General features: G+C 39.1%; 6 protein-coding genes, 1 long non-coding RNA gene and 1 pseudogene across 15 annotated transcripts in view; 4 read left to right on the top strand and 4 right to left on the bottom strand.

The window, feature by feature from the left end:
* Positions 1 to 1,270, top strand: part of LOC129776160 (prostaglandin E2 receptor EP4 subtype) — a 17,135-nt gene extending 15,865 nt beyond the window's left edge. Inside the window, exons 3-6 of one of the 2 annotated variants that reach the window (XM_055781627.1) lie at positions 1 to 21; positions 96 to 367; positions 649 to 812; positions 968 to 1,270. The exon at positions 1 to 21 is cut by the window's left edge and continues 163 nt beyond it. In XM_055781627.1, the coding sequence (XP_055637602.1) occupies positions 1 to 21; positions 96 to 367; positions 649 to 812; positions 968 to 1,046 (536 nt within the window). In that variant the 3' untranslated portion in view covers positions 1,047 to 1,270. The other variant, XM_055781626.1, reaches the window with a different exon arrangement.
* A 13,884-nt stretch (positions 1,271 to 15,154) lies between these two features.
* On the top strand, positions 15,155 to 17,340 carry LOC129776151 (uncharacterized). 4 transcript variants are annotated; one of them, XM_055781599.1, is made up of 3 exons: positions 15,155 to 15,318; positions 15,541 to 16,453; positions 16,512 to 17,340. In XM_055781599.1, the coding sequence occupies exons 1-3, from the start codon at positions 15,266 to 15,268 to the stop codon at positions 17,286 to 17,288; spliced, it is 1,743 nt and encodes a 580-aa protein (XP_055637574.1). In that variant the 5' UTR covers positions 15,155 to 15,265; the 3' UTR covers positions 17,289 to 17,340. The 4 variants fall into 4 exon arrangements, with proteins under 4 accessions (XP_055637574.1, XP_055637577.1, XP_055637575.1 ...); XM_055781602.1 differs by having other exon boundaries at positions 15,181 to 15,318; positions 15,446 to 16,453; XM_055781600.1 differs by having other exon boundaries at positions 15,190 to 15,318; positions 15,420 to 16,453.
* Positions 17,341 to 24,892: 7,552 nt separating this feature from the next.
* On the top strand, positions 24,893 to 25,941 carry LOC129776175 (uncharacterized). The gene is made up of 5 exons (XM_055781645.1): positions 24,893 to 25,007; positions 25,063 to 25,158; positions 25,217 to 25,381; positions 25,447 to 25,605; positions 25,662 to 25,941. Exons 2-5 carry the CDS (start codon positions 25,108 to 25,110, stop codon positions 25,821 to 25,823), a joined length of 537 nt encoding a protein of 178 aa, XP_055637620.1. The 5' UTR covers positions 24,893 to 25,007; positions 25,063 to 25,107; the 3' UTR covers positions 25,824 to 25,941.
* Positions 25,942 to 28,024: 2,083 nt separating this feature from the next.
* LOC129776176 (U7 snRNA-associated Sm-like protein LSm10) lies at positions 28,025 to 48,144 on the bottom strand. 2 transcript variants are annotated; one of them, XM_055781648.1, is made up of 3 exons: positions 47,884 to 48,142; positions 47,708 to 47,825; positions 28,025 to 28,229 (listed from the first exon to the last, which is right to left on the bottom strand). In XM_055781648.1, the coding sequence occupies exons 1-3, from the start codon at positions 48,024 to 48,026 to the stop codon at positions 28,089 to 28,091; spliced, it is 402 nt and encodes a 133-aa protein (XP_055637623.1). In that variant the 5' UTR covers positions 48,027 to 48,142; the 3' UTR covers positions 28,025 to 28,088. The 2 variants fall into 2 exon arrangements, with proteins under 2 accessions (XP_055637623.1, XP_055637624.1); XM_055781649.1 differs by lacking the exon at positions 28,025 to 28,229 and adding an exon at positions 40,156 to 40,293 and having other exon boundaries at positions 47,884 to 48,144.
* LOC129776153 (5'-nucleotidase domain-containing protein 1) lies at positions 29,985 to 40,189 on the bottom strand. Of its 3 annotated transcripts, XM_055781608.1 has the most exons (3): positions 39,877 to 40,011; positions 38,638 to 39,823; positions 29,985 to 30,969 (listed from the first exon to the last, which is right to left on the bottom strand). In XM_055781608.1, the coding sequence occupies exon 2, from the start codon at positions 39,677 to 39,679 to the stop codon at positions 38,651 to 38,653; it is 1,029 nt and encodes a 342-aa protein (XP_055637583.1). In that variant the 5' UTR covers positions 39,680 to 39,823; positions 39,877 to 40,011; the 3' UTR covers positions 29,985 to 30,969; positions 38,638 to 38,650. The 3 variants fall into 3 exon arrangements, 2 of the variants coding, with proteins under 2 accessions (XP_055637583.1, XP_055637582.1); XR_008743064.1 differs by having other exon boundaries at positions 38,593 to 40,189; XM_055781607.1 differs by having other exon boundaries at positions 38,638 to 40,189.
* A 6,737-nt stretch (positions 48,145 to 54,881) lies between the features above and the next one.
* LOC129776147 (proline dehydrogenase 1, mitochondrial) lies at positions 54,882 to 105,130 on the top strand. 2 transcript variants are annotated; one of them, XM_055781586.1, is made up of 11 exons: positions 54,882 to 55,972; positions 79,131 to 79,252; positions 81,014 to 81,100; positions 81,177 to 81,364; positions 96,685 to 96,749; positions 96,821 to 96,999; positions 97,065 to 97,239; positions 97,306 to 97,467; positions 97,539 to 97,730; positions 97,794 to 97,971; positions 103,356 to 105,130. In XM_055781586.1, exons 1-11 carry the CDS (start codon positions 55,553 to 55,555, stop codon positions 103,559 to 103,561), a joined length of 1,974 nt encoding a protein of 657 aa, XP_055637561.1. In that variant the 5' UTR covers positions 54,882 to 55,552; the 3' UTR covers positions 103,562 to 105,130. The 2 variants fall into 2 exon arrangements, with proteins under 2 accessions (XP_055637561.1, XP_055637560.1); XM_055781585.1 differs by lacking the exon at positions 79,131 to 79,252 and adding an exon at positions 78,857 to 78,978.
* On the bottom strand, positions 83,696 to 87,843 carry LOC129778716 (delta(3,5)-Delta(2,4)-dienoyl-CoA isomerase, mitochondrial-like; annotated as a pseudogene).
* LOC129776177 (uncharacterized) lies at positions 99,869 to 101,551 on the bottom strand. The gene is made up of 3 exons (XR_008743065.1): positions 101,212 to 101,551; positions 101,005 to 101,154; positions 99,869 to 100,937 (listed from the first exon to the last, which is right to left on the bottom strand). It is a non-coding gene; the product is annotated as an uncharacterized LOC129776177 (long non-coding RNA).
* Positions 105,131 to 117,365: the final 12,235 nt, after the last annotated feature.

The following is a 117,365-nucleotide window of genomic DNA, read 5'->3' as shown; positions in this document are numbered from 1 at the left end:
CGTATCTTTTTTTCAGCGTTGGTGAGTCATTTAGCTATCAGCTTCTCTGTTAAAATTTCAATTTCACTTCATCGGTTGATTGTTTTTCGTTCCAGGCATCATCCTATGCAGCGGTATCGTGATATGTAATTTGAGCGTGCGAAAAGTTTTGTATCGTTCCCATCACAAAATGCGTCGCCAGTTCAGTTCGATTCAACCAATTCCAATGCTGAACCGCTCCACCATGCGTAGTCCTCAAAAGTCTGCAAGTTTCCATGATTCGTCTATTTTTCGCATGATTGGGGAACCCACGACAGAGGAAATACGCTTTGCGAAGCTGATGACATTCCTAAGTATCAGCTTTTTGGCCTGCTGGCTTCCACAAATGGTGAGTTTGGAACCATGAATTATATTACTGAGAGTAAAGAAATGATTTCACCCCTATTTGTCGTCATTGGCAGTAATCCGATGAATTGAGACTAATCGGGGCACGCCTCCTTCTGAGCTGCCAGCCGACCAAATTGTGCAGTAATGTAGTGTTGAAATAATTCCCCTCATATTTTTGCCATTCTACATTCTAACGTTGATTTGATGATGGAACTTTAAAATCCCATCAGAAGTACACCATAAATTAATTACATGTTTTCGTCTTATTTCGTCCTCAACCAGGTCTCGATTCTCCTAGCCCAGCTGCTGAGACCAGAGATGAAGGCCCGGTTTAGCTGGTTCTTCCGCTTGTCAGATATTCTGATCCTGCTGCACTTCATGCTCGATCCGTACATCTATGTGCTACTGAGGCAGAGCGGTCGCAGCGATTTGCGAACCATGATCCGGTACGTTTTCAGTCGGAATCAATTGAACATCGTGGAAGCGGCCATCACTCCCATACAGAAAGGGACCAACTCGTCGCCATTGCCCTGAAAACACGATGACTAACCCCCCCAAAAAAACCATGCACGCTTGTTTTACCTCTGTCTCCTTATCCTAGGTTGGCGTGGCCAGCGCGTAAAGCCCCCGCGAAGGAGAAAGGACGGGACACAGTGACCACGACGGACACGAGTGATTGAGGGAGAAAGTTACGTTTCTCGAAATATCCCATCTATTTATATAGCGGAGTTAGGCGAAGACTTGACGCAGGGATGTTTTTTGATACTCTCTACACATATTTACCGTTTTATAGTCGATTTGAACAAAGTTCAAATCGTTTGCGTACAAAATTTTGTTTGAATGTGATCAAACGTTGTCGAACAACTATCATACAGTTACCAAATGAAGATGAATCTACAAATAATTTTAAGGTGAACCAATTGTCTTTTCAGCAGTAATGACATATAATTGCTGCATCGATGACGGCCCTGTGTGTAACAGTTATCAATACTAATAACGGAGAAATTGATTCAGCAGCTGTTACTTAATCAGTTTTCATTTCCTACTTGATTCTGATCTTACTCCTGATTGGCAGGATTGATCGGCCTAACACGTTCAATGTGGTTTTCGTGCCGTTTGCACACCCCGAAAAGCTCTTTCGGCCGAAAGCGTCACGCGATAACTCCGTTTAACATGAGCGATTATGTTTCGCGCCTGAACGAAACAATGAAGCTCAAATGACCAGACTTATAAATCGAGATAGTTATTATATCCTACACATGATACTTCATTTCTATCGAACTTATACATATCACTAGGAACACAAAAAATGAAGTGGTTCTAATATTATTTTAGTGAGCCATTTTATACTTACATTAACCTATTTAACACGTTGAGCCCCGATTTGTTCTTGCTACGTTTTTAATTCATCCCGCATTAAGAGCATTTGCACAATGTCATATAGGAGGTCGCAAAAGTCTAACTTACATCAATCTATGTCCGGTAAAAAAGGAAAGAAAGTTTTCCGAAAAATTACTATAACCGTTTGTAAGGTAAACCGTAAGTTTATTTTTTTTCAAACGCAGGCTTGTACCTGGGTGTGAGTCGAAGTTTCGTAAACAAGAGCGTTACGTCGGAGATGTATGTTTTGGAACGTTCATGCCTCTTTGCCAGCTGAACGAAGTGGTATGAAAATCATTTCATTCGGAGGAAAAAATGTCTGCGGGTTATATGTTTGTTACTTATTGATCCAAACACCTGTTTTAAAAAAGTGCTTCGAAAACAAAATATTGAGATCATGAAAATCTGTACATAAACAGGCGCCAGCTCGGAAATACACTCAGTTATGATTGTGTAGTGGTTGGAGCATGTTCTCGCTGCCAGTCAAAGCACGGTGCTCTCCCTGATTAATCCATTTCTATCTCGCTATCGGTCTGAACGGAGTCGATGTATGTAAGCCGAAGACCCTTGAAATCGTATGCATTTGCACACCGAAATATGTTTTCCTAACAGAGACATTTGTGTTAGTAACTACTAACGCGCACCGTTGCGCTATCGTCACCAACAATCCAAGCATGCGAGGAACTTCGATGTTTTTTTGTCTTTGTTATATATATTTTCAACCTTAGGCTGGTTCATCGATGTAATTGGCCTTTGTCAGGACTACCAAATACTTGTACTAAGCAATACTCAATTTTTTGAGCATCTATAATGTTCGTTGTCACCGTCATTAATTTCCTAGTCCTACGTGAACAATACGGTAGTGTCTTGGATACCACCCTTCTGGTTTTCATTGATTTTTGATATTTATTTTTTAATAATATTATCATTTTTTTGTGAATTTGTTCAGTAGTGAATAACTTTTGTTAAGTAAAGATGTAAACAAAACTCTGATCTGTTATATTTGAGCAATTCCAAATGAAATTGACAAATGACAAAGCCTGAGTATTTTTGATTCGAATGGAAGTTTGTATTCCGTTTGAGTTGGAGGAAATATAAGTTTTCCACAGCAATTTTTTGATTCAAGTTTAAATATTTTAATAGGGCGTATCGATTTTAGTAAGAATAATCTTTGATAATTTATATCTCAAAATTTATGAGTCGTACCGAAATAGTGTCTTAGAAAGAGTTATAAAGTATTGATGTTTAAACGTGAAAAAATATACACTGAGAAAAAAAATAGTACCCTTTCTCTTGTTGTAGACCGTTTCCGAAAAACGGTAAGAAATGTTCATCGGAAGAACGTTTCTTAACCGTGTTAGTGATTGAGAAACTTAAGTTACTGGAATGCAATCTTCTCAAATCCGCAAATTATAAAAAAAAATTTATCTCTATATAGAGATAAACGGCATGATCCGCAATTTTTTTCAGATGTATCTAAAACGGTATTGCATCCCATCAACTGAAGTTTCTCAATCACTGACACGGTTAAGAAACTTTTTCAGATGAACGTTTCTCACTGTTTTTCGGTAACGGTCTACAACACGAGAAAATTTTGTTGCAGTCCATTATGGTATACTGTTATTTAATCTAAAAGGAAGATTGTTCGACTGATAAACGATGTTTGAATCTGAGTAACGTTGAAATTTTATGAATTTTCGAAACTTAGTATTTTAGTATGTCAACAATCAATTTTAGTCACAAATTAAAAATCCGACTCTGTACCACTATAACACTATCATCGCCAATGTCGAATTACAGGTCAAAATCTCCTCCAATGTGGCACTGTGTTAAATTTTGGCTGAACTTTTTGAAAAAAAAATTATAGGAGGTTGTGTCCAAGATACGACCGCATTGTTGACGTAGAACTTCGCTGTTATTTTATAAAAGTCGCTTGTTTATACATTCTGATATTATTCTATAATGCTGTCAATGCATTGAAAATTTTCCTCGAATGCTATTTCGGTGGCCTTTTTCGCAATTGACATAGACTAGGCCACAGTCGATTAAATACATGTTGCACCAGCACCATTATTCCGCATCTCATAACTACATCAATATATCTTTGGCACTGCGAGGAAACAACAACAATGACAACACTTGCAAGTATCAAATATCATGCTACATGTTATTTAGTATTGCCTCAGTGGAATTGCACCTTTAGGCATCGTTCGTACAACGTAAACCAAGCGCCAAACAAGCGTTCGCCATAGCATGCACACATAGCCATACATTGGTGGCTTCAAACTACTAGGAATATAAACACTTCTCATCATTTTGCGCTATTCTCAAAAGAAACGCTTCTGTTTATATTACTGGCCTCGAAAAAGTTACTTTCTCATGCTCGAGATAAGCGCAGCTGTCACCCTTAGTGGAGGAAGTTTCGCTACTGGCAAGCGAAACCTAATCACATACAAAATTCCAGAACGACGGTGACTCTACAAGCGAAATAAACTCTTTTTGTTGATATCAACAACCTCGAAAACAGTAGCATTGCTTCATTATGATTAAGATTGCAACCGTAGTTGAAGGCAGTTTTGCGACTGGCACGCGAACCCAAATAACTTATAACATTCCAGTACGACATTTAAGATGCTTGGTATTCCCCAATGGATTTTTTGGCGCACAACCTTAATGTCCGCTTCGCCATAACGTCAGTTAATTGCATTCATGCAATGTCAAAGGCACCACCGAAGCCCTTATGATGACGAAAAACAAACAATGTTAACTGCTTGGAAAAAGACTGAATTATGCCACACAGCTTGTACTCTGCTGTAACATCCATCGATGCGAATTCGCTGAATTGTTCGTCAAGAGCGACCGCCTTCACCACCAGCGGAGGGAGCTTGAATTCAATTGCTGCCTGGGTAATAACATTTACATTTTCGACCGACGCGCCGAAGTCGCCTATTTCGCTGTCGTTCGATGCGGTGTCACTCGCGAAGGCTCGGTTCGAGCGCTTTTCACTGCACCAACATGGCGTGCATCATTGGATGACCCTTCGTTTTTAGCAGGGCTCGAGCCAGCCTGCCTCTCCTACTTGCTCATCACACAACACCCGAAGTGTCCAATTTATAACGCGGAAAGAAACGATACGAATAACGTGAAAAAAAACGAATTGGAAAAACCACACGACGATATCCGAGTTGAATTACCACTGGTGGGGTCCAATCTTGGATCGAAGCGCAGTGAAAGCAAAGTGAACTGGATTGCTCAACAGTCCGATGCCGAATGAAAGTTTGCCTTCTTCTTCTTTCTTTGTTTTTAAGAGGCTTTAAACTTTGCAGTTCATTCGCCTCTAAGGATTGCCTCAGCGAGATCCACTGTTTATACTCTAGGCAAATATTCCCCTTCATTCTACTTCTTTTCCTTTGTTCACGTAGACTTTGAATCCTACGATTTCCCCTTCGTTGCTCATCGATAAGTTGCTCGTTATTGACAGCTCTGTACGGGAAAGCACACAAATGGACAGAACAAATGTATGGTAAAATGGAAACGCTTAAAGTTTTCATGTACTTTAACCATTTACAAACCAGGAGATTATAATGTATAGCATATTAAACAAATCGTAGGGAATTTCCAATTCGTTTACTATATAAATCGCCTAAATCTGTTCGCGGCAAAAATAGTTATTAACGTTAACTTTATTTCATAAAAACGTGACCTGTTTTCTGATTTGGCACCCTTAATGAAAGACGTAGTTCTACGTCAAAAAAAACTCAAAAGATGTTCATTTGAAAAACGACATTTTAAATAAAATTTAAAAAAAAATGGCTTCGCATCACGCCGTACGGTGTTTACTATGTTCTCGGCCTAAGAGACATAGTGAACGCGATGCCACGCGATGTGCTCCCGTGACCGAGTGGTTAGCGTCATAACTAACATGCCGGGTGTTCGGGTTCGATTCCCGTTTTGGTCGGGGGAATTTTTCGTCAAATAAATTTCCTCCGACTTGCACTGTGATCACGCGTATTCTAGAGCTTGCCATTCAGAATGCATTCTAGGCGTGTTATTTGGCATAGAAATCTCAACTAAGTACTAATAAAAAATGACGCAAGTAATACTACGCTGAGACGGCGAAGTTCCTCTAGGAACGTTTGTGCCATTGAAGAAGAAGAAGATGCCATGAGAATGCAAGCGCGGGCGCATTTGCGGGAAAGCTCTTTTATTCACCAGTATGAAAATCAAATGCAAACCGCCCGGACCTGTCACGATTAACGCGATGAAATGCGGTTTTCAATTCAGCAAAACTGTTCGTGCAGTGTTTTGCCGCGTGTAACTACAAGTGGTGGTTGACAGGTGATTTTCATAAATATCTTTACAATCAAACTTATCGTAAGAAAATAAAAAAATTAATGACTGAAAATTGAGTTATTGAATTTTTATTTTCGTTTTATTCGATGAATCATAAAGGGTGTGTCACATCAAATTGCATCACGGAAAAAACGCTGTAGAAATTCGCCCAGTAGACCAATCCTTTTGAAAATTTTAGACAGTAAAATAAAAACTATTAAACAACTTTTGGCATTTTCTTTTTATTCATACTTCGAGCCCAAGCCCGTATGCTCGCACCTTCCTCTTTACTCCGTCCATAAGGTTCTGTACAACGTCAGGTTGTAGTTTTTTTTGAACAGAAATCCATTTTCTCTTGAAGTCCGCCTCCGATTTGACAACTTTTGGGTTCTTCCGGAGGGCCTGCTTCATAATCGCCCAATATTTCTCTATTGGGCGAAGCTCCGGCGCGTTGGGCGGGTTCATTTCCTTTGGCACGAAGGTGACCCCGTTGGCTTCGTACCACGCCAACACGTCCTTTGAATAGTGGCACGAAGCGAGATCCGGCCAGAAGATGGTCGGGCCCTCGTGCTGCTTAAATAGTGGTAGTAAGCGCTTCTGTAGGCACTCCTTAAGGTAAACCTGCCCGTTTACCGTGCCGGTCATCACGAAGGGGGCGCTCCGCTTTCCGCAAGAGCAGATCGCTTGCCACACCATGTACTTTTTGGCAAACTTGGATAGTTTCTGCTTGCGAATCTCCTCCGGAACGCTGAATTTGTCCTCTGCGGAGAAGAACAACAGGCCCGGCAGCTGACGAAAGTCCGTTTTGACGTAGGTTTCGTCGTCCATTACCAGGCAATGCGGCTTCGTCAGCATTTCGGTGCACAGCTTCCGGGCTCGCGTCTTCCCCACCATGTTTTGCCTTTCGTCGCGGTTAGGAGCCTTCTGAACCTTGTATGTACGCAGGCCCTCCCGCTGCTTGGTCCGCTGGACGAATGAACTTGACAAATTCAGCTTATTGGCGACATCCCGGACCGAACTTCTCGGATCACGTCTAAACTGCTTAACTACGCGCTTGTGATCTTTTTCACTGACGGAGCATCCATTTTTGCCGTTCTTCACCTTCCGGTCGATGGTTAGGTTCTCGAAGAATCGTTTTAGTACTCTGCTGACCGTGGATTGGACGATTCCCAGCATCTCACCGATGTCCCGATGTGACAACTCCGGATTCTCGGAATGAGTGCACAAGATTAATTCACGACGCTCTTTTTCGTTCGACGACATTTTTCCAAATTTATGAAAAATTTACAGTGAAGCATGGCCAACGTCATCTATACACTCTTATCTGAATATAAGCGAAAGCTGAAGATATAATTCCTAAAAATTAAATTTCTACAGCGTTATTTCCGTGATGCAATTTGATGTGACACACCCTTTATAACGTTTATTCTAATTTACATAATGCAGATTGTGAAAACCACTCTTGATCGCGGTCATGCGGATGGTTTGTCAAAAGAGATTCAATAATCACTACATAGATAGAGTATTGTTATCAAAGGCAAAAATAATCGAATTTGTTGAATTATATTTAGTTTCATATAGAAGCCAATTTTCGCGTAGCATTTCAACGAGCGGTCATTGACTCCGCTCAACTGCTTTGTCAGCTGAAACCTTTTTTTTTATATACTCCTATATTCAATAAAGAACCTCACTTAGTTTTGTGCTCGCAACGAACACAGTTGTGTTTCATTTTTACTCTATATAAATTCAAAAGGTTATGGGCCCAGATCACAGTAACAAAAGTTCGTTTTGGTCGCGTGGAACGTTGATTAAATTCGTACGGTACTAAACTCTCAGGAAGTTTTTTGTACGATTCGGTTATAACATTCCGGAACCTGGTAGTGTATACGGAGGTACGGTCGGTCGAGAGTTTTATAATTGAACTGAAAGACAGTATAGTTACACTAGGAAATGGAGAGTGATAAGGCGAGCATTGAAAAACTGGAAGGTGGCAGTAATTGGTTGACGTGGAAATTCCAGATTCGTCAAATACTCGAAACAACTGAATTGTTCGATATAGTTGACGGAACAACGACAAAACCAGTAGCAGGAGCCAACAACGCAGCTGCGATTTCGTTGTGGAATAAGACCGATGCCAAAGCAAGGCGAATCATATCAACGGCATGTATGAAGCAACCGCTTCTGCAAATTATGAATTGTGAAACAGCAGGTGAAATGTGGACAACGCTCAAAAGCACCTACGAGCAAGCCTCAAAGTCAAATGTGTTATTTTTACAACAAAAATATTACAGTTTCAAAATGGAGCCAGGAGATGATATCGCTATTTTTCTTTCGAAGTTGCTTGAAATTGTCCAACAATTAAGGGACCAAAAGGAAACCATATCAGATTCTATGGTCATGACAAAGATTTTAATGTCGTTGCCTGCTGAGTACAACCATTTCCATAGTGCATGAGAGTCCACTAATGACGAAAATCAAACAATGGCGAATTTACGTGCACGATTATTGGCAGAAGAACTTCGATTAAAACAACAGGCTCAAGTGGATGATGTAGAAGCGCTGATGGCAAAGCGGAATTTTTCGAAGAAATCTCAAAAATCGAAAAAGGGAAATTCATCTAGTGGTGTTAACAGAGGTAACAATTGGAAATGGCGATAAGATTGTGGCTCGAGGAAAAGGCAATATAAACATTCTTGTTTTTAATGGGAATGATTGGATTCCTAAACGCATGATGGATGTTCTATATGTACCGGAGATCCATGTGAATTTATTTTCGTCGGGAAAAGCCATGGATCGAGGCTATCAATTGAAGTCTGACAATAAGCGGTGCGAATTTCTGAAAGATGGAAATATCGTTGCAGTGGGAGCTCGTCGTGAAAAATTGTTTCAAATGTTATTCAAAATAAATGAAGCTTCGCAGATAAAGATTTCTGTGGCAAATGTGGCTACAAAGAAACTCTCAATTCGTTCTTGGCACGAGAGGCATGGACATCAGAACACCGTACACGTGCAGTTTTTACTGAACAAAAATATAAATTTCGTAGATGAGGATTTTGCGTGTGAAGCGTGCGTATATGGAAAACATCATAGAGGAAGTTTTAAAAGTCGTGAAGAGAAGACTAAAAAGTGTGGTGAAATAATCTTTGCGGATGTTTGCGGACCAATGCAAGAAGAGTCGATTGGCGGTTCGAGATACTTTTTGCTGTTGAAGGACGACTATTCACATTTCCGGTTTGTTTATTTTATGAAGCACAAATCGGAAGTTGCAAGCAATGTCAAAAGGTGCCTTAAGATTGTGCAAAAAAAGCATGGACACAATATTCGTTATTTCAGATCAGATAATGGTACTGAATTTCTGAACGCAGAATTGAAGGATTTCTTCGATGAGATGGCTATTCAACATCAACGAACTGTACCATATACACCAGAGCAAAATGGGTGCGCGGAAAGAGAGATGAGAACAATTGTCGAGTCAGCAAGAACAATGATTCACTCGAAACAAATGGACTATAAGTTTTGGGCAGAAGCAGTTAATTTGGCGGTTCATGTGCTCAATCGATCTGGAACAAGCACAGTTGATAACAAAGCACCATATGAGCTATGGTTTAACAAAAAGGTGAAAATAGATTATTTGCGGATTTTCGGGTCAGAGGTATTTATACATGTACCTAAGGAAAGGCGGCGAAAACTAGACCCAAAGGCAATAAAATGTATGTTCGTCGGTTATGATGACCATTCCAAGAGCTATCGGGTTTGGAATCCTGAGACGGGCAAAGCTCAAATCGCCTGTGATGTAATTTTTCTTTCGGAGGAATCATTTGTATCACTTGATATAGGAAATGATACAAAGAAAGCTGATGAGTTTGCGAATGATGAGGATGAACCGAGAGCGAAGGAAGAACAACGGCGAAGAGATTGTGGAGCTATTTGTGATCTTGACAACCGAAATGTAATCAACCAGCGTTTGCGGGATAGGAGCGCCATCGATCGTAGAACTGAAAGGCGATTGTCATGTTGTGCATCAGCAGATCATATTGCAATGTTAGCAATCATTGAGGAGCCGAAGAATTATGAACAAGCGATGAAATCAGATGCAATGGCAGCAAGCAATGGACGATGAATACAACTCACTCGTTGAAAATTGCACTTGGACTTTGGTCAACCCACCATATGATCAGAAGGTGATAGATAACCGTTGGGTATTCAAGGTGAAACAACATCCAGATGGAAGCATTGATCGCTATAAAGCGCAATTGGTATTACGAGGTTTCACACAAGAGTACGGAGTTGACTACCATGAAACATTCAGTCCAGTAGTCAAGTTTACCTCTATTAGAGTTATATTGGCAATAGCAGCATCCAAACAGATGACATTAAAACAATTCGATGTGAAGACAGCCTTTCTAAATGGCGATTTAGACGAAGAAGTCTTCATGAATCAGCCGATCGGATATGAAGATGGAACTGAACGTGTACGCAAATTATCTAAAAGCATATACGGTCTGAAGCAGGCATCACGTTGCTGGAATAAAAAATTCACATATTTTATAACGAAATTTAATTTCAAAGCAAGCAAATCAGATCCATGTGTTTTTGTGTCTAATGGTGAAAGTGGAATGCTGATATAAGCTATTTATGTAGATGATGGACTCATTGCGGCGGAAAAAGCGAATGTCATTTTACCAGTGATAGAGCATCTTCGAAAGGAGTTCGAAATCAAAGTTTTCGAGCTGAAATGTTTTTTGGGACTCGAAATTGAACAGCGTCGAGAAGGATCGATTCATGTGCATCAACAGAGGTATGCCGAAAGAATTCTCAATCGTTTCAATATGTCAGATTGCAACGCTGTGGCAACACCAACGGAAAGTGCGCAAAATTTGAGTGATTTTGAAACAGATTCAGAGATAAGGTTTCCGTATCGTGAGGCAGTTGGAAGTTTAATGTATCTGGCAGTGGCAACAAGACCAGATATATCTTTTGCTGTTGGAAATGCAAGTCGATATCTGGAGAAACCCGCTGCAGCTCATGTCAATGCGGTAAAACGTATTTTGAAGTATATTCGAGACACAATGAACATGGGAATTCATTTCGAGTCTAGAAACAATTTATTTTTCTGTGGATATAGCGATGCAGATTATGCCGGAGATATCGTTACTAGAAGATCTACATCTGGCTATGTATTTATGCTAAGAAATAGTATTATTAGTTGGGGCTCGGAGCGCCAAAGGTCTGTGGCGCTATCAACAACAGAATCCGAGTACATGGCAGCAGCACATGCCATAAAAGAGCTGATTTGGTTGAATAATTTGCTGAAAGAACTGTTGCAACAAAAATTTAATGCACCGATTTTCTACATGGATAATCAAAGCGCAATTCGACTAATCAAGAATCCAGAATTTCACAAAAGGACGAAACATATTGATGTTCGATACCATTTCATCAGAGAAAAGTTTCAAGGTGGAGTTTTCATTCTGGAATATATTCAGACGGATGACCAAATAGCGGACATTATGACAAAAGCTTTGTCAAAAACCAAGTTTCAACGTTTTCGTACACTCATGAGTATTTTGCAGAAATAGCTAGATGAATTTGATCAGATATTAATTAGAAACTAAAAGTGGGAGTGTTGAATTATATTTAGTTTCATATAGAAGCCAATTGTCGCGTAGCATTTCAACGAGCGGTCATTGACTCCGCTCAACTGCTTTGTCAGCTGAAACCTTTTTTTTGATATACTCCTATATTCAATAAAGAACCTCACTTAGTTTTGTGCTCGCAACGAACACAGTTGTGTTTCATTTTTGCTCTATATAAATTCAAAAGAATTAATGAAAATGATTATTTGATGTTTTTTCTTCCATTAAAACAACTATCGAATTACACAAATTACAACATTTATTTCAATTCTGGCTCAAGCAAAAAGGTAAATAAACAGACCCAGAGTCACGAAAACGTTTGCTCCTTTTATAGAAGGAACATTTGAGAGCATGGGATTAGTATTTTTTTCTCAATGCACTTGGAAATAAATTTCATTGATTCCGCATTTTCTTGGCCTAGATGTTTTGATATTTATTGCGATGAATGAAAAAATAATACGATATTACGCTAAGGGATTTGAAAATTAAAATTGCCGTTAATCGAGTAAATAGAAGAATTACATTCTGTGTCGGACAAAACATTATGACCACTGCTCAACGCACCCGATTCGACATGGATTCCACCAGCTTCTGGCACGTACTGACCGGGATGGAATACCAAAAAGATTGGATCCCATCCCACAGTTGCTGCTTATTCTTGGACTTCTGCATGTACACCGACTTTTTCACGATCTCCCATAGGTTCTCTATAGGGTTCAGATCCGGATCGTTATCCTGTACTGCCGCTGTCATTTAAGAAGCATCTCCCACTCGGCGTGCGGCAGCATAACATCCCTTAGGATTTGGGCGTAGAGGTACTGATCCATGATCTTGTCCACCCAGTACAGGGGGCCAACCCCGTACCAAGAGAAACACCCCCACATCATAATGTTCCCTCCTCCATCCTTAAATGTCTTCGTGGTATAGTGCGGCATATAAGCACAGCCTATTGGGCAATGGACCCAAGTTCTTCCGTTCGAGCCGATGAGGTTTACCTTCGTCTCATCCGACCACAGTATATTTCGCCACTGCTTTCCCTTCTCCGGACCAATCCAATCGAAATGGTCATTCGCGAACTTCAGCCGCGCCTTCGGATGCTTCGGTGTCAGCATCGGGACCTTCCGAGGGCTTTCACCGTTTTACCTGAAAGATTCGAGACGTATTTTTCGAAGCCTTGCAAGGATCTTTCTTGGAGGCTCGCCTCATGGCATAGTCATCCTTCGCGGTCGTTTTCTTTGGGCGTCCCGTCGTTTCGGAATTTTTTGTGATCATGGAGGGTATTAAACTCGGAGGTTTTAGATCGTCCCAAGTACTCGGCATTTTATGTTGGCTGCTACCTGCCTTTGGACATTTTGCGGATGATCATCCGCTGTGTTTCCGTGCAATTATGCGTGCGACCCTATTTCGTTGACTGCAACTAGAATTCGAGAATTAAAACCTTGCATACTTCTTGTTTACATGATATATAAATACCAGGATCCGAAATACACTGTAACGCAAGAGAAAAAGTAACAAAATGTCACTGAGAAAAATGATCATTTGCTATGCTTTTAACTTAGATGTTCGATTGAAGTTATTTGAGAAAAATATCGCATATTTACAATTTATTTAATGAATTAAATATCTCTTCTTCTTCTTAAATGGCACTAACGTTCCTAGAGGAACTTCGCCGTCTCATTGTAGTATTACTTGGGTCATTTTTATTTGTAATTAGTTGAGATTTCTATGCCGAATAACACGCCTTGAATGTATTCTGTAGTGGCAAGCTCTAGAATACGCGTGACCACAGTGCAAGCCAGGGGAAATTTCTTTGACGAAAAATTCTCCCGACCAGAACGGGAATCGAGGTGTGACGCCGGCCACGGGAACACTTTATTTTATTTATAAGTATTTTATTAAATATCTCACAACAATTCAATTATCTTTCAAATTGAAGACATGTTATAATGTCTGGATTCCTCGTGCTTGGTTTTTTAAATGTGGAATAGACTGGATCGTGATATTATTGAGACGTCAAAAAAACGCGCGATCTAAAGCGATCAGTATGTTATAGCAAGCGATAAGCTTTGCTTTCCTCCAATTCATCGCTTCGCATCGCATCGCGTTTACCATGTCCTCGGCCTAATTCCTATCTCAAATAAAAGGATTAATCTGGAGAATGGTCATTGTCTTTTTAATCGCAATAATCGCCCCTAATTATTCGATGTTTTTCAAATTTTGATTTTGCATTATTCGATACAAAGTTACTCAATTATGACGAATCTACGCAAAGCTGAAAAAATTTCAAGTACAACGATTATACCAAGCCATTCTTCATATATTATGAATGAAACAATGTAAAATGATGATTTAGAAAATCATCATTTGACATTCAGTCAGTTTAGAAAAAACATTTGAAACTGGGAAATTTGAAGAAAAATTCTGATTTTTCTAAAAAATTCGAATGAATTTCAACCAAAAATACAAAACATCATCATTTTACTCGCTGCGCCATCTGGACCCTGTTGAATAATCCACCTAATAATATTAGTTACAAATTACAAGTTCCAAGTCTAGAAGCTACAAGTTCTAATTTTTTGCGTTGCATAATAATCATACATCGGACTAAAAATATTAGTACTTTTTTATTAGTAACGCCTCATATGTCTGCCAAAGTCACAGTTTGTTTATGGATATTATTGATTTTTCCACTGTTACATCTAAGCTAATAATTTAATCTAACGTAGATTCTTCAATTAGCGAATCTACGCAAATCTGCATGATCTCATGCGACACCTATATTAGAGCTCAGAATTACAAGAGTGATTATGTTTGTATTTCTACGCGCCTAAAAGCGCGATTCGGTCGTGATTATTTCTATTAATTTCTATTTGAATTCATTTTAAAATTTTCATTTTTAAATTCATCTTTGAAATTTATTCGTTTGATCATGAATATAGATTATGAATACTAACTTCTGGCAATTTTTCAGAAGCTCGTACTGTGGATAATGGCGATATGCAATCGATGTCATACGAATGTGTTGATATAATTGATTATGCAGGGGATTCTGTTTGATGTGAAGGATCTGCGTTATTTGAAGCGCAATATATGACACCCATTGTTCTTCTAGTAAAAAATGTAAATTACAACACTTATACCAAGCCATTTTTAATATGTTATAAATGAAACAAAGTAAAATGATGATTTCCTAATTCAGCGTAGAAAAAGGATCTGGATTTGCGAAATTTGAAAAAAATTCAGATTTTTCAGAATTCAAACGAATTTCAAACCAAAATCATAATTTTACTCGCTGCGCCATCTGGTTGAAAATTTAACGTGGATTCGTCAATTATCAATTATTTGAATTTATCGAACGATTAACCGACATCTCTACCAAAGATTATTGTAAAGTGAAAAAGGACAGTAAGTGAAACACTGCGTAATTTGTTTACCAACAAAATGAAAATGACAAACAGTGAAACTTTTTGCATGTATGTTTTTTATTCAACTCGAGCTTAATCGTTTCATGTGAATCTCGTCTGTTTAATTTGTTGTTAAATGTTTCGGATATGTATGCCAATGGCTATAAATATTGGCTTGCATATAAAAAGGGAACCTCGGGGTGAGTTGTGGCTGTGGAATAATTAACTAGCTGATTATATCAGCATGTTTTAATTTGTTGATGGTGTTTCTTTGTGTTCTTCGTACTTTGAGGAATTCCAGGAAACCCACTTCTCTATTATTTTTAGCTGTAAATAACTGTTCAAAAATCGCAATGATTATAATATATACACATCGAAATCGCAGTACTAAATATCCCGAATGATGCTATATATAATCCTAGCTATTTCCGGTGCTCCCGTTATAAAAGTAACTGCCCGGGTCGCTGCATGGTCGACGAAGATGGAGTGATACGTCATACCACAGAGCACAATCATCCACCGGAAGCGGATAAAATTATAGTGGACCGCTTCCGGAAAGTACTCACCCAACGGGCCACAACAGAAAACACCGACCTGCATATGATATACCTCGAGGAGGCGACCAATCGTCATGCTGATGCGTCATTACTTTACACATTTTCCCAGGCTGAATCGTGCATGAGGAAGGCACGCCGGAAACAGCATCCACAGGAGCCGGCCACCATTCAGGAATTGAGAGATGTCTTGGAGAACTCTGAACTGTTCAAAATACACTGTGGAAACAATCGGGATGTATTCTACCAGAACACAATTTGTTCGGAGGAAGCGACTTGCATTATGCTGTGGCACAATCGCACATTGGAAACCTTGGGTAAAATAGACGAACTGTATGTTGATTGTAGCTTGGAACTAGCGGGCAGCAATACAACCTTAAAATATCACTTACTGGTGGGGTTGACCATCCACAAACAAAGATGCATTCCCGTGTTCTTCTCGATATTGTATTCAAAAACGTACGCTGCCTTCGTTGCCATTTTTTCATATACACGAGAGCAGCTAGGAGCGATCATAACTCCGACGATCATTTTGAGTGAACCAAATGAATGCATTCACAGAGCCCTCGAAATTATTATGCCAGAGACCACGATTAAGGTATATTGGCATCATTACACCGACGCTGTTTTGAAGCAAATGCGAGAGCTCGGTTTAAGTCGAGAGACTACTAGAGGGCATGCTTGCAGTGGTCTTAGAATGTTGCTAGTTTTGCCATTACTACCAGCAAATTATATAACGCCTGGATTGGATGCCCTGAAGAAGTGGATGAAGGAGAAGAATGTGAGTTTTTCTTGCATGATCATTGAATGCAGTTTGAAAAATAACTTTCCATTTTTAGATATATTCTCAAAGCTTTTGTCAACTCTGTGATTATGTGGAGCAATCGTGGCTAAGCGCTGTTGGTGCTAAAAAATTATCTATGTTCGGAAACCCACAAAGTGTTTCTAATCTAGCAAAACAATTTTTAAAAGATCTAACAAATCAGGATGGATTGCAAAACGGAACAATTTGGAAAGTGGTGGAAAGCCTAGCCCAAATTGCCACGAAGCAGTTTGTAAAACTGTTGCAGACGCAAAGACAATGCGTGGATAATTCGCCTGCCAAGCCATTGAAGAAAATGCACCTTGTCCAGGAGACAGTCATAAATAATGCAATACAACTGTGGATAAAAACCTCAGTACACCTCAGAAACCCGCTACAGTTTTTACAGCTATGCAGTCATTGCATCAATGACGCTATGATCATGGAATCACTACAGGTTCCAGCAAATTATGGAGCGACTGCTAAATCAAGAGTGCCTTCAAATGTTAGTTCGACAAAAATTGCAAGCGTGGACAATAACATATGCTCGTCTCCAATTACTACAAGTTCGTCGAAGAAACGTCAATTGGAAATATCAGCACCGATGAACGGTCCTCCTCCGTTAGCGTTTTTCCCTAAAATGGCATCCAAACCTATCGATACAAATCATGCTCGTGCACTAAGTTGCAGTCAACTGGAACCTCCTCCACTGGTGCCGATCTCTGCTCACTCACATTCACTTCTTCCAGTGAATGATGATGGCCAACAGGATCCATCAGACAACAGTCGCGCGCAAAACAAAGTGCTTTCGTGATATAATTCGTTTTCTGACGATAATGATGGAATGCTGTACAAATCTTGCGCGAATAAATTATTCCATTCGAATTTCTTATTTGTCACTGCACGATTACAAGGAATAATATCACAAGTAGCTAGTTTTTATTTGATCATGGAAGATTTTTTGAAAATTTCGATTTTTTCCGATAAGTTTTTTTTTGGTTTCCAAAAAAGTTCCAGCTAAAAACTTTTACTTTTACTGCCATCTGTGTGTCAGTTTTTCACTCAACAGAAGCAATCATATGCATTCCACGATACAGTGTCGACGTCTGGAGGCGAAATCTGTTTAGGCAGGTAAGTTATTCTCTACACCGAGAGAAAAAATAAGAAATAATTGACGAATTTCTACATTAGAGCTCAGAACCACAGAAGTGATGTTTGTTTGTTTCACGCACTTAAAAGCAAGATTCGGTCGTAATTGTTCAATTTAACTCTATTTAAATTTATTTCAACCATTATACATATTTTGTATATTTATGATGGTTTCAACACGCGATTCGACCAAAGTCATAGATAATCTTAAACTCATTCAAGCTAGATGTTTGCATACAAGTTTTAAATACTGTGGATAATTGATTATGTAGAGGCCGATACGAGAAGGATTTGCAGCGTCTTTGGCGAAACACATGTTAATCATCGTTTACCTAGTTGTAAAAAATTAAATTTACAACGCTTATACCAAGCCAAGATTTTCTAACCTTTTCAGTGTGGAAAGAAAACTTGAATCCAAATTTGGAGGAAAATTCGTATTTTTCCAACAAATTGAAACGAATTCCATACCGAAAAAACAAAACAGGTGACAATCGTCGATATGTCTTAAGGTGTCGACAGCGCCTAAAAACAAATGCAAAATCGAAGAGTAAAAATAAGCGTCTTTTTGGTTGTATAGAATCGATAGTAATGGTATTGTATGTATCAATAAGTTCAATTTATTTATTTATTGATACTCAAATCATTGTAGCGTAAGGAATTCTCCTTTTCATTTACTACATTTAGTTTTAATTCATTGAGCGGTTCAATCTACTTTTTCTTTTCTATAATTCTAAATTTAATCAATTACAATTAATTTTGTTGATACCTCCTGTTAAACCATTTAACCCATTCCCTATGTAATCCACTCACACTATTTATACTCCTTATTTCGTTAGGTAACATCCCAAATACCAATGCCCCTGACAAACAATGTATTTGCATAATGCGATGAATTATATCGTGGTATCACATACCGTTCTGAATCATATTTCGAACACTTTTCTCATATCTTGAAATGCTTAATTCGCTGATGATATAACTATAAAATTAATATCACAATTGGTTCTTTAGAGTAATCCCTTGGTTTCACTATTACTTCATATGAGAACTACATTTGAATTATAACATAAGCGGCAAAAATCTATCAACACTACTCACTATCGTTTGTGTTTGACGTTTGCTTAGCATGAGCACGTAGAATTTACCCGTTCATCAATATTTAAATTTCTCCCGTGTTTCATCAGTTCTCATCATCGTTAACAGTTTACTGTATTGCTTGGTAAGTGTTTCGCAGTTGACTATAAAATATTATCAAGTGTAATGTTATTTTCGTTCAAAAAATTACAAAATAAAGTGTCCGAAATTTGATTTAGTGTACGAAGTTTGATTTTTATTCGCTTCATTTGAGAAGCATTTTGTTCGATGATTTTTGTTTTCAATCAAATAGGCTTCAAAGCATATTGAACTAATTTATTAAAAATATCAACCAAATAATACCTGTGCATAATGTTTAGACCTGTTTTCTGCATCATATGCCTTAAGCATCCGAATTATGATTCAGAACGGTAGTTCCTACTACGATTACTACGATAGACAGTTAGTTTTTAAAATAAGTATGTAGAGGAACGAAAATGAATAATTTTGAACAAGGTTAGACAAGTTCGCAACTTTACAAATTTATGGAAGGGACAGCCGAGTAGAACATGATGCTTATGAGACACTCTAGAAAATCTTCAAAAATCTTTTCTTTGTCTTCAATTTTCACAGAGCAAGTGACGAATTGCAAATAGCTTGAATTTCTTGTGAAAGTGGTAGTGAATCTGTTACTCTTCGATCGGACGAATAAGCACTCCGGAAATATTTCCATTACATGAAATAAATTTATTTTCTCTAAAATACCGTTCCGAATCATATTTCGGACAACATCATATCTCGGACAATTTGTTTTAATATCTTGAAATGCTTAATGCACTAGTGATATAACTATAAAATTAATATCACAATTGCTTCTTTAGAGTAATCCCTTGGTTCCACTATCATTTCACATGAGAACAACATTTAAATTATAACATAATCGGCAGAAATCTTACAACACTATTCATTATCATCTGTGTTTGACGTTTCCTTAGCGTGAGCACGTAGAATTTACCCGTTCATAAATATTTAAATATCTCCCGTGTTTCATCAGTTCACATCATCGTTAACAGTTTACTGTGATTGCATGGTAAGTGTTTCACAGTTGACTATAGAATATAATCAAGTGTAATGTAATTTTCATCCAAAAAATTACAAAATAAAGTGTCCGAAATTTGATTTAGTGTCCGAAGATTGATTCTTATTCGCTTCATTTGAAAAGCATTTTATTCGATGATTTTTTATGTTTTTAATCAAACAGGTACCAAAGTAGAATGCTTAAAAGCATATTGAACTAATTTATTAAAAATACCAATCAAATAATACCTGTGCATAAAATTTAGATCTGTTTTCTGCATCATATGCTCTAAGCGAAATATGATTCAGAACAGTATATCTATTAAATGGATCATGTGTTTCATCTATCTTGCGCGAGTCATCATCACCGAACTACATATCCGAAGCAACAAAGCAACCAAAACAAACGAAAGTGTAAAACTTTACAGGATACAATAAACCGTTTCACTCAGCTTGTTGAACAAACTAAATCTCAATCAAATATCGGCAAATGTTGATGCTAACAGGCCAAGTAAAATCAAAGGTGGCATTCCGCATTTTGAAACGAGTGATTTTTGTTCGTTTCGACAACAAGAACAAATGTCTCGACAAGATATGGTTGATCGTCGTAAGGAAAATTGCTAGTGAAACGTTGATTATAATATTAAACTGTATTTCAAACAAAATTTCAATTGCATTTTCTTTGGTTCTGACGTCTATTTGTACCAGCATGTGAGAATAAATACAATACTTAAAATATGATGCACAATTTATCACTTGATATTTGAGCACACAGGAAACACAAAGAAATGCAACAACACTTCTAAAGTGGAACATTTGACGTTAACGGATCTCGCCCGAAATTTGCTGAATACCCCTGATGCGAAAAGGACTTCTCACAAATCATAGGACATTTTATAGAATGCACTTAATGAGCGAGGGACCCCAGTGCGGAAGTTCCGGAGTGAAAAAAATCTAGGACACGACCGCATATTTTCGACGTAGAGCTACGCAATTGTATTATGCAAACTACTCGTTTACCACTTCGAATATTATTTTAGAATGCAACGAAATTATGTTGAAAAAAGATTATGTTCTTCGTTACAAATAAATTTGATGAACGTCCTTTTAAGTTTGATATGATGCCTAGGACTATCAAAATATTTGAAAGGAAAAAATTATATTAGGCTGTCAAAAAAGTCCTGCGGTATTTTTTTTGAATTTTCATTTGTTCATAAAATTAGTTACAATCATCTGTTTTAAGTCAACTATGCGCCGTTTTGTTCGATGACTTGTTCCCAACGAGATGCCAACTTCATAATACCCCTGTTTATAGAAGCTCGTTTCCTTATTGGCAAAAAACTCGGATAGCCAATTTTCACAGGCCTCTTTTGTGGCTAACTTCTGACAACCTAGCTCGTTCACCATGGACAAAAACAGGTGGTAGTCACTTGGTGCAAGGTCCGGACTATACGGCGGATGCAAAAGAACCTCCCATCCGAGCTCCCGGAGCTTCTGGCGCGTCACCAAAGAAGTGTGTGGCCTGGCGTTGTCCTGATGGAAGACAATGCGGTCTCTGTTTATCAAAGATGGCCTCTTCTTCATGAGTGCTACCTTCAAGCGGCCCAGTTGTTGGCTTTACAGGTCCGAATTGAGCGTTTGGCTATAGGGAAGCAGCTCATAATAGATTATTCCTTGACAATCCCACCAAACACACAGCAGAACCTTCCTGGCCGTTAATGAGGGCTTAGCCACCGTCTGAGCCGCTTCAGCGGGCTTCGACCACGGCCGTTTGCCCTTCACGTTGTCGTAAGTGACCCACTTTTCATCGCCAGTCACAATCCGCTTCAGACACGGGTCGATTTTGTTGCGATTCAGCAGCGATTCACATGCGTCGATACGGTCAAAGATGTTTTTTCAACGTGTGTGGCACCCATACATCAAGCTTCTTTGTGAATCCAAGCTTCTTCAAATGGTTAATAACGGTTTGATGACTTATCCCCGGCTCTTGGCCGATGCTACGGCTGCTACTATGCCGGTCTTTCTCGGCTAATTCAGCGATTTTGTCGCAATTTTCGACGACAGGCCTTCCGGAGCGTGGCGCATCTTCGACGACCTCAACACCAGAACGAAAACGTTGAAACGAAATTATCGTTGTGCGGTGGAAATGGAAACGTATCGGGTCCATAAACTGCACAAATTTTATTGGCAGCTTGAGATGCATTTTTGCCTTTGTCATAGTAGTACTGTAAAATATGTCGGATTTTCTCTTTATTTTGCTCCATATTTGCGACACTATAACTCACGAACGACTTAACCAAACAAAACACTGTCAAGGACTATATTATAGCGCGCAAAAATACCTTTCCAACAAGCTATGACTATGACACCTCGCGGAAATACCGCAGGACTTTTTTGACAGCCTTATATATCACTGTATTTTACATTTCCCTCTGAAATTATTGCACATGTTTACGTAGTTCTCGAACCGCGAAAGTTCATTCACCTCTAGTATCTGAAATGACGATTTTCCCAGGCTTCTCAGTTTAAAAGTTCGTTTTAGTGAAACATATACCGGTCTGAACGAACTATCGTTCTTTTTTGCTAGGCAACAATTCATATGAACTGTGTACAGTGAATGATGAACTGATAATACAGTTCAGAACGAACTGAACGCTAACTGAACTGTGTATACAGTTCAGAACGAATTGCGAATGCAGTTCAGAACGAACTGTGTGTGTATAATGGCGTCGTGCACAAATTACGTAACGCTAAAAATTCGGATTTTGGACCCCCTCCCCATGGAACAACAAAACTAATCACCCCTATTCTGTAATTCGATCGATTCGAAATGTTTCGAACGACTTGATAAAAATCCATTCTGTATTCCGTTCGAGTTGTTTTTGCATTTCGTTCGATCTGTTTCTCTTCGAACATTAAATGGGCAAAACGTTCGAAATGAGGAATGCGAAATTATAACTCGAACGAAATAACGGCTTCGAACGAAATGGAAATTCGTCGGAATACAGAATAAGTCGATATTGTCGTTTTCATGAAAAACGCAAAATTTCAGTATACGATGGTTTTAAATTGGATTGTTTGATTATTTATCAATTTAAATTTTAATTCCATATTTTGGAGTTCAGTAAGTTAATATGCAAATCTACTTCACTTGGAAAACACAGTTGAAAGCGGAAAGATTTAAACAGACTTGTTAAACAGTAAAATTAAATAACGACTCAAACAAAATCAAAATTTCAAAATCAAACTTTGATTTTCTATTGTTGTTATTTCTAACAAAATTCGGACGAATAATTATCAAAATGGCATTATATGAATGAATAATCCTACATAACAACCCACACTTTTTATACTTGCTATGACATATCCCTCCACTGTAAGAAAGAGTGAGTGAGCTGCTCAAAAGGATTAGTTCACTTAAGTGAACGGTTGGTCACTGAACGGTTCATTAAAGTGGACCGTTTTGCCCACCTCTAGTTTCGACAAAGCGAATACCCCAGGCACATTGATTATGAACTCCGTGTTAGGGAAACACAGCTCGGTGGGAACAAAAATACCCCCGACTTTCATGTATATTTCCGAAGCGGATTTCTACAGGTACATCGATATTGAAGTCTGTGGAAACAGTAAATCGGGCCAATCAAAACTTGGCAGCTAGGGCGTTTAGATAACGCTTGACATTTTATAGTTATTAAATTGTTCATTTCATGAAAAATAACATTTTATTTATTGTGGTAGACGCGTAGAAATATTTCCTATCAATTGATGCAAACAACTTTCCGATCTGTTAACAAATGTTCGAGTTTTAAGCATTCGAAATACGGGTAGGGTTAGCACACAAACCGGCAGAACAAATGTATGGGAAGAAAGGAAATGTGTTTCTTTTCCGTAGGCCTTAGAATGGGTATATGAGTACCATCAATACACCGGGTATCTTGAATTTGTCGATGAAATGTTGCTTTGTTTCGTTAAACGATGTTGTATCAAATTCGATTCATTTTTTGCATAAGCTTTCTCTTCTTCTAATCTTCTTCCTCTTCTTTTTAATCACAATTCTAATAAAATATCAAATTTAATTTGTTTCTCGATCTTTTTAATGTTTGCAATAGCCGTGCACATTACCTTGTTTATGAACCCAAAAATTTGACATTTCTCTTCGAGACAAATTTTGCTCGAAATCTACGGAGTTATCGTACGAATAGTAGATTGAGCTTACAAACAGTATGAGTGATTTAAAGAGCTTAAACGAGCAGTATCCTTTGCATAAAACGAGATACTCGCTACAACATGATTCAGCTTGGTCGAAACCATTCCGAATGGGTTATTTGAACTGATTGAGAACTAAAGATGATTTAGGAATCAGAAACCTATTGTAATTCATGTGAAATTGACGTTAATTTTGTAAAGGAATGAGAGTTTTTCCATCTGGTTCTATAGTTATGAAACACTGGAATTTTAGTTTTTTTAATGTTTCGCGCCTGGAAATAAGGTTCAAATGGCCAGTCTTATTAATAAAGATAGTTATTATATCCTACACTAGATACTTTAATTCAACCGACTTCTTACATATCTCTAGAAACTCAGAAAAATTGAGTGTTTCTATAGTTATAAGACGTATTGTATATTATATTAGCTGAGCGGTATAGGGGTATTTCACGGTACTCCTCCTTTGGGTGATTTTCGTGGGTCAAAAAATCGAAACTTTGAGTGCTTCGAGGCATCCCTAAATCATGTCCGATTGAGCTGAAATTTTGCACAGGTCATTTTTTTGGGCCAATAAAAAATGTACATGGTTGGCTTTTGAAATTTGACATGGCCACTTTCGCGGCCACCCTAATGTCCGCATTCTCCCACCCCTCTACTCGTTTGTGCTATCTTCTCTTGCTATTTAAATCTTCCATTAGTTACTGAAAGTACTCGTCAAAAATACTATGAACTAACGAGTGCAAGTTTTGCATATCACGAGTGTGTCTTCTGAGTCGTTCTTTCATCGGCAGGTCTTTCCCAATTATCTGAATAAAAATTCGAAAAATGAACATTGTCTATATTTCGTTTTCAACCTGTGAATCGGAAATAGCCTAAAAACAATCTTTCCTGTTCGATAGGTTGTTTTGAAAAACTATGAAAAAATGCACTCCATATATATTCAATATTATGACTGAAGATTGTACCAAGATTACTTAGAACATAATATAACGAGACGAGTCAAAAGATAAGCGAACAACTAAATTGCGTGAGCAAATAGAGTGAAACATGCATGTCCACGTACCACTGTATAAATAATTTAGAAAACCAATTTCAGGTGGATAGTCGACATCGAAGACAAAACTACGATGGTTGCTTCCATAATTCTGCTCCTTTTAGGATTATGTTCATATTCAGATGTTTGTATTAAAACTATTTGATCATTACGTTCGTACAGCAAAGTATTCTCACTTTTAGGGACGCATGATGTTCGATTTTCAGGGGGAATATCTGGAATGCGGAAATGGATTACCCATGCTCGGTGGAGACATGTCTAAAATGTATGTTTTCACAGATGAGAACAATACTCTGCTGCTGGATGGAGTGTTTTTGTACACTAAAGATTATTATTCTCCTATAAAAGTGAGTTACAAAAACGTCGAACATCTTCAATAACCATCCTTCATTTTCTTTTTTCTCTAATGTAGTGGTCTGTTACATCTGAGCACCTCGAGCGAGGCAGCTGGAGACCGGGAATCATATCGAAGGTAGTGCCAGATATGTGTGCTGTTATTTTGAATCCCCTAGAGCCCTGGTACGTTGTGACTAGAACGATGCAACAAACCAAATGTCCATACCTGACGGGGGTAATTATAACTGATTATTTTCAGCAAGCCATTAGTTTCAATATTATTGGTTACAGCATGAAGAAAGCTTTCATATGTTGGAATTGGGAAATTTGGGCATAAACTTTCCACACGCGTTTGCGGGGGATTGGAGGTTTTACCTCAATGTAACGGTTACTAGAAATGGTCGAAAAGTAATGGAATGTTTGTTCGTCGAAGTTTCGGTCATCGAAGAATAATTCGAACACAAAATGACTCTTCAGATGCGCCGACAGGGTAATAAAGATATTATTCAAAATAAAATGTTTACAGTTTTCTGTTATTTGAGCACTGTTGCTTACAATTGTTTCGATGTATATTGAAAAAAAATTAGTATGAAAAAATATTTAACAACTCGAATAATATATATTGTATCTATATTTTATATTATATTATTTCGTATCAACGGTGAAACAATGTGAGTTTTCTCAACAGTTTTATTTTATTTCTTTCTTCAACCAATGTCATACGTCTTCGGCCTCATGGTTGTACAGACTGCTTAAAGGGACTTAATTCTACTCTTTGGTGGGAATATTCCAGGGCGTGGTCTACCTAGATCATACCTTACGAAACGTTCCTGAACATGTTCGATGCGCTGAATATGTGCCACGTGATATGGAACTCAGACTTGTACTGCATATTCCAAAACACTGCGGAAAAATGCCCAGTACAACGACTTCAGAGTGTAGATGTCATCAGAATGGGCTGTGTTGCGTCTCAGAAATACTACCATCATATTCGATCTCGAAATTGTTACCGAGACGTGCTCGTGGAAGCCTTGCAATTCTCAGCGTTTGCATGTTAATCGTTCAATATCAGCAGTATGCATCAGTCGAAAGTTACTACTCAAAATTTGTCAAAAGCTTTGGAGGAATCGACGTAAATAGCATCTACTTGTTGCTGCTTCTCGATTCCATATTCCATAAGATTCCTGTCTGTCGCGCGTTTTTAACGAAGTCTTGTTGAAACACCGAAACCACAGGCTTACAATCGGACACAGTGCAAGTAAACACTAGAACAGTTTTGCAAGGCAGTTTAAAATATATATCGAAGCAGCTAAAATTACATCCACATGCGGAATCATTCATGATTTTCGATTTTTGTTTCCCTTTTCCACTTTTGATCAGTATTCATTGCCATAGGGTGGCTTAAATATTATAGAATAACATGTAGAAGGTATTCTCATTAACAGAAATTTGAAATTCAAAATGTAACTATACAAATCAACCACCTGTCCATATTACCCCCACTGTCCGTATTACCTGCGGTTCCCCTACTGGCCTAATGGTTGAGGTGAATTGCTATCATACATGTTGTGGAAAAAATCGGCGAAGAAAGCGGCGAGTGGGAGGTACTGGATAGATAAATGAGTTTGTCCGGCATCCGTGTCAAGTTCTTCCGATTTCGTACGAAGCTCCAGAAAGATGACGGACTTTGCTTGAATAGGCTTTGAAGAGTATTTATGTACTTGCGGAAGCTATCAAGCTGCAAGTTTTTGTATTTTTCTTCAGCCTCATACAGTTGTCTTCTGAACATTGGGTTTTTATTGTGAAGAAATCACTTTCTCTATTTTCGTAGCGGATTGCGGAGATTTCGAAGCTGTGGAGTCTACCAGGGTTGATTGAAATTCCTATAACGTTTTGACTAACATTACATGTATGTATTTTTGATTTAAATAAACAAAAAAAATACATTTTGAATGATAAATACAAATATTTAACAATTTTGGAACCGATCCGATTGAATTTGTATGAATTTGTTTTATAATAATTGATTCTTTATACGGCTTTTCGCTTTGCGGTCAAGTTTCGTGGAACGTATCTAGGCCGTAAAGCGAGGTATGGGTGTACCTGAATTTCTTCGACGTTCGTGAATTCCAATAACGATTTTCTCCACCTTCCGTCTTTCACTTTTTTGTGCATTTGTTATGCTGGTCATGACCCTGCTGCTGGAATTGATATACATTCACCATAACGAAGACATTTGTTCCAATATGTGAGTAATGGAATCTCCTTCGTAACTTCAATAGAAACTACATTGGATTCTCGATTTTGTTCATTGAAACTTAAAGAAGATCCAATATTCGTAAACACAAAGACTATTGGCGTGACTTGACTTGACCTAGATACTAATTATGAAGGTCTGAGGAATTAGTTTGGGCTAATTATATTTTGAATATTTAGAATTAGGCTAATTTTATTTTGGATAACTGAAGTTAGGTTACAGCGCTGAGTGTTTGTTTTCAATTCCGACAAACCAGTTCAAAATTATGATTAAATAACATTTTGGCTAAAACAAGTCAAAAATATATTTATGTTTTCCTTTCAAAGCCGTTATGAACCTTAGGACCTCACCATACCATATATCATCGAAGAGATTGTGATATTAATTAAAACCATACCTTTTTCCATTGTATCCAATAGTGTATTTGCGACATTCGGAAGACTTTTATCAACATTCAGTTATCATATCAGTTCATTTTCGGCTAACGTTCGAAGCTGGTTCTCCCGCGCACGTTTCATTTTCAATGTTCGTTTAACAGGATCCCTTGGCCGACGCGTGGTCAACTTGGTGATGTGTTCTTCCAGGGCGGGTTTTATTTCAACCTAAAGGAATCGAATGGAATCAATTGTACGCATTAATTTACATGGAATGATTTCTGAAAGCATATACACTAACACTAACTGAAAATTCAAGTTTCTAACAAAAAGACTAGACTAAAATCACCTAGAAGCGCTTGTAATTTTTCTCATTTTTTTCATGTTTAAAATCGCTTCCGGCATTCGGAATGACAAATTCCGATTACGTTTGAAAAACCGCTCTGCTGATTCGTCCATGATATGTGGTTGCACTTGCAAACGTGGTTAGTGGGCATCTGTTAATAAGAGAAGGAGGAGATAATCTAATTGTTTTCAAAACAAAATGTTTGTCTTTTGTCGGTGGAGTGTCCGTCTTGCCCGACTAGATTAGTATTTTATTTTCGCCAATGAGAAAAGTTCACCGCTGATTCGATAAACTGGAAGAGAAGTGATGGTAAAACATTCACGTAACGGAAAATACCCCAAAGAATTACACCCAGGTTTTTTACGCGGATTTTCGAATTAACGCGTTTTTTTTACGCGGATTTTCCAATTAACGCGGTGTTTTTTACGCGGATTTTCCAATTAACGCGGTTTTTTTACGCGGATTTTCTAATTAACGCGGTTTTTTATTACGCAGATTTTCCAATTAATGCGGTTTTTTACGCGGTACCGTAAAAAAAGACCAGTGCAATATCACATCTCCCTCTCAGCTCACATTGTTCTCTCATGTTTCCTCAGAGTAAATTATGGTAATTAGTGCTTGTAACGGAGTTTAGCGCGTGGATTTTAGGTGTTGGGTAACGGGGAGCTCGCCGGGCGGTACAACGGGACGGGGTTTTTACGGGCAGCTATTCGTGAATGTCTTCCCTTGTCTACTTACCTCTGGAGTGGTACTGCACGTGCATCGGCAGAAGAGTGTACAAATTACTAGGGAATCTTCTAGCAATAGCAGATGACCTCATTCGTGAGGAAAACCGAACTATAGCTACCAGTAACCAACGAAATTGCAGGAAAAACTACGGGTTTTCGGAAGCGAGCAACACTCAACTTTTTACTTCCGTTCTATGTAAAGATAGTCCCATTTGATATCTATCATTAGGTGACAAGGTTTTTTTTACGCGGATTTTCCAATTAACGCGATTTTTTTTACGCGGATTTTCCAATTAACGCGGTTTTTTTACGCGTATTTTCCAATTAACGCGGTTTTTTTACGAGGTACGTATCCCCCACGTAAAAAACTGGTTGTACTCGATAACAATGAAGACCTTATTTTTTGCAGACGAATATTTAAATCGAGCTGCTTTTTGTAGATAACTTTTTTGTTTTTATTTACAATTTTAACAGCTGTGTGTACACAGTAAGTGTCAAAGGTATTGATACACTGTATTGCGAGTTTGTACATAATTGAAATTCCAAATAAAAATGTAATTAATCACAGGGGTGTCCGTCTTTCCCGATTTTCCTCTAATGGAAAAAAGCAACGTATGGTGCTCAAAAGCAAAATCAAAATATTTTTAAAGTTTTAATACTTTTGTATTTGGGCTACAGTTGATAGATTCAGATTCTGACTTAGGTTCAGATTCAGTCATTCCATATTTCAGCTATAAGATCCATTATCCGTATGATTATATGCACTTTCCGAACGGTGGTGGTCGATCAATGTAGAAGTTTTGTATTTGCTCCGCATTAGATGCATATTAGACGAGTGATAGATGATGAATTTAAACGATTTCCCCAAAAAAATTAAAAAAACATGGGCAGTAGTGAAAGACAGTTAGCTGATAAATTCCCGGCATTTATTGAACATTACAACGTTGAATATAAAACATTGGCTACCGTTGAGATTAATGAAACATCATTAAAAGATTGCGAGTGAATGCTTTTAAATTATTATTGCTACTATTTGTGACAATTATTTGCTTCTAGTTTCGATAGAAAATTCGTCAGCATCTACACAAAGATATATATTGTTCTGGTGAGCTTGTTTACATATTTACATAACATTTCTATATAGAAGCTTTTTGGAAGCCACCTTTTACGCTCTATGGTTCTCTATTAATATTTCTAGGAAATAAAGGAAACATGTAACAAATAACTGTTAATGTGAGAAATCAAACTATCTGACTTTCAATTCTTTACTTGAGTTATTGGATATCAATTTATTGTCGCAAGCATCTGACCAGAAGTGAAACGGAGGAATGCAACACATTTTTCGTTCTGTAACTTTCCATAGCCAAATGCGTCGTTTGAGTTATTAAATAAACTAAACAGATTATGAACAGTCGCTAGACAAAACAAGAGCACAGCAAACCAACCATGGAACAGTCGCAAAATTGTAATGCAATTTAATCTCAGCTCACCCACTGGCACTGAGTTTGCCCACTGTTCACTGTATGTTAACGCGGACCGCTTAAATTATTACTTTTATCGTTCAGGGGCGATGAATACTTCAATCGTGTTAAATCGTATTGTGGCACAGAGCAACAGATGCTCGTGTCTGTACGCGGGGGCTACTTTTGTCCCATTCAGTTCGCTAGCCACTGGAACCACGGTCTGTTAATAAACACGAGGCTTCCGCCGACTTCGAATTCATTCGTGTATATAGGTGCTCGCGCCAGTAATTCATTGACCAATGTACGGCATTTCTTCGGGATTAATGGGATGCAGCTTCACTGATGGTGGATGTTCTCTGTTGAAGGGTGCGAGTTGTCTGACATTTTTTAGTTTGGTTTGTGCATCATGTGATTAAGCGTCCCAACGTTTTCTTGAAATAACAAACAAGAAAAGCAACATCGTAAATAGAATGTCGATATGTGTTCCAAACACCCAGGCGTGCGATAGGTACCCGTCATTTGTGTACTGCAAAAAATGGCATTTTCTCTCAGAACACACACACTCAATGATGATCCAATGAGCAATATCACATCTTCACACATACGTAAAAATTGGAAAATCGTCTAGCCATGAAAATTGCATTATTAAATAGATAAAATGGAAATGTTTTGCTTTCATCACTGTTGGTCCTATAATTTTTACATCTAAGTCTCATTCTCACCTAAACCACAGACAATTGTTCACAAAATTTCGTAGTAATTTTTTGCGAATTCACGACTTATTGCTTATGGATGTGCTTCGAGAGCTCCGCGGTTACCATGTTTCCTCGGTAAAAATAGACAATGCCGTATTTTACACATGCTACTTGCTCGCAGTTCATCCACCGTTTCTGTTAAGTATTCTTGCGGAGAAAACATTGAATATGGGTGGTTCCTAGAACTTAATACCCAGTCATTTGTGGCAGTATTCTAGTCTAGAGCTTGAGCTTGAGCTTGAGCTTGGGTAGACTGTACAATTCGTAGTTGCTCTCCGTGATTGACCTGAACCAACCAAATTGCACAAAGAACACACAGAATGACGCTTGGGACTAGCAAATCATTCTCGTTATGCATTTTTCGGTGATTCGAGCTTTCAATGATCAATAACGACGCCGGCCACGTCCTTACAGTCACCAGGGGAAGGGTAGGAATGTTAGTATGATATTCGCCGCCCGAAGGCCAGAAGGGTCGCCTCTATAGCGTGGTTCCCTAGCGTTTATCATGGAAGGGATAGTTTGTTAGTGGGAAGAGGTAATAATCAGGATTCACTGTGGTAAGTGATGTGATTATGCTAACGCAAACTAGAGATCACTTGACGAAACGAAAACTTGAAAACCAAATGCATTTCGTAGCCGTGAAGATATTAAAGGGTGACCTGAAAAGGTCTCTGCAAAAGGATCATAACTCTGGTAAGTGAATTAATTTTGTAAGCGTGGACCCAATTACTCGTTGAAACGAAAACTCGAACATCAAATGCATTTCGTAGCAGCTGAACGGTAACCTGAAAAGTCTCCTCTGTTCAACGGAGCAAAAACTCGAAAATCAAATGCATTTGAAGATTGAATATATTGAAGGGTCACCTGATAAGGGCTTATCAGACTCGGATCGGACTTAATACTTGTTTGAGGCAGTATTCTAGTCTAGAAATTTGAAAAAAAAAATATTTTTTCCTTCATATTTCTGTAGTTTAGGCATTCAAGAATAAACCCTAAAAGGACTTATCGAAAATACCATTATTTACCGAGTTACAGTCATGTTAGTGATGCGGTATCTAACCTGGTACGGCCATAACAATGAACTTCAAACGCGTTCATCTCGAAACTAGTTTTTTTCTCAAACTGGCGTACACGATATCTCATGTTCTACTGAACCGATTCGTGTCGAATTTATACCAATACAATCAGTATGCATCTTTCTATCGCATGAACCTCTGAAAATAATATTTTCCAAATTTTACTATTTAAAAAAAATGGAGACACGTAATAAAAAACGTTAAAACCCGCATTTTGTTTTTCAAACGGCTGCCATTTTGTCAAAAAAAGATGTTTTTGACTTGTCCGAGGTTCATACGATAGCGGCATTTTTCCTGATTAAGAATCTGTTCGAATTTTTTTGTTTCAGATAACCAGAAGGACTGGAATCGTGTACGCCATGCCACAACATTTTTTTTAACCTCCTTACTTTATCAGCTTGTAACTATTCTAGTTATGAATATTTTTTCTTCATTCAATTTTTGTTTTTTTTATTGCTAAAAGATAGATGTACAAATGATGATATAATGGATTGTAAAAATACTCTTTGTTTTATTTTTACGGAGCCCGAAAAAACGTCCGAAATTCGTGTCTCTACACTAGAATACCCCCTTAACCCCATTTGGAAAAAACATCTTCTTCAGAGTGAAAAATATGTTTTATCGATACTGAAATCATTAAACTATTCATCTGAAAGATCGTGTGTACCAGTGATCAGATAATGTGAAAGTCATGACCAAAACAAAAGAGCAAGAGCTTACCACTCCATGAAAATTTTCGGGAAGGCCTATAGAATTACCATGGAACTCACCTACGCGATTGATCCACTCTGTAGATCATCCACTCGCGGATAATTGAGGTTCTACCGTACTTTCTAATGCAATATAAAATATCAAATTGTAATGTCCGTTAACAATTTGTCTATCTATTTTGGTTTTACCAAATGATTGGCACAAAACACGAAAGGAAGCCGTCCGATATAGCAACAAAAAAAACCTACAATTATGCGCATTTGTATCGCATCGATGACCAGTCCAATTCTGAATTACAATAACATAAACGATCGAAAGTGAAAGGATATCAAGAGTAAAAAAGTGCAAAACTATATGTCATTGAACTGACTGTCCATGCGTTACTGATTCAATTCCTGGTGGTGTTTTACTTTCATTTTCTTCAATTCAATAAACATCATTTTAAAAACTCCTTTTTTATCTAGCAGCTTATTACGAGAATAATTATTTTGCTGTGTCCAAGCTATTCTAAATCCGATTTAGCATCTCTTTTGATATCAATATCAATTACAGTAGAACCCCGATTATCCGCGGAATAGTCTGGCTAGGTCACCGCGAATCACAAAAATCGCGGATAATGCAATTAATGACTAAAAAAGAGATGCAAACACAATATTTCAGCATGATAACTATGTTTTACCAATAAAGAAATCATTAAACTATCCATCTATAAGGTTGTGTACACCAGAAGTCAAATAATGTGAAAGTCATGACCAAACCAAAAATGCAAAAACCTACACCTCACTCATAATTTCCGGGAAAGTCCATAGCATTACTATGGAACTCGCTTTCGCGGATAAACCGCATCGCGGATCATCCGCTTGCGGATAATCGAGGATCCACTGTAATTATATCCATTCACAGCAGATGACCGATTGTCCGCGATCGTGTATTCCAGAATTTTTTTTTTTAATTTTAATGCAAGCTCCATCTACAACGAATGTTTCATAGTTCCTATATTGCTAACACTGAAAATTGCGGGTTTGTTGCACATTTTAATTCAATAGGCCTCCCCGAAATATGTGGATGAGCAGCCGGCTCTTGCTCTTTTATTTTGGTTTGTGGGCTTTCATTTATCTGAAAACTGGAACTTTTGGTGACCATTATTATCTGAAAACTGGAAATACGGCATAGTTGTTCTTGCTAATTTTTTTTTCTGTTTTCTGTTCTACTGTGTCTATATTTTGTAATCGAACAGTCAATTGTTACGACTATTCTGATTACACTAGTTAACAACGCAGTTTGCCATGCAACCAAGAAAACAAATAACATAACGAAAAAGATAGAGGAAATCAGGGTAAACCCGAAATTCCCTGATTTTTCCACTTGAAGAATTTTTTTGTAAATTTTCCGATGTCCCCTGAACACACTTGTCATGTTTTACGTTTCAAGTCACCCTACAGCTGTGGAAGTCTCAGTCGGAAAAGAAATTCAATACTTCTTATGAGTCTGATTCATCTTAGATCATTGTTCAATGTGTTTTGAAAATAGTATCGTAATGCATCGAAGTCCGGACACTTAACCGCTTACGATGATAACTTCAACCACTAAAAAATATTGATATATCATAGCATAAAAAATTCATAAAAGTCATGAATCACAAAATTATGTTATATATGTTCAAAATTTGTTATTTTCTTCATTGTGTCGTGTCGTCCGGATTTAAGGACACTTTTTTATTCACGATTTGAATTCCGGACACTCGTATGCAACTCTTTCAATGAGAAATTTCATCGTTTACTTCCATCTGCCGTCCGGAATAAAAATCATATTCTGAATGTGCTTTTGATTCCGGACATGGGTTTATGAAACACAAATATTTGTTTTGATTTTTGACATTTTTTTTGTCAACACCTAAGTACAATGCTTGACACTACACTAGTGAATGTAATGCGGCCCATAGACGTTCAATATTATTGTGCAATATTTTGGTTTTTACCATATGGAGGCGATATTGAAGGTTTTGCAAAACGCTGCACAATCGCAAGCACAGACGTACAGCCACATTGTGCAAGTAGTCCCTGTGATGCCTTCGGGTTACCACAAAATGTTATGAAACCCTACCTCCAAGCAGCATTAAATGGGAAGAGCAGAATTATCAATTATCGATTGAGTCGTGTTCGTCGTGTGGTCGAAAATCCCTTTGGGATATTGGTCAGCCGAGCCGAGCCGACAGGGTGTCGATCATACCCGCACTTCCATTGATTTAACCTAAAAACATCAAATCGAATGCTACTCAAAAAAATGATCAACAGATACTGTAGAATGGTCATTATAAACTTCCAACGAAATGCGATGACTTTCCGCAGCTTTTTTTTTCAGTAATTCAGTAATGAAGTAACACTCCCCGCAAAAACACTCTCGTTGGTACGAAATTCGACATATTCGAAGTGGCAAAAAACTATGTTGTTTACGCTTCAACTTTTTGACATATACTGAAAAAGACGCATAATGACAGTAGCTTACCAACGAATGTCTGGAAATTTTATTCATTGGAATAATAATTAAGTTACGCCATCTGTTGTAAATCCGAAGAAATCTACCGGTACACCTAATAGTTACTACAATTTCGCAGTCAGTGGTGAATCCTGTAACTGGTTCTTCACTATCTACTTCTTTCTCGAAAATACAAGATTCTTCAGAAAAATATTTTATTTCGAAGTCACTGCTACGTTCTGAAAATGTTTGTTTTCCGTAATTTACATTGAAGATTAACAACTTTCGATGATGTAATCAGTCAGAGTGAACCAAGTACAATTCATGATTTACTAAGAAAAATATATTTCAACGACAAACGGGTTAGGGTGATTTTGAAAGAGTACTTGCATTCAATGAAAGACCATGGTTGGATTTGAAATCGATCATGAAAATTTTAGTAATCACAATTTTCTACTCTCTGACACTCGATTCACTCTTTCTAAAAAAAATATAATAGTATATACGAACAACTTTTCAATAACTTTGAGTTGTCCGAAAAGCATATACATTATGTTTCAGTACGAGTTTCATTTAAAACTCCTTCCATTTTCTGGTTGTCAGAAAAACGTGGCTTCTTTCTAGTCGCTATGGTCGTATGCACTTGGTTCACTCTGACCGTATACTATTTTCAGTTTTTGCTGATCATTCAAAATAAATGTATGCCAGAAACCTGGCAACATTATTGTGATCTGATAAAAGTAGAATGTAGGCTAAGAAATGCTTGATTGGTTTCAACTATTAGCTCATTTTTTCTTGTTTTGTTACTCAGTCCGGTCTGACTTAACACCGACCAGATGACCAATACGTTACTGCTGTAGTTAATCGTGTTTCCCTCCCGTGCTGGAGACGTTAGGTATCTTGGAATATATATAAAGCCGTACAAATGAAAGTGGTCCTGCTGGTAGTAGTGCGAGTAGAAGCAGCCCAGGAGTGAACCCAGGAGTGAATGTAGCGTATGCGGATGCAGGCATCCGAATAGTACATTCTCGCTCCAGTCAGTATGAAATTGAACTGGAGTCTTTGTGTGCGATAGCCTTCTCACGACAGCTGACTCGAGTAAACAGAAAATGTTCATCGCTTTGTTAAAGCTATCACAGCTTTAAAACAGCTGAAAAATGGAGTCTCTTCGGCTCACTACGTTCAGAGCTTGGCCCAATAAACGAATTCCTGTTCCATTTGATACATTCGTGCTCCGTCACCAATACACGTCGGACGACGCATGATTATGAGTACTAGTCGCGTGCACGCATACAGTCAATTCAATTTCATATCGACTGTAACGGTTTGAGGTACGGAGGACGCATGATAATGGATGACGAATCGTACGTGAAGATGGATTTTGGACAGCTCCCAGGCTCCCAATTTTATAAGGGCACTATCAGAGGAGATATCCCCAGTAAATTTTAATTCGTTTTCGCTGATAAATTTGCCAGGAAATTCTTGATTTAGCAAGGGATTTGCAACTATGGACAGAAAACCAAGGTCGGAGAAGAAAAACTTGGCCATGCCTAATTCCACAAAACAACATTTAGAAAAATTACCTTGAAACGTGTCACGAATGAGAATATTTTTAAAAATGATACTGGGTCAGTATTTCGTTGTAAATGTATAGTAATTGTAGCTTTGTTCGCGGGTATTTTTATATGCATTCCAGAAATATTCAAATGGCCCGAGATATAGGTTCCGACAGAGAGTCTCGAAGTATCGGATTATGATACAGTCTGTGAGTGTGCGAGTGAGCAGTCTGATTAACCGGCTAACCATTGCCGAGCAATGGACGACTGGCGCCTGACGTTTGGTTTTGCGGAAGCTAATAACATCCTGCACGTATTCAACAAAGTAACAAACTGGCAGGAAGAGATTGAGTCGACCTTCATGAGCAAGCATAATCTGTGTTTTCGAGCCCCACAACAAACCACCACGTCTAGAACCAAGCAGTTCAACAAGAAACAAGTCAACAAATATTTCGATAACCTATCCGCAGTAAAGAAGTTGTACGCATTTGCACTGAAACGCCAGTTCTATACGAATCCGGCATGTCAACCATCTCAAACAATCCGCCCAAATTAGTCTCCAGTACCCAATCCTTTTACTTTTCAGGGGCGTGTACCAACTAGATGGCAAACAACCCATCCTCCAAATCCGAATGTTTTTGCGAATGAGGAAAAAGTTCTCGTTCAATTTTTACACCAAGTGTCCAGAATCTCCGCATTTATGCGAAACTTCACACAGAATAAACTATGACTAGAACATCCTACTGACAAGCTGTGATGAGCGTGAGTGTAAATGTGAGTGTGAACATTGTACAATATCCTTATATCCGCTTCTTTTCCAAAAGAAAATATGTCACCCTTCTAATCTCGAGTCAGCCGCGAGTAATCGGTTTCCTACTTTATTTTCCCTACAATTAAGGAAACATGTTGATATATACCGATAAAAATATAGTTAAGAGTTCGGCTACCTTAAACCTGTGTAACTGAGCCTGTAAAAATAAATGACATAAATAAAAACAATGCTACTAACAATACTTCTGAAAGCATTGATGTTAAAAAATAATGAAATCTAAAAGTTTAGAGAAGAACAGTATTCAGGGTTTCTTTATATTACGGCAGTAACATAAATGACGAAAATATATATATAAAAAAAACTACGCAAACGAAAAAACTGCATTCAGAAAGCAGAATTTCGAAACTAAATGAGATTTAGAAATAGATTACGCCCTTTGAAAGAAAAGGGATTCACAGCCAGTCTAAAAACCACTTTTTACGAGCGAAAAAAAAAACGACTTATCGATAGCCTTCCTCGATCACCAAACATGTGATGGGAAAAGAACTAGAAAATGTCATGATTTGACGTAAATTGCATATTTACGCGCCTGGCTGCGAAAGATTCATTGGTAGGACAAACAATGAATTAGAAATACATTTCATCTTTAAAGTTTCAATAGCTAGCGATTTTCCAATTTCTTTAATACTTAAATCACAAAATGACGTACCTATCGAGACGAGTGCAAGAAAACTTATCTAGATCGGGGGCCTACCAGATTCTAGCGTTCAATTGACCAGCGTCATCGGTTCGGCGGGATAGTAACCATCGGAGCAAGTCACGCTTTCCGTAAAACTGTTGTAGTTGTAATCGATCGGATACTGTGCAACTTCGTCCATGTTTGGCACACAAATTCGAGCATGGCGCTTGATGATGTCGGCCCAGAGCGATGGCTCTTCCGAGCGTGGATTCGAACTAGCCGAAAAGTACGATCCCCAAAAGCTAGACTGTAGGTACCGCCCATCGGGATGGGTATTGTGGGGATGATTCTTCATTCCTTCTGCCGACATTTCCTCTACTATTGCGATAGTGTCCGCTTTGGTGAACTTTGAAGGAGTGTAAACGTCCTGGATGAGATTGTCACCAATGTAGAGATAGCGAGGTTTGGTTTTGTGCGAAAGCCTCTCCAGGAGTACCGTTAGATCTCGCCAATTACCCTGCGAGTAGATGCCGTTGCGTTCTAATTGCGATGGAGTGAGCGGATCAGTTTCGACAGCATTCTGCAGTCCAACAAAAGGCTTGGCACCGGTGAAGAAGCCAGGCTTTTTCGCATATCCAACAACAACGTCAAACAGTTCGGACCAATCTGGGCCTAACGCATAGGAAGCGGTGAAATTCGCGAAATCTATATGCGAGCCTGTAACGAGAAACGTTGTTTTCGTCTTTTTCAACTCCCGCAGCCAGGAAACTACTTTGGGAGAAGCTTTCTGGAGATACTTCTCAGGCTGTTCTGTTAGTGATTGGAAATAACCTCCCACGCCTAGACCGAAATGTTCCCGGGAGTACATGTACACGAGCGCATCGAGCACGTCCGGCCATATATTGTAGCGCCCTATCCGTTCATGGGAATCTTCATCCAAGGTATCAATGATTCTTCCGAACAAGAGCGTTGCGCAAATATCGAAGTAATCTAGCACCGTACGCATCTTCTCCGACAATGGACCATTCCATGCTACCAGCATATTTTCACAGTACTCTGTCGTGACCTCCCACTTCTTCTCGTCCCCGTAATAGGCAATTATTTCCGATTCGACCATTTTCTGGGTACCATGTGTGGCCTGATGAATCGTGCCATCCGGACCAACTTTAAGGACATTCCCACGCTCGAAATCGATGATTAATCCTTTCTGCAAAAAATCAATGTCCGGTGCCTGCAGCAGATACTTGCCAGAGTACCCTCGCTGTTCCACCAGAAATTTAGACATAATCTCGTACTCTAGTTCCATCATATTACCAATCTGATAACGAAGCAGAGTGTTATCTAAATCAAATCCAACACAGTCATAATCTGCGAATCGGAATGTGTCCGCTCCAGTCATTATTCTATTAGCCGAATACCGAGAATAGCACCGTGTCCACTGTCGGACAGAATGCGGATGGTTGGCTTTAGCTGAAAACGTTCGGATACCTAAACCACAATGATAAAGCACAGGTCGCAATGTACTTTCAAAACGGATAGCACCAAAACACGTCTCGGGCAACGCACTGAATCCTAGCTGTAACAATACTGATGCTGCTGTATTCGCCGCCATAGTCAAGCGTCGCATGTTTGCGGTTCAGCTGAGTATTGTCCGAGTCGCACACAAACACCCCACGGCCAATGCTGAGAGCTCCTCTCTTCGATAGTTTTTAGTTTCGAACCTTACTGTGACTGCTGAAAGAGTTCATATATTAGTAAAATTTAGGAATTTGAATTTGGCTTGCGCATTTTCCATTGATAACACCAAAAGCAATAATATCGTAATACAAAAATAATTTTTTTAAAAGATAAATTCTCTTTAGTATAGACAATCCAATAAGACATCCCATGATAATACTAATAAGAACATGTAGATATTAATTGAGATGAAATCGTCTTAATGGAAAATCTGAATGGTTATAGACCATTTACTGATAAAGCAATGGTCCTCAGATAGTGCCTATAGATTGTCGAATTGGCGATACCCACTGAGCAATGTGACATAATTGCTTTCAATTCAATTTTGTTTTGTTTTAATACTTACAATTGATTTAATCAAGCTACAGTATAGATAATTTTCGCCGTTGCTGTTATGATTCCGTCAAACCCTTGTGCTATTTTTTCGTAATGATTTTCCCGAAATGTATTTTCCTCCTTTCTGTGCTCGAATAAACAAAAATCCCGAACGAGTCGTTGATAGGCGTTAGACAATCACGCAGCTGTTTGATCTTATTCGTGATACGATCAAGCTTTGCTTGTATTTAGAGCAGTTAAAAATAATCGCAATTCATTGATAACTTCTTTTGTTTTTTTTCTTCTCTTCAAATACGCCTCAACTTCAAATCGCAATATTTACTGGTCATTGACATACACTACTAATCACTAACAAACAAAACACTTTGATTAGGCTATTTGTATTCTAGGTTTTATCAAAAAATAATAAAAATATCATGGTCTTCGTAGTAGATGCTGATTAGAAGAAAAATAAACACTCAAGGACGTTCTCGTATGTAAACACACAAGCAACAAACGCGACAAATGCTCAGCAGACACTGTGTTTATTTTCGTCCTCCGATCAGCAAAGAGAAACGAAAAATGTCAAAACAAAGCGCATCCCTGAGGCTGAAGTTGTTGGTAAACAGGTTGCCAGAACAAATTTTGTTCTATGCAGCGTACCATCGGAACATGTAATGAAAAGAACTCCGTACAGACGTAGAAAATACGAAATTGTTATATCGGGCCATTTGAAAAGTATCCACGATTTTATGTGTGTTGGGAAAAACACTTACAGTCTATCGCAAAATTAAGTATACACCATGCGGCTTTGTTATTTTTAAGTTTTTCGGGGTTAAAAAGTAAATAATTAAATGCGACTCATATTCATCGTAAAATTGATCCATTTAACTCTCATGTAGTGATAAGAAAAAAATTAAAATTGTCATATTTCTACTCCATTTCAATCTCCATCTAAGACGTGGCAAAATTGAGTGTACAGTTTAAGTTTTTCTCAGAAAGAAAATTAAAATCAGTTCAGAAATGTTAACAAAAATCAATCCCCTAGTATTTGGTATGGTCCCCCTTTGGAGTGCAAGTGCCGTGTCGAGATTTCTGAACACTGTAGACGGAAGTGCCTCCCAGATTTCCGTAACCGTCATTTTGAGTTCCGCTTTGTCCCCTGGATTTTTATTCTTCAGATGGTTCTTGATTTCCCACCATAGATACTCAAAGGTGTTGAAGTCCGGTGATTGCGGAGGTGTTTTGAGTTGATTGGGACATTATAGAGCAGGTATTTCCGCACGATGAGATCAGTTTGCTTCGGATCATTATTCTGTTGAAGGTAGTAATCACGAGGGAGACCCAATTTCAGAACGGGAGACTGCAGGTTACATTTCAGGAAGATCAATTAAGCTATTTTGTCCATCGCCGAATCGATAAATTCCATGGTTCCTGATCCAGAAACCGCCGTTTTTTTCATATTCACCTATGAGATGAAATAATTTTCACGGCCAATACGACCTCTCAGATTGTTCCTGTATGCTGCTCTCCGGACAGTATCTGCGCTGACAGGTCTTCCAATGATGCCGGCCAGTTCGGTAGTCAATTTAGGAATGTTTGTTATATGGTTCATTCGCAATGTTCGCATAATTACTCGTTCATCATCAGAAGACAGGATACGTTTGTGTCTTCTACTCTGGAGATTTTCCTTCATATTTCCACTTGTTTGTTAGTTTATTTGCTGGAAAGTGAGTTTTTCCGACTATATCTGCTATTTCCTGCAATGTATTTCCACGACAATTCATATTTATTATCACTGCACGTGTGACAATATCTATTTTTTTTTATCTAACTTGCCATTTTGATAGAAAAAATGCAAACATCAATAAAAAAAAACAAAAACCAACACTGCCCAAGCAATGGTTAAGTGTTGACATCAATCACTGATGAAAAAAGTACGCTCATTCGAAAAGAAACTTACTTACAAGAATAATTTGTTCGGAGAAATTTAAGGTGTACTCAATTTTGCGATGCCTAGAATAGAGATTGTTTTGAATTTTTAGGAATAAACAATTAGCAAAAAACTTTTCTCGGAAATTTATTGCACGTACAACTAGTTAAATGTGTGCGTAATAAATATGCATCAAAAGAATCAATGTATTCAAAATATTTTATACCAAATAAATGGAAAGTATCGTCAAGTAGCTATACTCAATTTTGCGATAGACTGTATTTTGTAGATTAATTCTGATTGTTTTTTTTCTCAATGCTTCGTGTAACGTATAGATTTGTGAACAGCAGAACTCTGAATTTATCGTATGGACGAGTTCCTTCCAATCCCACTAAACCTTATGTTCCCTCTTGAATTGGCAACCCGATTGGAACACTAGTCTGGACGTAAGTCGTGACTGCATTCGTGGAATGAGTAGATTTATGTCCAACCACTACTCGCTAGATGTGCATCTCCACAGAATAAATCTTGTTCAAAGCAATGTGTGTCGGTGTGGAAACGATTACTATGACATCGATCACGCAGTTTGGCAATGTACGGATAATTACGCAACCAGAGAGAACCTTTTGAATGCCCTTGAGGTCCAAGGAAGACAACCCTATGTTCCTGTTAGAGACGTGTTGGGAACCCGCGACATCTGCTATATGCAGTTGATCTATATGTTTGTGAAACGGTCTAGTATAAGAATTTAATGTTCTAGCTTCGGCTGGACATATACTAAAATAGATTATACTAATGGTCGCAGTGGTACTGTTAGAACCACTGTGCATTAGTACATAGAACACCCTCGTTCAAACAGCTACAGCAGCTGTCACTCAATAATTTACACACAGCTCTTACAAAATACACCGTCGTTATTTCCAACAATACAGATCACTCTGTCACTCTATCGTTAGCAGTTCTTTTGAAGAGACGTGTATCGGAATATTTAAGGAAATTTAAAAATTAATTGCCGGATTTCATACGAAGGAAAACAAATGTAAGCGGAAATAAATATGAATTGAGCGTATTACATAACAAAGATCGCTTCAGGGAATTTCTTCAAAATCCGAACAGGTACAATGCTCCTACAGAAGAAGAAATAAGTAGAGGCGAATGAACTGCAAAAGTTTAAAGCCTCTTAAAAACAAAGAAAGAAAAGAAGAAATAAGAATTCAATGCTTTAGTGTTTTTTGTTTTTAGTTATTACAGTCAACTCTCCCTAACTCGATGTTTTACATCTCAATATTTTCCCTAACTCGATGGATTACATGGCACCGTTGATTGATTTTACAAGCTTTCTCCTCTACATAACTCGATATCTCCCTAACCCTTGGATATCGAGTTAGGGAGAGTTGACTGTAGTTTGTTTGTCTTGTCCCCTCATCTCACCGTCGCCCACCCTCGACTTCTAGTCGAACACCAGATGCTATCCCTGGTCATTATGCACAATGCTAAAGTGCTTGCGGCAACCCTTGGTTGAGACAATGATACCTCATATCCATATCCCTAACCTGACCCGTCCCACAAAAATGAAATTTTGTATAAACAATTCTTGAATTATTTGCTCCTCAAAGCTTTGAGCAATTGAGTTGTAAGAAAAAAATTAAAAAAGTCGTCACCGTCATAGCATGTTTGCCTGGACGCAAATCAAACAAACACTCAGTCGATGGTATAAGTGAAGAATTTTCCGCACACGGGTCATATTGTCGTCTGCCCGTGTTGTCCATCGACGTCATGAACGAGTTGCCGATCTTTGGAATTAATCGTTCATCAAAATAATCGAATATTTTTCAGCAGTTTGTTATTCGATACGATTAAGTGTGATTCACACACAACATCCACGTCACGTTCACGTCCCGTCACGTTCACGTCCCGTCACGTTCCGTTACGTCAGTTATTCTACCATGCAATTCTTATGAAAACATTCATATACACCGGCAACGTAACAACCCGTCAGCATACGTTCAACGAAAACGACCAGCAGGATTTGTAGAAAAGAATAATTGACGGAGACGGACGGTTCGTTGGGTTTTTGTCTTGGACTTTGTTTGTGTCTCGGATTTTGTTCTGATTTTGGTTGTATTTCTTATGCCAGTATATCTCTTAGTTCCAAATTTCGGAGTCAAAATCATCCGTGACTAGCTGAGAAAATAGAATATTGCAATTTAAGACTGTTGTAGGTGGCGATACCATGAATAACATTAAATAAATCATTCGTTTGACATTTGGCGTGACGATGCTGCTGCAAGCATAGACTGCATGTGTGAATTGGTGGGGAATGTGACGGAACGTGGACGTTCTCTTCCGTAACATTCTATGTGATTCACACATTAATCACCCCAAATAATCGAGTAATCGATTAATCGTCACACTGAGATAAATAATTAGTTGAACTAATATTTCTCATTTGCTAGAAAGCCATCTATCGGGGATCACTAGTTGCATCGATGACCTCTTTTCGGCTTTCCCGGAACAACTTGTGCCACATTTTTGTTTGCGAACATAACAGGCAGGCATCCCCGAAGGCTGTCTGAAGCAAATCCGACGAGGCACAACTAGCCCTGACAGCATCGGAGTGAAAGATGCAGAAATAGCTGTCCGTGCTCGGACAGTCCGTCCTTTAACGACTTGGCAGGTACTGACGTGATCACACGCGATCTGTTCGAAAACAGGAAATTGAACTATCGACAGTTCACCTTCCAGACGGGTATGCGAACCAACAACTATTTCGCGAGCATGGATTCCGCTAGTGCTTAAACTCTGGCAGATTGAAGCGTTGACGATATTTTTTTTCAATTTAACAAGAACTTCGCCATACGCCAAACCTTTGAGGTCCAAATTGGTAACATCAGCTCCCGAGTTTTTCACGAAGAGACAGCAGTACTCAAGGTTCTGTTCCTTCCGTTACCCTTTTTCTCGTCGACATGAATAGCCTGTTCCAGTTCCTGCCTATGGCAGTCTTCTTGTCCGTCTACGCAGACGACATTCTTCTGATGGCAGTGGGTGACACCCCTAAGATACACACGGGCAGCTAGTGATGTCCATATCCTCTGGGTAGCGAAGAGAAACTTAAATTCAGCCACCTTCTTCATAATCTTCAACGAGAGCGCTCCTTTTTGGTCTATATTCACCATAGTTCTAGATACGAGGGCAGCCCGATAAGTACGATAAGATAAGTAAAAACGAATATTTGTAAAAGTGGCGATTTATTTCTCAACATAATTTCCTTTCAGCTCGATACACTTGACCCAGCGATGTTCCAACTTCTTTAATCCATCTGAAAAATACGAAAATACATTCCCTCGAGGTCTGCAAAGTAGGCCTCCGTGGCGGCGATGACCTCCTCATTCGACTCAAATTTCTGCCCAGCGGTCCAAAGTTTTTCAAGTTTGGAAACAAAAAAAAAGGTCGCACGGGGCCAAATCTGGAGAATACGGTGGATGGGGCAGCAGTGCAGTTCGACCAATTTGGCCGTGGCGATGGCGAAATTTTCATTTTTTCCACTTTTCTAAAATCCGCGGACACGCCCGCTTCCACACACGGCCAAAACAAAACCACGAGTCCAATTCGGCTGAAGTTTTGATAGTAGCCGTTTACGAGAATGTACTACACGATAAATAATCTCTCTTGAGGTACTGACACTATCAGGTGATGTCGATTATATGTCGAATGAGATTGCACTCTTCAGTGTACTCCTCAGTGTGGTAGAGTGCGGATCAGCGCACTTCAATGCTGGACATAGGCTTTCGCACACTCGAGCTCCCAAGAGTAAAGAGAGTGTGATTCACTCGCACCAAGATTTCTCCCAAGCGCACACTGACTCTTTATACATTCGCCGGTGAAAGGGAGAAGCGCATGGTTTGTCTTTGGTGAATGATGACTGTATCCTCAGTATAGACATGACACTCGCGCGCGGGTGTATCATTTCAGTGAAAATTACATCAGCACAGAAGAGTGGCCATATGGTGATAGTAGTTACAGACATCAGCGTCCCAACTCCAGAGTCTATCTATACAAAGACCCGATCCTTGGACTGTTGTTACTATTTCCAAACCGCACCGGAGCAAAAACGGAAAGATCCGGCTATGGGTGGCCATGGCCAAAGCTATCATCAGTAGCAGCTTCACCTGTGGTTTCGAGCTGACGTGTTTGGCCGGAGACAAACTCTCAAAAACTCGGCCGGTCTACTAAAATACTTCCAGATCATCATAGCAGAAAAATGCCGTCTCCACGAGATCAGCTATTCGGACAACTCAAACCGCCAGGAGTTGGATTTGGGGTATGCGATGGTAATAATAGTTTTCCAGAAAAACCCGTGGACATCTGCCAGGTTTTCTCGACCAGGGTGGGCGGCATCTTCGAGGCAACCACAATTTCATCATCCAAGCTGCTGCTGATCGTATCTGATTCATCGAGTGCCATTGATGCCATCGGTGCGGCCTGGTCCAAACAACTATGGGTACAGGCCATTAGGCCATCACCCGACACAGTGGTCATGTGGGTTCCCGGACACAGCGGCATTGCATGGTACGAAGCGGTGTCCCAGAATCGGTCACATCGGACTGTTTTCATTCGGGAGGTGCGGATTGACGACGAGAAATTGTGAATCACTAACTCTTTTCGCACCTTTTGAACTTTATCGACTTCGATATCCGCACACTAAGGGAAAACTAATCTTATAAACAAGTCATATATACTTTGAAAAATCAATCGTTTGAGTTTTTCAGTGAGGCTGACCTTTGTCAACATACTTTGGCGATTTTGAAATTGTGCCCAGAAGAATTATCGGAATTATCCCGAATCTTCTTCTGACCAACTGACGATGAGGTGATGAGATATCGCTTTCAATATGGTTTCGTTAAAAGCAGTTCTCTCGGGTTTGCAGTTTCAGACCATTCCTTTCGTTAATATTCTAATATGTCTTTTTACATTTTCTTGTCGGGGAATTATTAATGCTAAAATGTGGCGTACGAACGATTTCTCAATTTACGCAATTAATGCTAACGGTCAAAGTATATTTCAAAAAGATCGTAGTAGAATTTTCAAAAGCTGCATTCAAGCTGCACTGAATTTAGAATATAATGCGACCCCTGGCATGCTCATTCCGTTCCGACTTACCGACTCTGGTATATGGATGTATCGAATATAACGTGGATATATCATCAGTTCCTCCATTCTAAATTGTTTCCCAAGCTGGTCAATGAACACCACATTCTCCATCGATATATTGAAAAATCTACAATTAAATCATCTTTGAGTCATTGGGCATTGGCCACTACCATTCCCATACTAACCCATCGACGTACACAATTTTACCGGCGACGGAAGTTTCATTTCGCAAATCGATCAATATGTTCATATCCACCAAGCACTGGGCCAAACCAGTAAGGTCGTTGAGTGAGTTATAGCGTTCCTTCTTGTCGGTCATCTGGCTCATTTTGATACGATATGTTACTCGGTAAAAACAGAAAAAACGTTCAGCAATATTAAAAGCAAGGCGCCTAGAAGTATATCCTAAGGTGGGCCAACTTGCTAAAACCACTCTCCAGCCATTATGGAAGTCTACTGTGTTTTGTTTGTAAACAAAACACAATACGCTAGTGCCGAAGCTCGCTCGTGATCAGTCTATCTCTTTCACGCTACAAGCAAATAATTCCCCTTCTGCTTTCTTCCGTACTGTTTTCATATACCGCTCCCCTTGCCAACTTAGTGACGAAACGGCCTCACCTAGTACCATAGACCCGTCTTGATTAAAAGAATAACAGCAAAGCAGTCTTGTTTTGTTCAAGACGGGTCTATGGTACTAGGTGAGGCCGTTTCGTCACTAAATTGGTTAGGGGAGCGGTATATGTAAACAGTACGGAAGAAAGCAGAAGGGGAATTTTTCCTTGAAGTGTGAAAGAGATAGACTGATCACGAGCGAGCTTGGGCACAAGCGTATTGTGTTTTGTTTACAAACAAAACACAGTAGACTTCCAAGATGGCTGAAGAGGGGTTTTAGCAAGTTGGCCCACCTTAGGATATACTTCTACTCGCCTTGGTTTTGTTTCTGCTTCGCGCGGTCTGCTTCTATGTAGTAAAACCTAGAAAGGTAGGCTCATTTTACCGATGACATGTGTGTTGAAAATTATATTCATCGTATCTCAGTGATACATATCGAGGTGGAGCAGTAGGCGAAGTATTTCTGTATTGGGAAGAAAATATTGTGTCGTAATTATTACATTCAATATGGATATGGAAGAAACAAAACAATGTTGAAAGTACTCACAGTTGCAACTGTTTGTTCTTTAACAGATGACAATTGTATCGTGGCTTATTTCGATTATTTATGTAGTAAAAAGGTTCAGAAAGCAGTCATATGCTTAGTTTCCCAAAGCAGTAACATTTTCGGTGAAATTGTGATTAATTGGAGATTATTCTCTCAAAACATACACACTAACACTGAGAGCCTTCGAAACATTAACTTCATAACGATAAAATAATGAACGTGGGGGAGTGAAAATGGCACATGCAAATATCAATTTTATGTGCGATTCACATAGAACTCGCACCAGCACCGTCCCGTCAAACGTCAAACGAATGATTTATTTAATGTTATTTATGGCATCGCCACCTATTTTAAATTGCAATGCCCTCTTTCGAATCAGCATGCCTAGAATCAGTTCTAAAAATAGAAAAATTCAATGAAAATCATTGAATTATATTATTTGAATGCTTAAGCCTCGTAGTTCCGACCCGTATTCAACAATAATAATATATAGTCTATTTCTCAGCCAGCCGTGAATGATTTTGACTTCGGAATTTGAAACTAAGGGATATGTTGGTATAAAAAATACAATCAAAATCAAATCAAAAGCCGAGACACAAAGCCCAGACAAAAACCCAACGAACCGTCCCTCTCCGTCAATTATCGATTATCCTTAAAGCTTGGACCAGTTATGATTCAAAGGATTGAATGTAGATCGTGATTTCATTCGCGCGATGTATCGGCTTATATCCGATCACAAAAATCTAAATGCGCACCCTTATCACATTAGGTCGAGGACATAGTGAACGCGATGCAGGCGCGGGCTCGTTTGAGGGAAAGCTCATTTGTTCACGAATGTGGAAATCAAATGTTCACTCGCGGCAAAACACTCCACGCACAGTTTCGCCGCATTGAAATTGCGTTCGCATCGCGTTTACTATGCCAGGTCCGGGCGGTTTGCATTTGATTTCCACATTCGCGAACGAAAGAGCTTTCCCGCAAATGAGCCCGCGCCTGCGCCCGCATCGCGTCGCATTCACTCTGTCCTCGGTCTTAGACTCGCAGTAAGGAATATATGTGATTGCGGCGATATCAACCACGACATCGAACATGTTATCTGGTTGTATGTGCTCCTGTGGCCGAGTAGCCAGTGTCACACTTTATCATGCCGAGGGTTCGAGTCCCATTCTCGTCAGATTTTTTCGTGAAGAAATTTTTTTCACGCGAACTGTGGTTAGGAATATTCTAGAATTATTCAATTTAAAATACATTCAAGGCGTGTTATTTGGTGTAAGTAATCTCAATTAAGTACTACTAATATAATGATGAAATAATACTTACATTGAGACAGCAAAAGTTCCTCTTGGAACGTAAGTGAAGAAGAAGGAGATGTTGTCTGGTTGCGGATCCGGATCTATACAGCTTGTTCTCAGCTTCCTTTCATTGAGGGCACAAGGTAGACAAAAAGAAATCCTTGTCCAGAATATCACAGACGCGAACCTGATCTTCATCAAAATCGTCGATGTCAGTGTTCAATTATGACATAGTCACGGCAATACATACACATACTTCTTACAAAAAAAAACTTTAAAAAAAATGTTTCAGTTAGTATTTTGTTGCTTATTTCTAGTTACTGCAGCGTCTATAGCTGTCGTGTCAGAAACTAATGGCAGCATTTTGGAAGGATTGTTCACTTAGTGGTAAAAATTCTATCAGGATTGATACACGCGTTGAAAAGTTAGGTCGAGGACATAGTAAATGCGATGCGATGCGGGCGCGTTTGCGGGAAAGCTCTTTCATTCAAATATGAGGATTAAACGTAAACCGTTTGGACCTGTCATAGTAAACGCGATGCGGATTTAATGTGGCAAAACTGTTCGTGATTGTCCAACGTTAACAATCAAAACCTCATCTTTAAATATAAAAGTGGTGGGAAAAGATGGCGGATATGCTTGACAATGTCACTGTGCAGAAAATGATGGAAGGTATTCAGCGAAAGGTCCACCAGAAAAGCAGAAGAATATGTTTTCTTGTTTTTTTTCCTCAAAGCTTAATATAAAACCATCAAAACGAAAAACGATAGACAATGTAGTAGTGTAGTAGCGATGTAGTTTTTGTATCTTTCTAAATAAGGTGGTTACAACCAAGATGGTGGAATTGACAGGTGACTCGTAACTTACACTATTTAGAAAAGACGTATGAGGAATGGTATAACGAGAGAGTTCAGATTCGTTTATGTTACTTCCGTTGGTAGGGTTACATTTGATTCCGTCGAAGAAGGTATTTGAAGCAGTATGATAAATAAACAATTATCGTTGAAAATGGTAACCTAGTAACCTTTATGCATATGCTTCCGCCAGCTGGCTCGGCTAATGTTTGTCATAGTGATATGATTTATGCAGGGAATGCTTTGATCGCGGTGTCACCACTGGCACATAATTTGGCAGCAGAAATCTCCAACGGTCGTATATGTGACGAACTGTAGCTCAATTATACATTTTATCTATTAATGGCGCCTTCTTTTGCATGACCGTTATGCAGACTTATAGTCTCATTCGATGATACATGCCAAAAATGATTCTTGTACTCCAAAGCGTTAGATTATGTGTTCATACCGAATTATTGCAGCTTTGTTGTTTCAATCAACCGTGTCGGCGAAACTGCAGTCAATGTTTAGTGTTGCTTGGATACGATTTATGTAAATAAATTGGATCTCTACGTGATACGACTGAACGGTAGTTCTGACATATCGTTTTACATTCCACTTTACTTTCCTTGGTTACAACGATATACAATAATGTAGTTTTTGTAATTTTCTATGTAAGGTGGCTTTGGTGTGCATAGTGGTGAGAAAAATCTAAGATAAGCTCAGAATTTTCGGATTTTTTAATTTCTGTTTTTATGAATCGTAACATTTGGTTGAAGAAGAGTAGTGAATCAGATCTAATATCAATGGGATGTAGAGTCATAGTAAATGAAAAAAACATTTGGTTGGTGCAAATTTAATGACTTTGCATATTTTCAATTAGACAATCTTAAATATGGTTTAAAAAGATAAAACAATATCCATAACAACTCGTCTTTTCTCCGTACAGAACGGCGCTCAACTCCATTGCAATTCAGGAACAACTTAAAAATTGTGACTCTTTGGCAACACATGACCGTAGTACCGAATACACAAGAACATCTTGTTGGATTGATGGATTTGCTATCAAAGCGGCGAGTGGTGTTCAGCCCAGAAATTGATGGACAGTGAAGCAACATCGACATCATATCGAATTTCGGCTTCATCTAATATTAGTGATAATGCGGATGACAGAAATATTCAATTCGACTATGAGTACACCGTCGATGAAGCGAAAACATTCCTCGACAGAACAGAATAATATATATATATATATATATATATATATATATATATATATATATATATATATATATATATATATATATATATATATATATATATATATATATATATATATATATATATATATATATATATATATATATATATATATATATATATATATATATATATAGTTCTATATAGCTCTTTACATCATCAAAATAAGTCAGCGGGAAACCATCCCTTTTTTATATTTACTAGCTAGAGCTAACAACTCTCCCATATGCATAGTGAATGATGAGACTTTCCATTTCTTCTTAGCAATGGAAATTATATTGCGAAATATGAAATCGCATAAGGGATCTAACGAAACCATTCACTTTATTGCATTGTCAAAAAACACATACATAAACTTGCATATAATTCCTTCACACTTCCTTCACACTAAATATCGTAATATTCATCAAATTTACTATTTCTAAATTCAATTCAAATCCAACGCTATTTATTTTTATTGGCAACACTGAAAAAATCAACTTTATTTACAAAATTTATCGAAATCAGACAGAAATTTGGTCCGTAAAAACCCCTATTGTCTGATCTTATCTTAGAAAAAAATAGGTTTGATCGGTAAATTGCTGTGAAGTGAACGAAAACTTGAAAGAGAATCGTTTTATTCGATAATTTTACTAACACATGTGAAAACCGGAGCTCTGACAACCCTAACTCAACCAATGCAAATTGAGCGTAGGCAGCTTAAAACAGGGTTCGCGCTTAGAGGGCTCACGTATTGTTTAATGTTTGGAGTCATATATGTTAATATTTGATTACGTTAGATAGTTTCCTTTGGCAAGCGATGTTTGGATACTCATCTGGAAGCTTTCTTGGCGATTTGCAATTAAAATTACTGCTGAAGAAACGCGCGGAGCACATTATTTTTAATTTTAGGTTATGATTTCTATGCTGGCTACAAAAAAAGGCGGCCATCTTAGCAATGAATTGCAATGGAGTTGGTAAAAACAAACACAATAAAATTACACTGTGAAACGAATTCTAGATCAACATGTCAAAAGGATCTATCTTCTTTGATTGATTCTCTTCATCTTCATTCTCTTTCATTAATAACTTAACAGTAACAGGATTTTCTGATGTGTTCGACGATAAGGAGTGTGAAAGGGGATCTCGTTTGTCAAACTACATGACAAAACTGAAGCAAAATGTGTCTGAAAGGCCGTGGTTATCGATAGAGAAAGTCGGTGAAGAGAATCGATCAAAGAAGATAGACCCTTTTGACATGTTGATCTAGAATTCACTTATACTTATGACAGACATACAGCTGTACTTGCGTTGTACTTCGAAAATTGTATGTCTGTCACCATGTACAGCGCTAGAACCATGCATGCAACTCGGTACAATCGCTGTACCTGTACCGACCTGTTTTACCGCTGTACATGGCTACAGTTGTACTGTGCGCAGCGCCATAGACGGTTAGTGGTGGGTAGCATGAACAAGCAGAATCAAATCACTTGATAAACGTTCTTTTCATTGACTTTCTTTTAAGTTAATAACTCAGATTGGAAACTTTTTTGTTGTGTTTGATAGTTTAGACACTAAAAACCTTTTTCATTGAAATATGTGGTGGAAATTGGAAAAATATCTGATTGTCAGTTTGACATACGGTACAATGTACAACCAAAGTATGTCTGTCATGGTACGATGGTACCTGTACAACGCTGTACACGTACAACGCAAGTACAGCTGTATGTCTGTCCCTGGTATTAAACTGAATTCAGCAATTGCTATACAGTAGATCCCCAATTATTCGCAAGCGCATCGTCCGCGGTGTGGATTAAGCGCTGAAACGAATTCTATAGTAATTCTATAGAGCTGTCCGAAATTTGGCGTTGAGTGGTATGCTCTTAATTATTTAGTTTGGGTCATGGCTTTCACATTATCTGTCTTCTGATATACACAATCTTGCAGGTGAATAGTTGAATGATTCCTGTTTAGATAAACATGCAGCAATATCTTTTTTCGCGCGTACATTCCATGTTTAGTTCTTTATTGCGTTATCTGCGATTTTCGTTATCCGAGGTAACGTTGCCAAACTATTCCGCGGATAATAAGGATTCTACTGTATTTCTTTTTCCGTTTCTAAATTGTAGCTGAATTTTTTTTTCACCATGCGTATCGATTCATTCAAATTTGCACATGGGACATGATTCCTCCCTTGGCCGAGTGGTTAGCGTCATAACTAACATGCCGGGTGTTCGGGTTCGATTCCCGTTCTGGTCGGGGGAATTTTTCGTTAAAGAAATTTCCTCCGACTTGCACTGTGATCACGCGTATTCTAGAGCTTGCCACTCAGAATGCATTCAAGGCGTGTTATTTGGCATAGAAATCTCAACTAAGTACTAATAAAAATGACGCAAGTAATACTACGTTGAGACGGCGAAGTTCCTCTAGGAACGTTAGTGCCATTGAAGAAGAAGAAGACATGATTCCCCCTTATATCGCACCACGTGGTTTCCACTCCCTCTCCCGTGAAAGCCGGTCTCGCGAGAGTAAGCACTCCCGCTGCACTCCGCTTCCGAACCAATACCAGCAGCAAAAGCGTAAAGAGCGGCGTTTAGCGGTTTTCCGTTTTCCCCTTTTTGGATATGAGACGAGTGCAGCTTTGAACCGATGCTGTTGAGGCTGCTGTCGTTCACTGTCTTTGGATTCGCGTTCGTGTTCGGAACGATTTTCTGGAGAGTTCAAAGTGTGTCTGGTTCTGTCCTGTGTTCGTGTTTGTTCAGAGCAATAGAAAAGTGTGATTATTTAGAGAAAAAAAAGTGAATTGTGTATATTGGGGAGAACAAAATTGAGGAATTGCAGCAATCGAATGTTTTTCGGTGTCAATTACCAGTGCGTCTGAGAGGTATAAATTTTTTGATTGGTGTCTGCTAAATTTCCAGAGCTTTCGGATAATTAAAATTTACAGTTCGTGAAAATTTCTCACATCTGACCTTTTATTTTCGTTCCCGTTATCCGAAAAAGGGGCAAATCAGTTGTGAACGGAAGAAAAGTGTTTACGTAATTTTGCTAGATTTTCTTCGTTGTGTAATGTAAAGAATCGTTGTCGCGTGTGCAAGAAGAGAAAGGCAGTCAAGTTTTAAGCAAATTTGTTCAACGACGAAACACTCAAATATAGGCAGTGAGGGGGAAAACAGATTTGAGTCTTGTGAGTGTATTAGTGTGAGCCTTTTTTGTGAAAAATTTCACCCTCCCTCCCCTTAAGGCTTACTGTGTCTATCGTTTTCGTGAACGTCAAACGACAGCAGAACAGAAACTTTTCTCGTCGTGGTAAAATTCCGGCTGTTGTGTAATGGCGTTTCTGCGTTCGGTCTCTCGCTGCAACAATTTGGTATCGCGAAAAGCATCAACATCGGCAATCAGTGGAAGTATTTCTGTTTCCAAATCTTACCGTAGTGTTCCTTTCAACGATGCATTAACCGTCGAGCGGTACCAAGCCTCGTTAACCTATCTCAGCCAGGTCCTAGCCGGAGGACAATTTCACCAGCGTAGATTTAGATCCGTAGCGGCGACCGCCAACGCCGGTGGTGTCCATGTCGCTAAACAACAGCAGCAGCAGAATGACCCCAGCTCTCCACATCGGGACCCCTTGGATGTCAGCTTCAATGATCCGAACGCAGCATTCAAGAGCAAAACTACATTCGAGTTGATCCGGGCGTACTTTGTGTACGTCCTGTGTTCGTCTGAGTTCCTCGTAGAAAACAATATGAAGGTAAAAGTTTTCCGTTCTTCCGATCAATGCAATTTTAGGTTTACACTTATGGGAAAGTAGTCCTTTAATTTGGGTCATTTTGAGCTTCATTGCGTCACAGGACTGATACACACTCTGTCTGCATCATCAAACCCCTGCAATCCATATTTACGAAAGTCTTTCGTTGGTCATATTTTCCTGCATTTTTAATAATACAAATCATACATTAACATGCCTAATGCTTTTCAGTCAGTACAGCAATTGACTTGGGTGGGTGGATTTCAAGTAGAGAAAAAAGGGTTGCATGTGGGTATCAATTGATTCGTTTTTTTATATCAGAACACACACTAGGTGACACGGTAATGAGGACGTTATTGATCGCTGATGTTGTATAACTGTGATGAATTTGCCCCATAGTGGATATGTCGATAGTCTGCATCCGAACATCCATACTAGCGGAATGTGTGTGTATTCAGGAACCATGTTATACATTTTCGTTATTTTGTACTCGGCACTTAATGCTAGTGAATATGTTCGGTTTTTTGCCTTATTTTGTTAGAACAAAATGTAAATATAGGCGCGTCGATATTATTTTACGTTGTCTTTTCATCTGTATGGGCCTAGAAATTCAGCATTTAATTAGCATATTAGGCATATGTTTGCGATACATCGAAATGGTAATCCTGAAGAGACTATTTTGAATGCGATAAGAACGCAACCCTATGCAACCAAGTCGTTTATCGAAAACAGTGAATCGTCAAGAGGAATCCAAAAGCAAGATTCAGCATCCGAACGTTCATTGTTTAGTCTTACGGTATACGATAACAGTATACAATACAATTCAGTTTAAACTATATACATAGTTCTATAAGCTTCGTCTGTCATCAGTAGAGAGAAGATTGTTCCTTTGCAATTCAGGCGTCGTGCACAATTTACGTAATGCGTGTGGAGGGGGTTCGAAGTCGCGCTGCTCTTCTAGAATTCCCGACATGTCTGCTGGTGAGCTGCAGCGAGGATTGTTGTCGTCATATTCCTTCGCCAGCAAGCCCATTTATTATTCCGAAACTCCTGAAGGTTATATAGGTCTCCTTTTATCTCCGACGTCCATCACCGCCAGCTTTATTGCAGTCCGACTTTGAGCACTAGTCGTTGTCCGTACTAGAGATGGGCAAACCGTTCACGAACGGTACGAAAGAACTAGTTCGCCGAAAGAGTGAACGAACGGTCGTTCTTTTTCAAAGAACGGTAGTTCTCCCCACGAACTGATTGCGAGCGAACGGTTTGTGAACGAACTGATTCCGAAAGAACGGTTTGTGGGTGAACTGTTTGAGAGTGAACTGATTGAGAGTGAACTGTTTGTGAACGAACTGTTTGCGAGTGAACTGTATGGGAAAGAACTGATTGGGAGTGAACTGTTTGAGAACGAACTGTTCGAGAACGAAGTGTTTGCGGGCAAATTGTTTGCGAACGAAAGAGTGCAGCTAAACTGATTTGCGCTGCACGGAATGGATAAATAGAACGAGAATGCTTGTAAGAAAAATAAAACGATATTGTTATTTACGAGCAAAATGCATGTAACGCAAGGTTTATTTTGTTGATTATACTCAATTATAAAAATATTTTTAAAAAATTCATTGGAATTCGTTCTGCGACACTCCGTTGCTTCAGAACCGATACCACCAGCAAGGTACCGATTTTCAGACTGCATCTACGCATCCAGCTCTGCCCATGTTTGTATAGGAGACGTAAACGACAAAATGAACAAAATCGACTTTTTCCCCTTTTTCGCATCCTACACAATGTAATAAGTTTGCTCAACATGCAAATAAACATTTTTTGTTCGAAAACATTTGGGCAATTTTGAAAAAAACATTTCTGCTAGCAGAGTTTCAAGCGGGTTTCCGAAAGGGGCGGAACATCCAAACATCAGCGGTTCGAGCTCATGACGATTTGACACAAACTATTAATAGAAAAGGTATTTCCATTTTGCTACTGCTGGACTTTTCCAAAGCCTTCGACACTATTTCTGATCGCAAACTATGTTCGAAGTTACAAACTTAGTTCAACTTTGCTGCTTCTGCTGTAAACCTTATTGAATCGTATTCAAATGAACGATTCCAAAGCGCGTTTTGTGAAAATCGACTTTCCGACAGTGGTTTAACAACCTCTGGCGTTCCCCAAGACTCGGTGCTCGGACCTCCACCTTTCTGCTGTCATGTCAACGATTTAACGTCATCATCAGTTTTATACATTAAGATGATTCTCGATATCCTCCAAAAATTCGTAGGTAGCAAGTACAAAAAAGGTTTTCCTTTACACTACCAGGTAATAAACAAACAAACAAATGATTGTGGTCTGTTCCGTTAACTACGAGCACGAGATCTCCTACTTCCTGCGCCTTGGTGTTCAAGTGGTTCGACTTGCAACGGCGGGTTATCACCGGCAGATATTCCCTTATTCACCTCTTCCAAAACTCCTCGATGGAATGTACGTCAGCGGTCTAGAGTTCACCAACGTTTCCGCTTCACAGAGTTTCGTCCTCGGGGTTTCGAAGAGTGTACAGCGCTGTGACAATTGCTGCATTCATTTTCCAGACAAGGTGTCTCTACACTCAATCCACACGTGCGGAGCTGCGGGAGGGATGAATTTTCGAGCGGTTCTCGCGTTTGTGAAAGTGTTTGCCATGGTCTCATACTGTCCCGCGATCTTCTCCTGAAGCTGCCTGCTGGCTCCTTGGAAGCCGTTTGCTATTGTCGGAATAGAACATTGCCGGTGTCACTTTACGACAAATTAAGTTACGTACAGCCATTACACACGATTCTGTTGATAAACTATGCAGCACCTCCATGTTCACATTGCGAATTGTCAAACAGGTAAAAGTGCTGGCCAGCGTTTCAACTGGCTGTGCTCCGGTCCAGAATAATTTACCCCTACGTGCTTGAAAGGGGGTACAAAAGGGTTGCAATCTTTTCTCGGGAAGAGGCGCCATTACTGGTGCTCTTGGGAAAGTATTCGAGATCTTGAAGAAAACCCAGTTTTTTATGACTTTTTGAATAAGGAATCTGAGTTTGGTCAACTCGAAGCGCTGCCGCATTTCGTTGACAATTGCCTCGTGATTTGCGCGACTGAATTGTCCGTGGTAGAAGTCCAACCCAATACGTGGAGAATCTCTGGGTTGCATGAGTTTTCAGCACGACTCTCTCTTCCGGGAAATGATCCTCTAGTACCATCTTCCACAACACAAGTTCTACTCTTGCTTATTTACCTTGAGTTAGTAACGTTTCTTTTATCTGCTGCTCAAAATTATTCTTCTGAGGGCCATCGATGTAGCGGATTACGTATGCCGTCTTACGTTGTAACTTCGTCCACCGGTTCAATCTGGAATAGTCAAACAGTGCTGTAGACCACTTTGCTTTTTGCAACCACCAGTACCAATTGAACATTGTTTTTATGCATCAAGCGAAAGTAGTTAGCAGTGTCACTGGCGTCCACAAAGGTATGAACTTGCAGATCCTCAAAGGTATCTGGAAATGGTGAGAAGTGACTGTTTGAATGGTCGTGTCGTCATACTATTTCTTCTCCACCGACAGCAGACATCACAGAGGAGTCTATTACCGGTCGGGCCTTCACATTTCCTTTCCGCATGGTGTACGTTTGGTGGCGTGTGTTACGTCCGGTTGTACATGTTGTTACCCTTCAAGAACACTATCACCGTAGCAATTATGAACGCGTCATTACCTAGGGCAATGGTGGCCAGGTATAGACATGGTGCCGGCTGCATTATAATTTTCATTATAGCCTCGGGCCGCAATGATTTTTCATAATGAAAGGTAAAATATACGTATTTAAGTGAATAATCCGATGGATTGACGAATGACCAAGCTTTCGCGGAGATAAAGTCTGGTAGTTTCTTGCTAGTCTCGTTTTTTAACAGTTTAAGGAGGTTTTTTTCATCGTTCCAAACATATTCGCTTTAATCTGGGCGTCAATAAATGACTCACACATCGATGTACGCACTAATTCATTTCGACTGATGAACGCTTTTGTTTCCGAAAGGATGGCGTTCAACGCGTTCATGAACAACATAGATAACATTTTGTAGCCGTACCAAACTCGGACGTCCCTTTTTGGGCCTATCGCCCACATCAGCTGTTTCTTCGTACTGTTGTAGTGTACGGAGCCCGAATCGTTCATTGATAGAAAACGTTTTGAGCAGCTGTTGAGTATATCTGTTTTGCCGTTTTCCCGCATTTTTACAATGTGAAAGTTGCCACACGATTCTCGTACAGACCGAACTTTACCGTTGCTAGGAAACCGAACAAGTGCTGATGGGACCACGAAACTTGGTCAGACTGAAGGGGGACATCGAACTACACGACTGCAGTGTTTCCACTTTTCTTCGCTCCAAACTTCTCTGCTGAGAGCAGTCGCTGTTTTGACGTAGGACTACGTCTTTCATTTCTATACCGGGGTGTAAAATCAAAGTTTCGAAAACGAAAGCGTTACGCCGGAGACGGAGATTTTGAGCGTTAATAGCTCTTAAACAACTGAACGAAATGGTATGATAAACACTTCATTCGAAAGATAAAATGTCTACGCGTTCTATACTTGTTACTTTCTGATCCAAAAACTTGTTTTAATTGTCTTAAAATTGCTTTCAAAACAGGCTATTGAAATCACCAATCGGTATATAAGCGAGCGCCGCTCGGAAATCCACTCAGTTCAAATTGAACAGCGATTGGAGCATGTTGTCGCTGTTGTGGTGAAGCTCTTCGTTTATCATGAAAGCGCGGATGAGCGGTGTCACCAAGAGCCTGTTTGTGCACTTTAGGCCAGAAGGGAATCCATCAGGAGGAGAGTGATGCCACAAACGGTCCCCCGGGAAGATCTCAAAGCAGCCGCTACACACACACACATGCACGCGCGGAATTCTTTCCGTGTGGATGCGGTTCAGCATCGAGAAAGATCCGGAAAATAATCTGCCAGTTTCTCTGGGAATTTAAAAATACATTCATGTGAAAGAGTTTATTTCGATGTTTTCTATCCATATAACACTGTGACCAAATATTTTTCAATCAAGTGCCATTGACAGATGGTTATCGAGTTAGCATTAACCACTGGTGGGCTTCCAGTATCGAGGAAAATGTGGAAATATCTAATCGTTACTGAAAATAATCTGCCAGTTCCTCTGGGAATTTAAAATTACATTCATGTGAAGGAGTTTATTTGAAAGTTTTCCATCCATGTAACACTGTGACCAAATACATTTGGTTTTGTGATTTTTCAATCAATCGCAATTAACAGGATAGCTTCTGAAGATTATTCTTCCCCATCAGTAGGATATTTCCGTATCCAATATTGTATGCGCCCGCAATCGATTATTGTTCAGTCGCCGAAAGTTCCGAGCTCAGAGAGTTCATTCCCCTCTAGTTTGCCTTCCAAATTGCCATCGTAAACCACGTCTTCTCTCGATTCAATCACGCACAAAAAGCATACTTCTGGTGGTGAGACGCATTCCATTCTTTGTGTGGACACCGACTGGACAACATCGTTGCTGGACGGGCTGGACGGCGAGGGGTCGAGTGCCTTTCTCAAGGCAAGAGGGCGGAGGTGGTAGCGCTGGAGTAGAGTAATAGAGTAGAGTAGAGTTTTCAAAGGGCCTTTCTCAAGGCTAGAGACGAATGAACTGCAAAAGTTTAAAGTCTCTATAATACAAGACCTTCCTTCCTTGAGACGCATTCATTTTTCGTGAGGACATCGACAAGACAACATCGTTGCTGAGGGTGCTGGTCGGCGAAGGATCGAGATCTGCCCTGAAACGCAAGCAGTTTGTTTGAAACTGTGAGGGAGCACAGAGAAGCCTATTTTTTAGGAGAAGAGAAGGTGACCATCGAAGCAGCCGCTATACACACACATACACGCACGGAATTCTTTCCGTTTGGATGCCATTCAGCATCGAGAAAGATCCGGAAAATAATCTGCCAGTTCCTCTGGGAATTTAAAAATACATTCATGTGAAAGAGTTTATTTGATTACATTCATGTGAAAGAGTTTATTTCAATGTTTTCTATCTATGTAACACTGTGACCAAATACATTTGGTTTTGTGATTTTTCAATCAATCGCAATTAACAGGATAACTTCTGAAGATTATTCTTCCCCATCAGTAGGATAATTCCGTATCCAATATTGGATGCATAAAACCTTTTGCCTCCAACGTAACGCTCTCGTTTTCGAAGTCCCCCAAATATTCATTCATTCAGAATGAATTCAGATTCAACTTCAAACAAATGATCTCTAAATCAACGATAGTCCTACGTCACCCTTGCAGTTATACCATAGATATAACCCACTTCCTGTTTTACTGAGCAGGTCGCGGTTCGCTTTCGTCCGTTCAAATATGATTTTACAGAAACAATTTACCCCAGCAGCATTCTTTTGTTGTTGCGTGCTACAAATCACGAAACAAAAGAGAGCGAGACAACTATGCATAAAGGCGCGTCCACATTATGCCGAATGATACCGATCGGCCTCTACCAGGCGGCATATTCGGTTCGTTAAGTAATGTGGACGCCCCATCGGGTGCACGAAGCCGAAGTCCCATCGGATGCACGAAACCGTCACGAACACACGAAGCACTATGTCGTCAACGCTAATTTACTTCGTTTTGTTTTGGTTCGACTTTCTCGAACCGGACCTACTTGTTTCGGTTTGATTCGAGTCGGTTTTCGGCACGTCGGCAAGCCCGGGCGGTACGTCCACATTTAGTCGGCTTTACCGGGCGGCCAAGGCCGATTGGCGTAATGTGGACGCGTCTTAAGTTCATGATTCACCAGCACGCAAGTAAAACCGTCATGTACGCTTCCGGTGCAGAAAGTTTATTTTCATCTTTGCCTCTGACATACACATATCGAACCTCTCCATGCATCATGAAACAGCAGGATCATATGAACTACGTAAAGCGAATGGTTCATATTCAGCTAATGTAGCAGATCCTGTTTTTAAGTCTCAGAAAGTGCAACTATGTATATGATTATTTAGCTCGATAGAGGCTGACGGAAGGGTAGTCAGATTATATTTTTCATTTTTAACGCTGCTATCCCTTGTAATATATATATATATATATATATATATATATATATATATATATATATATATATATATATATATATATATATATATATATATATATATATATATATATATATATATATATATATATATATATATATATTCATATAGACCGCATAGTTTTACTAGCAACACCGCACCAGTGAGAAACAAAAACTAACTCGATTTAGATCTTTTCCCATTCGCTGCTCTCGGCAAATGGTGACTGAATGATGACGTAATTTTTCTTGTATCACTTCTCGCTCTGCACTTGTTTGTGCAGAGGTTTTCGCTATAGTAGAACCAAGGGATTGCTAAGATGGCCGCCTTTTAGTAACCAGCATAGAAAATCATGAGCATAAAAATTATAACCTAAAATTAAAAATGAAGTGCTCCGCGCGATTCTTCAGCTGTGATTTTAATTGCAAATCGTCAAGAAAGCTTCCGGATGGGTATCCAAACATCCCTTGCCAAAGGAAACTATCCAACGTAATCAAATATTAACATATATGATTCCAAACATTAAACAATACGTGAGCCCTGTTTTATGCTGCCTAAGCTCAATTTGCATTGGATGGGATAGAGCCCCGAGTAGAACTGGACGATAGATGCAGTTCCAACTTGTATGCAGGCTTCGAAAACGGTGTGCGATGCTGGTACTGTTCGAATATGCAAACAACAGTCTTCGCTCCTCTTTTGGATTAATCATTTAGTATAACACAAGTGATTACTGTCATTCATACAGGTATCTGAACGATCCACTCATATTTGGTTATATGTTCGTGAAGGTTACTTGCATGACACATTGTGTATCATTCGATATTGATCGAAATCCAAATACTGCTGACAGCTATATGATTATACTTGATAATGTGAATACGGTATAACTATTAACACGTTTGTCGCCCAAAGCGACTTTTCTGTGTTTCTTGCGGAGCCCAACATGCGGATAAATTATTAAATGAAGATCAAACTTAGTTTGTAGACAACTTTTACATGATCTAGTAATATTTTATTCAATTTGAAGATGAATTGACAACAATAACACATGCCAAAGTCATATTACATGAGTTTCGCAAAAAGCTGCAATACAAACCATCCGCACTATAAATTAATAAAAAGTATAGTATAAACATTAAAATAGTATGGTTATAATTTTATTATTTTTCTACATATCCTATAGTTACACTTAGACGCCTATTCTATCAAATTCCATTTAAAAATCCTATTTAATTTTAACGAAGAAAGTGTCACCCATATCTGGGTGATGGGGCGACGAAAGGGTTAAATTGAACGTTCTTTCAATCCTTAAATACAAACATATTCCAACACTGTTTCAATTTCACTCAAACTACTTTTCTTGGACCATTTTATCTGAATCAGCTTGAATGTTAAAGATAGCGATGCAAAACGTGTTTTCCCAATGACTGTCAGTTATTTTGTTCCTTGACTTTGATTTGACCTCTTTCATAACTGTAACAATTGCTCACAAATATTTGTGAATTCAACCAAAGAAGTAATGAAATGAGCATGTTTAATTAGCTCTGGAAATCGCACTTCTGGGACAAATCTGGAGTAGAAATCCAAGACATCATGGTTGTTAAATTTGTCACGCAGCTTTCAATCACACTGCGTTTCAATGAGTTCCATTTGCATGTTTTGAGCGGCATGTAACATCATCGAAGTGCACCCGTGGCCGAGCGGTTAGCGTCTCACAATATCATGCCGGATGTTCGGGTTCGATTCCCGTTCTGGCCGGGAGATTTTTCGTCAAAGAAATTTCTTTCGACTTGCACTGTGGTCACGCGTATTCTAGAGCTTGCCACTCGGAATACATCCAAGGCGTGTTATGTTAGTGTAAAGACACGCATTTCGGACGTTTTTTGAGCTCCGTAAAAATAAAACAAAGGATACTTTTAGTGAAAAACAAAATGCGATTTAAAAAGTTTTTTCTTACGTCTCCCGATTTTTTTAAAATAGTAAAACCTAAAAAATATCATATTTTAGGTTTCGGTTCAGTAGAACTTAAGATATCGTGTACGCCAGTTTGACTAAACTAGTTTTGAGAAAAACGCGTTTGAAGTTCATTGTTATGGCCGTACCAGGTTGGATACCGCATCACAATAATGGCTGTAGCTCGGTAAATAATAGGATTTTCGATATGTCCTTACTAGAGTATATTCTTGAATGCCTGAACTACAGAAATATGAAGGAAAAATATGATTTTTTTTCAAATTTCTAGACTAGAATACTGCCCTCAGAAATCTCAACTAAGTATTTATAAATGACGCTAGGTTATGCATACGTTGAGACGGCAAAAATTTCAAAGCGATGACTTCCTCCAATTCTGTCTCGTGAATAGGAAACTTATGTTTGCGCGTTTGCGTTGAAAATGATGGCGGAATTAATGTTCTGGTCGAAGAATTTTTCGCCATATAAATTTATTCCGACTTTCACTGTGATCACACGTATTCTAGAGCTTGCCATTCAGAATACACTCGAGGCGTGTTATTTGGCATAAGAAATTTTAACTAAGTAATAATAAAATGACGCAAGTATTATCTATGCATTTGAACATAGGATCTTCTATCGATCGATACTGGGTGTCCTATTACTTGTGTTTGGATGTTGTCTGTGAGATATTATAGATATGAACTGTGAACTTCAATTCCCTGATATACCCTCATTAACATAATAGCCAGAAACGAATGGTTAGTAGTAAAAAAGTAGATTGATGCGCATTCCCGTATATTTCACCCATGTGATCGTTATTGTTTTGCAAAGATATAGCGTAAGTGATTTTGTCATCCTTAACCCACTTGCCAAAAATACCAGCACGAGACAAACTGGGGAGACGACAACGTATGTTAAAGTGTCGCTCACGTTCTTGGGGATCATAATAATAGCCCACGTATACACAGACGAAGAGACTGTGACACTGACATCATAGAAGATGCTCATCTGGGATTCGTTTGTATGTTGTCTGTTTTTTTTTTTGCAAACAATTTGCATGATTATATAATTCACACTGTTTAGCATCGATTGTGATTTGGGTAGTCTCTCATTGCTTTTGAAGACTGAGCAGTACTGCCAGCACTGCAGCAGTTTTGTTCACTCAAAGATATAAATTTTATTCAACGAAGAAGCATGACCGGTGCTCCCTTCGTCACCAGCACACGTTTTCAAACGTCACTGTTTATGTCTATATTTATGAAAATATATTTAGTGGCAACGAACAAGTTAAATACAAACACAGTTCATTCAGTTTAGAATTAGCTCTACCTCTCAGTAGGCAAAATTTTTCAATGGTGGATATAATCAACTACCACTACACGATAATCGTCGAGAATCATGCGCACCGCAACACGCCATGTGACTTCCTCCTATCCAAAACCCACGTAATAAAAACCACCGAGATTTCTCTCCACTCGGCATCTGTATGCATTCCTGGAATTATTTAATAGTGGCAACTCATGCCGTTTAAGCGGTTGGTTGTCAGTGCTCTCTCTCTCTTCGTAACGGAAAATATCGACCGGTGCTTTGGATGTGCGGTTCTCCCCTTTTAATTTTCTCATTCCCCTGTTTAACGCTTTTATCGTTCTTTGGCGAGAAAAGGAGTTCCGCCTGAGATGTTTTCCTTTTTGTTTCTCCCTTGTAAATCATTTGTACCGCTTTGTCTCAAATTCCGAACACTTAAGCTTTGTTGACCATTAACGGATTGCGGTCGTATTAAAGTTGGGCATGGGTATCGTACTGATCGGATTTATTTTCCCTTGAAAAAGTTACATACAGTAATACATTCAAGATTATGAAAAATGAACATTTTTTTTATTTATTTTGTGAACTTTATTTTGTGCGAAATCTTTTGAAAAAGTCTCCAAGAGAGTCATATGAAGTATAATTGATACATAATTTTGTTATTATTATCCGTTAAGCCATTAATGCAATAAATGTATAATTGATGCCAGCAATGTGTATCCGAAAAGATGAGCACTTTTCAATTTTAATAAAAGTTTATTTTACAGATTATTCAGATCACATGAGATACTTATGCAAACAATTATTCTGCTCTTTAAAAACAACCACTTCAACATAATTCAAACCAGCTACTCAGATAATGATTTCAGCGTATCTGAAATGATCAAAACTTTTCACTTTAGATGAACAAAAATTCTGTCGCTTGAGATAAGTGATTATTCAAATAACATGAAACATTCATGCACACAGTAGTTCTGATATTTATGAACAATCTTTTCCATCACACCAAAGGTTCACAATGGCTAAATTCTACTGTTATAATTTTTTCAACGCACTGTGCGTTATTTTGTCTGGGTGACACCTTTGTTTGATACTTAGTATAGTTATCTATTACTCGTAGGAGCGCCGTATTGATTCTTGAACAGGTTCATTAGACATCAAGCTTCGTTTAGGAAAAGCATAATCTGATATTTGGTCGCGTAAAATATAAGATTAACATGGTTTCTTGCTGTGGTGGCTGAGAGCAGACAAACGATCACAAAGAGTTAAACAGTGTATCATTACTCAAAATGGTACTGTTCCGCGACAATCATTTGATTTTTAGATTCAATATATTTTTCACTTGACTACAATAAAATTGATTTACAAATACATATTCATGGTAACAAACAGGAAGTAGGTTATATATGTGGTATAACCGCAAGGTTGACGTAGGACTATCGTTGATTAGGTGATTATTTGTCTGAAGTTGAATCTAAATCCATTCTGAATGAATGAATAAATGAATATTTGGGGAACTTCAAAAACGAGAGCGTTACGTTGAAGGCACAAGGTTTTATGTATCCAATATTGGATACGAAAATATTCTACTGATGGGGAAGAATAATCTTCAGAAGCTTTTCTGCTGATTGCACTTGATTGGAAAATCACAAAACAAAATGTATATGGACGCATTATTACAGTCATATCTCGATATGAGGAAACCTCGATATAAAGCAACCTCGATATAACGTAACTTTTACCTCGATATAACGTAACTTTTTAAGATGTGGAAATGAACAATAATCCCCACAATAATAGTTTTTGTAGTATAAATTTTTTCGAGAATATGTTTCTAGTAAGTTTTCAAACAAATAAGTACCGTAAAATAAGGAAGCATTAGTAGTTTTGATTTTGGACATCAATTTTATTTTTTTATGAAAAGAAGCTTGTGGAAAAGCAATGTACGGATTGTTTTGTATTACCTGATATTCTTGGGCGGTCTTCCCACCTGGTATTATTATGGCATGTTTTGAACTTTTAGCATAACGTTTCAAGAGCAAAATTCAGAGGAATTTCCATTTGGATATAAATTAAGTCAAAACTAAGAAACTATAAAATAAACATTGATACTAGAGATGAAACGGATATCCGGCCAATATTTGCTATCCGGCTGGATACCGGATACTGGATAGCGAAGATAAAAAAAACAACATAAATTATAACAAAATAACTCATTAGCTAGCTAGCATAGGATAGCAATACCATTTACCCATAATTAATAATAAGGTGTGATTACTGAAATGCCAGCTTTTTTTTTAATTAAATTAATATTTACTCATAACATTAATTTATGAACAGTACTCAAAATTACCCTGTGGCTATTATTATAATGAATAAAAAATAAATTCTCGGAAGTTGATGATGACAACCGATTACGCTTTGCTTCGTAAACCAGGTTAACTTCAGAGAGCAATCTTCGCTGTAATACTAAACTCTAGCAATCCTTGCCTTCGATTGACTGCTTAGATTTCAATGACCACCTAATTTAGAATCGATCGCAAACGTGAATTATATTTCATCGGTTTCGTTAGCAACGGAATTTTTCCTGAACGTGACTCTTATTTTCATTTGCCACTTCATTGAAACAGTCCTAAAAGGTGTGTCGTGACTTTCGTGTATTTCGTGACATTCGTGGGTTTGATTCAGTTTAATCTCTTTCCTTTCATTTACAGGTCTTGAAGACGACGATGAGCTGTTATTCTCAGAAGATTCGTCGCAGGATAGTTTATGTCCAATAACTAAATAGTCTGACTTGATCCTCGGGTCTAAAAAGGTTGCAATTAAGTAATTATGATCTTCTCCTAAGTAGTTGAATCCTTATCAGAAAAAAACCCTGTTGAAAATGTTTTGCAGAAAACTTAATTTATTATTTTTATGTAAAAATGTGTTTATTTCTTCTAAAATGTAAGCGCATGCACAATTGCAGTGTCATCCAGTTTCGTATTCGCAAATAAAAACCCGAATATCCGGCTATCAAGCCTTGAAGCTATCCGGTATCCGGCCAAACTACTATCATTTTTGTCACTAATTGATACCAATTACTTGCAGAGAATTTTTTTTCAAAACATTTCCTCTACTAAAAACTGGCCATGTTTGTCTACGAAAATTATCTTAAATGGGCATAAGAAAGGTTTATAAATACTACTGGGTGATAGAAAATTAGTTTTTGTGCTTTTTTTGACTAATCTGGAACAGTTTTGCATCAATCAAAAAAAATTGTTTTGCTTCGATATAACGTAACGAGAAAAAAAATAAAGTTGCCTTATATCGAGGTATGACTGTATATGAATAGAATACATTGAATTAAACTCTTTCCCTTGAATGTAATTTTCAATTCCAAGGGGAACTGGCAGATTATTTTGCAGCAACGATGACATCTTTCCGGATTCTTCTCGATTGCTCGATAACCACCAAACGAAGAGTTGTTTTTAAAGGGACTTTAACCCAAAGGTCATTCGTCCCTGAATGAATGCGTTTCGCCACCAGAATATCACTTAAGTATGCTTTCTGTCCGTGATTGAATCGAGATCTCGGTCTCCGGCGTAACGCTTTCGTTTTCGAAACTTTGATTTTACACCCCGGTATAGGAATGAATGACGTAGTCCTACGTCAAAACTGAAAATATGTTCAATTACACCCTTTTTGTCACTGATTGAAATTCCGAACACTATTTAAATACTAATTTTAATGAAGATTTCTGCATAAAAGATCATTGGTTCATCCATTTATAGTAGATTCTTACCTTTCTAGCCTTTAACATGAAAACAGCAAACAAGATAGTTAAAACCACTACAAAACCGAACAATTAACGATGCTTGTTTTTTACGGAATTTGCTAACGCAAACATCTTATGACTGGTTTTGACAGGCATTTTTTTTTTGCAAATCCATAGTATTATGAATTATAGGCTTTAAATGATATGGAAATGAAGCATATGCCCAAAAATTCATTATTCAATTATTTATAACATTTAAGGTTCGTAAATTTACATTTAAAAATGATGTGTTCGGAATTTGAGACAAAACGGTACAACGTGCAACGACAGCTCGCTGATTGTGGCAGAACGGAGTGGCGAAATGATGGATAATGGATATACGCGCGAGGGTTGTTCATTTTCCTGGAATATATATTTTTAGAGTATACATTTGCTCGCAAACTCAACTAGTAACATACAAGACCCACTTGTTTTTTTTATCCCATTTGTTTATTTATTTAGACTCATTAGCATTTTAGCTGTAACAGAGCCGTGTTTTGATCGTGTACATGTTACATGTTTATGGTTTCTATAAATTGTAAACTACACAGTAGCCATTTGGGCGTAACCCATTTCCTCCCGTTCCATTACACATGGTGAATTACACATGATTTTGGGCGTAAGAATATTCCTTCTGTTCTTTCATTGTTCAGCAGACCGGACAGCGGAGACAGATGATATGATCATTGTTTTGTTATCAATAGCACAACAGCCCGATTCCAAGCAGAGCTTGCATGATGATTGTTGTGTAGTTATTCTATAACTAAGATGGTCAATTGAGAGCCTTGAGTTTTGAACTCACGATCGTGAACGCGCATCCAATGTTATCAAATCGTTGACCGCCGAGAGGCAATGAAGTTATGGAAAAAAAAATTATCGAATTTCAAAAACCGACCATGTACAATGTGTTTATTGGCATAAAAAAAATTACCTGTGCAAAGTTACAGCTCGATCGAACATGATTTAGGGGTGCCTCAAAGCGTTCAAAGTTTTGATTTTTGGATCCTTGAGAATCTTCCAAGGGGAGAGTAAAGGGAAATTTGGAAAATCGAAATTTTGTTTTCGATGCCAAATGTCTTAAAAACGCATAAAACGTCGAGATCTGGTGTTATTTCGAAAAAAAAATTTTTGACCGAAAATCGACTTTTTGGGACTTAGCCTGAGAGGCCAAAACAGCAAAACTTTGAGTGCTTTGAGACACTCCAAAATTATGTCCGATGGAGCTGAAACTTTGCACAGGTAATTTTTTGTGCTAATAAACAAATTGTACATGGTCGATTTTTGAAATTCGATAATTATTTTTTTTCCATACCTTCATTGCCTCTCAGGCTAAGTCCCAAAAGATCGATATTCTCTCAAAAAAATTTTTTCGAGATGACAAAAAAATTGTTTTCTAGGTAACAGTAAATCTCGACGACAGTAAATCTTTCATGCAATTCTAAGACATTGGGCATCAAAAACTTTTTTTTTAAATCCCGATTGCCCGATTATGACATCTGCGACAATAGTAAATGTCCGAATGAGCTAATATTTTGCATAGGGTATTTTATCGTGCAAATCAACATTTAGAAGGAAGTCTCGTATGAAAATTCGATATGACGATTTGCATTGCACCCTAAACCATACATTTTGCCTGGTATTCCGAAAAATCGTCCCAGAGTGTCGATTTTTGACGAAAAAAATTTTTCGAGATGACACCAGATCTCGACGTTTCACGAAATTTGAAGACGTTTGGCATCAAAAAAAAAAATTGGAATATGGGTGATTTTTCGGTTTTTTAAAAACTCAAACTTTGACGGTTGTGCGACACTAGTAAATGAAGTCCGATTGAGCTGATATTTTGCATAGGGTAGTTTTTCGTGGGAATCAACATTTTTAATCGAGTTCGCTTTGAAAATTCGAAGCTCACTTTTTTCCCATACATCCATTGGCACTCTAAGGCCACGGTGATACTGCCTGCAGCATCTTACGAAAATAAGGCTGCACGAAACGCATATAATCGTGAGAAGTAAACAACCACATAGAATTGTATTGGTGTGGTTACATTGCTTCCCACTTGCTTCGTTCGAATTCGTCAGCTATTATCGAACAAAATTGTTTGTTTCTTTTCGTCAGTTATCGCACAATGAAGTTTTCGTGCGTACTCCGAGCCAATGTAACCTTACCCTAATGCGTATATACAATCAGCATTACGAATTAATTGACACAACAATGAATAAAAAACAGCTAAAAAGAAACATGTACCGTAGGAATAATATTTAACTTAAGAAAACATTGTAACATTAATATATAAGTACGTAGTCTACATTTGTTTGACGAAAATGAATAAATTAATGAGAATTCGTGGCGGAACAACGTCTAGTTGGAACATCCTCTCATCCGTCTCATCCGTCTGCTATGGCTAGGATTTTTGAGTGCATTGAGACTAGGTGTTTTCAAAATAGTTTGCTACAATGCTATGATATTAGATCACAAAACGTTTGAACGAAAATTTAGAACCATTCTTACCAGACATAAGGATTAATGCCCATACAGAAATCACCGATATACATGCTGCTGGTAAGAGTAATGATAAACGTTAAATGTTCATCGTTTAAACAATGGAGAACGTCATAATTTCGGATGGAGGTATTATAAAAAACAGCGATTTTTTTATTGTGAAACTGGGTGCTATTGCATGCTTCAAATAGTTATAATCTCACACTCTGTTTGAACTCGACGTATGCTAACCGTAATGTAACATTGAAAAAAGAGAAATGTGAGTCTAATTGACGAGAGCTTAGTTCAATCTCGCAACATATTTGCCATGTCTGGAAAGGTCGAATTTGTTGGATGGTTTTCGTTCTGGTTTTTCGTGGTACGTCAGTTATTCTTAATATCGATTATATTACTGTCGCAGGGATATTCATCTTATCCTGTGTTTTTTTTCTAGTTAAACCAATTTGAATTTGTGTCGTATTATGTTGAAAATACGATTGTATATGAAAACCAATTATTCCAGTTTAGGAAAAACTATACGATTGACTATTTCCTCATCTCAACTTGTTCACTCTTACTTGATTTGATTTTGAACAATTTGAACATCCTCACATAGCAACACACCATCATTCCGTTCGGAAAGAGTGCACCGCTTGTTGCGGCGATAATAATTGTGGGAAGACATCGCCGAAAGAAAATCGCCGAGAATCAACGCGAAGAAGATGGATTTTGATTTTTGAATCAAATAATTGGTCAAGTAGAAGCAGTAGCAGCACCATGGCACAATCATCATGCCATAAAAGTAGAAAGTGATGAACCAGCTCGGCGACGTCCATCGGACGGCGGCTGCCTCATGGAATGATGGAGCAGAAAGGAAGAAAACATCATACAGAAAGGATGGTCGAATTGCGATTGAGTTTCTTTCAGCGATTGCTTCAGCTTCGTCGGTTGCGAATCTGAGAATGCTGAGTCTGGAAAAAAATTAACAGCTTTATCAATCGTACGGACTCTTGTGTAGGAAGTTTTGTTTCCATTACGCATGGTGTTCAGGGAGGTACGCGTAAAACCAATGTGAAATATGAACAGAATTCAGCCAGTCCATTCATGTTAGCAATGGGTAGACTGGATAATCGTGAAAATAGATGCTTCTGTGATGATAATCACGCGATGCGACATACTTCCCTAGCGAGTGTAATTATAAATTTGAACAAAATGCTACGCATCATTACCTGTTGTCACAATATGTCGACACCGATTAGTGTACTGTGTATAAGTATGATTTGAATAGGTCGGAAATCATTGGTGTAGATAATATGACATCGTATTTATTTCAAGGTACATTGAACGTGAACCGAATAACCCTCGGCTTGAACTTTGCACTCTTCTATGGTTTCACACTTTACAAGTTTAATCTGTTCTAATCTTCATGGTATGGAGAATTCCTTGAAATGTTTGTCTATTCAACTATGGTTGTTGATAACAATTGATATGAGCGCAAGAGTTTTCAGAACAATTCACAACAATTTCAATTTACGAGATGCAAAAGGTGGAAACTCGAACCTAATCTTCTTCTTTTAGTTTGAATCCATCTATTTTATCCTATGTCTGATTATATTTAGATTGGATCTTTGACGTTTCTTACAAATCGCTGATGCAGTCCTTAGAACCGGTCCGATCTGCACACGAACAGATCGGTCGCATGGTGGTGACATTGCAGCAGTATCATCATCAGATTATATTCACTCTAAGGTCTTTCCACTTGTTAGCGATAAAGTGTTAAGTTGATCCACCAACTACCAGACTGTTTGAACAAGAAACCCTACTTCATCCCCCACGTGACTCATTCGCGGCACAGTGTTATGTTGCTTCCTCCAATTAGTTTCACATGTTGCAGTTTGTTTTTTCATTATCATCATCATCAGCACCGACATCGTGAACCGGTTGTGCAACATTGAACAGGTGTTTCGAGGAAAAAATACATTGATATAATTTCATGTTATGTATCTTGACAAACACACCTCCAATTGGTTCGGAATCGGTTTCAACCACATCTGCGGTTTGAGCCAGAATTAGCGTAATTTTACAGACAGCACCAATTTAAATGCACCTGAGGATAGCTGAGTTTTAAAATAAACAATAATGATGTCGGGTGTGTTTCTAATTCCATATTTAGATTAGAGGAGGAGAAGATATGCTCGTCTAGAGCTACTCGCCCAAAGATGTATTTGAAGATATGAAGTGTGCTAATTTATACAGTCGAATGGTTAATTAAATTGTCATATTTATTTGTTCACATATCGACAATTTTCACTTCTGTTGGAGATATATTGTACCGCCTTGCATGTGCACCCATAAACAAAATTGTATGGTGATCAATTTGTTTCTGTAGAGAATTTGCAAGAAGTATTTTATTTTTGAAGCAATGGATCGCCAGAATTACAGAGATAGCGGTTCTGGTACGTTTCAAATTGCTGTAGGATTGTCAGATATCGTGATAATATTCAAGATTTTCCCCAACTAAAGCAATTTGGTATTACTGTATTAACGATATTCAAGGAATTGATGACCGTTTCACTTTTTTGTAACTATTGAAACTGGGATATACTTTGAGCCGACATAGTAAACGATGTCAAAGCTTCATATTTTTTTTAATCTAGTTTTATAAGATGCGTTTCGAAGACAATAGGACATTTTCAAAATACATTAATATATACTTTTTGAATACACAAATTGAATACACTCGACCTTGTGTGTTCCCGTGGCCGAGTGGTTAGCGTCACACATTATCATGCCGGGGGTTCGAGTTCGATTCCCGTTCTGATCGGGGGAATTTTTCGTCGAAGAAATTTTCTCCGACCTGCACTGTGGTCACGCGTATTCTAGAGCTTGCCACTCAGAATGCATTCAAGGCGTGTTATTCGGCACAGAAATCTCAACTAAGTACTAATAAAATGACGCAAGTAATACTACATTGAAACGGAGAAGTTCCTCTAGGAACGTTAGAGCCATTTAAGAAGAAGAAGACACTCGACCACGGAAGTAACGATCATACTTTCCAGCAAGCCTATAAATCGTTTTCTTGTTTGTTAGTCATAAAATTTTCACACTTCACCGACCAAAAGCAAGAGTGTTTGTGTATTTGCGAATCACATGCACACATTGTTGTTGTTTTTATGCGTTGCCAAAGGTAGAGTTTCGGTACTCAAACTCATCTCAGAATGTTTATGCGACTGTGACATTCGAGTCGAATACGGCGGATTCTGGTCATCACATACCAGAATCCGCCGTATTCGACTCGAATGTCACAATCCAGAAAGTGGAACTCTTCCGCACGATAATGCGCCGAATTACAATTTTTGACTCAAATCTGCGTCTGTGTCCTGAATTATCTCCCGTATTTATTCGGTTGGCACTCTGTGACATTTTTCCAAAAATTTAGGCAGTTAATGCACACATTTGAATCGCTATAAATTTATCATACGAATTTTACCATAGGTTTAATATGGATCAATTTAAATTGAAACTGATACAAATAAATTGACTACGCCCTGTTTCTTTGCGGAAATAAATATTCATATAGTACACCCTATCGCAAAAGAGCTCGGTGCATTCATTTTCTAACTCTAACAATGTGTACACCAGTAATTTGAAATTAATTCCACAATTATCGAATGTCGTTGTGAATAGCTAGCTTGAATGCATTATTTTCACATCATGTGATAACTAGAACAAATTCAAGAGTTCTGAGAACAAACATTTGCTACGACGAACTACTTATGAGAATATCCAGGAAAAATTATCTTTTTTCTAGAACTGATCTTGAAAAACAATCAATCTGACCCTTGATCAATAACCGCGATAAAACATCAAACAGTTGATGGTCTACCATATCCCGGAAAAACGCACTGTTATACAGCACAGAGAATTAGCTCATTGTTGCGAAAAAAACAACTACCTTTATTTCTTAATCAACAACAAATGCCCAAGGGAAACACCCAAAATAGCATTCTCTATCAACGTGTATACCAGTAAATTACAAATAATAATACCATAATTACCGAATGATTAGGTCCAGTACTGTGACTAATCAGTCGCTGTAAATTGCTTGAATGCATTAGTTTGACATCATGCGATATACACAATCTACCACATTTCGTTGTGTCGCAAGACAATTTTATGTGGTTCATTGTATCATATAGTCGAAATAGTGCTTGCCGTTGGAAATAGGATAACGAGTAATATTTTTCACTGGAAAATGATATCAAGTATTCGGAACATGGTTTATGATAAGAGAAAATGAAAGATGGAAGGGCCTTTTAACACTAGGTTTACGAGATGTGTCATTTTTGACGCATTTCGAATTTAATAAGGAAAATTACAAAAAATGGTTGCATTTTTATGTTATTTCTCGTAATGACTTTTATCCATTGATCGAGGTAAATATATATTGAAGTCTATTTTCCTCAAAAGTGTTGAAATATCGAAATTCTCCATGTGCTATATATCTCTACGGATATGCGTCAATTTGGCAGAAATTCGTAAAAGGTGGTAGTTTTGTTTCTTATTGTAAAATATTAGACGTATTTTTTTTAAATTTCTTCGTTAGGGTGCTTCGTTGGTGCACCCGTGGTCGAGTGGTTAGCGTCTCACATTATCATGCCGGGTGTTCGGGTTCGATTCCCGTTCCGGACGGGGGATTTTTCGTCAAAGAAATTTCCTTCGACTTGCACTGTGGTCACGCGTATTCTAGAGCTTGCCCCTCAGAATACATTCAAGGCGTGTTATTTGGCTTAAAAAATCTCAACTAAGTATTAATAAATGACGCTAATAATACGTTGAGACGGCAAAAATTCCACAGGGAACGTTAACGCCATTCAAGAAGAAGGGTGATCATTTCTTTTCAGCTTGTATCCTATAGACTTGTATAAAATTTTACAGAATATGTTGAATCAGTGACGTCGAGTGGAGCTTCCGCACCCGGGGCGGAAGGGTCGATTTGCACCCCCCACCACCCGCTAGAAAAGGAATAAATCATATTTATCCAATTTCTCCATACAAATTCGGTTCATTCTCCACCCTAAAGTTGTGCACCCTGAGGCGGTCCGTCCCCTCCGCACCACCCAGTCAACGCCACTGTGTTGAATAGACGTCTTGGTTGTTCACGTGGGAAAAAAGAAGAAGCTTTCATTCGAAAAATACGTTCAACACCATTGCAAATGAAAGAAGAACTGGAACAAAAAGACTCTTCTCTTGAATATTAGAATGATTTCATAGTAGGTTTATAAATTTAAGAATTTGAGTCGCTCAAGAACCTATTTGGAACCACGTTCAGGAAGTCACGTTGAGCTCAGAACAACCGAAATAATTGAAAAAAGTTAATAAAATAGTGCTAAAGCAGATCAAAAGGAAGGGGAATAGCTGAAACTACCAGGACGTCAAGTGAAAGGGTACGCAACCTTTCACATGCCTGCTCATCTATCAGTGCTTCGGCCTTATATCAGCGAATTAAAATCTCAATTTTCTCCCAACCACCGCATCCACCAGATTTAGCACCCACCGACTATCATCTGTTTCCTAATTTTAGGAAATGGTTCGATGTGAAAACGAAGTCACCAAGGCTGTAAATGAGTATTTCGAGGGACTCGAATAATCGGGCTATGTATCACTGCATTAAATGTGTTTTTTCTTGATGGAGGTTTTTTTTACAGATAAAGCGAGAAAATATTTCTTGAATGTTGTTTTTCTGTACCATGTAAATAACTTCTCATCCTGCTCTTGAAGGTGATTTAAAGAGAAAGAAAGCCAAAGCCGTTAGGCAGGTACAGAATTGTGTGCTATGTATCTAAGGATACAATTTAAGAGCAATATATCTTATTACAAGCATTCATGCAAACCATAATCAAAAATATCCATGAATCCAACCCAAAAATCCCACATGGGTCAATTGCTGTTTTCCTTTCTGAACCCATTGCACTATCAATTAATAACTAACACTCATACGGATTGGTTCTATTCATTCAAATGCAACGTTTACTAACAGCTCGTTACTCTATTTTCTCTGTCTCTTCCGAACATGTTCGTTGTGCATTGGTCAAATTGTGTCGAAATTCGCACCCGAATCGGTTCCAACGTCTAAATTTGCTGTTTGAATTGTGCCTGTGTGGAAACGAAATTTATCCATGAACTGACATAACCATCAACGCACCACCTCCTACATCCATCCATCGGAACGCCCAATTGAACATTTGTTACCACCATACCCAGCTGATGAAACTTACACAAACGATCCTAGGCGAAAAGCTATTCACCCTGCTGATGAAGTACACATTCTACGGTCATTTTGTGGCTGGTGAAGATCAAGTCAAAATTATGCCCACACTCGAAAGGTACATTGAACAACACTGTTCTCATCCATATTGATTTTTTTCTTTTTTCTGCTTTTGTCTCTTATTTTCTCTCTTTTTGGTTCACTCCGAAAAACTCTGTTGCGCGAATTTAAAAACCTCCCGTGGTAAATGATAATACTGGGTGTGCGCAGCTCATGAAGCTGACGAAAGCAATTACCGGGGACAAACTGTTTACCCAGTTCATGAAGTCAACCTTCTACGGACACTTTGTCGCCGGAGAGGACAGATTCCTGATCGTACCAGTGCTTGAGAGGTTTCTATCCGGGACGAGGGTGGAAATGCTGATACCAGGCAAACTTCTCCCCCGTTCTGTTCTATTATATCTCAATGAATTTAAGCGCAAGAAAATAAACACATCACTGTCATTCTTACTGTTCGTGTGCGTGTGTATACCAGTTTTCGTCTACAATTTCGGTTCAAAAAAGAGAAACTAGATACTTAAGAGAAAAGACGAACCGTTAAAGTACTTCAAATCTGTCTGTTTTTGTTTGTATTTTTTTGAATCTCGAGATTTTAAGTATTTCAATGGTATTGAAGCAATAGCGTAGGCATTGAATGACTCAAACAAAATTATTTTTGATTCAATCTACTTAAATTTAACGATTTTCCGACTAACTGAAATCTATGAATTGGTCAACGTTGGAAATCCAACGTCGGCAGCATGAGTTTTTTTTACATTTCTCTTTTGTTTCTACTGTTACTTATAAAGGATGTGTCACATCAAATTGCATCACGGAAAAAACGCTGTAGAAATTCGCCCAGTAGACCGATCCTTTTGAAAATTTTAGACATTAAAATAAAAACTATTAAACAACTTTTGGCATTTTCTTTTTATTCATACTTCGAGCCCAAGCCCGTATGCTCGCACCTTCCTCTTTACCCCGTCCATAGGGTTCTGTACAACGTCAGGTTGTAGTTTTTTTTGAACAGAAATCCATTTTCTCTTGAAGTCCGCCTCCGATTTGACAACTTTTGGGTTCTTCCAGAGGGCCTGCTTCAAAATCGCCTAATATTTCTCTATTGGGCGAAGCTCCGGCGCGTTGGGCGGGTTCATTTCCTTTGGCACGAAGGTGACCCCGTTGGCTTCGTACCACTCCAACACGTCCTTTGAATAGTGGCACGAAGCGAGATCCGGCCAGAAGATGGTCGGGCCCTCGTGCTGCTTCAATAGTGGTAGTAAGCGCTTCTGTAGGCACTCCTTAACCAGGTCCATTACCAGGCAATGCGGCTTCGTCAGCATTTCGGTGTACAGCTTCCGGGCTCGCGTCTTCCCCACCATGTTTTGCCTTTCGTCGCGGTTAGGAGCCTTCTGAACCTTGTATGTACGCAGGCCCTCCCGCTGCTTGGTCCGCTGGACGAATGAACTTGACAAATTCAGCTTATTGGCGACATCCCGGACCGAACTTCTCGGATCACATCTAAACTGCTTTACTACGCGCTTGTGATCTTTTTCACTGACGGAGCATCCATTTTTGCCGTTCTTCACCTTCCGGTCGATGGTTAGGTTCTCGAAGTATCGTTTTAGTACTCTGCTGACTGTAGATTGGACGATTCCCAGCATCTTACCGATGTCCCGATGTGACAACTCCGGATTCTCGAAATGAGTGCACAGGATTAATTCACGACGCTCTTTTTCGTTCGACGACATTTTTCCAAATTTACGAAAAATTGACAGTGAAGCATGGCCAACGTGATCTATACACTCTTATCTGATTATAAGCGAAAGCTGAAGATATAATTCCTAAAAATTAAATTTCTACAGCGTTTTTTCCGTGATGCAATTTGATGTGACACACCCTTTACCAAAACCGTGATAAGTTTTCTTAGAAGTTTTTGTATGATTCTCTCTATAGTTTACTCCTTCATTCTGTTATGTCGGATGCAACTTAGTGCTAAATAATAACCGAGCAGACACAGCATTTTACTAATCAATTTTCAATTCTCCCACTCACCCATTCGTTCCGACGTTTGTCGTCTTGTTGGACGCCAAAACTTAACTCAACATTCTGTCCAGACTGCGATCGTTTGGTGTGAAACCAATTCTAGATTATTCGGTGGAGGAGGATCTGTCCCAGGAGGAAGCAGAGAAGCGCGAAGTGGAGTAAGTGTGGGACTCGACGCGTCATATATCATTTAAAAAACTTATCTATGTAACTCTCTCTTTCCCTCCCCAACAGGGCTTCTCTCTCGTCAACTGGAACGAACCTTTCCGGCGAGGCCACCTCCCTGCCTCAGTACAGCGTGGACAAAACGTTTGCCGATCGCCGCTACAAAGTACAAAGCGCACGTACCTACTTCTACCTGAACGAGGCAACATGCGAACGGAACATGGAAACGTTCCTCGAATGCCTGGATGCGGTCAAAGGTAACTATCAGATAAGGGTTATCTCCGCTCGAACTTTATGTAGCAGGCGATTTACGGAACAGTTGCCAATATATACTCTGTTTCAATTACTGAATTTGAACAAAAATTCTTTTTCTATAACTTTTACTGTAAGGAGGAGTTTGATGTTGACACTCTTCTACTTCGTAAGAGTCTTTTTTATCCATAATATATATTTTTATTAAGGCTCATATGGCGTCAACCTGACGGGGCCGGGAGTTCAATATTTCGACAATGTTTGCCTTATAACTATGTTAGTAATATGTAACCGATTACTCGCGGTTGGCTCGAGGTTAGTATTACAAGTGTTTTCGTAATTGTGATGTTGCTGTCTTCAATGCTGTGGTACCTGTGCCCGATACGGGATACTTCCTATTGGGATGCAGCTGACCATTAATCAGCAACGCCCACCTAGTCTGTACCCCATATCTAGCGTGGTGCGTCTTCTCGACTCGAGGAATCCAGGATAGAATGGTCACTAGCCGGCGCAAACATCAGCTCGTGTAGAGTTGTCATGAGCGGTACAACCTTTAGCTCTTGTTGAATGATCCGTGGACTGCACAACCTTTGGCCCGTATATCTGTAAAGAGTGTGTGTATGTATTGCCGCGACTAAGTAAAAGTTTATAGATCGGATAGGAGGGATATGAAACAGGGACACAACGAAGGAAACATCATTAAACGTTGACATCGGCGTTTCTGAGGAACAGGTATAGATGAAGCCGAAGATCAGGATCACGGCTACCTAAGATATCCCGGACGGGGATATCCGATTGTCTGCCTTTTGCTCTCAGTGCTCTAGAGAGCTGAGAGCGAGCAGCATCGAACCGGATACACGACTTGACAATATGCTCTATGTCGTGGTAGCCATCGCCACAATCACAAAGATTATTTGCTGCTAGCCCAATGCGATAGAGATGCGCGTTTAGGTTGTAGTGATTGGACATAAGCCGAGATATCACGCGAATGAAATCACGACCTACATTCAATCCCTTAAACCAAGCTTTCGTCGAAACCTTAGGGATAATCGTGTGTAACCAACGACCGAACTCATCTTCACTCCACATGCGCTGCCAACTATCGAGTGTGTCCTGACGAGGAATGTGAAAAAAATCGTTATAGGCAATTTGCCTTTCAAACAGTGTGCCTTCTGAAGCACCCACCTTAGCTAGCGAGTCCGCTTTCTCATTCCCTGGAATCGAGCAATGAGAGGGAACCCATGCTAAGGTAAACTTGAATAATTTTTCGACCAAAACACTCAATAGATGTCTTATTCTTGTTAGGAAATAAGATGAGCGTTTATCAACTTTCATTGAGCGGATTGCCTCTATTGAGTTGAGACTGTCTGTAAAATGAAATAATGGTCGACGGGCAGTGTTTCAATGATCCCTAGAGTAGATGGTCTGGGATTCCATGGATGTTTTGTCGCATGGACAGATCAAAATTGACAGAGGAATTGCAAAAGTATGGGAAGCAAACTTGGTTGGAGATGCCCGGTGAAGGGTGCACTTCATGGGTAAGGTACTCATGGTATAAAGACATAAAACTTGACTGAGGAGTCAGTTGGAGTAGATTTTCGAAGTTATCAATCACCAATGGATTCATGATCTTGGAACAGATGAGAAATCTGTAGGATAATTCTGTGAACGGAAGAGTAAGCGGGGGTAATCCTGCCAACATTTCGAGACTCATCGTATGTGTCGAATTGTATCCTCTCCAGCTTGAGAATATGAATCCTGGCAGCTGATCGGAAGCAAAAACTGCCATATTCTAACACTGATAATATCGTTGTTTTGTACAACTGAATGAGGTCTCCTGGATGGGCGCCCCACCATGTTCCGATTATTGTTTGGAGAAAATTGATTCTTTGCTGGCATTTCTGTTTCAAATACGCAATGTGTATTCCCCAGGTACATTTAGAGTCAAAATATACTCCAAGGTATTTGAAACACATCGAGTGCCTGATCGATTTGCGATTAGGTGAAGCTGGAATTGGGCGGGTTCGTGCTTCCTAGATAAAAAACGACCATTTCGGTTTTCTCCGTAGAGAATTCGATACCCAGCTTGAGAGCTCACGTGAACAGGTTGTTCAGGGTATCTTGCAAGGATTTTTGCAGAACGGCGGGATTAGTACCCGTGATGAAAATAACTCCATCGTCTGCAAGTTGTCTCAGGGTGCAGTCTCTAGTTAGACAATCATCCATATCATTAACGTAAAAACTATACAAGAGGGGGCTTATTTATTTATTTATTTTTTTAATTATTAAAAAAGTATCCAATCCCATTAAATTGAAGTAAATGAAATCCATAAACCTTACAGCTTAGAAAAAATTGGCATTTCATCTATACTTAGCTGAGCCATCACGGCATTGATGAAGTCTTCACTCTGTAGGTTAGCCATATTCATCTCGCGTATCTGATCCAGCCCTTCCTGGTTGGTGTGATCCAGCGAGTACACCATGCTCTTTTTCGTTCCCTGTACAGCGATAGGGCTTTTACTGGCAATCTGCTCAGTCAATTCAATCGCCTTCTGTACCATATCTTCGCGTGATTGAAAAACACTAGATACAAGTCCACAACTGTGAGTTTTGATCTTGCGTGCCGTAAAACATAGATCACGCGCCAAACTCTGACTACCGATCGCTTTCGGCAACCGTTGGAGAGTTTCCACGTCCGCTGCCATGCCGATATCCACCTCTTTAACCTGAAACTAAGCGTCCCTCGTGCAGTAGCAAATATCTGCAGCCGTGATCAAGTCCACTCCGGCGCCCACACAGGCAGCGTGAACGGTTGCAATGACCGGTTTGTAGCATCGCTTCAACGAGCTTATCGAATCTTGGTACTGTTTGATGAGCCCTTCGAACAACCGAGCCTTCCGGCCAATGTCATCAATCTCTCCCAGCTGTTGGCCAAGTTTCATCATATCTAGAAGATCTATTCCAGCGGTGAAATGTTTCGCGCTCCCGCCCGATAGAACAATCGCCCGACAATCCTGATCGTCGTGTAGTGAACTGGGTTGCTGGTACTCATGACTGGAGCTTGCAGTGCTGATTGACCTGAAATTCTAATCGATTTCTGCAGCAACGGTAAATAATTTTTAATCATTTTTGCACTGAGAAGACTTAGTCGGCTCTTCAACTCCAGCTAACAGTTAAACCTTTATAAAAATTTCTAATTAATAATAAAAAAGTATACCATCCGCGATTGGGAAAATGGACTTTGAACAGGAGTCTATTGACATTGATAATCTCGATGTATCACAGCTATTTGAGAATTCATTGTGCATGTTTGTCCAGTTTGACACTGAACTATGGTGAAAGGTTTGTTCATCACAAACATCACTAAAAATTCGCCAAAAATCTGTAGGGTGTTTGCCATGTAAAGTTCAACTACAAATAAAAAAATTTCGATCTGAGCTTGAACCTGAGCTTGGGTAGACGGTACACTTTGTAGTTGCTCTCCGTGATTGACCCGAACCAGCGAAAAAGTGTACAAAGAACTTTGTGCGAGTTTCGGTGAGTCAAGTCAATAACGACGTCGTCTACGTCCTTACAGTCACCAGGAGAAGGGAAGGAATGTAAGCATGATATTCGCGGTCAGCAGAGTTACCTCTATAGCGTGGTTCCCTCGCGATTATCATGGAAGGAATAATTGTTAGTGGGGAGGGTTAGGAATCAGAATTCGCTGAGGTAAGTGATGTGATTGTGTAAACAGTAACTTTAGACCACTCGACGAAACGAAATTCAAAAAATCTTCTGTATCTCTACACTTGGCAGAGATTATCTTTAGTTTACCTGTACAATTAATTGGACAGCTAAATATTCTATTATTTTTCGCACGTACTTTTTATCGAAATTTTTAAAATTGGGAAACCTGAGAAGATAACCGAGAGAACTCCTCTTAAATCAATCTCTCGACTCTCGACTCGACGATATATTCCGTTATTTATCGCGTGTACTACTCACCGAGCTCTAATCGCGACGATGGAGAATTATCTTTGGGAAACTTGAAATGGTAACCGAGAGAAGTCCAAAACCACTACCTGAGCATTCGTACAGAAACTGGTAAAAGAGGGACATCGTATTTTGGAGTTTTTTTTGGGAAAAACTCCTGAACAATCAATGCCGTGGTTGACGAAATGTTATTCCACTCCTGCTTTTTCAAGAACAACAGTTTATCGGTGGTTTAGTGAATTTAAAAATGGCCGTACGAATCCAGAAATCGGAAAAAAGTGCATCGAATCGTTTTGAATGATCGTAAAGTGAAGCTACGCGAGTTAGCTGAGCCCGTAGCCATTTCAAAAGAACAGTGGGATACATTTTGCATGACTTTTTGGACATGAAAAAGCTATTCGCGCGAAGGGTGCCGCGTTTGCTGATCGCCGACAAAAAACAGCTGCGCGTTGATCATTCAACAGCCGGTTTGACGTTGTTGAAGCGTAATCCAGTGGACTTCTTTCGAAGTTTCGTGACAATAGATGAAACGTGGATCTATTACCACACTCCTGAGTCCAATAGGCATATTTCGAAGACTTAGAAGTTTCGTACTACAGAAGGAGAATCGAAATGTTGGAAACTCGCTATACAGGGAACTCGAACTCGATATAACGTACATTCTACCTCTATATAACATACACATTTTCAAAGTCCAAAGGAATAATTTTTTGAATTATGTTTTTCTGAAAGAACAATAAATTATCTATTTCGATACTAAAGCTTGATTTGTACTTTTAATCAATCCCGAAGTACAACTGTTTTGTGATTCCGGATTCTAAATGAATCAAATTTTAGTCAACAGTACGAAGGGAAACATCATGAGAAAGGTTGGCTTCGTCTTCTAGTTGAATTTGTCCATTAACCTTACTCAAATAGCAACATAACAAAATGATATAAGCTACGTTTCTGAGTTCTTTATTATGCTTCGATATAACGTACAATTCGATACAATGTACAATTTTGAAAGTAAAATGTACGATATATCGAAGTTACCCTGTACCAAGTGTATTGCCCCCAAAGGAAACTATGCTGAGGTATGAATACAGCTTTGTCCAAAAAACGATTGCTTTCTTTAAAATATCCCGGGACTTTTCAACCCATATAGTATATTCCATTATTTATCGTGCGTACACTTTATAGAACTCCAATCGCGACGGCAGAGAGTTAACTTCGGGAAGCATGAAAATGTCATCCAGAGAACTCCTTTAAAACCAATCGACCCTGCGATGTGTTCCAATATTTATTGTGGTTACGCTTACGATTTGAACTCCAATAGCGACGGAATCACTGCTCAGTTTTGAGCAGCGGTCGTAGTAGGCCCATCTGCAATATTTTGACAGCAAATTCCTTGGAAAACCTTTTTCTTTCGACGGTAAAAATTCCACGTTGATCCGTTTTGTTCTGGAATGCCAGAGGTGTTCCTGATGGAAGCCGAGTAAAGAAATTTTATTTTGAACACCTGCGCAATCGCTGAAAGCGACTAAATCTATCGTGCATGATGTGCTGAAACGGTTTCCGTGAACGTGCAACTGTTATCCGAATGAATCAGAGGACGCGTCGTAGTGAAACTCACTATCGGAACTTGAGGTTAAAGGTATTGAGAACAATTGAGGCAAACTTGAGACTCTTGAACTACGAAATCGCTAAAAAACAACTCTAGCCAAAGTGCTATTCGGATAACCCATATGTGGGAAAGTTATCATAATTTCCGTGCCTGAAAGCAGGACGCTGAAGCAAAATATGGTGGCCAATGATCCCAATCGCAATCGGCCCAATCGAAAAACATAGTCAAGCGGAAAATAAAGAAGGATGCTAGAGCGACTTGGGAATTAATATCTTATTTGCATTTGGTTCATTGAATGAGGATGAATATACCCAGATAGATGTATATAAATTTAGCATATGTATATAAATTTTGTAAAACAAAACATATCTCATCTCGTTTAAAGGTCATATCATCTGTGCAAAAATACCTATGGTAACCAATTTCGCAAAATTGGCTCAACGAGATTAATATTCTAAAAAGAATAAGAACAAGTCCGTTTCAATGCCACAAGCAAGAATGAATGGCAACAGGCAATTGGTAACGAGCAGCAAAAAAAAAACGCCAATATAAATAATTCGACCTTGAAATTTTAGATCTTTCCGTGCGACCTGCCACACACGAAACACGCCTTCTATTCAGTTTGACTGATGGAGAGAAACGAGCTCTCGCGGCGGTCATATATTGAAACATTGTGCGAAAATTCGTATGAAACATCTTTTTCAACGAAGGAAGTCTGAGTTTATTTTAACAATGGGGGCATCACTACACTAAAAAAATGCGACAACACCAGGTTATTTCAAAGCACCTGACTGTGTAACATCAATCAGTGATCACGCGATCTATTTTTGAAAAAGGAATTACATTCAAGTTGTACCTCGCGGAAACAAGTCGTCTGTGATGGTGATGGGTCAGTGAGCGCATGCTATATACGTTCTTCTATCCCCGAGCAGGTTCGGTGGCCCCCCATAAAAAGAGATATCACGTGCAGATCATGTTTCGTATAGACGACTCACCGCTGCTGCTGATTCGTCGTCAATCAAAAGGGAGGGAAAAGCATGTCTGACGATGATGATGATGATGATCGTAAAATCACACGACGTTGGTGTGTGTAAGAGTGCGCGAAGTTTCTTTGGGGGCTCGTTCCAACCGCGTCTCGTTGACGTCACACGAAAGAGAAGGCTATCATTCCGAAACAACCGGTACACAGATGTGCGGAACTCGTGATTGATTTTTCCGAGTCTTTAACTGTATGAGTGTTTCTTCGATGGAATGCATTTTCTCAGCAGCGTTCGATGTGATGTGTGTGCGTGTGGGTAAATTGCTTATCTAACGGCCGGGGGCGAGGGTGTGTTTTGGGTGGTTGACAAGCAACGGGCGAAACATGTGTGGAATGAAATGCTCGAACATGTGACAGAGGGGAACCAAAGAGGTATCTCACGAAACACCCATAACGGTGAGTAACCAGAGAGGGTGACTGGTTTGATTGTGAGTATATTGCAAAAAAGCCGCAAATTTTTCTTACATATACAAGTTTATATTGTATAATTCATGCCAGCCTCAATTTAGGTTGTTCTTAATTTTATCTCAATGCATGACATGAACCGAGACCTTCTTCTTCTTTTTCCTGTCAGTCTCCTTATAGAGTGGCACAACCTTTTTACGTGGATGTTCTTCTGCACGACGTAATATAATTACTTGCGTCGTATACAGTTCAATTTTGTTGCCAAATTTCTGTTTTTTATTTATATTTAGAGTGGAGAGCTGAAAAATATTCATATACCGTGCACTGAGTATACAGATAATTGTTCTAGAGAATATTACACGTGTCACAATTATTTTCTTACAATTACACACAGACGCGAGTGAAATATGCTTTGTTTTAATTTAGGGTGGAATTGAGTTTTTTTTCTGTATTACGGTGCATAATGGTTCAAGAGTATTTAAGTGGAAATTAGCATTTAGAGATCGACAGTTATTTTATAGACAAAAACTGTCTCCGACAAAGTTGTTATATATGATAGGGCGCTCATTTTTATGTTATCAGAAATAGGGTGACCAAAACTGTCGATGAAATAAAAAATATAACTTTCTTATTTTTTATAGATAGAGGTAAACATTGTTCGACAATGTTGTAGTCCCAGTTATTTGAGACATCTTATATATAGCACCTTTTTTCTAAGTTACGTTAAGGTTACCATGAAAAAAAACTATACAAGAACAATAAATTATCTGTGTTTTGATACAAAAGCTTGTTTTGTGCCTTTAACCAATCCCGAAATACAACTGTTTTGGGATTCTGAATTCCAAATGAATCAAACCTTAATCAACAGTACGAAGGGATACATTATGAGAAAGGTTGGCTTCGTCTTCTAGTTGAATTTGTTCATTAACCTTACTCAAACAGCAACACAATAAAGTAATATAAGCTACGTTTTTGGGTTATTTATTATGCTTCGATGTACAATTCGATACAACGTACAAATTTGAAAGTAAAACGCACGTTATATCGAAATTATCCTGTACAGCTAGTAGAATTTCAGTGCAAAATTACCACACGTACCCTGTAATTTTTGAGTAACTGAAGTACATAGAATTTTCATACTGGGTAACGAAGAGAATTTTCCCATACCTTTGTGAACGTACTGCATATATCCTGGTCATCTAGGTAAATCCTACAGTTTCAATACCATATCTGATGTATCACAAAAAGGTGATCTGGAACCACTATTATCCATTATATTCAATGACCTGTGTTGACTTCGCCCCGCAATCTTCATTTACGATCTTCTGTGTTGAAATGTCTTTTTGCTACATTTGCGCGTGGGAAAAATCACAAATACGCTGTCACTTCGTCATGGTGCAACTGGTCGGGGTTCTGCCACAATGGAGTTATTTACACCACTGGGTGCAGATAATCTATCGGCAATGAATTAATCGTATCATTCGGACAGTTGACAACAGCTCCAAAACAAAAATTATGTGTACCAGGTAGTGAAAAAAACGAAATGGCATTCAACCAAAGCGAACCATTAATCAACAACATGGCATAAATCAACAACCTATGCAGAAGGTTCATTCACGAAACTTTGGATGTGGCTCTTATTCAAGAGCCTTGGTTCTATAATTCTAGGATTCTAGAAATCTCTACACAAAAATTTAAGCTTTTCTATGGCAGCACACAAATTGCACCAAGAGCAGCAATTTTTATACGGGATAACATTAGGTATGGACCGATCACAGAATTTCTCAACCGTGACATCGTGGCAATACAATTGGAGGTTCCAACGACCCGAGGGAAAACCGTTAACATCGTCGCTTCGGCTTATATCCCAGGAGACAACGTTGAAGTTCCTCCATTTGAAGTTGCTGCGCTGATACAACACTGTAAATTAAATAACAAACAATTCATCATAGGATGTGACGCCAATGTCCACCATACGGTCTGGGGCAGTAGCATCAATGTTAGAGGTGAATGTTTGCTTGAATATTTAATGTCAAATTATATGAACATTTGTAACCAAGGAAAAGACCCAACATTTGTTAACTCTATTAGACAAGAAGTTCTTGATCTAACACTCTGCAGTTTTGAACTATCAGATAAGATAACAAATTGGCATGTGTCAAATGAAGAATCTCTATCTGATCATAAACATATAATGTTTAGTTATAATTCTGGTGATCTTTTGATCGAACAATTCAGAGATCCGAGAAAAACAAATGTGGATAGTTATCATTCCAAACTTCAGGGGAAGATTTTGATATCAGTGGAGATCATCAGAGTTTGAAACCTATATTAAATGCTGTTACAAAAAAGCAAGGATATCACTGTCTCTGTTTAGAGATGTTTAGAGCTAGTATGGTACTGAGCTACATTCCTAGTAAATGGCGAGAAGTCCGGGTTACATTTATTCCCAAGGCTGGTAAACGTGACAGGACGACTCCCAAAGCGTATAGAGGGTGTGTCACATCAAATTGCATCACGGAAAAAACCCTGTAGAAATTCGCCCAGTAGACTGATCCTTTTGAAAGTTTTAGACAGTAAAATAAAAACTATTAAACAACTTTTGGCATTTTCTTTTTATTCATACTTCGAGCCCAAGCCCGTATGCTCGCACCTTCTTCTTTACCCCGTCCATAAGGTTCTGTACAACGTCAGGTTGTAGTTTTTTTTGAACAGAAATCCATTTTCTCTTGAAGTCCGCCTCCGATTTGACAACTTTTGGATTCTTCCGGAGGGCCTGCTTCATAATCGCCCAATATTTATCTATTGGGCGAAGCTCCGGCGCGTTGGGCGGGTTCATTTCCTTTGGCACGAAGGTGACCCCGTTGGCTTCGTACCACTCCAACACGTCCTTTGAATAGTGGCACGAAGCGAGATCCGGCCAGAAGATGGTCGGGCCCTCGTGCTGCTTCAATAGTGGTAGTAAGCGCTTCTGTAGGCACTCCTTAAGATAAACCTGCCCGTTTACCGTGCCGGTCATCACGAAGGGGGCGCTCCGCTTTCCGCAAGAGCTGATCGCTTGCCACACCATGTACTTTTTGGCAAACTTGGATAGTTTCTGCTTGCGAATCTCCTCCGGAACGCTGAATTTGTCCTCTGCGGAGAAGAACAACAGGCCCGGCAGCTGACGAAAGTCCGCTTTGACGTAGGTTTCGTCGTCCATTACCAGGCAATGCGGCTTCGTCAGCATTTCGGTGTACAGCTTCCGGGCTCGCGTCTTCCCCACCATGTTTTGCCTTTCGTCGCGGTTAGGAGCCTTCTGAACCTTGTATGTACGCAGGCCCTCCCGCTGCTTGGTCCGCTGGACGAATGAACTTGACAAATTCAGCTTATTGGCGACATCCCGGACCGAACTTCTCGGATCACGCCTAAACTGCTTAACTACGCGCTTGTGATCTTTTTCACTGACGGAGCATCCATTTTTGCCGTTCTTTACCTTCCGGTCGATGGTTAGGTTCTCGAAGTATCGTTTTAGTACTCTGCTGATCGTGGATTGGACGATTCCCAGCATCTTACCGATGTCCCGATGTGACAACTCCGGATTCTCGAAATGAGTGCACAGGATTTATTCACGACGCTCTTTTTCGTTCGACGACATTTTTCCAAATTTACGAAAAATTGACAGTGAAGCATGGCCAACGTGATCTATACACTCTTATCTGATTATAAGCGAAAGCTGAAGATATAATTCCTAAAAATTAAATTTCTACAGCGTTTTTTCCGTGATGCAATTTGATGTGACACACCCTTTAGACCAATTAGTCTAACATCTGTCATCTTAAAAATGGTGGAAAAGGTCATTGATCTCCATATCAAATCATATCAGTGTTAATCCTTCAAAAACAGTCATAATTCCATTTACTAAAGGGTGTGTCACATCAAATTGCATTCGAGAAATTCGAGAATCCGGAGTTGTCACATCGGGACATCGGTAAGATGCTGGGAATCGTCCAATCCACGGTCAGCAGAGTACTAAAACGATACTTCGAGAACCTAACCATCGACCGGAAGGTGAAGAACGGCAAAAATGGATGCTCCGTCAGTGAAAAAGATCACAAGCGCGTAGTTAAGCAGTTTAGACGTGATCCGAGAAGTTCGGTCCGGGATGTCGCCAATAAGCTGAATTTGTCAAGTTCATTCGTCCAGCGGACCAAGCAGCGGGAGGGCCTGCGTACATATAAGGTTCAGAAGGCTCCTAACCGCGACGAAAGGCAAAACATGGTGGGGAATTCGCGAGCCCGGAAGCTGTACACCGAAATGCTGACGAAGCCGCATTGCCTGGTAATGGACGACGAAACCTACGTCAAAGCGGACTTTCGTCAGCTGCCGGGCCTGTTGTTCTTCTCCGCAGAGGACAAATTCAGCGTTCCGGAGGAGATTCGCAAGCAGAAACTATCCAAGTTTGCCAAAAAGTACATGGTGTGGCAAGCGATATGCTCTTGCGGAAAGCGGAGCGCCCCCTTCGTGATGACCGGCACGGTAAACGGGCAGGTTTACCTTAAGGAGTGCCTACAGAAGCGCTTACTACCACTATTGAAGCAGCACGAGGGCCCGACCATCTTCTGGCCGGATCTCGCTTCGTGCCACTATTCAAAGGACGTGTTGGAGTGGTACGAAGCCAACGGGGTCACCTTCGTGCCAAAGGAAATGAACCCGCCCAACGCGCCGGAGCTTCGCCCAATAGAGAAATATTGGGCGATTATGAAGCAGGCCCTCCGGAAGAACCCAAAAGTTGTCAAACCGGAGGCGGACTTCAAGAGAAAATGGATTTCTGTTCAAAAAAAAACTACAACTTGACGTTGTACAGAACCTTATGGACGGGGTAAAGAGGAAGGTGCGAGCATACGGGCTTGGGCTCGAAGTATGAATAAAAAGAAAATGCCAAAAGTTGTTTAATAGTTTTTATTTTACTGTCTAAAATTTTCAAAAGGAACGGTCTACTGGGCGAATTTCTACAGCGTTTTTTCCGTGATGCAATTTGATGTGACACACCCTTTAGAAAAAGTATGTATAAGATTCCACCTCTTAGATTTGGGAGGTGTACAATTGGAGCTTTCAAAACAAACCAAATATGTAGGTGTCATGCTCGACCAAAAACTAAATTGGAACGATCAACTGGAGTATGTAATATCTAAAGCCCAGACTGCGCTCTGGAGCTGTAGTAGTACATTCGGGGAAAAGTGGGGACTAAAACCGAGAATGATTCACTGGATTTACTCGGCAATTGTGAGGCCCGGACTAACATATGCTTCACTAGTGTGGTGGCCTAAAACTACACAAATATCAGCTCAGAAAAAGCTCGATAAACTACAACGTCTGGCATGGTTATCAATAACTGGAGCAATGCCCAGCGCACCCTCCAAAGCCCTAGATGCTCTTTTACCTTCTACCCTTGCACCAACATGTGCAACTTGAGGTGCTCTTAGAAAGGTATAAAACATGTTGTAGAAGGAGATTTCACAGGGCATTTACAAATCTTGAAAGATCTTCAACTGAACACTATGGTAGGCATGAATGAAGACTGGATGGAAGCAAAGGCAACGAATAGGAAGAATGTGGTCTCAAAACTCGTCCAGGATCACTCGTGTTTTATACCGATGGATTTAAAATTGGTAAATCTACAGGAGCTGGGATTACTAGGCCAGGAATCGACATGTCAATTCCAATGGGACAGCGGCCTATAATTTTTCGAGCAGAAATACAAGCTATTCTAACATGTACAAATATTTGTTTGGCTAGAAAATACAGGTATGCCAATATCTGTGTCTTCTCAGATAGCCAAGCAGCTCTTAATGCAGTAAAAGCACACACATGTCAGTAAAAGCTAGTTTGGGAATCTATTCTATCCTTAAACCAACTAGCTGCTACTAATGAAGTTAATCTATACTGAGTGCCAGGTCACTGCGGTATAGAAGGTAATGAAAAAGCCGATCTCTTCGCAAGATTAGGATCTTCAACTAAATTCGTCGGACCTGAGCAATTTTGTGGATTATCTACATCATGCATGATATTTGATTTACACCTTGTAACAGAATAACACGCAACCTACGCAGCTTGAGTAAGGCAGATTTCAGTACATTAACCGGTCTATTGACCGGACACTGTCCGAGCAGGTATCACCTTAAAAAAATCGAAAACTGGCAGATGATGACTGACGTTTCTGCAATTTCGAAGCTGAAACTTCGGAACATTTACTGTGTCAATGCAGTACACTTCAGCGAAGACTTCCGTAAACCATAAATTTTTCATGAAGATGGTTTCTGATGATCAAAACATTGTTGATAGTAATTCCGACCCGATCAGCGACAAAAAAACCATAAGTAATTATTCAGACTAAAATATATCCAACCATATTACTGATCTGAAAGCCAGATTCTTTCATTTTAATTCTGCCAAAGTGAACTGAGTACATGCGTACTAAAACAAAGTCATTTTTTCTATATTTATTTGTTATTTTAGTGCTTTGTAGACATCCTGTTTGTAAACCGCGAGCGAAAAAATTGATTTGATCAGCCCCGGTCAATTAGAAGGAAACCAAACTGCGAATTGAAATATCTCAAAATAATGTTTTTGGCGCTTGGTTCGTTTTGGTAGAACCTCGAACAACTGTTAAACTAAAGAAATCGGCTTCTCTTACTTGCAGCCTAATCTGATATGAATTATAGTGAACGTGCATGCAAGGAAAACCAAAGCTGTATGTACAGTGCCAAGATGTTGTAGATACCAGAACAGGCGTATCCGGCGTCCACAAAGTGCCGCACGATGTACGTTTTCGACACGGCGGAGTACCGTTCTTTGAACGCGCACACTTCTGAACGGAGTAGCTTCACTGTTTTCGCCATCACGGTTAGACTTCGACTGATAGAGCTGTCAATTTTTTTCTGCTGACTCATGGTTTACTATGACTGATGTTGCATTCGTCAGTACGTGTGAAGGGAAACCCATGAAAAATCGGTGATTTTTTTCCTTTTTTTATGCAAACGTTAAATAAAAATGGATCGCCAAATGTGTTAGTAAGCGCGCGAAATCTGGGGAAGGAATTGTCAGATATGCCGTCTTTATTGTTGTATTTGTCTTTGTGCATCGATCAATGTTACGGAGAGAAAAATCGAAAAAGTCTGAAGAAAAGTAACAATTTTCGGAAAATTGAATTCCCATACGTTCTACAATTACATCTTGGTAAGCGTTGTTAGTCCTTTCGATGTTTGCACTATCGAAATTGATCTTTGTTTGAAAGTGGAAATGTATTTTAAGCTGAAAAAACGCCCTTCCTCCTATATATCGCCAAATGTGTTGGTAAGCGCGATACCTGAGGAAGGAATGGTCAAATATGAGTCGTCTTTATTTTGTTGTATTCGTCTCTGCCCATCGATCAATGTTACAGAGAGAAAAATCGAAAAAGTCTGAAGGAAAGTAACAATTTTCGGAAAATTGAATTCCCATACGTTCTACAATTACATCTTGGTAAGCGTTGTTAGTCCTTTCGATGTTCGCACTATCGAAATTGATCTTTGTTTGAAAGTGGAAAAAACGCCCTTCCTCCTATATATCGCCAAATGGGTTGGTAAGCGCGATACCTGAGGAAGGAATGGTCAGATATGAGTCGTCTTTATTTTGTTTTATTCGTCTCTGCCCATCGACCAATGTTACGGAGAGAAAAATCGAAAAAGTCTGAAGGAAAGTAACGATTTTCGGAAAATTGAATTCCCATACGTTCTACAATTACATCTTGGTAAACGTTGTTAGTCCTTTCGATGTTCGCACTATCGAAATTGATCTTTGTTTGAAAGTGGAACTGAATTTTAAGGTGAAAAAACGCCCTTCCTCCTATATATCGCCAAATGGGTTGGTAAGCGCGATACCTGAGGATGGAATGGTCAGATATGAGTCGTCTTTATTTTGTTTTATTCGTCTCTGCCCATCGACCAATGTTACGGAGAGAAAAATCGAAAAAGTCTGAAGGAAAGTAACGATTTTCGGAAAATTGAATTCCCATACGTTCTACAATTACATTAGTCCTTTCGATGTTTGCACCATGAAATTGATCTTGGTTTGAAAATGGAAATGGATTTTAAGGTAACCAATGTTAAGGAGAGAGAATCGGAACCAGACTGGTCGTGTACTTCAATTATAACACATTATATATGCCCTTTTAATGTATTTGAAAATTCATGATATTATAAAATGGCAATTACTCTCGTAAATTTCAGTTTTTCCTATGTAAACCGATTTGTCAATCTAATCTACAATCCAACTTTCAGGAGCTACCTTCGGAACTGGTATTACGGCGATCAAACTAACCGCTCTAGGACGACCCCAGTTACTGGTAAACTTTCAGATAAACCGAACGTGATATTGTTATATAATTACGATTTTTTTTTTCCGTGTTCTTTACAGCTTCAGCTTTCAGAAGTCATTATGCAGGCACGTAATTACATGATGGAGCTAGCAGGCGATACCGGTAACGTAATGACACATCACAAAACGATTCAAGATTTGGAACGATACCTAAGTAATGTAGCCGATAAGAAGGAGGTGAAGCAGTTTTTGGAGAAGGTTACCTCGGATAAAGACGGGTTAGTAGGCAAATCTATATTCGAAGGTACCCCCCGCTCTCATTACAATTGTTATTCCATTCCAGTATTCTACACTTGTTCCCCTGGTCGGGAATTATCAACGAAGACTGCGAACTGAGCGAAACCTTCCGAGTGCCAGACCCGGTTTCCGGGCAAATGCGTCGATTGATCTCACAGATTCCACCCAAAGAGGAAGAAATGTTTCGTAATATGATTAGACGACTAAATACTATTGTTAAGGTAAAATGCAAGTTCCTTCAAGTTGTCGTGTGTTGGTCGTGTGATAAAATGTATCTTCCTCCGCAGACTGCCCAAGACCTAGACGTACGTATAATGATTGACGCTGAGCAGACCTACTTCCAGCCAGCTATCTCTCGCATCACGCTGGAAATGATGCGCAAATATAACACCGAGAAAGCAATTGTCTTCAACACGTACCAGTGCTATCTGAAGAACACTTACAAAGAGGTTTGTTGTTGTTTAGATGGGCGATGTTTAGAGGTGAAGCTAATTCGGGTTTTTTTTCTCGATACGATCAGGTTTGCACCGACCTTGAACAATCGAAGCGACAAAATTTCTACTTCGGAGCCAAACTGGTCCGAGGAGCGTACATTGAGCAGGAACGGGCACGCGCTGCTGCCCTGGGGTACGATGATCCGACGAATCCATCATTCGAGGCGACCACGGAGATGTACCACAAGACGCTGACCGAGTGTCTGAGACGAATCAGGGTATAATTTTACAATCTTACCGGTGTTTATAATATGTAACCGGGATATCTGTCTGTCGTATAGATTCTGAAGGATGCTGGTGAAGATCCCAAGAAGATCGCCATCATGGTGGCATCGCATAATGAAGATACGGTCCGGTTTGCTATCGAGAAGATGGAGGAAATCGGAATCCATCCGGAGGACAAAGTCATTTGCTTCGGTCAGCTGCTCGGCATGTGTGACTACATCACTTTCCCGCTAGGTGAGTGTTTTTTGAAGTAGAACTACGTCTTTCATTTCTGTACCGGGGTGTAAGCTCACCCAAGGGGGGAGTACATGGAATCGAAGCTTTCAAAACAAAAATTCCGCCTTTAGTTGTTCATCGTTCATCGAGAACGATCGCTTTTCCAGGACCTGGTCTGGAATACTACTTCTGAATTACTCATCCCAATATAACAAATGAAATCTTCTCAGTGGGGTGAGAAACAAGTGGAAATATGGGTATGCTTGTACCGGTCAGGGCTGTGGAGTCGGAGAAAAAAATTCCCACCTCCCACTCCCCACAATTATTAGTACTTACTCCGACTCCGACTCCTGCTGAAAATATTTCAATGCATCGAATTTAGGGTTTTCATTAGAACGTTTTATTTACGATATTCTCTGATTAGACAATAAAAATATCATCAAATTGCTTCAGCCAAATCATCCTTCATGAAGGTTCGAAGATCTGACTTTACAATTTTCAAAGCAACCTTTCTATAGTGAATAGGAAATTAATAAGAACTAAACCGATTCTTTGTTTCAAATATTTTTAGTTTTGATTGTGTCTATCAAGTGATCGTCACAACTTTGGCGTCGTGCACAAATTACGTAACGCTAAAAATCCGGATTTTGGACCCCCTCCCCCCTACGTAACGCAATTTCCTATCTCTAATACACAGAACGTAACGCAACCTCGACCCCCCTCCCCCCTTTATTGCGTTACGTAATTTGTGCACGACGCCTTTCCAATGTTTCCCAAAAATAAAGTGTGCTACACATTTAGCGTCACCATCACCGTCCCGTCAACTGTCCTCTTGAACTTATTTTGCCGACGTCAAAGTTGCCGGTGATGGTGTATATTAATGCTACCATACGATTTCCATGGGAGAATATTTTACATTTCATTCCTTTACGTTGACTTCACGGTGACGGGACGGTGCATGTGTAGCGCACTTAAATCTCCGCCGTCGCTTTTGAAGTGCTATCGAGAATATATCATCGGTTCGAATGAGTTTAAAAGAGTTAATTTTGTTACTTTTTTAGGTGTCGCACGGTGAACTCTGCGCCGTCGCGATTTGATTTCGATAGTACGTGTGATAAATAATAGAATATCTAGCCGATCTAATTAATTTAACAGGTTTACTTTCTAAAGACAATCCCTGCCACGCGTTGTGACCTTTGAGATATTCTGATTTTCGTTTCGTCTTGTCGGTAGCTGATAGTGTGTTCTTTGTGCAATTTCGCTGGCTTAGGTCAATCACGGAGAGCATCTACGAAGCGTACTGTCTACCCAAGCTTAAACTCAACTATGCCGAAAACACGGAAAACAAGGGGAGGCGTAGTGGTAACATCCGTACCTCTCACGCTAACGGTCTCGAGTTCAATTCTCACCCCCGACATTCTTCCGAAATGGAAGTAAAGCAGAGATCGAAATCCCCGCTCGGATGCACGATAAATATTCAGTCAATCAATCTAGTTTTCGATCAAGATGTGTAGAATAAAGGTGTGACCGTGTGGTCAATAAGTGCGCGAGGGGAAACGGTATAAATATACAGAGGATTGTGGGAAGGGATTTGACTGCAAATAGAGATGTCTAAATTTTTCGTTTATTCGATTGTCGATTAATCGTGGGGTGATTTTTATATATTCGATTGATTCGAATAATTGTCTTTCAGTATTCGATTAATCGAGCGAATATTTATTTCTTGTAATCAAAACAAACAGACATTTATGATAGAAAAATATGTCATAATTTTGAAGTTCATGATTTTTTTTAGGATGATTGAAAAAAGAGCACACCATGAAAATGATGCACAATACAGGGCGGACTCGATTATATACAGTTTCTGATTCCTTTTCACTGTATATAATCGAGTCAGAAAAAAGTTTTTAATCGTTTTTTGTATGTTTTTTTCATTTCTTGAATGTAAAACAGGAATTTGATTTTTGATTCACCCCCTCAAAGTCAGAAAATACCTTTCCCGCATGAAAAAAATATATTTATCCAGATTCTTTCAGGAGGTAATAGACGATCATATTTGATGAATAAAAATCCTTCTACGCATATGTTCCAATTTCAACAATGAAATAGTTATAGAACTATTTTTTTTGTTTCGGACTTGTTGCCTCAAACTGGCTCTACTTTAAAAACTACGCTACGGAAGACGATTCTGTTGCTTTCATTTGAAATATGAGAAAATTTTGGAAGTGGAAAACTTGAAAGTTAATAATATTTAATGTGTTATTATTAATTTTATCCTGAAAATTTATATTGAACTAGATCATTTCTATCAATTAAATTAAAGCTCTCTAACCGCTTTAAAATTTGTTTTTTGACACCCAACTTCTGCTTTATTAATTTGGCTGCAATAACGATATAACGTTATAACTGGTGAAAACTCAAGCAAAATCTTCAAAAATGACGATTTTCACCCCACTGTACATGTAATAGCCACTTAAATTTCACCTTATCGTTAAAAGGTTACCTTCCTTCTTGAAATAAGTCATACTTAAAATATAAAAAAAATATTTTTTTCCAAACTGTATATAATCGAGTTCAAAATTGTATATAATCGAATCACATATTATCGAGTCTGTCGATATTAGTCCAGTCCGACATGCATTTTTTTTTGCACCAACCAAAATTTTGGCTGTTCGAAATTATCTGTTCTTCGAATGTTGTTTGTTGAAATAGCTGATTTGTTTGAATATCTCTGCTTGGTCATAGAATCATTGATCACTAGTATGGTATATTTTCCTCGGCGCTCTGAATTTGAATACTACTATTTTAGAACGGGAGCTGAGACCACCTTCTTCAAGTCCGCATTTTACTCCTGCAGACCCTGAATTCTTCTTCCCAGTCTCCTCCACCACCTAGGAATCAAGCTTCTACCGTAAATGACTTAGCATATTCTATGAATTTCGACGAAACACCATGACGGTTAAGCAAATTTTGCACTGTATTTTCTGAAAAAAAATGGTTCCCTTTTTCATTAATCGCCATTACTTTGATAATTATTCGATGTATTCATACCTTGATTTTTCATTATTTGATATAAAATTACTGATACAGATATTCGATTATTTGAATTAATCGAACGATTAACCGACGTCTCTAACTGCAAAACATGGGAAAAATACCTCCATCTCCGACCGACACCGAAAGTCGATTTATTCTCTTGAGCTGAAACATATAAGATAGAGTATATTACAAATCTAACTTTAACCGTAAAAGACTTACCTTTCAATTTTTCAATGCTCTTATTCCCACCAAAACAATACCTCACACAAAGAGCAAAAAAAAGATATTGCAAAATATTGCAGATTGTTTACATACAAAATCCAAGATGGCTGAAAGGCCTTTCTCATAAGTCGCGCTACCGTATTGTATCTATCGTGGTTTTCGATGAACCGTGTATTGTTGATATTTTCGTCCCTTCCTTTTCACCGAAAATTCTTTTTCAGAGAGAAAGAGATGTGGAAAATCTCTATCTCGGAAGTTCAACGAGAATGCTTTTTCGTCTCTCATTTGGTACTGAAAATATGGAAAATCATAATCTAACTTTAATTAAAAATCATAGCTAACTTTACCAACGTTAGTCTGTTAGGACAGCGTACAAACGATTTGAATTTGGACAGCGTCTGAATTGTACAAATATTAATCCATCTCATGTTCACTTCAATATTGCCGCATATTTTCATGCAATGTTTTCAGCTGTACTGAAGAAGTGAAAAACCATTATCGGCACCAAGGAGTCGCTGAAAACGAAACCATTTTTCGGCAATCATAACTCGATGAAAAATAAAAATTGGCATTGAATTTCTCGCGAGAATCGAGAATCGAGTGAGCGTATAACATTCTCTCGCCTCCTATATTCTCAGCTATTTTTCCCTGTGGGTGAAAGCGGATGTTTTTCGTCTCAAATCGGCGAACATTTCGATCTCTGAAGTAAAGTGTTCACTCACTAACCGTTCATCTAAGTGAATCAGTTCTTTTGAACCGTTCTTTCGCTCTTTAGTTCAGCGGTATTAAGAACAACATAGAATGTTGGCTGGAACCCAACATTAATAGACAGCTATTAATTAATATCGTTGGATTGGATAGTGTACGTATGGGAATTATATTTTTGGAATTTAGTGGGGAAAGATAAGCTGCTTCATGAAAAGTCTCAAACTGGGTGTGAAAATATGTTTATCGGTCGACAAAAATTTATGTAATAATTTGATGCGCACAAAATATGTGCAATTTTTCATATTCTCTTTTTGGACAACACACAGATTCCATGTAAGATCATATTCCATAATGTTCATTCAGGGAAAAAATCAGCAGCGATTTTCACTAACAATCAATCATACAAACAATCACGATAACATAATATTTATCCATTCCGTCCAGCGCAAATCAGTTCTACTACTAACTAGCTGCGCTAGTTCGTTCGCAAACACTTCGTTCCCAAACAGTTCACTCTCAATCCGATCTTTCCCATACAGTTCACTCGCAAACAGTTCGTTCACAAACAGTTCACTCTCCAACAGTTCACTCGCAAACCGTTCTTACGGAATCAGTTCGTTCACAAACCGTTCGCTCGCAATCAGTTCGTGGGGAGAACTACCGTTCTTTGAAAAAAAACGACCGCTCGTTCACTCTTTTCGGCGAATTAGTTCTTTCGTACCGTTCGTGAACGGTTTGTCCATCTCTAATTCAAAGACGGCAGATAAGAGATGAACAATTTGCCACGTCAAAGATTATGATGAAAACATCGACAAAATACAAGGAATGGTGCTCGGAAAATGTCATTCAGGTTTGAGGGAGCTAGCCCGTAATTTGAATATCTCTAACGAAACCGTTCGTCACATTTTGGTTGAAGTTTTGGGCATGAGAAAAGTGGCAGCACGATTAGTACCAAAAGGGTTAATTTTTTCAAAAATTATATCGCAATCAAGTGGCTGAAGACATGCTTGAACGATAAAATTCTAATCCTACGTTCATCCAAGGCATAATTAAATATGGCCTTGTGTGATGTGACTTTTTACTTTTCCCGAAACTCAAATTACCGCTTAAATTTGACAGTATTGATGACATAAAAAACAATTCGCTGCGTGAACTGAAGACAGTTCCTGAATATAGCCATACAAAGTGTTTCGATGACTGGATTGTTGTTGGAAAAAGGGTATTGCTTCAGAAGGGGCCTATTTTGAAGACGATAATATAAATATAAAATATAAATGAAGCATTTTCATTAAAAACACAAATTCCCGGTATATGCTTGATAGAATGTAACAATACTAGAAACTTTTCAAACCGTGTAGCAAACACGCTCTACTCCATGAAGAATGCAAAATCAGGGTTTATCTCTTATGATATAATGTTTCGCTCTTCCTCAGGTCAAGCCGGTTACTCAGCCTACAAATATATCCCATACGGTCCCGTCAATGAGGTGCTGCCATATCTCTCACGACGAGCCCAGGAGAACAAGGGAGTACTGCAGAAGATTAGGAAGGAGAAAAGGCTGCTTCTGTCGGAAATTGTCAAACGACTAGCTAAGGGTCAATTATTTTACAAACCCAAGGGTAAATATGTACCAATTTAAGCCGTTTGATCTGTAATAATCAATGCTTGATGGCTGAATGAACATAAAAGATACGTCTCATTTAAAAATAAAAACACACACACACACACATTCATTCACTCACACAAAAACTAAGACAAAAACACACGAATATGCGCCTATGGTATCACACATACAGACTTCCACATAGCCGATATGACGATTTGTCGTCATCAGGTCAGCAAGATGTGTGTTGTACCGGAAACCCCTTCTCCTAGTTCTGTATCCTGGGCAGGTGGGCAGTGTACAAACGCAGAAGGACGGAATAGAGATCTGTGCAGGGTGTTTTGTAGATTGATTTGTATGATCGTGAAAACGACATTAGAACCAATCACAAAGAAAAACCAATAATTATGTTTAGGAGGCAAATCTAGTGTATTGCTGAATAGTTGGTACTCGTTAGAATCTCGCTGACACGCAATGTTGCTGTTTAGAGGGACAGCGCTACAAATGGAGGGAACGGAAATGATACTTGCAAGATGTTTTGTTCACTCACGATGAAAAGTTTTTTCGAAAAGACTTGGTTAGGACTTGTTTTAGAAATATACCTACTTTTTATTGTGAAAAAAACTAGGATTTGTGATTGTAATTTTAATTTGTAGTGCATAAAGACGAATAATGTTTAATAAATTTCATTTAGTGAATCGAATTCCTCGTCTGTCTAGCAGCAATACTTCCCCGTGCATTCTCTTCGCTTTAAATTCCGGTTAAAAAAAAAAAAGAATCAAAATTCTATATTATGCACACAGTGACAAGCAAACAAACTGCCTCAGGTCGACAAATATTATCGGATATTAAAATTTAAACAAAAAATACAAACCATCAACAAAGAAAAGAGTAAAACATAAGATCTATATGTTAAACTGTTCTGAATCATCTTGATATTGAACGATTCTCGAAAGTGTGCTATCCGTCGTAATAAACATTTCTGAGTGTTGAACTGAACGGTTATGGAAAATGGATGTTTGGAAAATGTTTACTTCAATCCGTAGCTAATATCCTGTCACATAAGCCACTCTGCGTGTACTGTAATTAACTGTGAAATCTCTAAACCATTGAACTTTTAAGATGCTTTCATCTTTCGTGTGCAACTCTGAACAAGACAAGAAACAAGAACGCGCACTCCATCGTAACATCGATTACGATCCAAATGTTGACAATAACGATATAGAACTGGAAACAACTAACGCAAATGACTTATATAGTGAATCTCGGAACGATATATACTAGAATCCAATGAATGTAAAATTGTATTCGCGTTGTAATCTATCGGGAAGACAGCTCAGTGCAACGGTACAACAGAGCACATATATCTACTATGATCTGGTGTTGAAACTGAAAAATAAAACGCGCTAAATGTCCACATGCGAGGCAAAATTTAAACTGGCAATGCAACTAAAGGCTATCTTAACAACGGTAGTCAACATAAATGCACCTAAGGACATAGTCGTGAAGCATTTTCGATGGCAGGACGGCAGCAAACGAATAATGAAATGTTCTAATTGTAAGATGTGTAAACATAGTTAAAATCAATAAAAGGAAAAAAACAAAGTGGTTTGAATCAATATGTGTTGGTGGTGATAATATACAATACCGGTGATTCGATGGACGGATACACAGGTCCGAATAGGAGATCGGGCTCAAATTATACAACCGTTGAGAGTCGTAGTCGTCATGGACGACGAGACGTATTTAACGCTGGATGGCAACGATTGGCAGGGAACCAGCTATTTTACGCCCCCACCAAGAAGGTAAGTTCCGACTTTCAGTACTTCTCCCACACCAACTTCCCAAAGAAGGTGTTTCAGCGAAAAGGGGATGTCTAAGTTTCTTTCGTTCAAGACTTACGGGAGGTTTACAGCACGAAGTGCCTGCCGGAAGTTGCCTTCTTCATCCAAAAATATCCTCCTGGTCGCAGATGTGGTGCTTTAACCGGGCCGGACCTCCGCCCATTGCGCGAAGAAGTCACTGGAGGAGATGAACCGCTTGAAGATAGATGTTGTTCCGAAGTCCGCAAACCATCCGAACGTCCTCAACTGCGTCCCATCAATAATTGGGACAATAATGACAAACCTGAAGCGGGGGGTCATCTCCAACAGTTTCTTGGAGAAAACGGAGGAATAACTAATAAACAAAGATAAGGAAGAACTGAAAAACATACCAACAAGTATGTTTTCGACAGCAGCGCCAGACCGAACGACAAGGCGCCGAAATTTTTTTGGTAACAATGACAAAATTATGTTTTGGTAACAATGACAAAATTATGTTTTGTTGAAAACATTGTCCCATTATATTATCCAGTCCAGATTGTTTCATACATATCGATGGCTTGGAAGTACAATATCGTCGAAAACTGATACCAACAGGTGAATTTAAACAAATTTAGATTATACAACTAGTACAAAAACAGTTTATTTTTAGCTGTTCATAATGTCAGAAAGACCAACGATTCTCATGCCTCGGGAAATCAAAACCGGACGGCTCGCCGAAAGGTCTTGATTGACATCAAGCAAAAATCCAGTATCCAGAATCCAGTAAAAACATCCGTAACATCCGCCGAATCGCTCCAGTTTTCTAATGGAACGATATAAGACTATCCCGAGAGGGATATCCCGTCAAAGGAAATCAGGAGCAGCACCATCAACATCTCTAATGAAAAACCTAGCGGTTCTGATAGCTTAATTCATACACTGCGGCAGGAGGTATCGGAGAGCTACAGAGAGTTTCAGGAAGCTAAAATCCGAATTGCTGAACCACAATTTCCCCTAGGTTTTGATTAGAAAGAAGATCTAAATAGATTATATTTACGCTGCAATGAATAAATATATACATTAAGCTAGAATACAAAAGAAATAAACTTATTTAGACAAACATTTCTACCACTCCCACTCAGATGTGATACAGGTCGGACTCGATTTTCCGGAATTTTAGACTCGATTATCCGGAGCATTTTATTTTTGATTTTCTGAAATTTTGAATAATTTGTATAATAATTCTATATTGAATAGCTAATATGGGTATCAGAAGAAAGGGCCTGACTAGTAGAATGCAGTTATTTATGAAAAATGCAAATGCAAGATGGCGACATTTAATTCTACTGTCATTATAAAACTGCGTATTCCATTATCTTGAAAAATTCAATTTGGCCGCCGCAAATAAATGACTGAATGGCTTGATTTGGAGAATACACTACACTATGAACAACATAAATTCGAAAAGGTTGCCGCCACAAAGTAGTCGACTATGTATTTTTTGCAATCCCCTCAATATTGGTATCAAATGAAATGATTTGACTAATAGAATACAGTACAGGTCGGACTCGATTATATACAGACTAGATTTTATGTGATTCGATTATATACAATTTTGGACTCGATTATATTCAGTTTAAAAAAAAAAATTTTTTTTATATTTCAAATATGGCTTATTTCATAAAGAAATATAACCTTTAAAAAATCGTGATTTTTGAAGATTTTGCTTGAATTTTCACCAGGAATTGTTTTTATCGATATTGCAGCCAAATTAGGAAAGATAGAAGTTGTGCGTCAAAGAACAAATTGTGGAGCGGCTAAAGAACTTCATTTTAATTGATAGAAACAATCCAGTTTAATATAAATTTTTAGGATAAAATTAATAATAACTCATTAAAAATTATTAACTTTAAAGTGTTTCACTTCCAAAATGTTATTAAAACTCACTTATTTAGTTGTTTCTCTACTATATCCTGTACTAAATTTTCTCATTTTTCAAATGAAAGCACTTTTTAATGTAGAGCCAGTTTGAAGCAACAGATACCGGAACAAAAAAAAAAGTTCTGTAACTCTGTCATTTTTGAAATTCGAATATATTCGTAGGAGGATTTTTTTTATCAAATATGATCGTCTATCACCTCCTGAGAGAATCTGGATAAATTAATTTTTTTCATGTGAGAAAGGTGTTTTCTGACTTTAAGAGAATGAATCAAAAATCAAATTCCTCTTTTATTTTCAAAAAATGATAAATACATGCAAAAAAAACCAATAAAAAAAATTGTTTTGACTCGATTATCCGGAGTGAAAAAAAAATCAATACTCCGGATTATCGAGTCCGACCTGTACTCTGATTTCATCTGAATTCAACACAGATTATGAGCCTAGTTATGGATGAAGATCAGAGAACGAAACTTGTACTCAAACGGATCAAAACGGCCAATAAAGAGTACCTTGGCGTTATGAGGAGTTTGAGCGAGAAATTTCGTCGCAAACGGTCAGATTTGTGGAAGGATAACACTTGTATTTCGCACCACATTAAAGTACCCGCACATCGATCGATCATTGTGGACGAATTTTTGACTTAAAATTGGCACGAATGCGATTGAACAAGCACTGTACTCTCAAGACTGACTTTTACCTTTTTCTGAAACTCAAACTACCACTTCGTGGTATCCGTGTTGACCGCATTTAAGACATAAAAACGAATTCGCTGCGTGAACTGAAGGCAATTCCAATTTCTATAAAAAAGGTATCGATGACTGGATCGTATGTTGGAAAAAGTGTATTGCTTCAGAAGGAACCTTTTTGAAGCGACAATATAAATCTAGATGGTAAATAAAGCATTTTCGTTAAAAGCATAAATTCCCGGTATATATTTGACAATGTATTTCCATCATTTAAGAGGCCAAAACGTCCAGAGAACAGTCGTATTCTTAGACAGGAGTTTTTTCAATGAAATGTTACTAAATTGCAGATTATTCTCGCAAATCACTGGCACTGTATGCCTCGAAAATATCTTGTTTTCGCGAAAATAATAAAAAATTGTTGAGGGAGTGAAAATGACGCACTAAAATTTCACATTCATTGTTTTTTCTCCGACATGATTTCACAAATATCCACTGCACACGGCCACATTATTCTCATATTCAGCGGGAGTTCCAGAGAAATGTTTGCTTTTAATTGATAAAAGAAACTTACAGAAAATAGCACTCTCACATGGTAGGTAATGGAATATACATACATATAAACAATCGACGCCACAATGTGAAATTTAGTTTACCCTTTCTCGTACAACATCGAGTCTCACTCGTACTTGCATAACATAGGGCGCTAGAACGCTCAGCAGCAGAGATGCCAACCTTCCTGAATTTTCAGGATTTCCCAGACTTTTTGACACGTTCCCTGATGTGACAAACACTCAATTTTCCCTGATTTTTCTGAAATTATCCTGATTTGTCCTGATTTATATCGAAATATATCGTCTATTCGAGAAATATTAAAAGATTTTCTTACCGATCTCAGGTTGTCAAAAATAATGTCAGTGGTCTTGATCGAAAAAAAGTTGAAATGCAATACGAGTAATACATTAAAATATATAGTTCGAGAGTTTTTAAGGAGTTTTCTCAGAGACATTCTTAGGCCAAGAATAATACCAACATTAGGGTGCCAATGAAAATGGTCATCTCGAATTTCAAAAAGTAACCCCATAAAAAATGTTCACCACCTCGAAAAAACACCCTATACAGACGCAGAGTGGCGCAAAGTTTGAGTTTTTTCAAAATCGAAAAATTACCCGAGGGGGGAGTAAAGGAAATCGGAGTTAGACGAGTGGGTAATGTCGGGGACATAACCGGAGTGACGTAGGGCTATACAAAGGGGACAGCTTTTGCTAAATATATATTTTAAATATATTGTTTTATTTTCTTCTCCTACGTGAATACCTACCTATCTAACTGAAAAATAGATTAGTTTACTGTTTACTCTTTATGAACATGTTGAAGGTTCTCAAAAGAACCTTTGATGTTGTGTTTTTGCGTTTTTTTACAAACATTCTCAATTTTTTCTCACTATCTTATAGTTGCTTCTTGATATTTTTCTGAAGGCTTTGTACTTATTAAATGTTCAACGCCGGGCATCTTTTGGCGTATGTACTGTAAGGGGGGTGATTTTCATGAAACGACCTATTCGTTTCAGTACATATCGTACAATCAAAATGATGGCTGTGATAGGGAATGTATAGTGGTCCTCAGCCCATTCATTATCATATATTTCACTATTGAGCACATTACCCTACCTTAAACTGTGGTTTCGGAAACGAATGAATTGTAAGATTTGTATTCTCCGCAAACAATGTAAATAAAAATGGAAAAGAACTGAGGTTTTGGAGACGAACTTTACGATCTGTCGAGAAATAGATGAGCTATAAGCGTTCTGAAAAACCAACAGTGAATACAGGGACGGATGACCTTCGGATTAAAGTCCTTTAAAATAAGAACAGAGCAGCAGGAAATACATAGCTCATCATGTTGCTCCTTAGTTATGTTTCTATACAATGCAGATGTAACCTCAGTCAATTTTCAACATCAGTTATCAACCAAAGAAAGCAGTTCTTGCAACCGAGAAAATTCGTGAATGCCATCCTGCATACAATGTGTTGTAACTTTCAATTCGGGAACCATGCATGGGTTTGTGAAAACTGAATGATCAACTTAAAAGACCCCAACTACCAATAAGTTCAAAAACAAGCATAAACAAAATAAATCAGTTCATATTATATATAATATTATGTCACTTTAGAATGCATTGGTATTGTGAATAACTTTCGAAATATATCAGAGAACAAAAACTCTTCTTTAAACGGTTTAATGGCCCTGAAAAGCGCCGTGTTTTACGGTGGCTGGTTTTGCCACCAAAGCAGTCTGTATAAACAAACATTTTCCTTTTTCTACCTGCTGCCGTTTTGCGATTGCGTTTGCCACTAGCTGAAACCTGTTGCCACCGAACCGAATGTGCTCTGTTCTGTAGGCGGGTTTTCTTATTGTCGTGAGCAGCTTTGCAAGCCAACTCAAGCACTCCGCCGGCCGAAATTCTATAACCGGTATTAGGTATACTGGTGCTCCGGAACCAATCCGTTGATGAGATGTGATGTGAAACGATGCCATACAACTACACTTATTTACGGTTTGAAAGAGAATGATATATTTTTCAGCGGATCCGCGTGTTTTGTACTTTAGCGGTACACGCTCACAGGATAGAGACAAATCGGCAGACTCAGCCAAAGGGCGAGTCCAACGAGACGAACGAATGAGCGTTAAAAGGCAGCGATGGCAAAAAAATACATTCATTACGATTTGTTCGCTCGTTGGACTCACATGCAGGCTAAAAAGAGTCCTTTTCAGGATCACAAAATTATCTTTAATCTAAAGAGTTTATTGTTTTGTTATCACTCGATATCCTCATCTTGTTCGGCTAAACCTTCCTGTTTAGCGATTTCTTTTGCCACTCGCCACAGGATTCACAGTTGGAAAGTTTCTTCCCATCCAGCTTGGGACATGTTGTACTGTAAATTACATTTAATGCGATATGCTGAAGCACCACTCAGTGTCGCATTGGAGGCGATTTTAACCTGTATTTGAACATTTGCGATGACAGTGGTACAGCTTTCACAGTTTGAAAATTTCTTCCCATCCAGCTTGGGACATGTTGGGTCATAATTTGGACCCCGAACTCTATGTCTACAAAAATGTCCAACTAAATATGTCTCATTACAGGTCCGTCCAATTAGCTAAATGTCGAACTAAATGTAAATTACTGTACTTTCAATCTGGAAGCAATTTAATTGATGAAAATTGAATAATCGAGAAAGTCCCCAACCATCAATAAGCTCAGCACAACTGCCAAATTCTCATACTCATCATATCTTGGCAAACAAATTATGAAACAATCAATTTGTGTTTCATTATTATTTTGGATAATATTTTAGAATGCATTGAACTGTATTTCGTAAACCCTTTTTTGAAAGGTTTAATGGCCCTGATAAGCGCCGTGTTTTATGGAATGGTTCCAATTTAGAAAACTTAGTACTCGTGGTTTTGAAAAAAAATGATTTCGTACGCCATCGATGCCGCCGTGTTTTGGATTTGCCACCAAAGCAGTTTGTATAAAGAACAAACTTTTTTCTTCTGCTACCTTCTGCCGTTTTGCGATTGCGTTTGCCACTCGCCACTCGCTGCAACTGCCTGTTGTCTTGATGTCCACCGAACCGAATGTGTTCTGTTCCGAATGCGGGTTTTCTTATCGTCGCGAGCAGCTTTGCCAGCTAACTCGATCACTTCGGCGGCCGAAACTATATAACGCCAGCTAGGTGGACTGGTGCACTGGTACTAACGCGCTCGGCCTAGCTAAAGGGTGTGTTACATCAAATTGCATCACGGAAAAAACGCTGTAGAAATTCGCCCAGTAGACCGATCCTTTTGAAAATTTTAGACAATAAAATAAAAACTATTCAACAACTTTTGGCATTTTCTTTTTATTCATACTTCGAGCCCAAGCCCGTATGCTCGCACCTTCCTCTTTACCCCGTCCATAAGGTTCTGTACAACGTCAGGTTGTAGTTTTTTTTTAACAGAAATCCATTTTCTCTTGAAGTCCGCCTCCGGTTCTTTTGGGTTCTTCCGGAGGGACTGCTTCATAATCGCCCAATATTTCTCTATTGGGCGAAGCGCATTGGGCGGGTTCATTTCCTTTGCCACGAAGGTGACCCCGTTGGCTTCGTACTACTCCAACACGTCCTTTGAATAGTGGCACGAAGCGAGATCCGGCCAGAAGATGGTCGGGCCCTCGTGCTGCTTCAATAGTGGTAGTAAGCGCTTCTGTAGACACTCCTTAAGGTAAACCTGCCCGTTTACCGTGCCGGTCATCACGAAGGGGGCGCTCCGCTTTCCGCAAGAGCAGATCGCTTGCCACACCATGTACTTTTTGACAAACTTGGATAGTTTCTGCTTGCGAATCTCCTCCGGAACGCTGAATTTGTCCTCTGCGGAGAAGAACAACAGGCCCGGCAGCTGACGTAAGTCCGCTTTGACGTAGGTTTCGTCGTCCATTACCAGGCAATGCGGCTTCGTCAGCATTTCGGTGTACAGCTTCCGGGCTCGCGTCTTCCCCACCATGTTTTGCCTTTCGTCGCGGTTAGGAGCCTTCTGAACCTTGTATGTACGCAGGCCCTCCCGCTGCTTGGTCCGCTGGACGAATGAACTTGACAAATTCAGCTTATTGGCGACATCCCGGACCGAACTTCTCGGATCACGTCTAAACTGCTTAACTACGCGCTTGTGGTCTTTTTCACTGACGGAGCATCCATTTTTGCCGTTCTTCACCTTCCGGTCGATGGTTAGGTTCTCGATGTTTCGTTTTAGTACTCTGCTGACCGTGGATTGGACGATTCCCAGCATCTTACCGATGTCCCGATGTGACAACTCCGGATTCTCGAAATGAGTGCACAGGATTAATTCACGACGCTCTTTTTCGTTCGACGACATTTTTCCAAATTTACGAAAAATTTACAGTGAAGCATGGCCAACGTGATCTATACAATCTTATCTGATTATAAGCGAAAGCTGAAGATATAATTCCTAAAAATTAAATTTCTACAGCGTTTTTTCCGTGATGCAATTTGATGTGACACACCCTTTTCCCTTGTGGGGAACTCCACACCAACACGGTTCGAGCGGGGTTTTGCCTTTCCCTTCATTTTTCCTCCTTTGCCATGTCCAGACATGGCTGCTTGGGTTGGTTTGTTGATGTGTTGTGATGCGAACCGATGTGGTGTACGGTTTGAATGAGAATGATCGTTACGGCAGCGGAGCGAGGATTTTAAGCTGATTGGCTGGCTCGAGTATTATGCATGTGTGAGACTGCGACCAATGTTTCGTTCATTTTGACGTAGGACTACGTCTTTCATTTCTATACCGGGGTGTAAAATCAAAGTTTCGAAAACGAAAGCGTTACGCCGGAGACCGAGATTTTGAGTGTTAATAGCTCCTAAACAACTGAACGAAATGGTATGATAAACACTTTATTCGAAAGATAAAATGTCTACGCGTTCTATACTTGTTACTTTCTGATCCAAAAACTTGTTTCAATAGTCTTAAATTTGCTTTCAAAATAGGCTATTGAAATCACCAATCGGTATATAAGCGAGCGCCGCTCGGAAATCCACTCAGTTCTAATTGAACAGCGATTGGAGCATGTTGTCGCTGTTGTGGTGAAGCTCTTCATTTATCATGAAAGCGCGGATGAACGGTGTCACCATGAGCCTGTTTATGCACTATGTGCCCATTTTTGATTGGTCCATTTTGTGCTCCTCAAATCGTACCGACCAAAACGGGCAACCAGAGCAGCAGCGAAATACAATGAAGCACGATTGGAAAGGAAAAAGAAAAAATATGAACGAAACATTGGTCGCAGTCTCACACATGCGAAATTCTCGAGCCAGCCAGTCAGCTTAAAAATCCCCGCTCCGCTGCCGTAACGATCATTCTTTGTGTGGACACCGACTGGACAACATCGTTGCTGGACGGGCTGGACGACGAGGGATCGAGTGCCTTTCTCAAGGCAAGAGGGCGGAGGTGGTAGTGCTGGAGTAGAATAGAGTAGAGTTTTCAAAGGGCCTTTCTCAAGGCTAGAGACGAATGAACTGCAAAAGTTTAAAGTCTCTATAATACAATACCTTCCTTCCTTCCTTCCGTAACGATCATTCTCATCCAAACCGTACACCACATCGTTTCGCATCACATCACATCAACAAACCAACACAAGCAGCCATGTCTGGACATGGCAAAGGAGGAAAAGTGAAGGGAAAGGCAAAATCCCGCTCGAACCGTGTTGATCTGAAGTTCCCCGCAAGGGTAGCTAGGCCGAGCGCGTTAGTACCAGTGCACCAGTCCACCTAGCCGGCGTTATATAGTTTCGGCCGCCGAAGTGATCGAGTTAGCTGGCAAAGCTGCTCGCGACGATAAGAAAACCCGCATTCAGAACAGAACACATTCGGTTCGGTGGACATCAAGACAACAGGCAGTTGCAGCAAGTGGCGAGTGGCAAACGCAATCGCAAAACGGCAGCTGGTAGCAGAAGAATAAAGTTTGTTCTTTATACAATCTGCTTTGGTGGCAAATCCAGAACAAGGCGGCATCGAGGGCGTTCGAAATGGTTTTTTTCAAAACCACGAGTACAAAGTTGGATTGGAACTAAATGGAAGCTAAATTGGAACAATTCCATAAAACACGGCTCTTTTCAGGGCCATTAAACCTTCCAAAAAAGAGTTTACGAAATACAGTTCAATGCTTTCTAAAACAATATCCGAAATAATAATAAAACACAAATTGATTTTTTCATAATTTGTTTGCCAGGATATGATGAGTATGTGAATTTGGCAGTTGTTCTGAGCTTATATTTAGTTGGACATTTTTGTAAACATAGAGTTCGGGGTCCAAATTATGACCCCACATTGAAAGTCGACACTGTACCACTGTCATCGCAAATGTTCAATTACAGGTTAAAATTACCTCCAATCCGACACTGAGTGGGGGTAATGCGACGTGCCATTGAATGTAATTTACTGTACAATATGTCATGGGAAGGAAGATGGGAAGAAATTTTCCAACTGTGAAAGCTGTGGCGAGTGGCAAACGCAATCGCTAAACAGAAAGGTTTAGCCGAACAAGATGCGGATATCGAGTGATAACAAAACAATAAACTCTTTAGATTGAAGATAATGTTGTGATCCTGAAAAGGACCCTTTTTAGCCTGCATGTGAATCCAACGAGCGAACAAATCGTAATTAATGTATTTTTTTGCCATCGCTGCCTTTTAACGCTCATTCGTTCGTCTCGTTGGACTCGCCTCTTTGGCTGAGTCTGCCGATTTGTCTCTATCCTGTGAGTGTGTACCGCTAGAGTACAAAACGCGCGGACCTCAAAAAAATATCTCATTTTCTTTCAAACCGTAAACTAGTGTGGTTGTACGGCATCGTTTAACATCGCATCGCATCACATCATAAAAAGAAAACAAGCAGCAACGTGGACGTGTGGACGTAACAAAGGAGGACAAGTTAAGGGAAAGGCAAAGTCTCACTCGAACCGTGCAGGTCTCCAGTTCCCTGTTGGTCGCATTCACTGATTGCTCCGCAAGGGTAACTAGGCCGAACGGATTGGTGCCGGAGCACCAGTATACCTTACAGCGATTATAGAGTTTCGGCCGTCGGAGTGCTCGAGTTGGCTTGCAAAGCTGCTCACGACAATCAGAAAACACGCATCAAGAACAGAGCAGCTTCGGTTCGGCGCTCATCAAGGCAACAATTAGTTTCAGTGAGTGGTAAACGCAATCGCAAAACGGCAGCAGGTAGAAGAAAGAAAAAGTTTGTTTATACAGACTGCTTTGGTGGCAAAACCAGCCACGGTAAAACACGGCGCTTTTCAGGGCCATTAAACCTTTCAAAGAAGAGTTATTAAAAGTTTTTCACAATACCAATGCATTCTAAAGTGACATAATATGATATATAATATAAACTGATTTTTTTATGTTTTATGTCTTTTAAATTGTCTTATCTTGTCTTATTTTGTCTTGTTTTATGTCTTTTAAATGGATCATTCAGTTTTCACAAACCCAAGTATGGTTTCCGAATTAAAAGTGGCTTCAAATTTCAAATTGTATGCAGGATGGCATTAACGAATTTTCTCGGTAGCAAGAACTGTTTTCTTTGATTGATAACTGATGTTGAAAATTGACTGACGTTACATCTGCATTGCATAGAGAAATAACTAAGGAGCAATACGATGAGCTATGTATTTCCTGCTGCTCTGTTCTTATTTTAAAGGACTTTAATCCGAAGGTCATCCGTCCCAGTATTTACTGTTGGTAACGCTTATAGCTCGTTTATTTCTCGACAGATCGTAGAGTTCGTCTCCAAAACCTCAGTTCTTTTTCATTTTTATTTACTTTGTTTGCGGAGACTACAAATCTTACAATTCATTCGTCTCCGAAACCACAGCTTAAGGTACGGAAATGTGCTCAATAGTGAAATATATGATAGTGAACGAGCTGATGGCCACCTATGCATTCACTATCACAGTCATCATTTTGATTGTACGATATGTGTATACGCCGAAAGATGCCCGACGTTGATCATTTAATAAGTTAAAAGCCTTCAGAAAAAATCAAGAATCAAGTTTGTAAAAAAAAACGCAAAAACACAACACCAAAGGTTCTTTTCAGAACCCCCAACATGTTCATAAAGAGTAAACAGTAAACTAATCCGTTTCTCAGGTAGATAGGTAGGTATTCACGTTGGAGCAAAAGCTGTCCCTTTTGTATAAAGGGTGTGTCACATCAAATTGCATCACGGAAAAAACGCTGTAGAAATTTAATTTTTAGGAATTATATCTTCAGCTTTCGCTTTAAAATCAGATAAGAGTGTATAGATCACGTTGGCCATGCTTCACTGTCAATTTTTCGTAAATTTGGAAAAATGTCGAACGAAAAAGAGCGTCGTGAATTAATCCTGTGCACTCATTTCGAGAATCCGGAGTTGTCACATCGGGACATCGGTAAGATGCTGGGAACCGTCCAATCCACGGTCAGCAGAGTACTAAAACGATACTTCGAGAACCTAACCATCGACCGGAAGGTGAAGAACGGCAAAAATGGATGCTCCGTCAGTGAAAAAGATCACAAGCGCGTAGTTAAGCAGTTTAGACGTGATCCGAGAAGTTCGGTCCGGGATATCGCCAATAAGTTGAATTTGTCAAGTTCATTCGTCCAGCGGACCAAGCAGCGGGAGGGCCTGCGTACATACAAGGTTCAGAAGGCCCCTAACCTCGACGAAAGGCAAAAATGGTGGGGAAGACGCGAGCCCGGAAGCTGTACACCGAAATGCTGACGAAGCCGCATTGCCTGGTAATGGACGACGAAACCTATGTCAAACCGGACTTTCGCCAGCTACCGGGCCTGTTGTTCTTCTCCGCAGAGGACACATTCAG

The sequence above is a fragment of the Toxorhynchites rutilus genome, chromosome 3 (genome assembly GCF_029784135.1).
Source record: "Toxorhynchites rutilus septentrionalis strain SRP chromosome 3, ASM2978413v1, whole genome shotgun sequence".
Classification (NCBI taxonomy): domain Eukaryota; kingdom Metazoa; phylum Arthropoda; class Insecta; order Diptera; family Culicidae; genus Toxorhynchites; species Toxorhynchites rutilus.
Note: the sequence above shows the minus strand (reverse complement) of the source record. Positions and strands in the feature narration are given on the sequence as shown.

What these genes read in the sequence shown, in the direction of transcription:
- LOC129776153 (XM_055781607.1), bottom strand. Translation starts at nt 40,189, where the DNA reads ATGCGACGCTTGACTATGGCGGCGAATACAGCAGCATCAGTATTGTTA.
- LOC129776151 (XM_055781599.1), top strand. Translation starts at nt 15,266, where the DNA reads ATGTATGCCAATGGCTATAAATATTGGCTTGCATATAAAAAGGGAACC. An exon ending in TATAAAAAGGGAACCTCGGG is followed by an intron (nt 15,319 to 15,540) that starts GTGAGTTGTGGC and finishes ATATAATCCTAG; the next exon opens with CTATTTCCGGTGCTCCCGTT. An exon ending in AGTGGATGAAGGAGAAGAAT is followed by an intron (nt 16,454 to 16,511) that starts GTGAGTTTTTCT and finishes TTCCATTTTTAG; the next exon opens with ATATATTCTCAAAGCTTTTG.
- LOC129776175 (XM_055781645.1), top strand. Translation starts at nt 25,108, where the DNA reads ATGGTTGCTTCCATAATTCTGCTCCTTTTAGGATTATGTTCATATTCA. An exon ending in GATTATGTTCATATTCAGAT is followed by an intron (nt 25,159 to 25,216) that starts GTTTGTATTAAA and finishes TCTCACTTTTAG; the next exon opens with GGACGCATGATGTTCGATTT. An exon ending in AATGTCCATACCTGACGGGG is followed by an intron (nt 25,606 to 25,661) that starts GTAATTATAACT and finishes TATTGGTTACAG; the next exon opens with CATGAAGAAAGCTTTCATAT.
- LOC129776147 (XM_055781586.1), top strand. Translation starts at nt 55,553, where the DNA reads ATGGCGTTTCTGCGTTCGGTCTCTCGCTGCAACAATTTGGTATCGCGA. An exon ending in TCGTAGAAAACAATATGAAG is followed by an intron (nt 55,973 to 79,130) that starts GTAAAAGTTTTC and finishes GGGTGTGCGCAG; the next exon opens with CTCATGAAGCTGACGAAAGC. An exon ending in GTTACCTCGGATAAAGACGG is followed by an intron (nt 97,000 to 97,064) that starts GTTAGTAGGCAA and finishes ATTCCATTCCAG; the next exon opens with TATTCTACACTTGTTCCCCT.
- LOC129776176 (XM_055781648.1), bottom strand. Translation starts at nt 48,026, where the DNA reads ATGAGCCAGATGACCGACAAGAAGGAACGCTATAACTCACTCAACGAC. An exon ending in AAAATTGTGTACGTCGATGG is followed by an intron (nt 47,826 to 47,883) that starts GTTAGTATGGGA and finishes ATTTAATTGTAG; the next exon opens with ATTTTTCAATATATCGATGG. An exon ending in ACATCCATATACCAGAGTCG is followed by an intron (nt 28,230 to 47,707) that starts GTAAGTCGGAAC and finishes CGATTCCTTTAG; the next exon opens with GTTGAAATAAAACCCGCCCT.